The sequence below is a fragment of the Quercus lobata genome, chromosome 6 (assembly GCF_001633185.2).
Source record: "Quercus lobata isolate SW786 chromosome 6, ValleyOak3.0 Primary Assembly, whole genome shotgun sequence".
Taxonomy (NCBI): Eukaryota; Viridiplantae; Streptophyta; class Magnoliopsida; order Fagales; family Fagaceae; genus Quercus; species Quercus lobata.
Window position 1 is genome coordinate 4172741 of NC_044909.1, and position 144179 is coordinate 4316919.

General features: G+C 35.6%; 7 protein-coding genes and 1 pseudogene across 9 annotated transcripts; 1 reads left to right on the forward strand and 7 right to left on the reverse strand.

The window, feature by feature from the left end:
* Positions 1–15700: 15700 nt before the first annotated feature.
* LOC115994797 (heavy metal-associated isoprenylated plant protein 33) lies at positions 15701–40842 on the reverse strand. The gene is made up of 4 exons (XM_031119066.1): positions 40827–40842; positions 18163–18297; positions 17786–17861; positions 15701–17620 (listed from the first exon to the last, which is right to left on the reverse strand). Exons 2-4 carry the CDS (start codon positions 18190–18192, stop codon positions 16095–16097), a joined length of 1632 nt encoding a protein of 543 aa, XP_030974926.1. The 5' UTR covers positions 18193–18297; positions 40827–40842; the 3' UTR covers positions 15701–16094.
* Positions 22813–33432, reverse strand: LOC115994798 (probable E3 ubiquitin-protein ligase LUL4). 2 transcript variants are annotated; one of them, XM_031119068.1, is made up of 4 exons: positions 32608–33432; positions 26574–27081; positions 25719–25868; positions 22813–22896 (listed from the first exon to the last, which is right to left on the reverse strand). In XM_031119068.1, the coding sequence occupies exons 1-3, from the start codon at positions 33108–33110 to the stop codon at positions 25755–25757; spliced, it is 1125 nt and encodes a 374-aa protein (XP_030974928.1). In that variant the 5' UTR covers positions 33111–33432; the 3' UTR covers positions 22813–22896; positions 25719–25754. The 2 variants fall into 2 exon arrangements, with proteins under 2 accessions (XP_030974928.1, XP_030974927.1); XM_031119067.1 differs by lacking the exon at positions 22813–22896 and having other exon boundaries at positions 25450–25868; positions 32608–33431.
* Positions 38506–39335, reverse strand: LOC115994800. The gene has a single exon (XM_031119070.1). It carries the CDS (start codon positions 39315–39317, stop codon positions 38790–38792), a length of 528 nt encoding a protein of 175 aa, XP_030974930.1. The 5' UTR covers positions 39318–39335; the 3' UTR covers positions 38506–38789.
* Positions 40843–40870: 28 nt separating the features above from the next.
* Positions 40871–49864, reverse strand: LOC115994799 (TVP38/TMEM64 family membrane protein slr0305). The gene is made up of 9 exons (XM_031119069.1): positions 49447–49864; positions 48536–48597; positions 47231–47285; positions 46817–46915; positions 46301–46387; positions 44660–44776; positions 42095–42187; positions 41767–41797; positions 40871–41302 (listed from the first exon to the last, which is right to left on the reverse strand). Exons 1-9 carry the CDS (start codon positions 49540–49542, stop codon positions 41118–41120), a joined length of 825 nt encoding a protein of 274 aa, XP_030974929.1. The 5' UTR covers positions 49543–49864; the 3' UTR covers positions 40871–41117.
* Positions 49865–56040: 6176 nt separating this feature from the next.
* LOC115995273 lies at positions 56041–58798 on the reverse strand. The gene is made up of 2 exons (XM_031119777.1): positions 58607–58798; positions 56041–58306 (listed from the first exon to the last, which is right to left on the reverse strand). The coding sequence occupies exon 2, from the start codon at positions 58264–58266 to the stop codon at positions 56449–56451; it is 1818 nt and encodes a 605-aa protein (XP_030975637.1). The 5' UTR covers positions 58267–58306; positions 58607–58798; the 3' UTR covers positions 56041–56448.
* A 19050-nt stretch (positions 58799–77848) lies between these two features.
* Positions 77849–86655, reverse strand: LOC115950955 (UPF0613 protein PB24D3.06c). The gene is made up of 9 exons (XM_031068243.1): positions 86242–86655; positions 85232–85308; positions 84835–84940; positions 84159–84251; positions 84019–84084; positions 80594–80739; positions 78998–79106; positions 78460–78524; positions 77849–78234 (listed from the first exon to the last, which is right to left on the reverse strand). Exons 1-9 carry the CDS (start codon positions 86476–86478, stop codon positions 78087–78089), a joined length of 1047 nt encoding a protein of 348 aa, XP_030924103.1. The 5' UTR covers positions 86479–86655; the 3' UTR covers positions 77849–78086.
* Positions 86656–126072: 39417 nt separating this feature from the next.
* LOC115994405 (G-type lectin S-receptor-like serine/threonine-protein kinase At4g27290) lies at positions 126073–130235 on the reverse strand. Of its 2 annotated transcripts, XM_031118542.1 has the most exons (7): positions 128898–130235; positions 128647–128772; positions 127467–127624; positions 127155–127365; positions 126791–127028; positions 126566–126716; positions 126073–126484 (listed from the first exon to the last, which is right to left on the reverse strand). In XM_031118542.1, the coding sequence occupies exons 1-7, from the start codon at positions 130192–130194 to the stop codon at positions 126191–126193; spliced, it is 2475 nt and encodes an 824-aa protein (XP_030974402.1). In that variant the 5' UTR covers positions 130195–130235; the 3' UTR covers positions 126073–126190. The 2 variants fall into 2 exon arrangements, with proteins under 2 accessions (XP_030974402.1, XP_030974403.1); XM_031118543.1 differs by lacking the exons at positions 127155–127365; positions 127467–127624.
* Positions 130236–134322: 4087 nt separating this feature from the next.
* Positions 134323–134661, forward strand: LOC115949690 (annotated as a pseudogene).
* The last annotated feature ends 9518 nt before the right edge of the window (positions 134662–144179 follow it).

The following is a 144179-nucleotide window of genomic DNA, read 5'->3' on the forward strand; positions in this document are numbered from 1 at the left end:
ATCAAAAGTAATCATGACTAAATGTTAGCAGAAAAAAATAATAATAATAAAAAGAGATTATTTGTTTACATGGTGTCTCCCAAAATCCAAAGGCACGTGAATAAATATACACTTCTGAAAAAGTCATTAATTGAACAGCTTATAATCACCAGCTTTTGTTATTTTTTTTCCTTTGAGATTAATCAAAGTTTAGGACAACTCAAAGCAATCATTCTGTGGCACAAGTCCAATCTGTCTTTTTGCATTATAAGGCCGTATTTTTGCTTACCTCATTCTGACCAATGTTATGTATATACAAAGAAAAACTTGTATGGTATCCCAAAAAAAAAAAAAAAAAAAAAAAACTTGTATTGTTGGGTAGGATTCCAATCAGGCGCAAGGCAATAGACAGACTTGAGATTGAAAGTTTAAAAAATAAATTTTCAATCTCAACTATTCAATAATAAAAATTTAAAAAGTTAAAAAGTTAAAATTAAAAAATGAAAATAATAAAAATTGATGTGAGAGGATATGGTATAATTGCACTCAGTACAATATCCTATATAGTGCACCGGATCCAAATCCCTGCTATTTGGTCTTCATCACAATTTTACTAATCAATACTATTCGACATGTCAGCACTTAGCAAGTGTCGAATTTGTTGTCTATTTTTTTTTTTTTTTTATCTATAAACTTTCTCCTTATATCTTTAGATTCCACTTAATTCAATTAAGATATATATATATATATATATATATATTTAACCCCGAGGGGTGTATCGTATTGGTCAAGTGAATTCTGGGACAAGTAATAAAACTCTGATATCTTAGGTTTGAACAGCTCTACGTGCATTCACTCTTTTAAGATCATTAGATTGTAAGAATTTAATTGCCCCTTGAATTATCCGAGGTACACTTACGAAAAACTCCTTGTCAAGGGCCTGTACACCCCAAGATTAGTCAGGTCAAAATCTTGGACACTTGGTGCCAAAAAAAAAAAAAATTGGTATATTTTTTTTAAATCATCCAATACGAGATTTGAAATTTGAACAAACGTACAACAAAAATAATTAGTCTCTTAAACTAATGGTAAATAACAATCATAGTAAAGCAATAGGTTAACATTTTGTGTTATATGTTAAAAAAATAATCTTTAAATTATAAAGTAGAAAAAATTTCTTGCATCACTCCAAACAGGGGCTAATGGCTTAATCACATCACTTATAGTCAATGAAGATGCCATCAAGATATAGTTTACAGTGTATTGACTATTTGCCAAACATCTTCTGACATTAGAGTAAAAAATAAAAAGCGTGTTTGACAAAGGGGTTGAAGCTTTGAAATTACTCTGACTTAAGAGTGTTGCAGTCCCCCACTAGGTTGAGCCTTCGTTTTCTAACACTTAGCAACCATGGTCAGAACCATCCATGCCCTAATTATGATAATAGGAATGAAGATGACAAGCACTAAATGCCATGGCTTTAAAAAGTACTTTTGTTTCACAATCTAGCTAGCTATTCAAAGATCCTGGAAACAGTATAGGTTAAAAAAATAGCAATCTCTCGCTTTCTATAATATTAAATAAGTTATATAAACTTATAAAAATAGAGATGAGGATTGGATTTGGTGTCCAGTGTACTAGACTCATTAAGATGATGATATATAACATGTGTCATTATTTCAATAGGTCCAATACAGCTAGACACTGGACTTAAACCTTATTCCAAAAAGGGTTATGCTAATGAGTGCCCTTAGAACACTCGTTAACAATCTATTTTAAGAAAATTTTGACATCACTTTTATAGGAAATGAAAAAAACTGTCAAAACATTAATTGTTTTTTTTTTTTCTTGTCATATACAAACTTTCTTTAACTGGATTCTTAACCAGTGCTCTAAAGACACTCGTTAATATTTTCCATTCTAAAAATAGGTCATTTTCTTCTCCTTCTTCTTTCTTATAGAAAGGAGGATTGAACCTAATTTCTCTTTCCAAGAAGATTAGACAATGTTCTTGAATTAACTCTTAGCAAACGGGTCTAGCTTATTGTTTTCAAAGAACATTATCAATTTTTCCCCTGCTAATATAATCGTGCAAACTTAGCCCATGGTCAAATAATCAAGATTTTGCACCATTTGTGAAAGGGGAAAATATAAGACGTAACCATCAAATATTTTCACTTGGTTGGATTTTTCAATTAATGCTCACTCCACCCGATATTAACCCTACGAGGGTTAATCAGTTTTATGCTATGAAATGCGATGTTGATTGATAGTGTCAACAAAATTGAAAGTGAAGAGACAAGTTGGACTATATAGGTCGAGTGGTTGGATTGAGATTTACACTACAAAATGTGACGTTGACTGATAGTGTCAACAAAATTGAAACTGAAGACGCAAGTTGAACTAGGTCGAGCAGTTGGGTTGAGTTTTACATATATGTGCTCACCCGTGTATTAGATATAATAATAAATTGGGACTAGAATTATATGCCAAATTTGGACCTGAACTAGGATTGGGCCATGATTTCTTTAATATGCTCCTTTGAACACGTGGTGGAGGTTTGATGACAACTTGAGTTTGGAAAGGTCAAATGTAGAGGCTTGAATGTTGATCACAATGCAAATTATAACATGTGGAGGATTTAGATTAGAGACATGGTCTCAAAACCCTACTTAAAGATGATATAGAAGCGTGACTAGAAAGAAAGCTAATAAAGACTATTAGTTAGAGGCGTGGTTTGAGCAACAAGGCCTAAAGATGATAGAGAGACATGACCAAAAGGATATCTTGGGAGGCTACCCATCAATATAATCTGTGACATTTGGCCTAGATAATTGAGAAGACTTGATTAGTAGGAAAGTCAAAAACCAAGTGTAAAAAAAGTAAGAAGAAACAAAAAAGATGCGCTTCCCCATTAACTATAGTTGAAATTATTGAAATTATCTTGTTAGAAGATACCAAATCTAGAAATTGTCCACGATAAAGAATAAATTAGGATGATCCTTATAGAGTACTTGGCAAAAATAATGAGAGAATGCTTTTGGACCTAACTATTAGAGATATGGAGTAACGAAAGCCACATAAAAACCTAACTCTGATACCATGTTAAAATCGATAAAATAAAGATTTGATATTATATTAGAAAGTAACGACACAAATATAATATCATAATAAAATATATTAAAAACAAAAAATAAGGAAAAAAGGAGAAGAGAAAGAAACAGAAATCAATAAAGTTAACTTGGTACGAACCAATTACCATAAAACATCAAATCATCTTTTAAAGTTAATATAAGATGTGGATGAAACATCTACTACTCCTTGCACAAGAAATTGATGAAATAAATTGCCATTATACCATGTGCAATTCGAAAAGAAGTGATAGAATTCAACTTCTTAGGAGTCACTCAAAGTGTCACTCCACTCTTCCCGACATATTGCCATGTTTTTTGCAATATATAGTGACTTCAACTGTGCTCATGGTCAACTAATATCGTGTAACATGTCCTACTTAAAACCTAACCTTAGGGTAGTTGGCACATTCCATTCCTTATCTCAAAGTATTTGAAATGAGTGTGTAAGATAGTGTTTGGACCTCATGAATCTTCTGCTCTCTATCAGAGTATCACCAAGCTCATGTACCCTAATGAAGTTGGTACAAATAATTTATAATGGGTTTGGTTTTGTCACTGTCGGGCATTTGCAAGTATCAATATAGTGGTTTAGACTGTTGATCATCACGCTTGTTTGGGTGAGAATTGAAAAGTAACTATGGGATATTGGGATTCGTTTGGGTAGTCGGAAAAAAAAAAAAAAAAAAAAAAAGTTGTGTAATGGTGGAAGCCCCACTATATATGGTTTACTAATGGGTGAAATTTGATGTAGTTTTCAGAAGTCCCAGTGAATTTCAAAGCTGCATAGGATTAGATTTCTGAATTCTTGCAAAAATTAGATAGCCTTGCCGCTAGAAATATCTTGTCAGGGTTTTGATATGCCTATGATTTTATAGGTGATAATTCCATAGCAAGGATTATGAAAAGTAGAGATAGAGTGATCCCAGTTGAACCCACATGCTTAACAATTCACGAGGTGATAAGGAAAAACAATAGCTTGATTTAACATGAAAAATAAACCTGAATTATTGAGAGGGCTAGGAATTTAGAAATCCTCATGGTTTAAGACAATAGAGTACAATCATTTTAAGGTTCTTCAAGTTATTCAATTCCCATCCCAAGTTCAGCTGCTTAGAGGATTAAGTTAGCTTACTTTGTGAAGTTTCGATTTATTTAAAAAATAAATTATTGAAAAGTACGTACAAATGTAATTTAAAATCTTTGAGTTCTCATAGTTTTTCACCTTATTATTTTAACATATATATTAATTATATTTTCATAATAAATTTTTTTTGAATTTAAATTATATAAAGACTCCCTATAAAATGTCATATATTTATCCATTAATTAAATCACGTCATATTTTCTTATTTAATGATAAAAAGATATATATATATATATTTATATAAAAACATAATTATAATATATACTCATTAATAACTTTCATAATTTTCATTTTATTTATTTAACAAAAAAGATAAAATGTTATATTTTGTTAAATTTTCACGTGCATTTATTATTATTATTATAATTTTTATCTAGTTTAGAAATCCTAATACCTAAATTTGACCTCTCAGGGCTCAAACTAGCAAGCCCATAGATACCCCAAAATCCTCATAACAATGAAGGGGAGGTACTACTTTGCTCGAACTAGTTGAATTTTCTCATGCATTTAACTTACTATTAGTTTTAAATAAAAACCAAGAGACTCACATAACAAGGTTAAGCATTTAAAAATGACTTGTCTCATTAATGGAATGTTCTTGTAATAATTTTTTTTAAATTGATTTGTTTAAACATTTATCATTAAATCATAAATTAAAGTAGGTTTCAATTAACTCAAACAATAAAATATATTATCATCCCAAAACAAAAAAATTTGCAGTCCAATCCCAACTACACCAAATAAAGTTCATTAGTGTCTTGACAATTATCATGGTTCAAACTTATGGTGTGCTTGTATACCATTTATTTTGTTGAAACTGAAAACTTATTGCTGAAAGTACTATAGATAAAAGTAAAAGTTAATTGAAATAGTACAATAGGACTTATGAATAGTATCAAAAAGTGCAGTAAGATCCATAAATAATAATAAAAATAAGTTAAATAGTAAAATAATTTTAATTTTTCATCCTAATCCAAACGCATCCTTATAGTTTCAAATTAGTATTTGCTTAAAAAATATTCATCATATCTCTAAAAAATCCATTTGGTAGCCCATTTCAAGCAACCTTTTGAGCATTTTAAATACACTTACACACTTTTTCACACACTTTTTTACCTATACGTATATTAAAAATACCCAAATAACATTACTCAAACCCCCTCCCCTGCCAAACACAAGTTCTTGAACTAAGATAATGACAAATAATCACATCGTTTGACCACGAAGAGCTATAATTAATACATTGTTAAGACATCTCTATCAAAAAACACATGCATTGTTAGAAAAATCACAAAGTTCGTACAAGCTTTCTTCTAAAAAAGGAAAGCTTCATGACGTACATGAATTTTTTTTTTATTATTAGATTGTTTTTCTTTCATTAGATTGAGACGTACATGAATTTATGTTTGGGAAAAATAAGTTCAAATGCAAGGTGACAACTAGTCCCCAAAAAAAAAAAAAAAAAATGCAAGGTGACAAGAAACCAAAGAAAATAAAGCCGACAATTTTGAATCTAAGAAAAAGAAAATTAACAAAAAAAAAAAAAAAGGAGTTGACGTTTTGAAATACAATTTAAAAAATAAAAATAAAAATAAAAACTTAAAAAGCTATATACTGAATTCTTCTTCCAAAAACCCAACATCACATTATACTATGATCCACTTTATTTATTTTGTTCTTTTTTTATTAAGTTAATTTTTAAATTTTTTTTTAATTTTATTGTCCTAGCTTTTAAGAGTAAAATGTTTTTTTACTAAAAATGCTAGGGACAATTGAGGGTATATGACAGAAAAGGTGGGCGTGCAAACAGAGAAGAATCAAGTCCTTCTCGCCGTTCGATGGCTGATGAAGGATTTGTTTTAATGGTTCGATGGTACGAACAAAATTTTACTCACGATTCTATGTTTCGCTTTCCTAACGTGTAATAATTATTACTACTACCGCCTTTAATTTTTGTACTAAAATATTTTCACTTTTTAACGTCGGTTCTTGTCTCCGTCACTTCTTCATTCATTCATTGTAGTTCAAAATAGCACTTTTTCTTTTTCTTTTTCTTTTTTTCTTTTCAATCAAACAAAAAAAAGCAAAAGAAAAATTATGGGTCCCTTTCGAACCCGATGGATCATTCTTGTGAGAAGGCCAAACAAAAGAACAAATAGGGGCCTACCACTTCTTGGCATTTGTGAAGTTATTTGGAACCATTAGCCAGAGCTTAAATTTGAATTTACTAACAAACCCATTATTGCAAATTTACCTTCAAGTAGAAAATAGAAATGGCAAAAATCTATAGAAAGAGAGATAGTAATAATAGTTTGATAAGATTTGAACTTATGGATCAATAATTCATTGAGTAAAAAGTGAATTGAGGGAAGAAGTTCATTAGATGTGATGGTAGAATAGCTACATGTCTATTAAGTTGAACCAAAAAATTTATAAGATTACTATAAGAACAGTTTTTCTTTATGACATTGAATGTGGGGTTATTAAGAAGTAATACATTCATAAAATGAGTATAGTTGAAATGAGAATATATAGATGGATAACTAGAAATATATGGAAAAATAAGATTCAAAATGAGCAAATTCACTTGAAGATAAGAATGACTCTTATTGATGAAAGTTAAGGGAGAATCACTTAAAATAGTTTGGTCATGTAAAGAGAAGAGCAATCAATGCATTAGTGAAAATGAATGAGTAGATTTAGGTTGAGACAAAAAAAAAAAAAAAAAAAAAAAGTTAAAGGAAGACTAAAAACAACATTAGTAATAGAAAAAAAAGACATATCAATTAAGAAAATAACAGAAAGTATGATTTTAGTACCTAAAATATGGTTAATTTCAACAAATATGATGAAGATTTATAGTCAACTTCAAAAAATTAAAAAAAAAAAAACACTTAATTGTTGTTATTGTATAAAAAAGATTTGAACCAAAATCTCATATTTAATAACCAAAGATTAATCTACATGCACGAGAGTTCGGTGCCCAAAATATAGTTGTTGGTTAGGAAAGGTTATTTTATTAAAAATAATATTTGTAAACCTGTCTAACATGTGTTTCACAATTTTAGTAAATATTTGCTTTTTTCAATGTTAAAAATAAAATTAAACCGATAAAATGTTTTGATATTATAAAAGTGGATAAGCATTTGTCAAAAAGTTTCTGCTGGGACTTGTTATGTACAATATAAAAAACATTAAAATTATCATATAAGATTAACGCAATTTTTTGGGGGATTAATACACATTAGGAGAACAATAGAAAAGTGAAAAGACACCATGAATTTTGCACTTTACCTAACTGGTGAATATAAAGAAGAAAAACTTTTTTTTATTCCTTTCAGTCCATCTTGCAGATTGCTAGTATTAACTCTTGTCTCATTGCGTGTCGGTGTTTCGAGCCTTCATATATTTCCTAAAAGTTGCACTGTTGTGTGTGTGATTGTTTGTTTTGTGGTCTGAGAAATGAGAATGAGTCCAACATAGGTGTTTGGAAACACAAAGTCACGTCAAATATTGGAATTATTGTTTCCCATTGTTTTACTGAGTAATAAAAACAAAACGATAGGGTGTTCAATTTCTCCAAGCGCTTATGCTCACCACTCAGTTGGCAATTTATCTCAATAATTAATTACATTAAATTCAGGGGCGGAGCTACACTTAGCAATGGGGGCCATGGCCCCCCAAAATTTTTAAAAAACTTCATAATAATGTATGCATAGTTTACAATTGTTTAAAATATTAGACCTTAAGAGCTGGCTCCTGCAAAAAATAAGAGCTGGTCCCTGCAAAAAAGAATTAAGCAACTAGTTGTTGAGTTCCAAAAAATAGTTGATAAGAACAACAAACTATCGACCTTGTAACAAAAAGGGTTGTTAATTTCAAATTTTTAGTTTTTTTCCTCTCTTAATTGGTAGTTTTGGTTGTTGAGTTCAAAAAGTAAGTTTTTAATCAAATAAATTTTCTCTTAAAGTTATCTTATTTTATTTGGAACTAGGTCTTTTTGTTGTTTTTGTTAAGTTTCAAATTGTTTGTCAATACTCAATTTAGTTAGTCACAAAACATTAAATGAAAAAAAAAAAAAAAAAACTACATTGAGAATATGTAAATTTAGGGAGTAACAATACTTAAAAAGTAATTTTCTCTTGTTAAGTTTCCAATTGTTTTTCAGTGCTTGATTTAGACTAAAAATGTTGAATGAAAAAAAAAAATAGCTAAAAATGTAGCTATGCAAATGTATTTATGTATAAATATGTAATTTGGCCCCCCCAAACTAAAATTCTTGGCTACGCCCTGATTAAATTTACCAATAAGTTCCACTTGATATCATATCACTATGCATATTGTTATCTCCTACGTAAGAATTTCAAAAATATATACAGTATATATGTGCCTCACGCACTAATATAAAATAGACAACACATGCGTTTTTGGAGCAGCAAGAGTGTTGGAAGTCACAATGCCAAATCAAAGGGGGTACTAGTAGAGGCCAACAGAGTGACAATGTCGGAATTGCATGAAATTTGGCAGGTTGAAGGGAAACGACAATTTGATCCAGACTCATAAGTGTCACCTAAATTTGGGCAAATTCCTTTATTAAGGCCCCGAAAACAATGTTTTTGCTATTTATAATAATATTTGTTTTTCTCTTAATAATTTTTAATTTAAAAGTCAGAATAAGGTCCTGTCTGTTTTGGAATATCTCTTAAAGACAGTATTTTCAATTTTCGCAATTATTTAAATTTTGCTATTTTTGGCAAAAATCACTATTTTGCCACCTAATTATGTGATTAGCGCAAATTAGGGTCTCTGGGCATTTTCCTAACTGCCCTAGGTTTTCTTTTACTATTTAAACATATTGTAGCCTTCAAGGCAATTTAGTTTTTCAGATTTATAAAATACAAACTTTGTCAATTTCTCTCTATTGGATTCCAGAACCCTATCACATTGTGGATTCAAGGGACCTCTCGTGGATTCGAGGTTTTCATTCAGAAGCTAACATGTTTAGTTTCTTTCTTCATTCAGAAAACAACGTGTTTGTTTTCTTGTAACTTCCACGACATCATATTTTGTTACACAATCATATTTTACTACAAACAGGATCAACATTAAAATAAAATAAACTCTCATACTATGTAATATTTTTTTTTTTTTGCATGTTAAGGTTTTTTATTTTAGCATATTAAGTAATGAGAAAGAGAATAAAAGGTGTTCCACATGATTTGGATGATTTTTTTCAAACTGATTTACCTCATCTATAAATCTTATTTACCTTTAGCTAAAAAGAAAACAGAGAATAAAAAGTGTAAAAATAAATGTTTAGCATTGGTTTTGGAAATTAAAACATGACATCCTAATGTTCTTAATGAGGACTGATCAGAGAAGCTTGAAGTACTTTTGAGAACAAAGGATCACAACAATGCCACAAGCACAAGCATAAAAGAACGAGAATCTCCAATACACAAGGCAAACCCAAAATCCTTTCTATTTTAGATAGTGAATTCCCAAAATTTAAGCTCCAATAGACTTTTTGTATGAGGAATTTTTTTTTTGATGATCTAAGCTAAGTGACTCTCTTGGTGTGGAGAGCACTATAACTTCTCTAAATACACTTGGAATTAAATTATTTGGACCTCTCTCACACCAATAAAAAATCATTTTCTTGTTCACACACCCAATCTTCTTTATCTTAGGAAAACTATTACAAAAAATGATAATGTCGGCTATAAAATGTATTTGAAAAAGTAAATAGGTAAAACATAAAAGTGAATTTTTCTCTTTAACTTAGGGGAAAAAAAATACTATTAGGTTCTAAGGAATTAGAAACTACTGTATTAGAACTTCAATTTGTAATGTTGGCAAACTATGATCAAAACGTTTTAGTCTTGTTTTAGACTTGCTCAAAGTTTGTTTATATATAAAGTTGGAATCAAGTGTTCTGCAGGATTTATTATGTAAATATGCCTGGCTAGATCGATTGAAAATTAGACTCGATCGATTGAAACTTGTGCAGATTGTTTTTCTGCAGAATTTTTCAACTCAGCTCAAGCCTAGTTTGACATGTAGGGTTTTATGTTTTATCTTAAGTATAAAAGGAAAACTCTAGCCACGTTTAAAGGTTGCTCTTTATGCTCTGTGTGTGAATCTTTTGTGAGATTTAAAAGTGTTTGCTTTTACATACACTTAGGATTTCCAATCTCAAGATTGATGTCGAGAGCTTGGTGATCAATTCTGTTGTAGATTCAAAAACTTAAAGATATATAAGCGGGAGTGCTTATGCTTGCTGGAAATCCAAGAAAGAAGTAGTCTGTGGACTCGAAACTGTTACGTGGTCATGGTAGTAAGTTTCCTACTCGAGGTAGCAATAGAATGTTAGTGGTCTAAGTCGCTATTATGTAAACTTCAATTCTTTCATAGTAGATTCGGTTTACCTTGAGGATAACTAGGTTAAATCCTCCCCAGATTTTTTACTGATTTGGTTTTCCTGGGTTATCATATTGTTGTATTCTTTATTTTCCGCACTTTACAATTATATGATATATTTGTGTTAATCTAGATTTAATAATTTGACTAAGTAATCACTTGGCTAATTAACTAGGTTAATCTAATTGTGTTTTAAGGGGTCTAAAAACGTACAAATACAGAGTCTGTTAAAGATACTCTTAAGCATCTCAATAACCTAACCATATCAATAACCTAATTAGAGGTTGATAGAGCAAATAAAAGAGTAGTCAAATCACAATAGTAAATTACCCATACAGTGAAGACTGCGCCTTGTGTTTCTTGTTTCTAATTTAAAGGAAAAGCTGGGAGCAAAGACCAAATGGGAATTGATTTACCAAGTTTGAATGACACTGACAACATTATTCCTATTCCTCAAGCTATTTTGGATCTAGTGTGTTAAGAGAAGGAAAGAAGTTCCTATGTATTCGCAAGGGTTGTCACCTGTTGATGCAACTTGAGAGGATGTTCAAACATTACAGTTACGATTTCCTAAACTTTCAAAGGAAAACTCTTATGGAAAGGGAATGTTACGAACTTCCATATCGTTATTACATGGAGATTGTGTGGGGGTTCTGTGGTTTGCTACATACATGAGATGAAGTTCTAACCGTTACAAATTAGGAGTTAGGAGCATATTGAATAATGAATTGGTGGTTGAATTGAGTAGGATTAGGGCAATTTTTTAAATAAAAAATAAAAATAAAAAATTCTCTGATTTTATTTCATTTTTCAAAGTGTCATCTATAAGCTACCATCGTAGTGTTCATTTGATTACTGCGCTTGCAATTTCAAATTGTGATTAACTATGATTAATGTGTTTGGTAAAATTTACAAATCATGCTTTTTGGATCTAATAATGTGATTTTTTTTTTTTCTGTGTTTTATTGGACCAAGTGAATAACAATAATGTGAGTTTCAATTAGCTCAACCGGTAAAGTCTCTGATGGTTATATAAGAGATCTAGAGTTCAATCTCTGCCTACACCAAAAATAAGAGCGGATGCCATAGGTTGAAACTCTCTCAAAAAATAAATAAATAAAGTGAGTAACAATAATAAAAAGCGGTTGTTTTAATAAGTAAAAATTTTAAAAAACTTAACCAAACTCACCCTTAATAAACTAAGAATAGACTTCATTAGGTCATTAGGAATTAACTTATATGATTATCTCTATTTGAATTCTCTTTCATGTAAAGTCATATTAATGACCAAAGATGAATAAAGAAAAGCATCAAATTTATTGTGTTAGGTCAAAGTGAAGTGAATTTTAAAAAAGACTTGGCTTAAGTCCAGTGATGGGACGTGCGCGCCATCATCTTGATGGATCTAGTGCAACTAGAATTTGGACCAAGGTGAAACTTTTAAAAATGTATACCATAGTAAGACTATTTAAACTATATCAAAACTTCCTTTTATGTCTTAAAAAAAATGGAGGTGGTCTTAATTTATGCTATATTTTCCTTCCTTTTAAAATCTGTTTAAAGACATGTAACAACAAATCATGCGTGGCAATCCTATTCCTGCCCTAGCCTACACGAAAAATACATGACATTGAACTTATTTGACATGTAATAAACCAAAGAATGTGAAATATTTTGTACTAATTAATAGTGAACTGTTTTGGATATGTAACATAACAAAACAATGTTGCTTTTTAACCAGATTGAGACTGCACACCTAAGTTAGGATGGTAGCAAGCAAAGCTTTATTCTTTTCAACATGAGACTTCTCTCCTTCAATGCCAGAAAACATCAAATCAGAAAAAGCTCTATACTCTGCCCCCAAAATCATCCTTCGGGGTTGACATGGCAGCACAACAATTTGAAACACTGTATATGCAGCAAAAGCAAAGGGAAAAGCCAGTGAATAGAGCAAACTAGTAGGCCCGAGTGAAAAAAAGTTGAGGGTTTGAGTTCCAAAACTTGGTCAAAATTAAGGGCCCGAAAGAGAAAGAAAAAGTGAGGCAAAGGGACTATAGCTTGCCCTGTGTTTTCTCCTCATCATTAACCTACTACCACACCTTACTCTCCCTACACATCTTCTCTCTCTCTCTCTCTCTCAAACTAAATTAAGTTAACATTACCACTTTCTCTCAGATTCCCTGGATTTTCTCCCCGATATAAGGTTAAAGCTTTGGATAAAAAGGTAAAGCAGCTCAGAACTGAAACAAATAATACTGAAAAAACAACAGCAAAAGAAGGGGGTTGTGTTATTATTTCAAACTTCCCAAATGTTCCACATTCCCTTTCAAACCGGGAGACGAGTCCCCTCTGAAAACAAGGGTGTTAAAGTAATAATCTTTAACATAAAAATAACATTTTCTGCAATAATGATAATAATAATATAGGGTACTAGTAACACTTAACATATGCCCTTAATTAGAATATTTGTTAATGGATCTTTTTGGAAAAAAAAGTTGTCAAAATAGTAAATTATTTTTTTCTTTTCTCAATAAAAAATTTCTAAAATAGTTACTAAACTTATGTTTTTTGGTAATTTATTTAATTTTTCAAAGTAAATAAAAGATTATCCAATTTGAAAATTGCTTTTATCCCACAAAATATATATATATATATATATATATATTAAAACTTAAGAGATGAGAATTTGAATCCAAATTCATCTTCTTGAATGAATAAAATCATTAAAATAAAAGTTCCTTAACTTTCCAATGAAATCTGATAATGTTTTTTTTGTTTACAAGAAACAAGAGGGTAGGATTCGAAGCCATATTCTCCTGTTTGATAAGATCAAATAATATCATTACACAGCAAGGCTAGTCTGACTCTGGGATGAATTCTTTTCCTGTAGATACCAATAATACATAGGAAAGTTACTGTTTTTGAAACATGCATGAAACAAAACTGTACTCACATAACTAAAAATAATATAGGATTTTTTTTAATATCATTTTTAAGAGTCATAGCTAGAACAACTCCTGTAGCATCATTTTCATGTAATAAATTTTATACATATATATATATATATATATATATATAAAAATTTGCAGAGGGTGCATTGTTAGGTTCAATGTGATGACTCTGTGTCTGTGCCCCCATATACCTCCATAGTCCAAACAAATTAAGCCCCCAACTCCTTAACCCTCATCCCCATGCAAACCCCATGTGATTCCTCACCTGCCTGTCAAAAAGTCCTCCTCCACCTCCTCCTTCCACGTGGCATCTGGCATGACTGAAATTTGGCACGTTCAGTTTTGAACATTTATATATGATTACTGTTTCAACTTAGAACCATTTGGATTAGGAATCGTACAAAGCTAGGAGGTGAATATTATTGCACCATTTCACCCAAAAAAAAAAAAAGAATATTATTGCACCCCACTATCAAAATATATATATATATTGTTGCACCCAGTAATGTTATGCTAGATTTTGTAACCAAACACTCCTCAGAAAATTTTGGATCTCGAGCTACCACCATTAAATGTTGTCTCAGGGTTCTCAGCACCCGTGCAAGTGCAACCTCGTGACTGAAATACAAGTTGGCGTAAGCAAATATCCAAAGACTTTTGCATCCTTCACAAAGCACCCAATCTCACAACAAAGCAATCGGAGTGATAAACACTCTCTCCACATTTGTTTGCATGAATTTATTCTTATCACTCATAATAAATCATACTCAATTTCACGACAAAATAATAAACAATAAATACTCTTTGTTTACATGAACCTATCTCTCATAACAGCACAAGTCGGCAAACCATAGAATAGGGTGTGTGCCTATTATTGTTTTTTTTTCTCCTTAATAAAAAAATATCTTTGATATAGACTCATCGACCTCACACCATATAACAATAATAAATAATATCACGCATACTAACAAAAACTTGTTTAAACTATTGCTCAAATTGGTCACCATATGAAACAATTTCAAAAACTTCTACGCCAGGTGGTGTGTGGCTAGTATTGTTAATCCAAAAACTAGTTAAGATCAGGGTGCTACAATCCAGTAATACTTGGAATTGTATCTTTACAATGTGTACTACACATCATAGCTAGGGAATCGTTAAGCTGAGAAAACAGAGAAGTACTTTTGAGAAGGTACACTGGGAGGGGAGTGTGGGACTCCACAAAAGAATTCACTGGTCTGATTAGACAGATGGGGTGTGAGATTGATGACCCCATTTTTTCATCATGATGATCATGTGACAAATCCAACACATGATGATAGACACTTGTGGTCCCTGAGTATATATTTATATATATTTTTATTTTGATGCCCATGCCCTTTCTGTCCTCTTTGATATGACCATACGCTTACCTGAATTCGTGTAAGTGTCAACGCCGTTAGATTTTCAAAAAAAATAAAAGTAGTTAGCTTGTCCTTGTCAACATGTTCTACGGCTACGACTACTATGGATATATCCACGAGAGTGTACCATTTTGCTCTGACCAGCTTAACCTCTCTCTCTCTCCCTCTCACTTGAGTGAGTGTATAAACCCAAATGTACGTAAACAACAAAACCAATAATTCTATACATACTAAATTTAAGCAAAAAACTAATAATAGTATTACCATAATGTGTTTGTATTATTAGTTTAATTTCATGATTCGTGGGCCATACCCACCCATCAGAACCTTACCAAACACACTGTTTTAGCTTTTTGGTGGGCCCACTATTACTAGTCCTCCAATAAAATCCAACTCATACCAATGAGCCCCACAACACAGAACATCTATAATTTCAGTCACGTTGTAATCCATTGATCAGGATATGTTCGCAATATTAATAACATAAAGAGCAATGTAGATGAGCATTCTGGAACAGTATAATTATTATGCACCCAAAATTAAAAATTAAAGTGAAAAGACATAAAAGCATATGATGATTTTATATAATAAAAAGAAAGAGCACTTGTACTTTTTGAGTTTTGAGGGAGAAATGGGCAAGAGAGATGGGCTTTTTTTTTTTTTGTTAACATCCCATTCATCTCTCTCAAAATTTTTTTTTTTTTTTGTTCTTTTCATCTTATTTTTGTTTGCAACATATGAACACATATAAACATCTCATTGCCCCTCTACCACCCCCTTCCCACTTACATTCTCATTCTCTCCTAAAAAGCTTTAAATATATTATCATCATCTATATAAATACTCCCTATGATAATTAAAAAACCTAGATTCAGCTTAGGATTAAAGGAAATTAAAAGGGAAAAAATAAGGAGAGAAATTAAACTAAAAATTGAAAACCCATTTTAAAGTATAATTATGGCATAGAAGAACTTGGCCAGCTCCACCACCACCACCACCACAAAACTCTAGCAAATTAAAATCCCCAAAGCAGCAAGCAGCAGCAAATCCAGGCCAACACAACTTTTCACATCACATTACAACTTGAGGTGTTCTCATCACTAAAGAAGTCACTGTATGGCTCTGGACCTGGACCTGTTTGATGAGGTGGTGGGTGTGGGTATGGGTATGGGTAAGGGTATGGGTATTGTTGTGGATGTGGTGGTAAGTAATTCACTGCTGGAGGGGGTCTAGCATACATGAGCCTATCATTGCCCCCTGCCATTGCAGCTCTCTGGCTCATCGCTGCCGCTTGCAATTGTTGCTGCATGTACTGCTGCTGTTGTGCGTGGTAAGGGTTCCCAGGCATCACCTCAGGGCCAGCACCATGGAAGTACCCGGCTCCACCACCGCCACCGCCCCCACCATGAACGGCAGCAGCTGGAAGGCCTTGGACTGCTTGGATGTTACCCATTTGGCCCATTGGGATGTTACCCATCTGATGACCCCCCATCATATTAGGTCCTGCCATAGCATTATGATGTTGAGGAAGACCACCCATGTTTGGCAACCCATTATTATTGTTCATAGCTTGAACCCCACCATTCTTTTTAGCCCCCCCATTACCACCACCATTACCATTACCATTGTGGCCATTCTTGTTATTTGCCCCACCGCCATTGTTACCATTTTTAGCATCCAAGGGGAATCCAGCCCCACCCCCACCCCCACCATTTTTACCACCATTTTTGCCACCTCCTCCACCTTGATTCTGATTGTTATTTCCACCACCACCTCCTTTCTTTCCTCCATTTCCATTTTTGCCATCGCTCACCTGAATAGGCACAGCTCCTCCACCACCACCACCACCTTTTTTACCTCCATTAGCCCCACCATTTCCACCACCACCTCCATTCCCACCTTTCATGAGCTGTGGATTCATCATCATCATCACATTAGCAGGAGGCATCATAGGTTTCATCTTATTGTGTGGGGGATGCGGATCATCCAACTCATCCTCAAAATCCTCCTCATCATAATCGTCTTCATCATAATCGTCATCACCAAAATCATCAGGTTCATCATCATCCTCAGGCAAATCAAACTTCACTGCCTTCGATTGTTGCGGCTGCTGATCTGGTAACCCTTTCATTTTAAGTTGAAGCTGATGCTGCAGCACCTGCTGCTGAAGCTGCTGAACCTGCTGCTGAAATTGTTCTGGTTTTAGTACTCCTTGTTGCACGAGTTGGTGGAGTCGCTGGACTTGTTGCTGGGCTTGTTGCTGGAGCTGTTGCTGTTGCTGTTGCTGTTGCTGTTGCTGTGGCTGTTGCTGTTGTTGTTGTTGGTTTTGCTGTCCACCTTTGGGTTGGTTGTTGTTACCACCTTTCTGACCTTTGCCGTTCCCACCTTTGCCATTCTCAATTTGCATGTTCTTGAACTGATTAGGCAAGTGGTTCTGGTTGTTGTTGTTGTTGTTGTTGTTAGCCTTTGGAGCACCCCAAAGCTCTGCATGTTTTCCTGATTTTGTAAGCTTCTTGATGAGAACTGCTGGGTCTACAGTACCTGAAACCGTCACCTTGCCCTGGTCTGCATCTATTTCGGTTTTAAAAACGCCTAGCAAATGGAAAAAATGGACCTAAAAATTAGAAGGCAAAATATAATCTTTTTAAACAAAGAATGAAAGAAACTTCACAGTAAAAAAAAAAAAAAAAGCACAAATTTTGAGTACATGCGTAAATCAGCACAAGAAATTGAATTAAGTTTATGATGGAAGAGTACCATCAATTTTCTGCAAGATTTTCTTCACTTTCTGCTTACATCCATCACAATGTATATTCACCTTGAGAACACATTTCTGCATGTACAAGCAACCCAATAGAACAAAACACAGAGTAAAGAGAACTATCATTCAAAAAGAGAACCTCCCCAAAAAAATATATATATATACCAAGCTTGTTATTAGAAATGACTACACATATGAAAGGATTGAGTGTGCAATGCAAACAACTAAAGACATGAAAGTAAAAAAGTAAAAAGGAAGTAAAAATTAAAAATTGTTTGGAGTTCCAAATGAAGCAAAGTTCTTCAAGGAAAAAAACAAGAGAATAGATACAATGTGTGAGTGAGTGAGTTAGTGAGTGACAGAGAGAGAGTACCTGGACCTTCATAATCTCTTCTTTACTCATGGCTTCTACTGAAATGGAACAAACAGAAGGGTACAAGAATGAGGAAAGAAAAAAGGGGTTGCTAGTAGATCTGAGAAACAGAGGTACAGAGAGAGAGAGAGAGAGTTTAACTTTAATTACAAGAAGCACCAAAAAATTGGTTCTCCTCTGTTCTTTCTTTTGGAGGTTTCTTAAGCAATACAACCCAGAGAAAACAAATGGGTGCAAGTCTCTGAGCAGAGAAAGTAGAAGACTCAACAACAAGGCTCAGTCTTGAAAATAGTGAGTGAGAAAGGTTATGAGGCGTTGGGTGGACATTAGCTTCTGGGGATGACTCTGCTCCTCTATTTGAGGGTAAAGAAAAAGAGAGAGAAACTCTAAAAGCAATGTGGGCAAACTGGCAGAGAGATTGCTGCTGCAAGGTTTCTCTCACACTCTTTCTTTAGGGGGCTTTATTTATTGGTATTTTTTTTTTTTTTCAGTTCAAGGTTTCAAGTTTTACTTTCTCAAAAAAAAAAAAAAAAAAAGGTTTCAAGTTTAACCGCAGTTTGATGCTCAAAAAAAAAAAAAAAAAGGTTTAACCATAGCCCAGATTTTGGGCTTGGCTTAAAAAGCATCTAAAAAGGTCAGGGGCTTGGCTTGGCTTGGCTGAGAGTAAAAGCTCATAAATGGTCATGGTGAGAAGTTCAGATTTGGTTTTAATCTTTGTTAATTACGATCAGCAGATGTGAATGAACTGTGTCAGACTCTCTCTCTCCCCAATTTGGTTGGTACAATAAATACTACCATTTATTGGGGTCCTTTAGGTAGCTTGTAATTTAGTCATTTACCATTTTATTTTTGGTAGAAAATCACCATTATACCACCCCCCCCTCTCATGGATTGATTAGTTTGGGAGTTTTGAGCTTTTGTAAAAAATCTTGTCCCACCTCTCATGGATTTTTTTTTTTTGGGTATTGAATAAGACATTATATTAACAGTACAATAACAAATGAAACTAATTAACCATTATTGACTCTTGCTTTGTTTTCTTTTTTGTGGGATTGCAATTCCTTGGCAAATAAGAAATTAAGGTTTGTTTGGTTGTGTTGTTTAAATAACAGTTTTTATTATTTAAATAACACAATATGTATTTTTACAATACTTTTTCAACTACACGTATTTACACAATACTTAAACAACATTAGCAAACGGACCTTAAAGCATATTGTAAAAGTTCATAAAAAAATCATATTGTAAACAATACCCTTGAGCAAAAAAAAAAAAAAAAAGAGTAAACAAACTTTTTAAAGCCCATTTTGTTTTATCAAATGAGTAATATTAACTATGGTTTTTGAGTGGAGTTGTGGTGTGCCTTTATATTAGAACTATTTCCCCTATTCCCTTGTGTGTGTTTGTTTCTCAAAAAAAAAAAAAAAAGTAATGCTAAGACCACAATTTGCTCACGTAGTAAGTGGTGAGTGGTGGAATAAAAGTAGTGACAAAATTTGTATTCCTAACATTTTGCATCAAATATATATACAATGACTTGAGAGAAACCTTGGAAGTTGGAGCAAAGTAGATTAATTAGCTTCTGAAATTTGATGACAGTATTTGTTTAGTATTAATCTAGAACCAAAATAATTGCAATTATTGTATCTTTCAAAGAGAAAACAGATTGAGTATGGACAAGTGATTCAATTCGGCCAATAGCTTTCCTAGACAAATAAACAACTAGCATTCATCGTTAATCAAGAACACTGAAATGTGATTTTTAGACCAAAATCATTGGAAATGTTAGACAAGCTTCAGTAACAAGATGTGAGCATTCTCTTTTGGAGGGTGCGAGGATAAGCTTCTCTATCCACACTCCACAAACAGATATTATCAGTGAGGTTGGTCTGTCTCTCTCTAATGTCAAATAGGATAGAAGATATAGTAGCAACTAAAACAACTATCTGTGATTACTAAATAAAGATTCCTCATCTTATAAAGAACTTCACTTAGATGAACGTGAAGAGCTGATACGTACAAGGGTCAGCTATCAGTGTCCTTATAGTTTACTAAGTTACGAGCTCAGACTTCAGAGATTCGTTCAAATATTCCCATTTATGTCTTACCATGTAATCATGAACTAAATTTGGTCAGGTTCGTCCTTGTTGCCTGTTGGACTAAAGGGCGTTAATTAGAGAGCATTAGCAAATAGCAATTGTTATTTTTTATATATTTTTTTAGAAAATGTTTATTTTTAATTATACTACGAAGAGTTACAATGGAATGGAGAGAGAGAATTTGAATTATGAATATTTTCATTAGAAACATAATAAGGTTCTAGTTAAGTCACATACATTAACAATTATTATCTAAGTTAATAAATTATACTGTTTTATTATTATTATTAGATGCAATAAATTATTTATTTCTTTGATAATTTGATTATTAGAAGATGAGAAATTTAAATCTTGGATGTTGAAGAGATCTCAAGAGCTACCAACTAGTTAAACTATAAGATTCTTGGCAATACAATAATATTTGAAATCTATAGTTTTCTTTTCATAATGATATAAAAGATTTTATCATATGAGTTAATTAGAATTTGCGATTATACATTTATTTAACTGTTTTTAAGTCCCCTTCACTAATGTCAGATTTCTTTAGTTATAGAGATATTAAAATGCCCCTCCCTGCTCGATCCACCTTATCTCACTCTGTCTTCCACTTTATCCTAAGTGTGCGCATATGTTTTTTGTTTAATAAATATATTTAATTTCATTGTATATATTAGTATTTTAATACATATCCTATTTATAAATTAATTTTTTATTTATATTTTATTATCATCCTCAAAACACTGGTCTTGCTCTCTTGCCACAACTCCTCTCTTTTCTATTTTATCTTGATTTTATTAGTGCTAGATTCACCTCATTAGGGATGAGAAAATACCTATATCCCATCTTGCCTACCCCCTCCCACTCCACTGGTTTTTCTTGCAGAAATAGATGACAAAATGGGTATGGGACACCAATAATCCAACCTGACCTGGTCCTGTTGCCATCATTAGTTAAAAGTTCAAACAAAGTTTCAATATTTCTTTTTAGTATCATCAAATGTTAAATTTCAGTTAGAAGAATTAAGAGTGGGTGGTTAATTTTCTATCAAATTACACTAAATGTCCATTTGGAAACAATTTATTTAGCTTTTTGCTTAAAGAAGCGTAGATAAAAAGTAAAAGCTAAATAAAATAAATAAGGGATTCATGTGGTAGCCCATTTGGCTTGACCGAAGAAGTTGCAATTTTGCTAAGATTTTTTTGTTCAGAGTTATTACTATTTGGCAAAGAACTGATAAAATTGGAGAAAGAATCCGATGCTCTATAAACTACCAAAGGCATTTGGCCTTTTTGTCCAAGCAGTTTATGGAACATGAATACATGATGACTCTTGGCAAAATAGTTGTTTTATTGGTGAATATGCATATTTACTACCAGTTGTGAAATGGCCTATTGGAAAGAATAAAAGTAATCTATTTATAGGGAAATTCTTACATGCTCCGGGAGCAATGCTCCCTCTTCTCACATGAGGGGTGGGCCCCCTCACATGAGGGGAGGGAGCATTGCTCCCAGAGCACCTAATTTTTTTCTCTATCTATATAGGTTAGATTACGCAACTAATAAAGCACCCTCTGTGATGACTGATGAGCATTTAGGTAAACAAAGCTACAAACCAAAACCAGCCCTTGGATGCAAATGAATCACGTTTCTATGGGATATTTTCTTTACACTCGGACCCCTTTTTGCAAGCAAAATTATTTTGTCTACCTTCTTAAAAGCCTAAACCTTGATGAAATCCTTGTGCTTTTCCCCCTTTAGTTTCCTTTACCATTTGAACAGATCACTTTACCTGTTACAAGGCATTTGAATGGTGACTATGGGACCTAAACAAAATGGCTTTTCCTGCCATGATTTTATCTAAAGGACACCTATTGGTTTAGAATAGGTTTTAGGCCAAGCCTAATTTTTATTGCTTTGTTTTGCAACCAGTCAACACCTAATTTGGTAAAATTAGCATTGCACTAAACTTTTCATTCTGTTTCGAGCAATTGATAAAATTTATGATTTTGAGCTATAAAATGTACACTTTTTTTGCATGGTATAGGTTGTGGCTATGATAGTGACAGTCATTACTATAGCATGGGGCTTGGCTTAGTGAATATGTCATGATAATTTTGCATAACTTGAGAAGGCCAAGCTATCTTTGGTATTTGATTTTACATCTCTTTTGTCTCTTAAGATATGACTTGGGCAGCTATGAAGACATATTGCCATTTATGTTGAAGACATCACGTGAAAACACATGGTCCGTGGATGGTGATCAATAATAGAAGATAACGCAGATGGGGCCATTTATTAAGACCTTACCTCGCTTGGCTACGGGCTCACATGGTTTCTGCAATTTCTTGTATATAGCTCTAGATTTTTTGATGAATGTTAAAGCTCTAGATTTTACTTATTATAGTGTGTGAAAAAACAATAATGAAGGTATAGAATTTGACAAGTTCTGACTACCAAAGAATGCTTTGATAGTAGTATTTGTATTCTCTTTTTGCTCCTCATAAAGAAGTCGTGTATGATTATATAGATTCAACAGCTTTTTTTTTCTGGGATCATCATGGAAAATATTGAAGACCATTTGGTGAGTGAGCCCATATATCAGAATGCCATCCTTAAAGCTTGAAAACCAGATGCAACTGTGTAAAGAATGAATCCAAAATCAGTATGTATGGACCAATCTTCATGCTCAAACTTTAAACCAGTCAAAAGTTCAAGCTACTTATGAGAGCACATGTAACTTAGGAATTTTTTTTCTTTTAGCGTAGACATCAAGCAAAGTCAATTTGGAGTGTTCAAATTCATAAATGACGGAATTGAAAGCCCAAAGAAGAACAGAGAGGCAAAGAAAGCAGTTAGTTCAGGCTGATCTTACACAAACATACACGCTAGTCTAAAAGTATGGGTTGTGTGATGTTTACAAATAGAATTGGATGGATGACATAAGAGACTCAATGCTAATACAAGTGTAAGCAGTTGGCTCTGAGATGAACCTTTGCCTAAAGTAGTAAACAAATATGCGGGAAAAAGTAAAGCCGAAATCTAGCTGTTTATGGCTAATGCTTATATGAACACCACATGGGTAGTCCTAGAGGGATGTAATTAATAATAACAAATTCACTAATGTTTTTTAACCAATAAAAAAAATCACTAATGTTTGTTTCAAAGTGAACATCACATAGGCACATAAGATGTATCAATCAAGTTCAAATTTTTCACTCAAAAATTTGTCCCAGTTGAATTTGTAGTGGGTTGGCATGGAACCATAGCCTTTATCCATCAATAAGTGCAATGATGCAATGAAGTATTTCCCAAATCATCCAATAATGAAGAGAGACTGAACACAATGTGTAGCAAATACTAAAAATAACCAAAATAGTTCCAGCTGTACAAAATGAAAATGACAATTTAACAAGATGCAATGAACACAATATGTAACTATTTGTTTTCTAAGTGAAAACATTTCTGTGAGTCTGTGACCCCAGCTGGCAAGCAAAACAAATCAGAGAGCCATTTAGAAAAAGATGTTCAACAAGATGCAATGAATTTTTAGTGTTATTGCACAACTTTTGTATCTCCATATGTTCAAAGGTTCCTTTCAAGGCCTCTGAGATTCTTAGTTTGTCCCACTTATTCTTAACTTCTATGGCAAATATTCCCTGTCAGTCTCTCTTTTTGGCTGTTAGACAAAAGGAAAAAAAAGGTACTCACACAAGACCTAGAATGTTCATCCAGTCTAGTAGCCTCAAAGTGTTGTACTTTCCTGCCTTTTGACTCTCCAAATCACTCACTAACTCACAGCAACAACAACAAAACCTTATTCCCACAGTTTCGGGTAAGGCTATGAAGTCTCAAAAAATCATTCAGGGTCAGCCACACGTATTATTTTCCTCCATTTTCTTCTATCTGAAGTCATACTCCACTCACTAATTCACAAATATATGAATAAATAAAATTTCAAGCAAGGAGGGCAGTGCTAAGCGCCCCCCCCCCCCCCCCCCTTGTTTTATTTTTTCAGAAAGGGTAAAGATAGATATAACTTAGAAGGATATTTGGCACTTTGAAAAGTTCATATAGACCTTGACAAATTTAGACATCATACAATAATGGAAACTTTGGGGGGGGGGGGGGTGTGGGTGTGGGGGGAAGAAGCCTCACTGATTAAGCATGAGCTATCATATTGTTTGCTTGATTTATTATTTATCATTGATGAGAAATCTATTTCAACAGCAGAGTGAATATATATGGTTCTCAAACCCTGTACAGACAGATCATCACAGAGTCTTGACACCCTAATCTAGGAGCATAAGCTGTGCAATGTTATAAATAGAATTGGGTGATGAAATAAGAAACTCAATGCTGCTAACACAAGTACAAGCATTATGCACTGTTATAAAACTTTGCCTAAAATGTAAGGAAACAAAGATGGGAAAAAGTAAAGGTAAAATCTAGTGGTCAATGGCAAAAGCATAGATTTACACCACTAAGACAATCCCAGAGGGATGTAATTTATAATAAAAAAAATCAACACTTCACTTTTTATGTTTCAAATAAACATTACATAGGGACAAAGATAAAGCAGTCAAGTTCAAAATGTTCACTCATAAATTTGTAATTGGTGAATTTATAGTGGGGTTGGTGTGAAACCATAAAGTCTCTAACTGGTCAACCAGCAGCGTGATGCAATGAAGGATTTTCCAAATCCTTCAAAACTGAAGAGAGACTAAATATTACTTCCAGTTGTACAGGATGAAATGACACAATTTTCACATAAAATGCAGATAATATGTAACTATTATCACTCGAAGGGAAACCATTAATGTGACCCCAACTAGCAAGTATAAAACAATCAGAGGCCATATATCCAAAAAATGCTCAATAAGATACAATGAATCATTAGGGTTATTGCACGACTATTGTGTTTTCATCTGTTCAAAGGTTCCTTTCAAGGGCCTCTGAGATTTGTAGTTTGTCCCACTTATTCCTAACTTCTACGGCAAATATTCCCAGTCAGCTTCTCTTTTTGGCATTTTCATCCAGTCTAGTAGCCTCAAAACATTGTACTTTCTTGCCTTTCAATTCTCCAAATCATTTACTAATTCACAGACGCACATAAATAAAATTTTAATCAAGGAGGTGCAACACTGAATTTATTTTTATAATCTAAAAAAGTTGTTCCAGGTAATACAAACTCTATTTAATAGACTGTGCAGTTCATAACCACAGCCTTTATTATCCCTTTTTTTCAATAAATAAATAAAATCTTGCAAGAACTAGACAAATGTTTTTTGCTAAGACTGTTAAACACTTACAGATCCACAAATAAATGCACTGCACGTTAATAAAAGATCAGACAAAAATTTAATTCTGATACTATTTTCATAATATACAAAGAAGAAGAATATATAGAGAGGTATGAAACAGATGACGACACATACAAACAAAAAGTAGACAGCCATACCATACAATCCAAAGTTGGCAAGAAGAAAAGAATCTTTCACTGATCACCATTATGTATCTTGATCTCTAAAAGTTCCTCAATAGGTTGACGGCATATGGGACACTTATTTGATTGAAGCCTCAACGCTTTTGCACACTCACTGCACATACACTGAAAAATACCAGATATAACTTGAGAACAAAGCAACTGAGGTTTCAAGTGTAAAAAGTTAATAAAATGAGAGAAAATTGTACACCAGCTTGCAGTACATATGCAATCACAACTGTTCCAAAAAACTCAGATATCATGTAAGAAATAAAATTTTCACCCTCGGGGAAGATATCATTAGGATCTTTCCATAAACAGCATGCAGTGTCAGTATTTATTATTTTAAGTTTTCATCTATATATTGCTTGTAAAGAGTTCTCCTCTGATGGCCTCCATGCATGTGTTGTGTGCTCTCATTTATTCAAAGAGCTAGAAAGATGGAAATGAAGGAAACAATTAAAGCCAACGATAATATAAACGACCCAACTGTCTAATGTTCTCACCCTTTTCATGTGCTTAAATTAAGTTATGAGTGTCAAATTAACTAGACAAATCAGAACAAGCATGAGTTTGGATGGTTTGTGGCAATACCACATCGGATCCAATCAAGTGTAGACAGGTGATCAGATTACTCAGGCTTATGGGCTTGGAATTAAATCATCAACATCATTTGTGCCCAAGCACAACAAGCTTGAGGCTTCCTGATCATCAATCTTGGCATCCTATCTCATTATCCAGTGTGGATAAAAAAATACCAGTGTACAGTTTCTATTTAAAAATTGACTATTATCTTTTAATGTAATGGAGAAAATACAGATGAACTCTCACCATATGTCGGCAGGGTAATACAGCTGTATCCTTAGGTTCAGTCATGCATATCACACACTCCTTCCCTGGGTCACTGTCGTCAAAGCCTTCTGCTTCCGAGCTTCCTATTCCATATATCTCACGGAGCTCATAGCGAAATCCATCAATCCATAAGATTTGCTTAACAACTCTCACATGGAAATGTTCATCATTGTTCTTCTCTAGAACAGCTTGAGTAATCTGCATATGAGGGTTTGTGTTGGGTACACACTCACCAAGAGTCTTATCTGTTGAGTGAGGGGGCAGTGTTTCAGCAGATACTACAAGAGGAAATACATCTTCTCCAGGTGATGGTTTTGAGAGATCATCCAGCTCAAAAAAGCCTAAGTCAATGCCTGTTCCTGAAGGCTGACAAAATCTCTGGCCAAATCCTTTCTGAAAGGGGATTTTCACAGGTGTAAAGTTTGCAGGAAAAAATGGAACAAACCTACAGTTTGACTCTTCCTTGGCAAAGTAGAAAATTGTGATGCTGTCCATCAGAAAACCAAACCAGAAAAAAATTAGATATACAACAAAAATATTCCATGTGTTTCAACTCTCGTTCAAAATAGAAGATATCTTATTTATTGATAATAAACTTAAATAATCAAGCAATTAGATGAATGTAGTTTACACCTATAAATAATTGCAATTGTATCATTACACAATTTCAAAAACCATTGTTTTCAATTCCAAGTGATTTTTATAGAATTGAATTTCTCATATTTTGGTACTTGAAATTGTCTAAACAATTCAAAGATCCTGTTGTCAAAATATGTATAACTCTACAGAATTAACCTCACAATATTCTGATCTTATTTTAGTACCTTGTTTGAGACACAAGAAGCATTTTATCAGCCAGTAATGCTTATTAGCCAGAAGAGGCAAGTATGGTGAAAGGGAAAAATAAGAAGTTACCCCTTGTTTGCAAGATGTTAGGTGAGACCACGTTTAACCTTGCTTATTCAGACACAAATTATTGTCATTAAAAATACTATCTTTAAAGGAAAAGAAAAGGGTAAATACAACTCACACGCCTGAATGGGATTGAACTTGTAGCCACACTTTCCACCCCTATTTAGGGAGGACAAGAATCAAGATGCCATTTGGTTCAAGGACTCTTGGCATTATTATCATTGTAACTGCCTTATATTCTGATTGTATAATGATAACTTTATTTGTAAGAAGACATACAATTCCAATATCGACTTAACCTTACGGTATTTGGTTCATGTAATTTCCCATCTATCATTAAAAAGGATTAAAATAGGTTATAAGAAAAAAGAGCGCTCCAGCTAGCTTGGTTGGAAAAGTCTACATCATAACATGATGATAAAACTTGGATGAGACGTTTTAGAGATGGGGAGATGACTAGATCTCATTCCATAGCCTGTACGCCAAGTGGGCATTGGCCAGATAGTCTAGAGCAGAAATGGTGTCAAGACTGGTAGAAAGTAGCCCAGAAAAAATACTTTCAAATTTTGGCCTATATCAGGCTCACTCAAAGCAGTTTGGGCTTTGATTGGAACAGTTTTCTGAAAGTGTTCTCAAAAAACTGTTTTATGTTGTTTTCAAGAATATGTTGTACCTAATGTACAAAGCTCCCACTTTTGCAGGGTCTGCAAGAGGTGATTGATTTTTTTGAGAATCAGAACCAAGAAAAAAAATTGTTTTCTGTTGTTTTCAATATCAAAAATTTATTTGGAGAGATGACTTAAAAACTGTTTTTAGAAAAGTTCATGAAGTAATTTCATTCTCGGTTATAATTTTTATAAATGATATTAGTGTGCATTTGGCTCCAGCTTAAAAAGCCAACTTATTTTACTATTTAGCTTAGTTTTGCTACTATTCATGGGCCCCACTGCACTTTTTGGTATTATTCATGAACCCACTGTACTATTTTGACTAATTTTTACCTTTATCTACAGTATTTTTAGTAAAAAAATTTCAGTTTTAACAAAATAAGCGAATCCCAAACAGACCCATACTTTGTCTAAGTGCCAAAACCCAGACCACACATGCCCCAACCCCCTATCTACTAAAACCTTGCCCTTCTCATCTCTCACATATTGCATAGCACCCATTCCATAACCCCTTCACGCATTTTGTCTAACAAATCTCATATAAATTTCCACAAACAAACCATTTCTCAAGCCTCCAACCATTTTCAGCTCAAAACATCGAGAATCCATTTGACTTCAATGGCCACCAATTCCAAACTCCTACTCTTGCTCATCTTAAGACACTTGTTCGCTGCTTGGAAATAATATTGAACATAGAAATTTCTAAAAGTTAAGCATAGACTAATTTACAAAACATCATAGCAATGAGGAATTGCACATGAAGATGGACCATCCATCCGACAATTTCTAAGATGACAACCAAAATGCAATTACAAGTAAATCAAAGATCCACTTTCCCTTTGTGGGGCCAAAAAACAATTAACTCCACTAATACTGCCTTGAACTATGCAAGTAATTTTTTTTTTTTTTTGGATACATCAATAGTTGGGGGTGGGGGGATTTGAACCCTAGATGTCTTTGTTGGTGTTGGATTTGAACCCTAGTGTATGCAAGTGATTTTCATTTTGGATTTGAACCCCAGATTTGTACAAAATACCCTGGATTTGAACCCTGGCTAATGCAAGTGATTTTCATTCTTAGTTATATATTAAATACACTTTTCCTTTGGGGGGCCAAAAAAAAAAAATCAATTTAAGATACGGTGAAAACATCTCTTCGTTGTTGCCTAAACTGATGATCACAGTATTTTCTAAGTTACGGTTTTCAAAATGACTGTTTTCTGAAAATAGATAGGCAAACACCTTCTTTGTATAGTTTTCAATTCTTTTTGTTTTTAAAAATTTTACATCTATCTTACTAGTTCGAGTCCATCCACCAACAATAATAATAACACTAGACATTATCATTTAACTGGACACTGAGCAGAGCAGTCATGATTGATGTATATAACTTAATGAGAACAAAAATCTTTGTATTCTTCAACAAGCTTCTGACAAATGATAATTGCTGCTTTCAATAACTCAAGTCCCAAATTAACATATACACAATAAATCCAAGTAAAGTTTCAATGAATGCAGCTTTTAGATTAATGCACCGGTTAGAAAGAGTGGGTTGATTCAAATTGAGGGAATGAAAATAGACAGGGGAAGACAAAAAATAACATTAGTAGAAGTAATTCAAAAGAACATATAAATTAAGGAAGTAACAGAGGCTATGACTTTGGATAGAATAAAATTTAGGAAAAGAATAAATGTGGTCAGCCCTAACTAATCTTGTTGAGGATCCTTAGTTGACCCCAAAAGACTTGGGACTAAGGCTTTGTTGTTGTTGCATCATTACAATAGTTGACCAGAAACACAATCCTTGATATATTTAAGTCAACATTCATATAGTATAGTAGTCACTTTGTACCCTGTAGTGCATGTATACATGTAGGGGCCAAAATGCCAACGATATCAAATTGTCAAACTAGACAGTTATAAGGCATTTGATTTTCTTTTTCTTTTTCTTTTTTTGGGACAAGTAATAGTGAAACTTTATTAGAAAGAGACAAGGAGAGACCTTAAGTATACAGGATGTGTACAAAAGATACTTAAATAATATGTGATTCAGCTGGCATTTGAATTGCATATATCTAATAAACAATAAAACTTCTAGCATGATCATCGTATTGATATTGATCTAGTGCTATAATAATCTCAAAGAAACCTCAAAACCAAAACTGGATTTCATGATCATATTACTCTTTTAATGTATTGTAGGGGTGTCAATGTTCGACCCAACCCGCGAACATGACACGAACCCGACACGGGTTTTTTCGGGTTAGGGTTGGACCTTAATGGGTTTGGATCATAAACGGGTCGACCCGAAAACGACACGATAAGAAACGTGCCATAAGCAGGTCAACTCGCGTAACCCACAATAGACACATTTGACACGCCAATTTATTTGTGTCAACCCGAAATGACCCACATAACACAACCCGTTTAACTCGTATAACAAATAAATATTTATTTTATTTTAAATTTAAAAAGAAAGGTGAGTAATTACAAAAATTTACAAGGGATATAATTTGAAATTGAAACTTTATAGACCCTAGAGCTACTAATACTTTTTTTTTCTTTTTTTTTTTTGGGCATAGAACTTGCACAAATGAAAATGAATGAGCTTGTGGAAGATGTTATGAATTTGGACATCAACAAAGAATTTATGGATGATAATCATGGTCATAGTCAGGATTAGTCTACTGTTTGCTCAAATTCTTTCAATATTGATTCTTAGCATTTGGCGAGTTTCAAGGATATTATATTTTTGTTGAACTATGTTATTTTATTTTTGTTAAGCTTTGTTATTTTGAATTTGGGTTGAAATGTATGCACTTCTTTTGGAGTGTAAAGAACTTATATTCTAGATAAATGTTATATTTTTGTTAAACTATATTATTTTGAATATGGGTTGAAAACTTGAAGTGTATGCACTGTTTTTTGGGATGTAAAAAAAATTATTTCTAGATGGATGTTATATTTAATATTATGTAGGTTGAAATGGGTTGTGTTACATTCGTGTTAACTCAACACGACTCGTTTATTAAGCGTGTCAAATGGGTTGGGTCAGGTCAACCCGCCTTATTAACAGGTCGGGTCAGAGTTGAAGGATCATGACACGATTATTAAATGGGTCGGGTTAGGGTTGAACCATTTAGTCGAATACCCCTACCTCGACACGACATGAACCCGACACGCTAACCCGAATTGACACCCCTAATGTATTGTTGTAATTGTGCTTTAAACACTTAAGGAACTTCATACTACATAAAACCACTATTAAAATTTTTGTTGGGCCAACATTCATCATCTATTGGCAATTTTGTACCAGTCTGATAAACTTTAATGAGTTCATCTCTAACACTGGACGACTTAAATGGCGGATATTTCACAGTAGCAAATCTATAGTAGCAAGCAACAGCGAAATGGATTTTTCAAAACTCTTTCTTGAAACTGCCTCTTCATATTCTCAGATGCTCAAAAAGAGAAGACCAAACCATTCTACGTCGGAGAGAGGAGCATTACTCTGTTAGAAGCCTCTTCAACCAACTTCTAATTCAATGTGAACCCCTCCTACCTCCCCCCCCCACCCCCCCGGTATATTTTTCTTTCTTTTTTCTATGAATAACAAAAAAAGAAAAAAAAAACTATATATATATAAACCTGAAACCTTTCACTTGTAACCAACTCTTTAGAATTAGGAACTCACTCATCTAATACATATAACCCCTACTTGAAATTGCAAGCTCCAGTCTCTAACTAGCAACAAGCTGACCTTTCGCTTGTAACCAACTCTTTACAATTAGGAACTCACTCATCTAATACATATAACCCCTACTTGAAATTGCAAGCTCCAGTCTCTAATTAGCAACAAGCTGGGGGGAGGAATTAAAATTTCCATAGCCTGACAATGGTTTTGACATCTCTAAACCCTTCCAACTCCATCTGTTAGGAATTAAAACTTTTTTTTTTTTTTTTAATTTTACAGTTTTGATATGCACCATTGCTTCAGTTTCTTGAAAACGGAAATCTTGAACTCAGCTAAGCCAACTAGTTTAACTAATTTTAATGATTCAGAACTCTCAATGTTCTAATGTCCTACACAAAACACTTCAAAGACTCAAACTTTCTCTTCCATTTTCTATTCCCACCACCTTTTCAGCACCCAAACAAAGCCAGCACTCACTAATCTAACACCACAATCAAAACCCATCTCAAGAAACACATAAAAAAGCGAAATTCAATCTTAAATGTTCTCATGTACTAAAATAAAGATAACACTTCAAAGACTCAAACTTTCACTTCCATCTCCTATTCCCACAACCTTTTCACCAATCAAACGAACCCAACACTCACTAATCTAACACCACAATCAAAACCCATCTCAAGAAAACCGAAATTCAATCATTCACATAACCAAAAAAAAAAAAAAAAACAACATTCACTTACCTCCCATCATGCAAAGCATCGAAAACAAAAGAGACCAAGACATGATCCGGGTTCTGCTCATCAACAACAAGCTTTAGCGTATCCTTATTAATATTCACATCGTTCCTCACCTTCTTGGCGTTTTGGTAGTCCACATAACGAGGTGGGTCCACAGCTTGTGGCCTAGGGCTAGGTGCGAGCCACCCATTAGTGTGGTTAACATAAGGGTGGGGATTTTGGTTGTAGTTGAAGCGAGCAGTCATGGTCATGGGATTGGCATAAGTAGAGCCACAGTAGTAGTAGTTCTGGGGTGGTGGCGGAGGAGGAGGAGGGTGCGCAGGATAAGGGTGGTGGGGTGGAGGATAAGGACCATAGTTATGTGGTGGCGGCGGTGGAGGTGGTGGTGGTGGTGGTGGTGGTGGTGGTTGTTGGTCTGAGTAATAGTATGGGGGAGGAGGAGGATGATGTGGGTGTTGAAAATATGGGTTGTTTCTTCTTCTATTGTTGCTAAATGAAATTCCCATTTGGGTTTTTGAGAGATTGAAAAGATTGTAAATTTGGGAATTTCGGGGAAAGGGAAAAGGGTGTAGATAGGAAGAAGAGATATGTGTATATGGGTTTTGGAGTTTGCTTTGGGTGGAATAGTTTGAAGGAAGGAAGAGAAGAGAAGGAAAGTGTTGTGAAAGAAATAGTGTTAAAAAGATAGATTTTTGCTGTTTTCTTCGATTTCTTGTTCTCTCTCTTCTCTCTCTCTCTACGCAAGTTAAATAGTACGGTTTGGGGATCTTCTGGAATTTCTACGGTCAAGTTTTTGAAAAATCCCTTGAGTTTTTTTCTCATAAAAAAATTAAAAATTCATTCGCTAAAATGAATGGTTGGATGATGTTTTGTCATAAGAGAAATATGGTTGGGTCATGGATGATGCGATGATTGATTAAGACCAGCCCATAGTTATGAACTATTTAATAAGTTATATGATGTAAATACAGGACCGCCCAACATTATTTAATGTTGGGTATAAAGCGAAAAATTTATGCAGAGTCTTTAATAGGTAAATATTAATTAAATAAAATTATTTAATTTTAATTAAATTAAAGTTTCGTTCCAATTTTATCGGATGTCCCCGAAGGGACAATTAAATTAAAGTTAATTTGATATATTAGATACATAATTTGATGAATAATACCAATTAAACTAATGTTAATTTCATATAAAGTCATAAATATTAATAAAAAGAAATATAAATATATTACAATTAAAAAAGATTTTTTTTTTTTTTTAGTCAGAAAAAAGATACTTTATTTTGGATATATGACAATGTATAGTTAAGTAAAATTATAATCTAATTTTTAATTTTGTATCTTGTTTTTGAAATAGAGATATAGATATTATTTGGTATGTGACTTTGTAGGATATCAATTTACAAAAATTAAAGTCTCAACTCTCAAACTATTAAGGGAGATTAATTTATAATTGATGATTTAACACATTTGCAACATTTTTTTTGAAACATTTTAAGGTTTCAATTGGGTTAGGGTTCTATTGGTCTCATACTTTAAGAGTCTTAATAAAAATAAAAATAAAAAATGCGCTAAAAGCATTATAAAATGTTAAAAATATAATGTGACACTGACTCTCATTAATGAACTTCATCAATTTAACTAATAAATGTTTAAATCACTTTTTTGTCATAAATTAAAAAGGCAATTTGTAAGCCAATAGTAAAATTTGTAGTATCCTTAACATCACTAATATAAAAAATGCACAACCTTTAAAAAATAAATATATGCATATGTGGAGGCCAGTTAGTCAAGAGGTATTATTAAAGCTATACGAATTGGGTCTATGGCCCAATTCGAGGACATTAACCAATCTGAGAATGGCCAAATGAGATTATAATGGAAATGGTATAAAGAGAAAAATAAAGATAGTACGAGATAAGTCCAACACACGTCCGAGGAGAAAAGTCATCTCAGAAACGAGGATCTGAGGTCAGTAAGAATGTCCTATCACCCTAGACCTTCTTCAAAGTTGCATCACAATTAGGAGCTGGACGTTGGATAAGGGGTAAGTAAAGGGAGGCAACAAATATCTTCAAAAGCTGCTACCTCCACATTAAATGCCTCTCAACTAACTCTTTGACCGCATTAATGTGGAGGTAATACCTGAACAGTGGCCAAGCAGCCTTACAGCTACTATTCGATGGTTCTGGGAGATGTTGGATGGGACAAAAAGGAACTCCTAGAATCTAACCTACACGTGTATGATGGAGATAACACCAAAATTGTAGTATATAGCATAAGAAAGTAGCCTAAAAAAGAAGAATCGGAAAAAATCAAGAAATCTTTGTAAGAATACAGTGAACTCTTGTAGTTTTGTTAATATACAAGATATTATAATATAAACTTCTCAGGCCGGGCCGATGACAGATTTTCTTATATTATTGGTGTTTAATAGTCTTAAATCAACAACTTTTATTGTCTTTCTTCTGGAATAGAACTAGTTCTTTCACCCACGCTCTACAAATTCATTGTTTGGACTTGTTAGGCCAAAACCTAGTCCTGTACTGGGTCCAATCCAATTTCAATCCCTATAGTATATATATATATATATATATATATATATATATATAATTTTATAAAAATTTGAGTCTTTACTCATGAGAAGTGGGGCCTTTTTCTCTAAGGGGAATTTTTTATTTTTTTGGTGGGGTCTTAGGCCTAGGCCTAACTTGCCTGGGCCTTGGGTCGCCCTTAAATAATACACGCGTGTTAGTATACATAATTTTTTTTTTTTTTTTTGGCTGAATTGTTAGTATACATATTTGTGTAATACCTATTAGTATCTATTATTTCCAAATCCTACCCTTGATTGAACTAAAATCAAAGAATAATTAATGTTGCCATTTGTCTCCCTTTGTTTAACGAGTTACGCCTATATATTCTCTTTTTTTTTTTGGCTGAGATTTACGCCTATATATTCAAACCTACTACATGTTTTTAGTTGTATAGAAAATATAAAGAGTGCATACACATTACAAAGTTTATTCATAGATCTTTTTCACTTTATATTCAACATCCCCGATCCTCGTTTAACTCAAAATCAACTAATTGCACATTTCAATTCTTGGCTACTTACTACTCATATCAGCATCACAACTCAAACTAAGGTCGATCCTGAGTCCTAATCCCCTTTTAACTAAAAAGTAATTGCACATAACAATTCTTGACTTCTTATATTGGCGTGACAACTCAAACTAGGGTTGATCCTGATTTCATAGGTGCACTAAGAACTTTTTGCATGTCATCACAAACTCCATGCACCTCCAATGAACTTCACACACCTCCAACCTAGATCTTCCATTTGTCACCCTCTAGTTTTGCCATATCAGCCCTAATGTCATCGATAGCCACATTTGCATATTTGACACATCATCATCATCTACATCAACACTATGTTAGTAGACCTTATTTGCCATGTCAACAACCTTTTGTCATCCCTATGTTAGTAATACCCAACTCCAAACTCAGATTTGACCCTTCCCAATCTAACCTACTTCACTACAAAACCGTGGTTCTGATTCTGACTTGACACATGACCCAATCTTTAACTCGAGGATGGTGTCCATTAATATAATTTCAATACACTTAACATACATTGACAAGCACTTATAATTTACGTTTTGCATTTTTTTCCGGGGTTTCATGCACTGTTTACAGACCAGAAAGTACGGAAAATGCAGCAAGAAGTAATAAATCTGGGTCCCACATGTACTATTCATAGTAAAAAAAAATTGTTACAGTATTTTCAACAATAAATTTTCAGTTTTCAGCAATAAACGGTATTCAAATAGACCCTTAAAGTTCACAATAATTTTTATAAAAAATTTCACAACTAATAATTTGTGAATATAAAATGATAAAATGATGTCAATAGTAGACCGAAATAAGAATTAATAAAAATCTATTAACTCAATTATTACGAAATTTATTTTGATTATAGCGTGGAAGTTAAGCAAGCCCAAATGATCCAATTCGTCCCATCCCATTGGAAGCAAGGAAGGAGACAATATATTGGTGACTGAGTACGGAGAAAATTCCAAACTTGAGGTGCTGGAGATTATCACAATTCACAAACGGTGAACACACAGTGGGCTCCTACTTTGTCTAGTGATTGAATGTACAACATATATTGTATTGGCTTCTTGATAAAACTCTAGGTTAACATGTCCTATATATAAATAAATAAATAAAAACCTCTTGGTTAACTAAGAATTCACATGGCCACGAGCAAGTGTGAAAGGCTCAACTCAAATGAGTCAACTCCGTTGAAGTGAGGGTGTTTTATTTTAGATAAAACTTAGGTAAAGGTTGTTTGTTTTTGTTTTTTTTTTTTTGTTTTCCTAATGCTATATGCTTTCCGATTAAAACTCAATCATATGATCTTAGAAACTACTATATGTCATCAAACGCTACAATTGATTGATTTTAATTAGAGAACATAAACTACTATATAAGTCATAAGTCAAAGAAAATGTACATAAGTTTTACTTATTTATTTTAGGAAAATAACACTATATGTTACACCATTTTTAGCCATTTTTTGCTAAAAGCATAATTAGAAAGCACATTTAAGCTCAATTAATTCAATTAGTAAAATTTCTTGTCGTTCAATAAGAAATTTGAAGTTTGATCCCAACTTACATCAAAAATCAATTGGTGTCAATTATTATTAAAAGCGGACATCATAAATTGAAACTTAATTTTTTTAAAAAAATTGTATTATAACTAAAAACATTAATCTAAGACAAATATGTAAAAATGAAGAGGAAATATATATATATATATATATATATATATATATATATAAATGAAAAATGGCTAATCTCAGCTCAAAAAAAAGACTAAGCAGCACCATTATCAACCTTACTTGCATGCTAATTGTCATCAATCTTATGCGCTAAATCATTCCAAAATCCAAAGGCCATTATTTGTCATCATGGCCACAAGTGTAACTCTCTTTCTTCCCACCTAAACAGTCATGATCATAACTCATAAGGTTAATTATGCTCTACCCTTTACCCTTGTAGTTTGGAAAAGAATTCCATTTATGACCTTGTAGCTAGATTGAATTTTACTTGCCTGAGGTTTAATTGTATTTCTTTTATTCATAAATTTAATATATATCCATACCATCATGAGGTTACTATCTTTCTTTGTCAAGTGTTTATGTTTCAAAGAGTGATTTGAACTTGTAGACTACTTTTTATTTAAGAAATTATACTTCATGTAAGGTAAAATGCAACTTTTCAAACCACAACCAAGTTGCCAAATTAAATTAGGCCCAAGCCACAAAAATAGGTAGAGTGTAATTATCCATTATGTAGGCTACATCCGATGTCACTCTCTATAGCTCTCACCTCCATTATTTCATTAAGCAAAGACTCAGAGAAATCCCTCCAAGTTCAAACTATGGTGTGCCTCTCTTGGAATTTTAAGTGGAAATCACAGTGCATTGAATCCATTCATTAAACTAGTGGTTTATAGGCCTCATGTGATTCATGACTTTTTGTGTTCTAGACTTCTCTAGTCTCTTAGATAATACCTTGAAGCAGATATTTCTCCCTATAATTATCCAATGCGTGTGATGGGATGGGAGGCTTACACTCACTTGAAAATTAGGCAAGTTCTCTAAGGGCCCTGGAAACCTATGTTAGCAACATACATACATAAATAAGTTGAAGAAATTTTTTGATAAATGTGCATTACAGACCTAAAAATCTTCCCTTTTTTTTTTTTTTTTTTTTTGGCAGTAAATTATAGTATACATTTTCATTCTCTAAATGCCAGAAAGATCCCAGCATATACTAGCCAAATACAGTCTCACATAAACTTATAAGTACTGCTTTTGCAAGATCTATTCACCAAAAGAGCGAGAAGGAACATTTTTAATTTTTGGGACTAAACTGAATTAGTAAGAAAACCAGATCCAACATCTGCACTATTTCATTCTGCAGAATACTTTGGTACATACAATAATATGACTACCATCTGAGTTCTTTCAAATACATTCACAAAACAAGAAGCAAAAGAAGATCCAAAGGAAAAGAGAAAAAACAACAAAGAGCAAAGAAAACAAGCTCTACTGTCATTACCAACACATATCACTCAGACCTGCCATTAGTTGAGACTTGGAAAGAAGTTTTAGCAAATATCTGGCCTAGCTTTCTTGCGCACAGATATGCAGCCTCTCTGATGGTCCCTAAAGACTCTGATCTCAGAGTAGTCTCTCAGGTCATCAAGACTAATATACTGTTGCTTGACCATCCTTAATGAGTCACCACCAGTGTCATTTATCCAAACATAAGGGTGGCATGTCTCATCATAGTAATACAGCAAGCTCTTCATTCCCCCATTACTAATGCCACTCTTACCAGGCATATAAGCTTTGTATATGCTCTTGCATTTCAGTCTCTTAGAAAAGCCTGGCTTCAAAGTATGAACCTTCTTCAATATTGATCCCACCCTTATTTGCAATTCCACAGGCCGGTCGCTTAGGTTCCAGATCCTTGTGCCAAATCCTGAGGCTTGAGTGTGGTCACGGCATCCATCAAAGCAACCACCAAATGGAAAAATGCTGAATCCTGGCATTTTTCCACAGAAGGGCTTGGAATTTCTGGCTACCTTTAACTTTGGAGCAACATGCATTTTTGTGTAACACTCACTAATCATAGCTTATATATAATAAGGTATGGACCCCATAAAGTTCAGTCATCAGTGTGTGTACTATTATTATTATACCAATGGCTGAGATTTTCAGGCTGTGGCCCATCCAAGAGGCAGTCATTGTATTTGTGGTTCTGATCATATTAGGCTAGATATAGATGATAAATGGGAGTTGTACCATATAAAGTTTGGAATATTGTTAGCCCTTTCACTAAGAAATGGTAGGGTCCCAAACCCCCCCAAAATTGCACACAAGAAGGCAGTGGGAAAGGTAACATGTAGGAACAAAATTTTAAAAAAAGAAAAAATGACGGAGAATGGCTTTTCCATCGTTTCTTTGGAAAGGAAAAAGCCACAAAAACTAATAGCATCCACTTTGCAATTCAAAGGTTCATGATGAGACACTACATGATGTTGCTTCACCTTTCATCATTAGGGTTACTTTTGAATTACTCCAATTCCAAGTTTCAAACAGACGACTTTTCTTCCCCAGAAAAATTGCTCCAGCATTTAAGTGCTTGCATTTTGTAACGCACCATCCACCATCTAGTCGGTGAGCCACTGTCACCAAGTTCATAATTGGACCACCAAAATCCAGATGAATGATGAACATGTTGCCATGGTTGTTGAATGTTGATGATAGTGGCATGTATCCAAGGATGCAACCTTGTGGTTGTAACTTGAAAAGCTTGTGACGCAAAACATGAACTAAATGTTACATAAAAATAAAAAGGTATGGATTTTGGTCAACACACGGTCCATCAAGTGATGCCTTTTGTTATCCCTAAACACTCAATACTACCAATAATACCTACTCTAAATCCATCCATTAACTCCTATTGTTTGTTACAAGAAATACAACACTTCAAACTAACAAAACTTAGAATCCACCAAAGGTTAAATTTTCAGGCTGTCTACTTCACAATCCTCCAACATCATTACAATCCAGCTCATATCCAACAGTGGCATTAATTCAGCACGAAATTTCCGATCCACTGGTAAGCAAAAGTGCTTCAATGACTTGGTAATCAATCTACCAAAGTGACAAGACTCGCTTGAATAATAGTAGATTAGTAAATATAAGTTCACAAATGAGTATTTGTATAAGGACTTTTAATCCAGAATACTGTTCTGATCGGAAATCTGGATGTACTTAATGATCCAAATCAATCATTACTAATATCGCGCAGGGTCATATGAGCAAATCCAAAAATCCAACAAGAATCATGTCAAGCCTCACTAATTAAGCACGAGATATCATATTGTTTGCTTGATCTTATTACTTAAATCTTTATTTAGAAATCTGAATTTCTACTCATTTTTATAGATATATGACAAACGATAAAACATTGTGGGGAAATAGACATTATTTCCCATAATGGCCAAATACAGAACCTGCTCCTCTCACGTGGACTGACCAGAGCAATATGTTCTGCTATTGACAAATGCACGGTTGGATTAATGTTATAGGTACTTTTGAGAGAGAGAGTGTATTGTCAAAACACAGAGAGAGAGAGAGAGAGAGAGAGAGTTTTATCAAAACAAAGCCAAATACCAAGTAAAATTCAAAGTTCAAATCCATACTTTCATTAATTCCTTTGACCTTTATTTTCCAATTTCAGACACGAGCTACACTTGAATTATAGTACATTCTTAATTTTAAAATCGGCCATTTCTGTTGAAACTAAATTACTAAAAGAAGGGACTATACAGATCATGGATCAAAAGCTCCAAATGCCGCAAATAATAAGACAGATATGGCCTTATAAAAGAAGGTAGGGGAAGAATTTACACAGAACATTAATTTCATTTTTCATGATTGTCTTCAGAAGGGTCTATCTTGATTATGAGAGGCTGGTTGAGATCCACAGGTGGTTCAGCTACAATGGGTAGCTGTGGTGATGCTAAAACGCCATCAATATCCTCATTTTCAGCCAAAGCTTTTTCTAAAGCAGCCTTGGCAACTTTAGTAACACAAACCATCAAAACCACTGCAGACAAGCCAAAAATAAATAAATAAGACTTAAGGAATTGGGAAGATTCAAATACCAACAACAATATGGGCACATGTGGGCCCACCAGCCTCACGTTCCCCACAACTCATGCATGGTGGACCTTGTTGTGTGACATGTTTCAGGCATTCACCAACACAACTGACTCCTTCACTTCTTCTTCCCCCCAACCACCCCTCCCCCTTACTAGAATTTTCATTTGTGATTTCACTTTGAATGTTTATAGATTGTTCCTGTAATGTGCACTTCATATTTCTCATGCTAGTACCTTGAAAGCTGAAACCCTCTTTTCATCATAGTTACTAGAAACATAAGTTGATGATTTTATTTGGAATTGTTACATATACTGACAAGTGTAAAGGTGGGGCTTTTTCATAGACATTGTAAATAAGAAGGTAACCCTGGCATGTGCATATGCATGAGTTTTGATGATTGCAACTTACCAGATACTGCAAGGCCCAATATGATAAATGCCTGCATCCATAGTACAAAGAATGAACATGTATCAGAATAGGCTATAAAAAAGAGAGAGAGAAAGCATGCATCATTATTTCCTAAATCTCACTTAAGACATAAAATCTGCTCTGCAAGAACCTTTCATGCCCTTTATGAACATATATACCTCTGTGAGTTGCCAGTAGGCAATCAGATGGGCTATGGTTCTAGTTTCAGTAGCCATGTGCTGGCCTGGATAAAAACTTAACATGCCTAAGTTGGGAGAAAAAGGAGGCGGGGGGAGGAGAGAGAAAAAAAAAATGTCAAGTCTCTTACCCAACGAGTCTTCGAAAACTCGCTCCATCCATGTGTTACATCAGAAAGATCCTTGAGAGTTGTTCCAACATAAACTAATGCAAGTGTTATTGGCTGCAACAGAAACCATATCCAACACATCAACAAACCATTTAAACTGGATAGCATACTTCATAACTTCAATATCAAGACATACAAACTCTCTTCCATGTATGCATGTCTCAATTGTTAAACTTAGACAAATATTTATTTTTATTTAATTTACAGGCCTTCGAAAAACTAAGATTCAATAAGAAAATCTTAGTTGTCCTAGATGACCATATACATAAAATAAAATAAACAAATTAGTTGATTGAGACACAAGAAAAATTGCATATGCATCACTTAGCTGATTGACGCATTGCATGCATTTGGGGCACCCCTCAAACAAGGCAGCTTTATAAGGGGGGGGGGGGGGGGGGGGGGGTAAGGTTACCCTTATTAAGAGTACTCTCTAGCCTACCTACGTATTTCCTTTCTCTTTTCCCTATCCCAGGCAAGGATGGAGAAATTACAAAGGGATTTCCTTTGGACTGGTATGGGGGACGAGCATAAAATTCACTTAGGTGTTTGAGAGGTTTAAGATATGTAGGCTAGTGAAGAACGGAGGGTTAGGCATTAGGTGTTTGAGAAGGTTTAATTCTGCCTTATTAGCCAAATGGTTGTGGCGTTATGGTTTGGAGAATGATGCCATTTGGAGAAGGGTCATTGGGGCGAAGTATGGGAATGAGTGGGGTGGTTGGTGCACAAAATCTGTGTCTGGGGCTTATGGTGTTTGTTTGTGGAATTTCATTTGGAGTGGCTGGTGGAATTTTTCCAAGTTCATTCAATATGAAGTGGGTGATGGAACTCATGTGAAGTTTTGGGATGATGTGTGGTGTAGGGATCATCCTCTTAAGGAGGCGTTTCTAGATTTATATAATATTAGTAAGACAAGGGATGCTTCGGTCTTTGATGTTATGTGCTTTGCAAATGGGAGAGTTTCTTGGGACATTCAGTTTCGTCGTTTAGTGAATGATCAAGAATCACAATCTCTGGATTCGTTTATGGTTTTGATCTATTCCACAAAGGTGCGGGGTGTTGGTTCTGACAATCTTTGTTGGAAGCCAGCTAGCAGTCGAGGTTTCAAGGTGAGTGGGTATTATCATTCTATCTCCCCTTCTACTGGCATTTCTTTCCCTTGGAAAATGGTGTGGCAATTGAAGGTTCCTCCTCGAGTAGCTTTTTTCTCTTGGACTGTGGCTTTAGGCAAGATTCTAACTATAGACAACCTTCGAAAGAGGCTTTTTGTTGTCCTTGAGTGGTGTTTTATGTGCAAAAGGTGTGGGGAATCTGTAGATCATCTCCTCCTTCACTGTCCTATAGCGTATGAGATGTGGAGTATGATCTTTTGCTTGTTTGGGATTTGTTGGGTGATGCCTTAAAGGGTAGTGGACTAGTTGGATTGTTGGACATGCAATTTCAGGCGTCATCATAATATAGTTATTTGGAGGTTTGTGCCGCACTATTTGATGTGGTGTATCTAGCGGGAACGAAATTCTAGAAGCTTTGAGGGTCGTGAACGGTCCATTATTGAGTTTAAGTCTTTCTTCTTTTTTACTCTTCTCGAATGGTGTCTTGTTTTACCATCTTTTTCTTGTATGTCCCTTCCTGTGTTGCTAGATCATTGTAAGTTGGTTTCTTGATGTTTTTGCCTTTATGTACATTTCCTATGTACTGGGTTGTGTGTTTTTAATAAAATTTTTATGTTACTTATCAAAAAAAAAAAAACTCTTTTTGAATTGTCCTCATGCCAAATATCATCCCCATCCATTTGATTCAGATATTATGTGCCCAAATAATTTTATACTACATTGTTATTTGATAAGTAAAATAACATTTCATTTAAGAGAAAAAAGAGGCATAGCCTGAGACCTGAGTGCCCAGGAAGTACACAATGAGATACCCTAAAAGAAAGAAAAGAGAGCTACAAGGCTAACATCTAAAATAGTGTTGCATGATCACTACAGTACCATAGTAGAGATGCACGCCCAGCACACCAGGATTAAAAGTAGTGTTGCATGATTCAGTTGCATGACCTGGAGGACAATCAATGGAGAAGACTGCATTGCCTCGATGACAAAGCTTTCTCCACACACGCACACACAAACACAAACAAAAAAAGGAATAGAATAAAAGGCGGCAATGCCCCCCTCTGCCCAACCAAATTTCTGTTTTACTTCACAAAGTTGGCATGTTGGCCCCTAAAAAGATTTATCCCCCCATCGCCAAAATATATCCATAGACTCCCTTGTGATATATATTAAACTAAAAGATGACTCTTTTTAGGGGTAAGTTAACACATGCACCCAATGGGGTCTTGAAACTGCAACCTAATGCTCCATCTCATTATTATGGGAGAGGGAGGTGCCAGTTGAGCTATATTAAACTGCAACCTCTACTTTATATTCAAAATTTCTGATGACCATAAAGCATGTTTAACACATAAAGATCATTCGGCTAATCACTGAAAAATGAGAAGTAAAAGTTCAAGTGCAAAAAAGATACCATCATTCCCAACCAGGAAGCCAGCATGTATTCCCCTAGTGGAACGGGAGTCACAGACAGGAGGTAATTCAACATGTTAAATGGCAGTAAGGGAACAAGCCGAAGCAGCAAAACAATCTGCAGAGTAAGAAAAGAAGATTTTGAACACAACAGTAGTGCATTTACAATAAATTACAAAACAAGGCAGCAACTCTAGAGATGAGTTATTTTAAGCCAAAGTTACTTACAATAACAACAAGGCATTAGGCATCCTTTTATAAAACTTTTCAAAATGTATGAATTGACAGTAAATCTTATATTCCACCCCCCCCCCCCCTTTTTTGGACGTAAGGGTGTGGTTTCATATCTTAACCTACGTTCAATCACTATTTCCTAAAGTTGCATAATGTGTCTGATAAGTTTAATTTCATGATAATTTGTACAGTTTTAATCATCCCCCTTATTCTTGTAAATAGGTATTAAAGTACTTCTCCTCCACTTACTAGGCATTTTGTTAATTGCACTTAAGATTTTATTGAAAATGTTTGTCAACCAACATCACCCAAGCACTTCCAAACCTCAATGGGGATTTCATCTGGTCCCATAGCTTTTTCCCATCCTTTAGCTTGGTCTTCCTAATTCATCAAACAAATCTACGATTTCTATCCTCCATTGGGTTACCCATATTGCTCCAATCTTTCATGTCTTTTATATCGTTTCTATTAAAATAACTGTTCCATCTCTCTTTAATATGCTCTACTTTTACTAAGACTCTTTGCTCTTCATCTTCAATGCACCAAACACCATTCAAGTCTCTTGGTTTCATTTCCCTCGTCTTAGCCCAACTTGCTATATAATTTATCATGAGACTTACATTTACTGGACAACCTTTTTTGCCTCCCTCTTTCGCCACATTATAATTTTTATAAGCAACATTGTCTCTAGGTAGGCTTCTATAACTATCTCCTTTAATCTAATTGCTGCCTGAACCTCCATATTCCATCACCAAGTCTCCTTAGTTGATCGCCTACATCCTTCTGACTCTCCAAGTATGTCTTTAGCCATTTTTTTTAATACAACTAGCCATTTCATTCCACATCTAATCAACATCTTCGCCTAAATTCCACTTGCCTTCTTTTGTCATTTTATCTTTAAATACATTTTTGATTCTCTCCCTTGAAACCCCACCACCTAACCATTGAATTTATTAGTCTAATACCTCTTCTTTTCCATCTTCCAATACAAATATCTAGTACCACCACCCTATGTTGCGTGGCTACGCTCTCTCCAAGTATCACCATACAACCTTTACAACACCTACCATCCACTTTTCCAACATGACCATTCATGTCTCCTCCAATAAAAATCTTTTCCTAATTTGGTAACCCTTGAATCAATTTATCCATGTACTCTCAAAACTTTTGCTCAATGGATCCTTCCAGTCCTATTTGAAGAGCATATGCACTAATTATGTTAATTTTTTCTTCTCCTAGGACAAGTATTATTAACATACTTTTATCCCTCATCCTCCTAAGTCCTAACCTCAACAACTTCTTTTTTAGACATTTATCAATGATTATACTTATCTCATTTTTATTTTTTATGTTTTCCTGTATATAAGAAACAAAAATCAGTTCTAAGAGAAAAATGAATTTTACAAACCTTGAATCCAGAACCATGAATTGCAATCGCAATTGACCGAAACTGTGGATAATCCTTCAACTTGGAAATAACAAATGATCTTCCAATCTGTGCAGGAATCAAGATAAACATATTTACCCCATATGCATAAGTATAAAACAAATAACTCCAAAATAAATTGTACAGCTGAAAAACGGAATAAAACACCACAAGAAAAAAAGAATCTGAACATTAGAGGAAAAATACAAAAAATTAGTTTGGTAAGATCCTTTCATGACCTTGATTGTTAAGTTACAAATGCACCCAATGGGTCTTGTACCCATGACCTCACTCTCCATCTAGAACTTATAAGGGGAGGAGGTGCCAGTTGAGTTAGAACTCATTGGGCATCTTATCATTTGAATTTGTAGTATTGACAAACAGTATATGAAATTTTAATAAATGAAGTGCCTCTCTCTCTATCAGCATGTACAATCGACCATCCAGTGGAACTAAAATACTAGCAAATATGCGCCACCTAAACAGTCAAAGACTTACTGTTCTTCCAAGAAGAAATGCAGCCCCTGCACCAATACTGGCACCAATCGAGTCAGCCACAAAGCCCACGGGCAGCCCAAAAAGATAACCACCACCGAGCTGAAACATGGAGAGAAGATCAGATAAGGCAGCACTCTTTTTTTTTTGGGTGGGGGAGGGGAAGAGGGGTAGCTTAACTAATGCTTTTCACAATTAGAAAATTCAGAAATGAACAGAAAATGAGACAGGACTGCAAAGGGAAATGCTTATGAGAAACAGAAGTCGATACCATCATTTGCTATTTTTGAGCATATTCAATTTTTTAAAAAGAAATCGTAATGCTTCCAAAAAAAATAAAAAGAAAAGAAAAGATACTAGTATCATTGAAGTTGGGTAAGGGTTTGCTAAAGCATTGCAAATGGGGATATTGCTTACAGTTAGTACTGATGCTGGAACTGCCAAGACTGTCAGGGGAATGTATGCAACAGCCCTGCCAATTATCCAAAAGAGTAGAGTTAAAAGGTTAACAAAAATCAACATTCAGCATTAAGTTATTCATTATTCAGAGAACCAGTTTAATGCTTAAGTAAGCAATCCACCATGCCTAAATATTTCCTGATTGACTAAAAGGCTGAGAAATCATGAAGATTTCGCATAAAAAATGTGCATATTACTATTCCAAAATATCGAGTGTTTCATAGAGATCTCGATGATAGGGTTCTTTTACTTCATGCCCTTTAAATTAATAGCATAAATAACAGAGAAATCAAAGCTCTTTAATTTAGTTTAGAGGAATCACGAAGCAAACTTGAAAGTCAAAGAAACAAATGAGAAACCACTTATTAATATCCAGTCCACATAAGACTTTAATTCCTAAACCTATTGAAATATGAACTCATCTGTGCTCAGACTTGTCAAGGAAACGAAATCATAAACTTAAACTTAACCATTAATCTTAATAACAAAAAGGGCCAGTCTCTCAAAAAATTTCAATTAAGCAAAATAACTTTTTCGTTCTATAGCACCATTTCCAATCGAAAGGGTTAGATTCAAGTCAGTCTTCTGAACATCCCTAACCAAATTAATCAATGACAAATAAATTAAATGAAGTTCGAAATCAGCATATATGTTCCAAATATAATATAGTTTTCCATAATCCCAACATAACATAATCAGCAGGTTGGTTCAAGTTGGGTTCGATTAAGCAATCTAGTTCGAAATTGTTTTTCCATTAGTATTATAAGTGGCCAACTTCAGTTTGGATATCCATGTGATATAACAAGTAGATAATTTACGAACTCATTAATATCATTCACACATATATAGGATCTACTTTTTTTTAAAGGAGGGGAGGGGAAGCAAAATTGGTTAATCACAACTTTCAGAATATGTATTATCGACCATTTTTAAGCTGGCCAGATCAGACTGTCAAACAGTCCATGAAACATGAAAATAGGATTAAAATTCTGCAAGCATAGTTGCATAAAACTATTAGGAAAAAATTTACAAAGAATATACTTCAGGCCAATAATTAATTGAACTCTTCAAACAGCCCTTCTAACATGTGCCATCTATAACAGGGATTCCCACTTAAGCGATGAGTACAATAAAAATGTGATTTGCAATTATATCAGAGTTAAGAACCTTATTCCCAAAGACAGGAGCCAAAAATCAAGATTACCATTTGATGCAAAGTAGAATAGTGAATCACTAAGCATTAGAAGTTTGCAATTGACTTACAGCACAAGTGGACCCCAAGGTCCAAGATCCTGCTCAACCCATAATAAGAAGTTCTTCAGAATCTGCAGAAAGCAGATGATGCGTAAACCTTTTACTTACTCAAAAAATATTGTAAAGCTTTTATAATAAAAAAAAAAAAGGTTTTCCAGAATGTTCAGGATATAATGTTTATCAAGGACGAGATCCACAATAAAACACTCTTGTTGCAACCAACAAAATAGAAGAACAGATGCTATAGAGTAGAAGAACACACCCTAACATAAACACACTACATTGTCAAATATGATTTAAATGCAAGACTGTAGACTGAGACTGCAGGCTCTGATATAGTTACATAGTACCAAAGCACTATCCTTTTCAGGAATCCAAATTATATCAAACTTAGAAACTGAAGCTAGCATAAGAATATGAACTAGGTTTTGCGACCAAGCTGATATCTTTATCTGTAGACAGCCTGAATACCAAAGTGCCATACAATTTTTCATGATAGGAAATGAACTCTTTTGCAATTAAAAAATCAAACTGGGTACAGAATTACATGCCTACTTCAAAGTGAAATTATATCCCCATAAAATTGGGGGGTTTTTTAATCTTCCTTCTGTTCTAAATTTTAATTTGCAGTGACTCAAAAAATGACCATTCAGGGACAGAAACATCAGCTCAGATTTCAATCCAATCCCAGCAAATTGCTTACAAACTCAAAAAAAACTCCCTTAATTGATCTGAAACCCCAACCTATCCTAACCCAAAATCCAAAAGATTCACAAACGCCCCACACAACAAAACTAAACAAAAATACCCACTAACCAATTTCACCAAATCTGATACAAACACAAGAAACTCATCTCAGGAAACCCACAAAAGATCCTCAAAATGCAAAAATGACAGAGACCCAGATGAAAAAATTGAACCTTTTCAATGGGGAAAGTGAAACAAGCGGTGACCACCGCAGCGAAGAGGAGTAAGATAAGTGTGATCCTGAGCGCTGAACCCCATGTGAACGCCATGAAAAGCCTGCGACGCCAAGGCCTACACTCCTCGTCGTCAACGCTGTAGTCGGAGATTGCTTGCTTCAGCGACAAGCGAGCCCTCAATCCACCAAGGTTTGCCAGATTTTTCACCTTTTATTTGGTTTTGTTTGAGATTTTTTTTGTAACACTCGGAAAAAATCCAAAAAAATTGCACAGTAGATTTGGATAATTTGGCTTTAATGTTATCAATTTTCCAAGTAACAACAACAATAATGCGATGCGAGGCCTCAAACAAAAATGTTCGTTCTGTCTCTCAGTCTTTGCGTCTCTGACTCACAGATATATATATATATATATATACACACACCCTCAGTCTTTGCGTCTCTGACTCACAGATATATATATATATATATATATACACACCCGTTTGCATTGCGTGTGATCGTTTGTTGGGTTAAACTTAAGCACTATACTTAAACGTGGAAACAGGAAAAGTTTGCAATGGGCCCATAGAGAGAGAGCACTGCTATTTTCTCTTTGGGTTTTTTTTTTTTTTTTTTTGCTAATTTATTTTTAGATCAAATTTAATAAAATTTGCACTTTGATTAAAGGTGAAGATATAAGAAAATTATTTAGTAGGAAAAAAAAAAAAGAATGACGAAGATAAAAGAGGAAAATTGCGAGCTTGAATTAGTTTTTTTTTTTTTTTTTAAAGTTTATTTGTTTAGCTACAATTTTTAAAATTTTAATTTTTTTTTTCTATGTATGACTATGATTATACTTTTTTTCCATAAAAAAAAGAAGAAAGAAATGGTTATACTTTTAAAAACTTAAATTAGTAAATACTAAATTAGGTGGTATCTAACCTCTTTTTTCCTATGTGTAATGAAAATTGATTCAAAATTTGATTGTGAGCATTAGTATTGGTACTTGGTAGAGGCAAATTGCTAAAATTTTAAATTTATCAACCAAATATAACAAAATGCTCCTGTATCAATGGAGGGAAAGCCAATTTTTTTTGTTATTAAGCTACAATGCATAGTTATCTTTACGTGTGTACAATAGCCAAATTTTTTATTGTGTTGGTGGTGTTGGCTGTTGTTTATTGTAGTAAATATATTATTTTATTGTGTTGAATGCTAAAATAAAACCACTAATGTAAGGTGTATGGTTTTAAAAACTAGATTGGGGGCAAAATCATATTTGCCTTCGGTTCCTGATTTTTACCGATTTTAGACATTTTTACCAAACTGGACTGGTACCCGGTTGAATCGATTGGATCAGTCGATCCAATTCAATTTTTTAAACCATGGTTGGGTGTTTTGTAAAGTGAAGTGGTAAAATCATGGTTTTAAAAACCAAACTAGACGGACTGGTCAGACTGGTTCTACCAAGAATCAGTACAAAATGCCCAAACCGATCAAAACCGGGAACCGGAGGCAAATCTGGTTTTGCCTCAATCCGATTTTTTAAATCATGGATAAAATAGATAAAATAACTTTTTATGGTACCAAATTGCTAAATTTTTGGCACCATCTAATACTCTTTGGTATTTAACCTCTTTTTTACTTTTTTATTTAGATATTAATATCATGTGTGTACATACGCGCATGTGTGTTATATTTACATATATGATGCATATGTATGTATAATAAATAAAAGATCAATATTGTTTTTGGATTAGAACAATATGTGAATATATATTTTGTTTATTATTTTACCTAAAAGCATGGCCAAATATATTCTAAACATAATAAATACTTAATTAGTTGGTGTTTCTGATGTGTATATCGTGAATATCTTATGTGTAATTTTTCGATAATAAAAGAGTTGTCACATAAGTTAAAATAAGTCATGTCATTGCTCTATTAGACATAGGCCAAAAAAAAAAAAAAAATCTAACAGAAGTTAATAGAGAGACTAATAGTGCTTTTTTTTAAAAAAAAAAAACTGTAGGAACTAATAACGTTCACTTGAAACTTTAAATATCAAAAATGCATAATAGGCAAACTTTAGAGACTAACATTGTATTTTTGCCAAAATTATCAAATTTATTCTTTTTTGACTAGATTTTCTATTCTTATTAGTTTTTTTGTTGAGAAGATTCTATTCTTGTTAGTTGGTTACCGAATGTTTTTAGGTTTTGGTTTGTGAAATTATTTTGTTCCATGATATTTTTAATATCATTTGGAGTAGGTTTTGTATCTTGTCTTGCTTTGAATTGTAAGACGTCATTTGAGAGTTTCTCGCATATATTACAAGGCTAACATCTAAAATAGGGGTAATAGGGGTTCCTCTTCTTTTTCTTTTCTCTTTTCCTTTTTATACATGTCATGTGACTCATGTTGTTAATAATTATGCATGTGATTTGAAGCATTTGGTTTATGTTCATTACTGTAGTAGAACTTAATAGAAGATGTTTGTTGGAGAAGCTCATTGAATCCCGTTTCCATTGAGAAAGCTAATTTTTGGCTACCTAAAAAAGAGATTTAAATTTTGAAAATAGAAAATATTTCATTGTGTATAAAATTACACCAAAAAATACACATTAAAAAATAATGTGTTTTTTGAGTGGATTTTAACCATACCATTCATATTTTATTGATGTATCTTTAAAAAAGGAATATATAAGTTTGTATCGTAGATAGACATAAAGTGTGATAGTTGGAATTGATATTGGATTTTTTTTTTTTTTTTTTATAGAAAAAGTATTAGAGTAATTTTTGTTAATATATAAATTGATTGATAAATCAGGTTACAGATTAGACTATGGGTCTGATTATGGGGGGGGGTTATGAGTTTTTTTTTTTTTTTTTTTTTTTTTTTTTTGAGAGAGAGAGAGAGAGTTTCAACCTATAGCGTTCACTCCTGATAATAGCTATTTATTATTAAACCGAGACATCAATTAGTTTTTAACGTAGGCAGAAATTGAACTCTAAATCTCTTATTCAACCCACCTCTAATTATGGGGGTGGGTTATGAGTTAAGTTGGGATTATAAGGAGTTCAATCTTAGTCCAGCTCAAATCTAATATTATTGATATGTTTCAACCTTAGAAGTGACTATTGACTAATTCCCTTCTTGTTGTGTCCCATTTTCCTTTATTTTCCTAGCTAGCTGGGTAACCAAACTCAGTTGTATGTCATTGGACGATTTGGGCATCAAAGTTTCCACTAGTTGATCAACATGATGTTTTGCGAAATTATTTATAGAACTCACTTTTGAATTTTCAAATCTTATTATCTGATAACTAGAGCCAAACAAGAATTCTAATAAATACTTGTAATTATATATTTGAATGATATTTCACATTTGCGAAGATGGTGGTGTGAATCAGTTACCAATGCAAGTTTTGAAGAATTGTTCGCGAGAACACCCTAAACTTGTGGAAGTTTTATTATGTAATCCAGACAATTCATGGCCCAAAAAGACATAAAACCAGTATATGCAATCCTACTGTTTGAGACCCAATAGTAATATCTTGGCCCAATGAGATTGCTAATTAAAACCACAGACAGGTCTCACCAAATAAAGGAAAAGACTGCAGGCAGGTTTGAGGTCATATAGGAACCCTATTTTATTTAATTTTTCAAGATTGTTTTTTTTTTTTTAGGAGTTGGATGATTAGATAAGAATATGATAGATTGTTAGGTTAGTTCTTTCTACCAAAAAAAGGTTTGTCCTTGAATAAATATGACACAGATCAGGGTTCATTTGAGTTACTTGACCATCTATATATATATATATATATATATATATATAGTTTGATGTTGATTAATAAAGTAAACTAGAAAAATTATTATTGAGTTAGTTTTCACTTTAAAGGTTTAGAGTCTTAGCTCTCTCTAAGTATTCCATTTATCAATTAAAAGGTCTTACCAATTGAGTTTGTATCAAAAAAAGGTATGATTTTCTATTGATTTATTGGAGTAAAAAAAAAAAAATATATATATATATATATATATATATATATATATGCAAGAAGATGGGAAGTAGATGGAGTTTTTCATCATGCCCACCATTATTATTATTTTTAATTTCCAAAGTACAAAATTACCCTAATATTTTTATCCTTCTATTTTTAATAATAAGAGCATAATAGTAATTTACTCCTTATTCTTTCAATTTTTATTTATCTCTACCAAATAGCAAATACATGTCTAAAAACACAAATAGTTTCTATCCGTACAGTACTCTCATTCCAACCAAAATAGAGCATAATTGATTTTATTTCTTATTATCTTAAACATTGATTGTCCAATAAATCTTAAAAAAATAAAATAAAGGAAAATATTTCGAGCGGTTCAAATAATGAAGTACTAAAATCCTATTCTTATCTATAAATAAAATAAAATAAAATAAAAAGACAAAAATGCTTATTCTTCTTGTTTTTTTTATTTTGTTTTTTTATGATTTGTAATTTTTACATAGACTATTAACATAGCAAATGTGGTTTTTTTTTTTTTTTGCTAAAACTTGTGTTTAATCATGTGGGTTTTGATAAATAATAATAATAATAATCTTCTCCATTTTGAAATGGATAAACATATATCCCATAATTTGTATTAATTACTATAAATTTCTATTAAAAATTTCAGTTTTATGATGATTGAGATCTTTATCATCAAATCAAAATATCAATTGATTTTTTTTTTTTTTTTTTGGTAAATGAAGATTGAACCCAAATCTCTTATTCTTATAAGAGACTAATATAAATTTTAATGGATACACATACGGCCCATAATTTGTATTAGTTATTATAAATCTAAATGTGTATAGAAGACAACTTAATTTAATATTTCAAATGAAGTGACATTCTTAAATATATTAATGTGAAGTCTCTCCATTTTACATGGCACCTTTTGACACAACAAGAAAATTTAAGTATATGTTTGACTTGACCTTTTAAAAAAAAAATGTTTACATTACAAATTTTTTTTTTTTTTTAAGGTATAATTATATTTTCATCCAAATTATTATTGAATAAAATAAGCCAATGCTATCCCTATCAATCAAAATTCAAAACTCTAGCTTAACCTACTGATTATACTGACTATTCCTTTCATTTCATACTTGGCCGAGAAGATTCTTTAGAGCCAGCGGAAGAGTAAAAAGTTCCATTTAAACGACAAGAAGTTGACCTCAATGTCCTTTATTAAAACCAGAAAACGACACTCCTTTTGCAATCGTTTCCAACGGTACAACGTAGGAAACAACCTTTTCTTTTCTGGCTGCTGCCTATGGTGGAAAAAGGCAAGATTTTTTGTTGTCGTTTTTTTCAAGGGATATCTACATTTTCTTCTCTTTTTCTTTGCCGTTGATTACGTTCAAAACTCTTTTTAAAATTTTTTTTTTTTAAATCTCCTTCAGAAAATTAATTATTACAAAAATAGAAAAAAAAAAAAAAAAAAAAAAAAAAAAAAAAAAAAAACAAAACAATAATACATTTAATTTGTGGACATAAAGAACAAGTAACACATATAATTTACAAAAATTAAATGTTTAATATTAATCAAACCATACTTTGTCAATAGTTTTGTAACTCATTTGACATTTTTTTAGTATCAAAAAATAAAAATAAATAAACCATACCTCTTACAACACTACATAAAAAGGTTTAGACAAAATAGAATCTTCTGCTAAGTTTAAAACTGAAAAACCCAAATCTAATGAACAATGTGGGAAGTGAAACCCTATGGATCATTAACACAATCCTATATTAAAAAAGAATAAGATTTTCTTTAACAATTAATTGTAAAACTTTCTTCTCAAAAAAAAAAATTTTTGTAAAACTTAAGAGTTTGGTTAAGTGCTTTTCAGACCTCATAAGATTTATGAGTTTATGGTTCATGTCTTTATTTTTTGAAAAAAAAAAAAAAACATCATTTTTATAGAGCAATAATTATACCTTAATTTATGTCCTTAGAACACTAGTTAACAAAAACCTAAGCTAAAGATCTTATGAACTGCTTATAATAGAAAATTAATTACTCCTAGTTAAAATCCTTTGCAACCAAGCTTTAACAAGGAAAAATAAGAGTTTGCATTTATTTAGGATCTCTAGTCAAGATTTTGCTTTGCGTAGATTGTGAAAAAAATGACGAGGATGCATATAAATCCATGATATATATATATATATATATATATATAAAATATGAATGAATAGAATTGGTTTGGATTCCCTAACAATCTTTTTTTTTCAATGGTGTGTGTGAGTTTTGGCCCCAGGCCTCCAAGGCAAGAATCTTTCTTATTGTTCATAAAAGTAGCAGTAATTAGCATGAACATGCAATTTACAGTCATTGACTCATGCAGCTCTAAGATCTTGCATAGTACATAGTTCATACATAAAATAATTTGTAAATTTACTTAGCAATTGCTAAATATAAAGCTTTTATTGGTTGTATATGCCTCAAAAAAAAATTGAGAGAGAGAGAAGCATGTATGTGCCTAAAAACAATACTCGGTAATTAAGTTAAGATGCAGTTCAAGCAGAAAGCAGGTATCAGAACGGCAAAGTATACACCAGAAATATGCAACAACTATGATGCCCTATATTGATATCAACCAGTACTTATTTCTATTTCTGACATTCTGGACATCTCAAACTCTACAAGCGTGATAACCATATTTTATCTATATTTATATTGAAAAAAAAAAGTTTATAAACAAATAAAGAATGCCATCTGATCTAATGAACATTATGAACCAATAGATATAACTCTCATTACCTCATACTTTTTCCTCCTCAGTAGCAACTCAAATTTCTATCAGCACTCTAACAATGGCCTTCAATCCTTTTTTTTTTTTTTGGCTTGAAGTCAGGAAGGATCTGCAATCCATATTATCTCTATAGTGTCATTACGCCGCTATCTGAGTGCTCCACCTGCTAAGAAGATTGCACAAATTCATCCTCTGCATGTGTCAAACCTCTCTAACGCGCTATGTTGCACAGAGGGCATTGAGCAACACATGAACTAACATGAGGTCTACAAAATACTGGTGCCCAATTTGCCCATCTCTCCACTTCATCTTTGCTGGAGCCCGGCCATAATGCACTCCATCATTGCATCGGTTATCAAAATGCCAAGGAAATGTCATATCAAAGTCATCAATCACGCCGGAAACTACCCCAGCTTGCTTCAATTTCTCCACCAATACCCCATTAAACGCCTCCATCTTATTGGGGTTAAATGCAAGTGACCGTGCATATCCACCAGTTGCTATTGTGGTCCTGTAAAAAACCTTTGGCACTGCCAGCCCTCTCCGCTTCACTGACTCCAAAACTTCTGCCCAAAACGAAGCTGCATAATCTGCCCCAGCAGAGAAAGCCCTTATGTTTTTCCACTTAACACCATCATGTAATCCAGAGTTCATGATCATAGTGTCTGGAACAGTGTCTTCTGAGAAGTACTGTTTTAATAAATTCCTAAACCCTTCATCTTGCAACGAATTCAAACCTTCATAATTCTTTGTCTCATTCCAATGCCCGTTGAAAATGCTAGTAATTCTAACTGTCTGAGACGGGTCTTTTGGATTTGAGAAGTTCATATCAAACCGCCTAGGAACTGAGGGGATCTCAGGTAAATCTAGAACAAAATTGAGCATGTTTCGTATCGTGTCAACATGATTTGAGTCACCCCAGAAGAAAATCCAGCGATTCTTCAAGCAATTCCAAGCAGAATCAGCTACAAACAATCTAAAAGTACAGTGTGTCGAGTAGACCCAACCATTACTCTCTAACAATCCTAATGAACCACTACACCATGGACTCTGGCATGGAAAGTCAGGTTTTAGGCATCGGTACCGCCCATCATTACCAATTTCGCAATCATCATTCTTACCATGCCGAGTCCACCTCCCATACCAAATATCCCTGCTAAAATCAGATTCTTTACAAGTTTGTAGTTCAGGTAAATGACTTGAACCTTTGTAAAACCTGATTGGAATCCTACGAAGCTCACGGTCAACTGCAAACCGCCAAGGTGAAAACTTCAGACCCTCAAAGTGCCTATAAAGCAAGATCACAGTGAGATGGTAATCCCCAACAAAATCCGGATGAACCTGAAGTGAAACAGAATAAGACCCGTTGCCAAAATCTTTGACTAAAGGCCTAGATTTATAAGAATCCCCTGAAAGATCTGTCTCAAAGTAATCCCCACCTAAACACCTAGGATTTCCATACTCATCCAGTGCTTGAAAACCAAACTCATGGATTTCACCAGCTGACAAACTAATCAAGTTCCCACCTCTATTATCCAAACCAGGAATTGAAATATTCAGTGTCTTAGAATCCTTACAGGGTTCACCTCCTGGAGCTAACCACCTGGCCAGAAGATTGGAGGTCAAGTTGGGTTCCAATTCAGCTGAAACCCAACTCAAATTTGACAAAGCTATGTGGTGCATTTGATTCCTGGCTGGTTTTTTAGGAAGCCCAGTTGAATTCTTAACAATAAGTGGTTCAAGAATGTTGGAATTGAAGTGGGTCGGATTAGATACAATGTTGGATGCGTTAAGATGCAATTTTTGATGGGTTTGTGTGAGATTCACAGGACGAGTGCTGACCTTCATGGTTCTGTAATCTTGCCTGAGCCTCCAAGCTTCAAGAAAGCTCTTAATGGTGCACCCATCTACGCTCCAAACGACAACCATCCCAACAAAAACAAAAGCTGTCAGCAACCCAATGCGCCAGTGAAGCAAGGGACCTGACCTTGACATCCATGGATTCCAAGGTGGTGAACTCACTGCCTTCTCTGGCATCTCTAATCCACACCACCACCACTACCACAAAAGCACCAACCTAGAAAAAACACACCCAGAAAATGCAAAAAGAAAAAAAGAAAACCAGGTTAACAAGTTAATTTCTTTCTCAACAAAAACCAACAAACAATAATAAAAAATTTTAAAAAAAAAAAAAAAAAGACACTTATTTTCTCAAGAAAATTGAACACATGGCACATGCACATGCCCAGAAACAAAAACAAATAATAACAACAACAAAAAAATGGAATCTTTTTGTTTTTGTTGGATTAAAGCATAAGTTTTGATATTAAAAGAAAGATGAAAATAACAGAAAAGTAAAAACTTGACTTTAACTTACAGGTTATGTTACAAGGTAGGAATTTTTGTTTCTTTAAGCTTCTCTAACAGATAAAATCCCTCCGAGAAGGGAAGGCCCGAAAACGAAGCACAATGCAGCTCTCAAATATTGGACTTTTCTCTTTCTTTTCTGTTCCTATGGTCTCAACTTTCAACAGAAAGAAAGAGAGACTCAGAGAGACAGAGAGAGAGAGAGAAATGGTTCATTATTTTTTACTCTCTTTGCCTTTTATAATAATTACAAAAGTATTTTTGTTTTTTTTTTTAAACATGATAATTAGTTATAATTACAAAAGTTCGTTAGCAATAAATTGGCTTTCTCAAAAATAGTGTAGCCAAAGACAGAAATTGAAAATAAAAAAAGTGATGTTTGTATTTTTGGATATAAAAAAGATTAATTATTAGATGGTTATTAAAAATGGAGGGAGTGAGGTAAAGTAATTTTAAAAAAAATTATGTGTCCAATATTTTCATAACACTTTTATAATAAATCCAAGTAAAAGATTGTTATTAATTATTAAAATTTGTTGTAAAAGTGTTGTTAAAACGTTATGGACTAGCACTTGCCAATTTTTTTTATTTATAAAATAAAAAGAGAAATGTCATGTTCACAATATTTTTAAAATAAATTTTATATAACAGATTATTATTTGCTATCACTAGTGGGTAAGAAAGTGATTTTACTGCTGGATTCAAATAAAAATCCTATAACAATCTACCAACTAATATTTGTTGTGAAAATTTTATAAACTTAGTACTTCTCAAATAATAAAAAAAATATTTGCATTTTTAGACATAACGAAGATTAAATATTTTATTATAAAATATATTTGTATTTCATGATTATGAAAAATGGGGAGAGTGAGGTGAAGTATTTTATTTTATTAATAGAAAAACAAAAAAGAGATTTTTTGTATTTTTAGACATAGTAAAGATTAATTAATAGATGGTTACGGAAAATGGAGGGAATGAGGTGAAGTGTTTTATTTTATTTTTGGGGGGGTTAGGAAAGAAAGAATGAAAGAAAGAAAGAGACTTGCGTGAGAGGAAGACAATTTTTATAGTGTTTGGACCAAAATGCCCTTGATATGTTGAAATAATGGCAGGAATGTACGGATGAATAATGGAGGACAGAGAAAGATAAGCCGCGTTGTGACTTTGTGATAAGATTGGAAAGGCTCATTCGTCGGTGATTGCGGTGATGGCATTTATGTCTTTTTATGGGCACATTAAATTAATTGTTGGGGAATGTGCATGGTGGGTTTGGCAAGTACCAAACGTAGCTCAGCTTTAAAAGCAAAAGGCATCTTTGTAATACGCAACCACGTGCACTGTTTTCATCATCTGTGCGGTGTCCATCACAAACAGTGCTTAAAAATTAGCTATTCCAATAGGTGGCTTTGCCATTGTGGGTCCAAACCAAAAAAAGAGACAAAAAATCCAAAACTAAAAAATAAGATCTAAAAAATTTTAATATGTAAAAGACTAAAATATATTTTGGGTCTTAAAGGTTAAAAGTTAGAATTGTTTTTAGTCGGTTTGGGAATTTGTTTGTTTGTTTTTGTTTTTAAATCTTATTTGTTTAGTTTAGTATAATAGTATTTCATAACTTATTTACATGGTATTTATAATTTTTGATAGCTTAAGAGTAAGATATCATTTTTGGTAATTTTTAGGTTAAATGTGTTATGAAAAATTATGTATTGTTTTATTTCAAAGCAGCTAAAAGCTACTTTATTTGCAAGAAAGCCAAGACAATAAGTAAAAAATGTAGCTTTTTTTTAACAATTCTCAAGCTCACACTTTATTTTGTTCCCTTATGCGTTAAAATTTTAATTTTAATAGTTCATGTTTGATTTTGTTATTATATTGGTTTTTTACGTTTCAAAATTATCACTTTGTCTTCATGTCTTATATATATATATAAGACTAAAGTATATCCTTAACTTTTAAAGGTGAGATTACTTTCATTTTTTCTAATATATTTTAAAATTTTCATTTTGATTGTTCACGTTTTATTCTATTTTTATATTGGTATTTTATGTTTTAATATTATCATTTTGCGCCTTCCAGTTTGATTCAATTTTTCATTTCGTCATTTACATTTCAACCCTTCATTCCAGCACTTCATGAAAAAAAAAAATGAAAAGTAAAATAGAAAACTAAATCTAACATGAAGGGGCAATATGAAAATTTTGAAACATAAATGGCCAATATGAAAAAGAACCAAACATAAAAGGCAAAAATGAAAATTTTGAAACATAAAATGTTAAAAATATAAAGGGAACGTTATGACATTATGGAATGTTTAGAGAGTAATTAACTGAGATTATATTGTTTTTAGACCTATATTAATGATTGTTTATAAAATGTTTGAAATCCACAATATTTTAATAACACCAAAATAATATAATAGTATGCAAAAATAACAAAGTATAAAATTTGGTTACAAATTGATACGGAACTATATTTTTCAACCTATTACGTAATGATTTATAAACTATTTCTTTAAACTATTAATTCATTAAGAGAATAGTTAACAAATACTCTAGGGTATTTGTTTAAGAAATATTTTTTAAAACTTTTTATTAAAAATAAAATAGAAACTAATTTTTTTTTTTTTCCGAATGTAATATTAAATTTTTTTTTAATAATATATTAACTCTAAAAAAAGTCCCTATAGGTATCTATTGACAAGACCTATTCATTAATTAGGTGCTTGGTATTTCTCAAAAAAAAAAAAAAAATTAGGTGCTTGGTGATTCGTGCTATGATGTTTCTTGTTGTCCAAACTTGACATTAGGGCCACAATTTTAATTTTCTTGTTCACAAGGGATATTTTAGTTGCAGGGGACGCATTGAAAACTATACGTCGCTATGAATTATGAAACATCCTATTCCAACAAAGCATGGTGATCTACGCCATCGCCATTTAAAAATTGGCATTGGTGTGCAACCGTAGACCAGACCTTAATACTAAATCGATATCTTCCACGCACAATATTTAAGGTAAATAAAATATTTTATAAATTGTTTTTAAAAAGTTTGTATTAATCCATTCAAAATTAAATAATGAGATATTTAAGAAAATAAGAGAACATTTTACCTGAAGTTATAGGAGTAAAACCTATAGTGTAAGATCAATTTTTTATTTTGTTTAAAAATAAAATTTGATAGATGATTGAAATAATTTAAAATAACTAATAAATTTATTTTTATTTTTTCAAACTGTTAGTGAAATAATTTCATTTAAAATATTAATTTATTCTTTTAGAAAGTTTGATCAAAATTTCACAAATACTATAATTAGTTCGATAATTTGAATGTAATTAATAGTTATATGCAAGTCAAGCTTAGTAACTTAAACTTATAACCAAGTTGAGGTATTAAAGTAGTTGAATATATGGTTGAACCTCTAGGTGGGAGAGGTGGCTGTTGGTTTGTCCCCTATAAAAATAGGGTCTTGCAGCTCTAGTGTTTATACGGGGAGTCCATCTCAACTTGCCCATTGTCCTTGGGTTAAAGAGCACCCCCATCCACCAAGGGTGGGTAGCTCTCGATAGTTATAAGTAGTGAGGAGTACTCTTTTGTTTATCAAGATAAAAATTCTAAATGTTTGAAACAGAGGTCCGTGGGATATAAAGAAAAGAAAATAAAAGAAAAACATCTATTTCAATTTCACATAATTACATTGTGTAAGATACAACTTTTCTTATATAGCAGTATAAAATAGTATGAAGAGTTCTAGGAAAGCTTAAAGGTAATACACCTAATTTTGATCCAAATACTCCATATTATTCCTATATAAAAAAAATAATAATAAAAACTCCATATTATTCCTATATATATATTATTTTATATCATTTATTTCTAGGACACTTTTTTTTTTTTTAAAGATAGATCTTATATTAGATGAATGGTCACTCAAAAATCGTAGTAAGATCAACTCTACTGAACTATTGTTACAATAAAATTTTGACAACTTTATAAATTTAAAAAAAAAAAAAAAAAAAAAATTGTTGGCGACGCAACTAGTGTTACATATTTAACATGATTTTTGCTAAAAAAATAAGGCTTGTAGTTTCAAGTTTCAACTCCATTGCAAAAATGTTATAAATAATTGAGGACTTTTGATATCAACTCAATTATGAAAATTTTATTTTTGAGAAAATGGAACAAATTTTACAAAGAGGAGTCGTTCTTACCATTACAATGGATTTATATATATATATATATATATATATACAATATATAAATGTCTTTGTTTTTTTGAGTAAATTTCTTTAATTTTTAGAAGCGATGTATAAATGTCTTTTTTTTTTTTTTTGAGAAAAGCGATATATAAATGTCTTTATATAAGAAGTTGGATATAAATGGACTATACACCTTTGATAAGATCTTGGTATTGATATCTCATATAGTTTATAGATATAATATTATTTTCGTATGGTCAAGAATCATTTTTTTATGAAAGTAATATTTTATCTATAGTGTCCTGGATCATTTTCTACTACTTTTTTTTTTTTTTTTGATTGATTGATCATTTTATACTACCCTCAAGCATATACTTGATGCCAAAATTAAAAGGACATTGAACTCATATGTGTCATGGTGTACTTTATAAAACTCCATCCGACGATATATTCGTATACAATTGGGTTGGTTTCAAGTTATAGAGTAATATTAGATAACTCAAAAAAATTTTTAGATAAACTACGTATTTGGTCTCTATCCTTTACACCATATTTTAATTTAGTCCTTAACCTTTCAATTGTGTTAATTTGGTTCCTAACTTTTCAATGTCGTGTCAATTTAATCCCTACTGTTATCTCTTAGATGGAAAAGTCTGACGTGTCAAACAGCTTAATTAAATAAATAAAAATTTGCCACATCAATTGCTACCTGAACTAACCTATCAACATAATTTTAAATTTAAAAAAAAAAAAAAAAAAAAAACAACAACAACAACAACAACAAGAGTAACTTTTGGGATCAAAATCCCTAACTCACGTCTATCAAAAAACAAAAAAAAATAAAAATAAAAATAAATAAAAAAATCCCTAAGTCAATTCTTCACGTTTCTTAGTTCTTCACATTTTGGTCCTCTACAAAGAAAAGTGAGATGCTACAAGGAGATGATTAATTTTTTTGGTAATCTAAGTTTGGTCTTTGTTGCGATTAGTCTATGGCAGAAATTATGGAGCTTTATTAGCTTTAACATTTACCTGGGCCAAGATCAATACTCTTCTAAAGTGCCTTCTAATTAGCCATAAATTATAAAATCCCAAAAATAATCATTTATCATCTCCTTGGTTGGGCTTTTAAAAAAAAAAAAAAAGATTATCTCCACGGTTGGAAGACATAAATTGCCCAAAAAAAAAAAAATTTGTTGTCAACCATTTATTAACAAAAAATTTATATTTTTGTTTTCCTTTTCATTCATCCTTAAGGTTCCCTTTTAATTGTGCAGATTTTTGGGTAGAAGGAGATAGAGTGCCCCAATTTCATTCACCATATCTAGTTCTCCAATTTGACACTTCTGTGAAAACTCTTTTAGTCCTTACTTATTGAGTTTTGTGTGTGTGCGTGGGGGGTTCTATAACTTCTGTCAAACAATATAAGCAAAGATTTGATTTGAGTTTTTTTTTTTTTTTTTTTTTTTTTTTTTTTTTAAGTGACAAGTGGCAAATGATGTGGCAATTTTTTAAAAAACTATTATTTAGGCCGTTTGACACATCAGACTTTTCCATTCAAGAGATAATGGCAGGGACTAAATTGACACGACACTGAAAGGTTAGAGACCAAATTGACACAATTGAAAGGTTAGGGACTAAATTGAAATATGATGTAAAATATATAGTTTACCCCCCCCCTCCCTTTTTTAGTGAATGTGAATTTTGACAGATCCCAAAGTTGGATTGTATTTTCTTCATATATCTTATATGCTTACAAAATTGCAAGATGGTCAAAGATAAATGATAGGGGTATTTTTGACAAAGTAATTGAAACTTATAAGTAGAATATTAGGAGAGTTGACGACCCCTATAAGGCTGTTGGCTTCGCAAAAGATGACGGAGGTTCTAGAACGACTATAATAGAGGTAACGCACTCTTAATAAACCGACAGTGCTTTCAAAGGACGATGCCACCACAGAAGCCGACGGACACATCTCCCCCACAAACCGACAGGAGAACCTTAAGCGATGGGTGACCATAAGGCCAATGGAGTGGAAAAGCCAACGGGTCCTACGTTGCCTTACTTGATTCTCACGAATACTCATACATGGAAACATCGTGTGCATCACACACAAAGACCCTAATACTCACCCATATCTCCCCATATGAGAAAACACCCTAAAATTTCGGAAACCCTAATACTAGATCCTCCCTACAAGGAAAAATCCCTACTCTTAAGGGATCTTGGTTCACTACTCACCATTGTATAAGCACCAGACCTCCTATTTTTCCAAGTATGTAGAACATCCCAATTCTCTCACTATAGAGTTCTTAGAGATTTCTTATTCACTGACTGGACATTCAGATGATTTTTGGCTGGTACCACACCGGTGCCTTTTGTTTGGTCCTTGTGTTTCTATTTCACAAGTAGCCATCAATGCAATTTGGAGCTAACAACTCACTGACGATTTCCATGCATCATCAATTAATAACTATGTTATCTATTAAATGTTTTAAAAAAAATTAATTAAAAAAAAGTGGGTAAGGGGTGATCAAATATTTAAATTTTAAGTTTTTGTATTTTAAAATTATGCATAAGATATGAGTTACTGGATCAAATAGAAAATGAAATCCACTTGACACGAAATTCGTCATGCATTTTAAGAACATAGAGAACATGAATCCAACAGTGAGATTTTTAGAATTTTAGTTCAATAAAAAATTATTAGGTGATATAACATTGCTTAAAGTTAAATTACATCATGTATACTTTAATCCTAATCCCCCCCCCCCCCCTCTCTCTCACACATACACACACATATTTATATATAAAAGATGATGTAAGGACACAATTCTCTGGCGGCCCAATAAGGACGTTGGGCTCGCGTACGAAAGATCCCTCACAATATGATTTGCAGAGAGTGGGCTTGAAAAGCTAGCCGCTGGTCACGGGGCGATGTCCGATCCTGGCTTTAGAGGAATTCAGGTAGAAAAAGGAGTTGGGCCTGAACATTTAAGCCCTAAGACGTCGCACCCTATGGGATGGGACTCCTCGGAGTTGATCCGAGGACCATTGAGGCCTTACCCCGGTTATCCAACGACGGACTTTCTTCAGTGAAGTCCGGTGTTGTTGAGATGTTCTCCCCCATGTGATCTTTCTCTCTCCGGTGGGATGGGATCCCCCTCAGATTTATTTACTTTCTTCTTTTATACTCGTCCGTGGTCATTGTCCTTCGTCCACGTGTAGAGTCAATCTTTACAAGACTGATATTTGTCCCATCAGTCTAATCCCAGAATTGTTGGGTATGGTTGATAAGGCTGCAGAGTACGGCTCTGTCATGTGTTGGGTCTTATCCGGAAGGGTAGTAAGGATAACTTCCCCAAGATATTTTGGATCTCCTTACAAATTCGTCCCTATACCAGTTTTATCCCTTCATTTCGGTGGGATTCAGGATCTGCCGAGGACCAAACTGTCCTCGGCTGCCTTCCAAAAATTGTTTTGTGCTCTGCACTGTAGAGTTTGGGCCACAGCTCTCCTCGGATTGGGCCTTCGGATTTTCCAGGAGCAATTGGGCTTGGTCCTTAAATTATTGGGCCCCACAATAGCCCCTCAAAACCCTTCTATCCGACTTCCGGGTTGGAAGGGAGGGTTTTGGCAAACCCGGGCCCTCAATATGGCTTGTTTAGTTCAACCCCGCATTTATGTGAGCGGTTTTCCACCTGCCCAGGAGATTAGCCGGTTTTCTAGGGATTTCATTTAATCTGCCCGTGATCTACTCCTGCCGCTTGGCTGTCCCAGACCGCCCTTAATGAATCTCCTTTATGAGGCTCATTTATGTCCGGCGGCTCATCTAATAAGGTGGGGAAACGGAACGGACGCCTCTTTTTTCTTCAGATTCCTTTGGGAAACTTGAATGCATTTAATACCCTTCGTTCTGCCCTTCCTATAAGAAGGCAAGCAGGAGGCCATCACTTTCGTGCAGACTCCTCTCTTTCCTTCTGAAATCTGAAACCCGTAGCCTTCTCCAGCGCCTGCTTAGCCCGTTTGTTATACACCATATCAGTACATGCCCACCATAACGAGCGATGAAAGTACCATGCCCCTCCTCAAAACACCATGTTCCGATAAAGCTTGAAATGGCTCGATCGGGGCAAGGATGGCGCAGACTTAAGATCTGTCCCGCCTCTCTTTTAGCCAAAATCCGAAGCAGGGGCTCGTCATGTCGAATTCTCGGCGTGGCTGAGTCGAGAACACCCAATACCAGCACCACTCGGCTCCTCACGAGCGTACCTAACATGGCACCAGTGTGTTAGGAGTCAGGGCTGAGGCAGGGGCGAAGTGCTTCTGCTTCTCCCCTTCTTTGCTCATTGGTGCCTTCCTCCGCCTTCCTCTTATAGTCTTCCCAGCACCAGTTCCGCCCTGGTGCTGTCCTTCTCCCTCTTTTGCTCCTCTCTTTGTCTTTTCATTTCTCCCACTCTTCTTCTCCTCCTTCTCTTACTCATGTCCTCCATCTTCTTCATTGATTTCTTCCTTACTATTTCCTTCTTTTTCGTTCTTCTTTTTTTTTGAAGTGAGTTCTTCTCTTAGTATGAGCAGCTATGAGGCAGAGATCGGAGGGACCTTGAAGACAAGTTTAAAAAGGCGCTTGACCGTTTGCTTATCTGTACTGTGGATGTTAGTACTGCTTCGGCAGCCCCTCTTTTGTATAGGCTGGTTGAAGCCTCTTTTTGTACATTGTAATAATTTTTCATATTAATAAAACTTGTTTCTATTTCACTTTGCATGTTTTGTCTCTTTGTTTTTTATAAATTTGTAAGCGCCGCTCGGCACAATCATATAGCATCTAAATCAATGACGACTAAGATCAAAATACTTAATAATAAAAAGATGTTGCCATAACTTTAATGGAAGTGCCTGGCATGATAAGGCAGACCAATAAAAAGTAATACTTACCCCCCTGGCTTGGGTCCGAGGATCATGCAAGGCCTTAGTTCTGTCCAAAACTTTAATAATAATAATGTTTTGTACTTGGTTTCCCCATAGGCTTGAGTCCGAGGACCATACAAGGCCTTGGTTCTGTCCAAAACTTTAATAGTAATAATTTTTTGTACTTGGTTTCCCCATAGGCTTGAGTCCGAGGACCATACAAGGCCTTGGTTCTGTCCAAAACTTTAATAATAATAATTTTTTGTACTTGCTTTCCCCATAGGCTTGAGTCCGAGGACCATACAAGGCCTTGGTTCTGTCCAAAACTTTAATAATAATAATCTTTTGTACTTGGTTTCCCCATAGGCTTGAGTCCGAGGACCATACAAGGCCTTGGTTCTGTCCAAAACTTTAATAAAAATAATTTTTTTGTACTTGGTTTCCCCATAGGCTTGAGTCCGAGGACCATACAAGGCCTTGGTTCTGTCCAAAACTTTAATAATAATAATTTTTTGTACTTGGTTTCCCCATAGGCTTGAGTCCGAGGACCATACAAGGTACTTGGTTTCCCCATAGGTTGATCCGAGGACCACAAGGCCTTGGTTCTGTCCAAAACTTATAATCTTTTTTGTACTTGGTTTCCCCATAGGCTTGAGTCCGAGGACCATACAAGGCCTGGTTCTGTCCAAAACTTTTAATAATAATTTTTTGTACTTGGTTTCCCCATAGGCTTGAGTCCGAGGACCATATAAGGCCTTGGTTCTGTCCAAAACTTTAATAATAATAATTTTTTGTACTTGGTTTCCCCATAGGCTTGAGTCCGAGGACCATACAAGGCCTTGGTTCTGTCCAAAACTTTATTCCCTCCCTTTTTCTTTTTGCACCTGTCTTTCCTCAGGTGTCTCATAAGTTGCCGAGCAGGAGGTTGTCCTCGGTAACGGTTATTCCTTGGTGTGGGCCATAGTCCGTGGGCTTCCATGCAGAACGGGCCTGGGCCGCGAATTTATTAGGCCCACAGGTTTAGAGGCATTTCCGTAGTCTTTGGTCACGCGGTACTTTTTGGCGTCCCAGTATTCGAGGTGCGTCTTCACGAGGCTCCTTTAATCTCAGGGTTGCAGACGGCATTGGAAATCGAGCCGGAGACATTTTGTCTGTAGCGTTCCTTGGGACGCTGCGTGAATTAAATGCCATCACCTCTTCTTTTAAATAAATAGGAGAGAAGGTTGCTTTACTTTCACACGAATTCTTCAGTCTCCTCTCTTAGTACATCATGTTTGAGGCGAGGATTGGGGCAAAGGAGCTCTCTCCGCCACAAAAGCGCTGTGTCTTCCTGAGACTCCAGATAGTGAGGTACAGGCCAAGGAGGCGTAGGCTCAAGAGAATATCTCAATTCGAGAGAGGGGAAAGGATGTTTCTCCTTCTTTTAGTCAAAATCCGAAGCAGGTTCTGGTCATGCCAGATTTTTGGCATGCCCGAAGAAGGAATTTCCACCATCAGCGTCGTCTGCCTTGTAGCAGGCAAATTTCTGCGGGGGCTTCCCAACTGCCGGCTACCTGCATCTTTGCTGTAGATGGTGTTAGCCTGAGGTCAGGTTATTTGGCTGCCTGAGTTATGGGCATGTAGAAGCGTCGAGGAATAGTTTCCTTAGACGACATCTTGGAACAGTAGCCAACCTCTCCTCTGAGATATCTCCTCGGCATCATCTTTACTCCTTTGTGCTTTTCTTTTGCTTACGCAGTTAACTCTAATGTAAGCTGGTTTCAGCTTTTATTGTACACTGTACTGTTCTTTTGTCTTAATAAAAGATGTGTTTATTTCTTTATGCATATATTTTTTTTGCAACAACCACTTTGGGTCTGAATATTAAGTCTAAACATGCCTTTAACAATATTCTGGACGGAAGAACACTTTAATACAAACCCTTATTAGTTTAAACTCGCAAATATTATCAAGTATAACAATGGTAATCCTCAATAGATTGAATTTATGGAACTAACCGAGATAGCTGCTGAGCGCTGCGTGATGCACGCTAGACGAATATCCGAGAGAGCAGCCGAGCAGCGATGGACTTGGATCGTGCCCTTGGGACAACATACTGTGCCGTATCGTATTAGCCCCTTTGGCATTGGGGATCTGCGGGTAGACCGGGGAACCCGTGCAATTAAAGACTGACCTAACTGTTAACGAGAAGTTCTCTTCGGATGGATTTTAATGCTCTAGTAACAGTTTTTATTTTGTGTACTTGGTTTCCCCATAAGCTTGAGTCCGAGGACCATGCAAGGCCTTGGTTCTGTCCAAAACTTATAAGATTTCTTTTATGTACTTGGTTTCCCTATAGGCTTGAGTCCGAGGACCATGCAAGGCCTTCCAAAACTTGTGAGATTTCTTTTCTGTACTTGGTTTCCCCTTAGGCTTGAGTCCGAGGACCATGCAAGGCCTTGGTTCTGTCCAAAACTTGTGATATTTCTTTTCTGTACTTGGTTTCCCCTTAGGCTTGAGTCCGAGGACCATGCAAGGTTTTGGTTCTGTCCAAAACTCTTGAGATTTCTTTTTTTGTACTTGGTTTCCCCACAGGCTTGAGTTCGAGGACCACGCAAGACCTTGGTTCTGTCCAAAACTAGTAAGATTTCTTTTCTGTACTTGGTTTCCCCATAGGCTTGAGTCCGAGGACCATGCAAGGCCTTGGTTCTGTCCAAAACTTGTGATATTTCTTTTCTGTACTTGGTTTCCCCATAGGCTTGAGTCCGAGCACCATGCAAGGCCTTGGTTCTGTCCAAAACTTGTGAGATTTCTTTTCTGTATTTGGTTTCCTCATAGGCTTGAGTCCGAGGACCATGCAAGGCCTTGGTTCTGTCCAAAACTTGTGATATTTCTTTTCTGTACTTGGTTTCCCCATAGGTTTGAGTCCGAGGACCATGCAAGGCCTTGGTTCTGCCCAAAACTTGTGAGATTTCTTTTCTGTACTTGGTTTCCCCATAGGCTTGAGTCCGAGGACCGTGCAAGGCCTTGGTTCTGTCCAAAACTTGTGATATTTCTTTTCTGTACTTGGTTTCCCCATAGGCTTGAGTCCGAGGACAATGCAAGGCCTTGGTTCTGTCCAAAACTTGTGAGATTTCTTTTCTGTACTTGGTTTCCCCATAGGCTTGAGTCCGAGGACAATGCAAGGCCTTGGTTCTGTCCAAAACTCGTGATATTTCTTTTCTGTACTTGGTTTCCCCATAGGCTTGAGTCCGAGGACCAAGCAAGGCCTTGGTTCTGTCCAAAACTTATGATTTTTCTTTTTTGTACTTGGTTTCCCCATAGGCTTGAGTCCGAGGACCATGCAAGGCCCTGGTTCTGTCCAAAACTTGTGAGATTTCTTTTCTGTACTTGGTTTCCCCATAGGCTTGAGTCCGAGGACCATGCAAGGTTTTGGTTCTGTCCAAAACTTGTGAGATTTCTTTTCTGTACTTGGGTTCCCCATAGGCTTGAGTCCGAGGACCATGAAATGTCTTGGTTCTGTCCAAAACTTGTGATATTTCTTTTTTGTACTTGGTTTCCCCATAGGCTTGAGTCCGAGGACCACGAAGGGCCTTGGTTCTGTCCAAAACTTATGATTTTTCTTTTTTGTACTTGGTTTCCCCATAGGCTTCAGTCCGAGGACCATGCAAGGCCTTGGTTCTGTCCAAAACTTGTGAGATTTCTTTTCTGTACTTGGGTTCCCCATAGGCTTGAGTCCGAGGACCATGAAATGCCTTGGTTCTGTCCAAAACTTGTGATATTTCTTTTTTGTACTTGGTTTCCCCATAGGCTTGAGTCCGAGGACCACGAAGGGCCTTGGTTCTGTCCAAAACTTATGATTTTTCTTTTTTGTACTTGGTTTCCCCATAGGCTTCAGTCCGAGGACCATGCAAGGCCCTGGTTCTGTCCAAAACTTGTGAGATTTCTTTTCTGTACTTGGTTTCCCCATAGGCTTGAGTCCGAGGACCATGCAAGGCCTTGGTTCTGTCCAAAACTTGTGAGATTTCGTTTCTGTACTTGGTTTCGCCATAGGCTTGAGTCCGAGGACTATGCAAGGCCTTGATTCTGTCCAAAACTTCTGATTTTTCTTTTTTGTACTTGGTTTCCCCATAGGCTTCAGTCCGAGGACCATGCAAGGCCCTGGTTCTGTCCAAAACTTGTGAGATTTCTTTTCTGTACTTGGTTTCCCCATAGGCTTGAGTCCGAGGACCATGCAAGGCCTTGGTTCTGTCCAAATTTGAATTTCTTTTGTACTTGGTTTCCCACAGGCTTGAGTTCGAGGACCACGCAAGACTTGTTCTGTCCAAAACTTGAAGATTTCTTTCTTACTTGGTTCCCCATAGGTGAGTCCGAAGGACCATGCGCCTTGGTTCTGTCAAACTTGGATATTTCTTTTCTGTACTGTTTCCCCATAGGCTGAGTCCGAGCACCATGCAAGGCCTTGGTTCTGTCCAAAACTTGTGAGATTTCTTTTCTGTATTTGGTTTCCTCATAGGCTTGAGTCCGAGGACCATGCAAGGCCTTGGTTCTGTCCAAAACTTGTGATATTTCTTTTCTGTACTTGGTTTCCCCATAGGCTTGAGTCCGAGCACCATGCAAGGCCTTGGTTCTGCCCAAAACTTGTGAGATTTCTTTTCTGTACTTGGTTTCCCCATAGGCTTGAGTCCGAGGACCGTGCAAGGCCTTGGTTCTGTCCAAAACTTGTGATATTTCTTTTCTGTACTTGGTTTCCCCATAGGCTTGAGTCCGAGGACAATGCAAGGCCTTGGTTCTGTCCAAAACTTGTGAGATTTCTTTTCTGTACTTGGTTTCCCCATAGGCTTGAGTCCGAGGACAATGCAAGGCCTTGGTTCTGTCCAAAACTCGTGATATTTCTTTTCTGTACTTGGTTTCCCCATAGGCTTGAGTCCGAGGACCAAGCAAGGCCTTGGTTCTGTCCAAAACTTATGATTTTTCTTTTTTGTACTTGGTTTCCCCATAGGCTTGAGTCCGAGGACCATGCAAGGCCCTGGTTCTGTCCAAAACTTGTGAGATTTCTTTTTATGTACTTGGTTTCCCCATAGGCTTGAGTCCGTGGACCATGCAAGGCCTTGGTTCTGTCCAAAACTTATAAGATTTCTTTTATGTACTTGGTTTTCCCATAGGCTTGAGTCCGAGGACCATGCAAGGCCTTGGTTCTGTCCAAAACTTGTAAGATTTCTTTTATGTACTTGGTTTCCCCATAGGCTTGAGTCCGAGGACCATGCAAGGCCTTAGTTCTGTCCAAAACTTATAAGATTTCTTTTATTTGTTTTATTTTCCAACCACCAGCCCCTTCACCAAGGCGGGGATAGTTGGCCTGAGGCCGGAAGCCCCTAGAGACGCCCGCGCCCTTAGCACTGCGAGGCGTAACCCCTAGCAGAAGCTTACGTCGGAGCAACGACTATATGTCGCCGGAGACGGGGGAAATCCCGGAAATTTCTGCTTGCTAGAGAGCTGACTCCACCGCCACCTGCGCCAACGCGCAAGCTTTCCCACAGACGGCGCCAATTGTAAGGACACAATTCTCTGGCGGCCCAATAAGGACGTTGAGCTCGCGTACGAAAGATCCCTCACAATATGATTTGTAGAGAGTGGGCTTGAAAAGCTAGCCGCTGGTCACGGGGCGATGTCCGATCCTGGCTTTAGAGGAATTCAGGTAGAAAAAGGAGTTGGGCCTGAACATTTAAGCCCTAAGACGTCGTACCCTATGGGATGGGACTCCTCGGAATTGATCCGAGGACCATTGAGGCCTTACCCCGGTTATCCAACGACGGACTTTCTTCAGTGAAGTCCGGTATTGTTGAGATGTTCTCCCCCATGTGATCTTTCTCTCTCCGGTGGGATGGGATCCCCCTCAGATTTATTTACTTTCTTCTTTTATACTCGTCCGTGGTCATTGTCCTTCGTCCACGTGTAGGGTCAATCTTTACAAGACTGATATTTCTCCCATCAGTCTAATCCCAGAATTGTTGGGTATGGTTGATAAGGCTGCAGAGTACGGCTCTGTCATGTGTTGGGTCTTATCCGGAAGGGTAGTAAGGATAACTTCCCCAAGATATTTTGGATCTCCTTACAAATTCGTCCCTATACCAGTTTTATCCCTTCATTTCGGTGGGATTCAGGATCTGCCGAGGACCAAATTGTCCTCGGCTGCCTTCCAAAAATTGTTTTGTGCTCTGTACTGTAGAGCTTGGGCCACAGCTCTCCTCGGATTGGGCCTTCGGATTTTTCAGGAGCAATTGGGCTTGGTCCTTAAATTATTGGGCCCCACAGATGACATTATGGATGGAATAATGACACAAAATTTAACATGGATTAATAACTTAGAGAATATGTAATCCAAATGATATTTTTAAAAATGTAAGATTTAAGTATAGTACTTAGGTGCTGTTTTTTAGGTTATTCTCTTAAAATTTTGTAATGTGGACTTTTTTATTAGATAGAAGTGTATTTTTTAATTAAGTAATCACATGGCTGAATACTAAAAGGAAAACTAAAAAAAAAGGTAGCTAAGATATTGTTTCTTAATTTTGTCATTTTCAAAATATACAAATCTAATACAAAGTTATTCAAGGGTGTATCATTAATAGAAAGATAGTACGATGTTGGTATTGTCGTACTTGCCAAATAAGAATGATGAGAGAGAGAGAGAGAGAGAGAGATTTATGAATTGTGTGTCTGAAGTGTTCATGGATGGCGGTGAAGTGTTCAATGGATGATGGAAGATTATGGCTAATTGTGTAAATTTAATGAATGTATTTGTTAAATATTTCTAAAATAGTAAAATGACTTCACCATGTCAATAAATTTTTTTTATTAGTTTTGGTTTTTTTCCTTTTGTTTCAAAATATGAAGATGTATTGTTTAACAAAAATTCACTTGAAAACTGTCCTTTTTTTTGTGTGTGGCAATATTTTCTGTCATTATTATTATTTCTTATAAATATACAAGTTATTTAATTTTGTTTGTATTATCAAATAATTATCACTTAAATTATTTATGGGCATTCAATGTTCAACCACCGGCAATGGCAGAGCAAGTTTTAATGTCTATTGTGACTTTCATCTCTTACATTTTTTTTAGGGTTTAATTAACTCAAACATCTGACAAAATATGAGTCCACAATTCACCAACCATTTTTTTCAGGCTAAATACGAGAAAGAGAAGCACATGAAGATGAAAGTGTATGCCTTTTGCAAGCATACTTCTCTTTTAGTCATAAGCTTGTTTTTTCTAATTGATTGAATATTTAGGTACTAATCGCCCAAATTTGCCGATATTAAGTTAATTTTAAGGTGTTGATTTAGTGATTTTTAAAGTCTCATGATATTCAAGAGATCTGAGTTTGTAACCTCTTGCCCTAATTTTGAAGTCACCCTATATAATTTCTCCCTATAATAACTTGGTGCATGTAAAATAGGAACTATACACGCCTGAGAGAATAAATAACAGCTGGGCTCCAACAGTTTTCACCTCTTTCTTAATGAACTCTTTTTTAATTCAATACATTTGCCAAATTTTGTTAGACTTTTTCAGTTTTTTCCTCAAACTTTTCCATTGACATCGTAAAAGAAAACTCTTGAACATCAACTGTCCAAATGAAATTGAACTTTTTTTGTTCATATGTAATTGAATTTATGGAATTGAACTTTTTTTTTGTTCATATGGAACTGAATTTATAGAATTGAACTTTTTTTTGGGTCAAAATCTGGGATATATGAATTTTTTTTTTTAATTACAATTTAGTTTAGCACAAAGTTTAATAAGCTGTCATATAATAATTTAATTCACTTTCTGTAAATAATTCAAGAGAAAATTGTAGAGCGCAAAAAGAAATTAATGTTACATTGTTAAGAATTTAAAAATAATAAATTTGAAGAATTCTTATCAACATAAATTGTTTTTTTTTTTTTTTTTTTTGAGAAACAATATAAGTTGTTTGATTTAAGTTAAACAACATAAAACGATTTAAGTTTTAAAGATTTTGTAAATACAAAAAAAAATTATTATATAATAATTTGAAATGACATCTTATATCTAGTTATTTCAATTTCATATATTAATAAAACTCAAAGAGTCAAATCTATTCATAAATTTATTTAATAAAATTTTTTAGGTCATAATTTAAAATTAAAATTATATATTTGTATTTTTCCTCAAAAAAAATTATGTATTTATTTAAAAAAAAACCTCTATCCATTAGTCTATTTTCTTCACACTATTAAGCAAATGAGCTCTCAAATGAAAGCTAGCCAAACACAAATTTAATTATGAAGATTTTGATAGTTCCATCATAATATAGAATGATCACAACCTTTTGAAGTAGGATTTTTTGGGTTGTGGAACACCAAAAATATTGTCATGATTTAAATCAATATCTTAAGGGGGGACACCATATGGTTCCAGGTTTGTCAGGATTCAGGGAGCTATAAATGAAGGTTAATATATATCTGTACCACTAGGAAGCTGGTGGATAAAAATTAAATGCCGTCACACATATCAAAGCAACAAAACAAAACCACCATTGAATGAAATTTCCATGGCCTTGGGGGATGGGGGCTAATTGGAGATGTAAAAACAGTAACCATGGATGGGGGTTCTGATGTGATCTCCAAAGAAAGCAACAATACCATGCAAAGCATTTAGTTATGCGAAAAGGAAGTGGCAACAATAAGGGTGGTGCCCGAATGTGAAGTTGTGACTTGTGGCCCATTGACAAGACATCTACAGGCAAAAGTGATGTTGAAGTATGTGAGCCTATTTGCTTGACTACAGCTGGTTGGTTTCTTTTGAAATTTTTATAGATCTAATGATTTCATCAGGCAAAAGTTGGAGATATTATTATTGTGGAATTTGGCTTTACTCGAGAGGAAAATTTTGAACATCCTTCGGTGGCACTCGCTACTAGCTAGCACCAACTCCGCCAACCATGCTTTTCCATCTTTTTATTAGCACTATTTGTAGAAAAAGTTTTATGGATCAAAAATGTCAAAAGTCAAAATAGATATTGATGAATGAATGTTTTGGATGCTTCTGACTAATTGTTCATTATTTCAAGAAAATATTATTTAAATAATATTTTAACACGATTTTCTTAATCAATACTAAGGGACAAGTCATTACATGTTATTACTAATAAAAATAATAATTTTATAATAGATTTGAATTAGAATTAATAAGAACTTATTATCGAAAATTTGTTGTGAAAATATTGCTCCGCAGTTCCTGATCAGGATGCTTGAAAGAAAGCTTTTAAGTCTATTCCAAGTATAAAGACAGGTTAAAAGGTTAGGTATAACTAGAGTCGGCAATGATGTACTAGCCTTTAGTCATTATTGTTCGGATTGCTAAGTGTTTGGTCAAGAAAGAAGTAAGTTTCTGTTTGTTTACTTTCCATATTAGTAATCTTCAATAACAGTATTTATAAGACCTGATTTAGAGTGTGTTTGGCTCTAACTTAAAAAGCCAACTTAATTTATTATCCTGCTTATTTTTGTTATTATTCATGAGTCCACTGCATTTTTTGATCTTATTCATAAGTCTGACTGTACTAACTAACTTTTACTTTTATCTACAATACTTTTAGCATAAAATTTTCAATTTCAACAAAATAAAAAGATCCCAACCAGACTCTTATTATTATTTTTTTTTGGTAAACAACGAACTCTTATTATTTCTTTTGCAGAGTGGGGCTTAGAGCTAAGTTGCTATCTGACAGACTGACACTATATGCATGTGTATATAGGAACCTTAAAACTTAGATGGTTTAGTTTAATTTCCAGGTACTATATCAATATGTGTGAATAAAGTAACACCTTCTACATTCTGTAAATTCCAAAACCCTAGCTCTCTCTCTCTCTCTCTCTTTCATTTTTCATTCTTTCTTCTTCGATTAGATATGTGTGAATAAAGTAAAGCAGTACCAGAGAAGAAAAATATGAACAATATTTCTTAAAAGCACAAACAATGACAATAATCTAAATGTCTATTTATAACAATTTATCATTAAATGTTGGTGTAAAAAGACTTGAAATGCGTATACAAAAACAACAAACAATACCTGGAAAGTGAAAACTCTGACACCAGACAAGCTAAAGCCATGGAATGGTGGAAGAAAAAAAATTCAAAATTTTCCCTAATAAATTAATTCCAACACTAAGTTCTCTCTTTTAACTAAAGTTCAATAAAGCAAACTAATATCATACCTTCAATAAATAGGATTAATTAAAAATTCCCCACCCTCTAATATACAGAAAAACAAAGCCGAGGCTCAACCGAAAGTGGAAAATAAAAGAAAATTATAATAGACAGGGTAAAAAAGAAAATGAAGATCATGAAGAGGATTAAAAGGCACCACACTAGTGCCATGGGTCATCCCACCCACTAGGCCCCTCTCTTTTAACAAAGTCGATTATGGCCTGGACAGCTTCGCTAACTCTGTTAGACAGGGAGTGATTCCCATATTCAATTTCAACTTTCTCTGCACCACCCAGTGCTCTGCACAATCTACATAAGTTTGAAAGTAAGGTCAAGCTCATTTGATCAAATCTCAGATCTCTCTCTCACACCCACACACATTATTGACATGACAATAGTATTGTTGTATTGTTTCAGACAAGTATCATCAATCCCTCTACTATCATAACGCACCAAGTTTTCAACTGTGGAAAAAAAAAACATATAACAAAATTGTGCGTACCAAAGTTAATCATGCAAGAGTTTTGTTCTTACCTTTCAACCAATGCTTTCTTGTCCACATACTCTGGCACATATTCATCAGCCATGGAAAAGATAACCTGCAGAGAACAGTAGACGTACCTAATTATATATATATATATTGTCACATACCATCACTAAACAAAGAAATGACATCCTTCTGGTATTAAGGCAAACAGCTTAGGCTTGTTTTGCTAGAGGCAAGGATCACAGAGGCTGATTATATAGGCTTAATTACTAAGCTGTGTTATCTTTTAGGATAGGTAAGAAAAGAATTTGTTTTATCCCAAATATGTCAGAATATTTGCTTTACTTAATTCATAAACATATTGGATGAAGTAACCCCAAGGGGTAGGCTGGGAACCACGCCTCATAAAGCAAAGGTCATTAGTTTAAATCTCCCTTTCCCTCACCACTCTTTGGGCCAAAAAATCACTTACCAACAATTTTTTTTTTCTTTTTCAAAAATAACATATTGTATAAAGTGTCTCTTTGTACTGGTATACATTATAGTAATTTGTGTATCAAACAAAAGAATTCAAAAAAGGCATACCTGGCAAGGTGTGTTAGACATGTGGCCAAGTCGCATTCTCAGCTGGTCATCACTAAGGTCAGAGCTGAACATGTCATCATCCCCCATATATGCACAGAGGGAGTGATACCTACAAAGTAAGCGACTTTTTAGCAAAGTGAACAGTAGCAATTAAAATGAAACTCTTATATGCAGTGGCAATATTCAGTGCACAACTCCACTAAAAATGAATGGACTTACTAATTTGCTGACTCGAAAAAGGAGTTAAGACTGATCAATTTCCATATGAGATGATAAAAATTGCAGGCACATCACAATTGTTTTAATTTTTAAAAAAATTTATGATGTTTGCCATTCTTGGTCCCTACAATAAGACTTAGGATTTTTATTTAAAATGCAAAAGGGAAATCATGACTAGAACCAACTACCAATATTCTGTTTAAGCCAATCTATGACTCTTTTTTCACTACTCAGTAAATATTAACCACATTTATATCTAATCTAACCAGTAGAATAAAAACTTAGCATCTAATACGCAGGTTCAGGGGGTCTAACATATACCTTCCAAAAATGATAATCAAGACAGGATAAGTGCAATGAATTTATATTTGTTGGGTCAGAGCAAAGTAGTTGGTGAGGACACAGGATGTAGGCCTCCAATTACAGAGACTTATGGGCATAGATGTGAAAAGAAGATGCCCCAACCTGTGACCTTATAGATGTAGCCTGCTAATAATTGGTCTAAAGACCAACTAAGCCCAATCATTTGATAATTAGTGTTTCTGTTATGAAATTTGTAATTTTCTTTTCCTATTTGGTTTAGGAGTTTAAATTCTTTTCTTGCAAGCATTGATTAGGTTTTCGAACCATGTTCAGCAGCAAATGATCAGTGAAGCTTTTGATGCTTATAGCGAAAAAGAGAGTTAAAGTAAAAATAAAAAATAAACAAAGCTCTTGACATGGAAGTACACTAGCAGAAATCCTTATTATTGACCTGTAAATACTTTTCTGTTTAACTAATTACTTAAAAAGCTACTCCCAATTTTTTGAATCTTAAACAATAAAGGAAAAAACAAAGGCCAACCTCTTAATTATTTCTACATATGAAGCCTGAAACTAGACATTCTGTTTTGTTTAAAGTTATTTTTTTTGGCTGAACTGTTTTGTTTCAGAGTTATGACCACCTATTGGCTAGTACACTATAAGGAATGCCTTGATGATGTCTTGGACAGCTCAAAACCTCTAAGAATTTAAGACAAAAAGAGAAAAAAAAGGTTGGGGGAGGGCTTTAAAGATAAAATCTGATGTAAATATGAAACATTCCGGTAGAAGGCCCACAGACCAAAAATACAACCAGCTCAACTCAATTCATTTGGACAGTTTTGCAAGTATAAACACAACACAAATGTGAAAATCAGGAAGATTTAGTATTGCAAACATGATTACACTAATGGAAGAATTGTGATAAATTTCTATTGAATGAATCAATGTTTTGGACCGAAAACAATAATAAGCAAAGAAAATATTATGAAGATAAGAATCAACCCTAAACGGCCAATAAAAAATTCCAATTATATCAAGTTAGAAAGGACGGTAACAATATGGTCAAATACCAACCTAGAAGCAGTTATTGGGGATCCTGAGTCTGCTTCCGTTGGCATTAATTCTGAACCCCTGCCTTCGCTTATCATGGTAGAAGCCAAGTCAATCATAGCAGCTGTTTCTGGAAGGGTCGCTCTATATTCCCGATCACTGACTGGAGCCTAAACATTCCAATTGCCATTATGACAAAAGGCTAGAATTAAATGCACAGCTTGTAGGCAATTCAAGAATTAAAATGTTGCCACAGGCAACAAAGAAACTCTAAATTTAAACGTTCAAACATCAAAAGCAACGAATTGGTATAAGCATAAACCTATACATTCTGTCTCCACTAATTGTAATCCCCACATCCCTCAATGCGTACATGTAAATGATAAGTCTTAAAAATCTACCAAGGATGAAGCACTTGTGTGATAATATAATAACTATTCCCAAGGAATTCGTGCCTTGGAATTTTTTAATGGCTAACTGATGAAAAAAATTGCTTAATATCCTTTACCTTCACAATCTATTTGGACACATATCAATCTACATTTAGACATTCTTAATTTTGCAAAAGAAAAGGCTGTTCTCAGCAGGATTTTCCCATTTAGACCATCCAATGAACTGTCAAACAACAAACAAGATAATTATTCTTCTCATTCCATATATAAGAACCCATTCTTATGTATCCTGTAATAAAGATGTATATTCATAAAAAAAACTTCCTCATGCAAAAGGGCATAAAGCAAATCAAATAGTACAGAAAGAGAATAGAAAAAAATTGAAGAAAATTCTAATTAAAAAGGTGAGAACTAAGAAACGTAGGGAGAGATTCACTAGAGGTGAGTCCCCAAGCCCTAGACAAGTCAAAAAGGGAGCCACTGAAAGAAGCAAACAATTGATCATCGAAGCTTTCCATGTCCTCAAACATCCACCAATTTCACTCCCTCCAAATACACCACATTATGCACAATGGAACTAAATTCCAAATGCTAGACGAGTGCTTTCCAAACCAATTCCACCAACCAAAAAGAGTATCTGCAACTGACCTTGGCAAAACCCATGAAATCCCAAAAGATCTAAAAACCAAACTCCACAACTAATAAGCCTTTCCATAACGAAGTAGCAAATGATCCACCATCTCCCCATTACAACGACACATAATGCACTAGTTAACAAAATCAAACCCTCTACCCCAAAGATTGTCGCCTGTAAGAATCTTATCCCAAGCTGCAGTCCACACAAAAAAAGAAACATGCCGAGGAGCCTTGACCTTCCAAATACCTTTCCAAGGAAAAATAATGTGCAAGGGACCTCGTAACTTATTATATTATAAACGAGCAGATATCAAAATCCCCATTCTTTGTCAACTTTCATCTCATCTAGTCTCCATTCTCAATTGGAGGTAAATTAGAATCCAAAGTACGAAGAAATTCATCCACAACACCCATCTCCCAATCGTTTGGTCTCTGAATGAAACGAATATCCCAACTTCTCCATTCCCGTATCCCCAACCGTTCAAGAGAAGAGGCCACATAGGCTTCTCTATTGGAAGCAATCCCAAACACAACCAGGAAGGTCAGTTGGAGTGAGGAATCCCCACACCACCAATTATTTGTCCAAAACTTCACTCTATCCCCCACCCCTACCTCAAACTGAATATTTTTGCTAAAGACCTCCTAACCCATTCGGATACTTCTCCACAAACTACACCAATGTACAACTCTACCTAGCTTAGAAGTTCATCCCCCCACTCTTCCCCAAACTTCGAAGCTACAAACCTTCTCCAAAGCCTTGTCTCCTTAACCCCAAACCGCCATAACCATTTCCCTAGTAAGGCTGTATTAAAAGTAGTTAATTTCCTTATTCCTAACCCACCATTTTCCATAGGCGAACGCACCTTATCCCACCCCACCAAATGTGTCTTGGAATCCCCACACAAGAAATCTCTTTGCAACTTCTCAATTTTATTGGCCACATGCGTAGGGATAGTAGATAAAGGGTTCTTTTCTTTCCCTATCAAAAGAATCCATTCTCCCTATGTACTAGAGAGGATGGTAGATAAAGGTCATCCTTATCATATAATTCATCATCCACAATTGATTGCCAAATGCCAATGAGCTCTAGCTCATTTGACACATTTTCCTCTTTATAATGAGATGGAGGGTAAGTTCGTGGGTTCAACACCCATAGGGTGCCTGTGTAACTTATCCAAAAAAAAATCATCATGCACCACCACCATTGACAAGGCACTCACTAGGCAATATGGCAGAATCCACAGATCAATGGATCATTGAATCAAATATCATAGAAAAGAAAAAATTTTGCTTTTGAAAAGAATATGATATCTACAAAATATTTCAAATAAAAAACAATAAAGTAGGTAATTCATAGAAGTCCACTGCACACAATTAACAAGTTAACTCGGCTCATCCCAGCTATTTCAACTTTGCTACATCAATGCTGTATTGCCACGCACCTTTGAGACTCTACCATTTCAGGCGGCTACTTAAAGATTTTATTGCCATTGCATTCAATTGAGGGCCATAGTTGTTTTAAACGGAAAATAATATCTTCATCTGAGTACCTCAAAGAACACCTAATTGTCAAGCTTCCAATATATTCCCTAAGTAAAACAACATCGCTGTCAGAAGGGGGCCAACAGGACTAGCATCAGAATTAGTTTACCACACTGATTAAAAGTATTTCTTCCAAACCTGTCCAAGAAGTCATCTCTTATTTGAAAACAAAACATTTTATGACCACATTCTAATATAATTCTAATTTGTATCAGGCTAATTGGAAATCAAGATTAGTACAGAAGAAAATGCTGGAAGCCAAACTTACACTTAGATGAAAAGATAGACTTCAATTATTTAATTTCACACCAGGCACTTCACTTCTAGCATCTCTCATTTAATTAAAAAAAACAACAGTGAGAGACTTTGCAGCACTTGGAGACATCCACAAACTGTTCTATCACAATGTTCAGTAGGTAGGACTGGGAGGGGGGATATCCCATGGAAGCAGGATCATTAGAACTAGAGGGCTGGTCAATCGAAACCACGGAGCCCTTCCCCAGCCAAAGTTCAAGGGAAGGCATTTGTTTGATTTGATGTAGAAAATTTCATGTCATTTATAGCAGGAGGTTATTTCTCACCCCCCATGTATATATTAATATAATATACCAGTTATGAGAAATTTTTTATACAGCTGATATACTAGTACCACTAAATAGTATTTGCTACCCAGGTGGATTGAGCCAGGATTCAGATGCAAAAATTAAACAAGGACACACAAAAAAGCCTTTGTTATCAGCTAAAAGCCATGCCATTCACTGCAGAAACTCATTCTAACATCAAGAAGCACAACTAATGGTTTACATTTAGGAATGGATATATAGATCTTTGAAGCTTTTACATTACAAGGAGCAGAGCAGGGTATTGTTAGGTGAGTACCTGCAAAATGGCAGCACGGACTGCTCTGGAGCATGCAGCATTTGTACGCATATAATGCACAATATCCTAGATATTCAAAGACAGTCTTGTGAGTGATCCAATGAAATTATGATCCAGATAATAATGCAACTGGTACTAACCTGACAACCAGTACTATGCCCCAGTAGTACCACACCTTCAGAATCTTCTTTGTTGATTAAATGACTGATCAGCTGATCAAGCTCCATTGCATCCTTCAAGGTAGATGAAACAGCGTCATAAAACCAGAGTAGCATGGATAATTTCAAAAGAACCAACCCCCTCCAGCCCCATCCCCCCTCTCTTTCAAAAGAAAAAAGGCAAGACCAAGTTCCATACATTAATACCTGACTCAACACAGAATGAAAGTAAACCTGGGCTCAGTATCTAATAATCTAAAATCTGAATAGTAAGTTCCAACGTAAAATATCCATGTCCAAGGTCAATGCAACTGTAAAAAAAGGAAAATTACCATCTGTTTCTCACTTTAGGGTTTACACAAGCACTATACATTTCACAATTAGAGAGGTGAATTTTTACAATATTTATGGTGTAAAAAATCCAATTGAACTGAATTTTTACATCAACAAAAAAACACATCTAGCTTCTAAATGTACTTTCAAAACAATATTAGATATTCAGATTTGCAATGTCTACAATTCAAATAGAACAAACCATAGGAATAGCTGTAACTCCCTATGGCATGACAAAACATTGGAAATAACACACATGAGACCTAACAGTTAGAAATATGATTGATCAGGCATCATTAACATTAAAAAGCATAACAGAAGTTACCTGTTTCAAGTTGGAGGTGCCATATCCACTATATGAGGATGATAAAAGTAGTTGAACAAGTGACCATTTCTCTTTCTCCAATGCAGTTGCAAGAGGTTCCAAGTATCTGCAAATCATATGAAAGAAGAAAGAATCAGGAATTTCAAGTTTTCAAATTTAGCTTTAAATATTCAGAATAGTTTAAAAGAGCCGGGGTCCTTGTTAATTAGTTAAAGAACTGCCTCTCAGTACTAATCAAAACAAAAAGAAAAAAAGAACCGTCTCTCAATGACCATCTTGAAAAAGATATTATCTCATTTTCACCACAAAGAAAGACTGAGACATCAGTTCTTTAGGAATCAGCAATATTTCACTTCAATCAAAGTAACTATGTAAAAACAGCAAAGTAAAAACATACTCTGTGGCCAGAAAGCCATCAGTTAATCCACCAATAAAAATTACTTGTTGTTTATAATCACCTGTTTTAAATGCAACCTGCACAATGAGGAAAACAATCACAAAATCATGAAGTTTTAAAATAGATGTACAAACACAAGTTTAATATCTCCAGGGGAACACAAATGTGGCAATTAAGCCACAAACAGCAACAACAAAACAGACACACGTCTTCACATTGACCTTTTGTTCTAGTTGATGCAAATGAACCATTTTTAGGTTTTCCATGATCCCAAAAATTAGGTAAAAATATACAAAACCCCCTTTGGCTTCCCTATAAGACACAAAACATCTCTTGAGGCTTTGAGTGTAACACTTAACCCCATGTGGTATTGTTTGATGTGTAAACTGTCAATTGTATAACACTAAACCCCCTTGGAGGTTTTGAGTGTAGTACACTAAACCCCTATGGGGGTTTTGAGTGTAACATAAACCAAAACCCCACTCCCCTCTAGTGATACTATTTTATGTGCCAGCATTCACATCAATTTTCCAAAATTAACTACCTGGACAAACTATTCTCAACCAACCCACAATCAAAATTCAGTAACAAAGAAAACATTTTTCAACAATTATTTTGATTTTAAAGTGATTTAATTGCAGAAACCTTAACATCTCTATCTCTCTCACCAAATGTTAGGCTCAACATCAAATCAACCCACCATCACATATAAAATTTGCACCAACCAGGTACTGTATTAATTACAAAATCGAAAATTTCCTAATTCCTTTCATTCTTGAATCATTTCAGAAAACTGACTAAAAGTACTTATTTTATACTACCCAGAATCCAAAATAACCATAATTAAGACTGAGATCGAGTACTCAACCAAATCATGAAACCCAATTGAAATCAAACTCTTACGACCCTAATCCAAAACCAAAAAAATGAATTCGAATTCTCATTCCCATCAATTTCATTCAAAAAACTAAAAAGAAAGTCATTTTTTTTAATAATAAAAAAACACGGACCTGAATAGGCTTGGGACCGTACTTGAAGAGCACACCACGCCAGTGATTCTTCTTTACAATCGGAGAAACACTGTCACCAAAGCCGGCGGCGGCGGAGGAGTTGGTGCTCATCTTGGCGGAGCCGGAGCGGCCTCTGACAATGCCAGAGAACCACGACGTCGAAGATGAAGAAGACGAAGACGACGATGTGGTTGATGAGGTCGATAAAGAAGTGGAGGAAGAGAGAGAGAGATTCATAATCAACGGCTCTGATTCATCACCATAAATAAATAAATGAATTTCTCTGAATCTGAATTGTATTTTGGTTTTTAATTTTTGTTCGCAGAGTTTAGGAAGTGGAGATAGTTTGCTGTTGTTGTTTGAGTTTGAGTTTTGAACTTCCGTAGTTCGAGTTGGTCGTCTACTTGTGTCCCTCTGCTGACGTGGGCTCCACATGAAAACAACTATTTAACTGGAATATGCTACGCCTAGGATCAGAATCAGGATGTCTTTTTCTTTTTTTTTATTTTTTTATTATTTTATATTAAAGATAGAATTTTTTACTTAAATTTAGAACTTCAGTTTTAAGATTTTCTTTTTCTAGAAAACTTAAGTTTTCAAAATGAACAACAGCACACCTTTAGCGTAATGATCGCTCTATAGGTATAGGTGCTTATAGAATGTAGATAACAAAAGCCGTGGTTCAAATCTCTAGGAGAGAACTCGACACACATATACACCACTAACCTTTAAACATTAAAGTAATAAATAATTTAATTAATAATAGTTATTATTTTTAAAAATAATGGTAATTTTATTTATTTCTTACTTTTAAAACTCCATAATTATAATGATTTAAATAGAATTATGGTGTTTTAAAAATATTATTTAAAGAGAAGTGCTATGTTTATAACATTTTCACAACACTTTTATAACAAATCATAGGTGATAAGTTGTTATTGATTCTAATTTGAATTCACAATATAAATTACTTTTTTGTCCGCTTGTAATAGCCAATAACAACCTGTCACTTATGATTTGTTGTGAAAGTGCTGTGAAAATGTTGTAGTCATAGTATTTTTCTTATTTAAAGGAAATATTAATTAAGATTATCATGAAGATATTTGTCGGGGCAGTTTTTTTGTTACCAATATGATATTTGGGAAACCAAAACCAAAACTCGACTTTGGGTTTAGAATATGATCCAAAGGCTATCGGTCAAATGTGAAAGACCCATTTTGCTCAAGGTCCGGGTTGCATCTAACAAAAATTATAATAAAACCCAAAAATACCTCTTGCAGAGATAAGCTAGCACAAAGGATGACAGACCACAATAAATGCTTAAATAATAGTCTAGCGGTAAACAGGAGAAATGTCTAGTGATAGATGTCTGGAAAATTAATAAATGTATTTGCATAGTAAAAATTATGCATTTCTTCCATAGTCGGTTAATATAAAAGTGGGCCCATTATAACAAGTAGACAAGAGAAAAATGATCCAGCAGTGAATATGACAAACCTCCATCGATAACGTCTGATAAGTTAATAAATGTGTTTACATGATACAAATCATATATTTTTCTCATTATTATTAAGTCAATTATTAGGGAAAATTTCCATAGTATCCAAGACATTATGACCTTCATTATAATAGCAATAAACAAGGATTAAAAGTTTCATAATTACAAGTAAAAGAGGAAAAATTATGATGGAATGAAGAGAGAGAAAGAGTGTCCATCTAGTGCAGTAAATGTTTAAATAAGATCTCTATATGCCATATTATGCTCATAATGATGAATATATGTGTATAGTAAGTGGTGGGAATGATTTATGGAATGTATGAGTGAATATATGGAAGTATGGAAGAGACATGGAGCGGTGTTTACCCATTTTCGTGTATGGTGTAAAAAGGGGCTGTTTATGACTATTTTAAGGTGCTAAGATTTTCTGAGGAGATGGAATGAGATGTTTATAGGTAAGTGTACATGAATATTTATGGATCAAAAGCTGATTTATGAACTAAAGGTTTGACTTATGAACTGAAAATGACATGATAGATGAAGAATTTTATGAAAAATTCTTGTTCCCTTTCTTGAGTTAATGGTAGTTCCCTTTTATAGTGAAATTTAAGAGATTGATTAGAAAAACTTAGAGGGGACCAGGTCTGACCGCAGCAAAATCCCAAAATATCTCTTCTAAGATTTGACCCAAAATAGTGAGACTTGCTTTTAGAGTGTTTTGCTTATTTGGGTAATGTAGCTAGAGGCTAAAATGTTCCTAATCTAGGCATTAAATGATGGGATTTGGAGATTAATTTTGTCTAATAAGATTAGAACATGTATAAGGACTAGAGATCTTGCTTGCTGCAACTAGGAATAGAGCTCAAGAGGGTTGGTTGACACTCCAAGCCAAGTGTTAACCATTGATGCCTTTGCTGAGAGCTTCTACTGGACACCACCTTATGCTCTCCAAAATACGTTTCCCTAATTTTTCCCTTTTGGGATTTATGGGTTTGGTTCATGAATCAATTACATACATTTTTAGTAATAAAATAAATTATTTAGTTGAGGATTTCATGAGCTTGGAGGTCTTGGTTATGGCTTCCTTGAGTTGTGACCAAAACTTGGAGAAGAAGGGTATTTATTGCCCACTAGCTTTTAGGTGTCATCTCAGCCTTTGATACTGTTTATGTCAGAATTAGCAGAGAGGCTGATGGGACAAGTGGTCAGCTCCTAATTTGGTTTGGGAGCTTTGTTGCTTCTTGAGGTTTTCTAGCAGAAGGTAGAACTAAAGGGAGTTCTCCAACTGGGTCAGTTTGCACATATGAGTTGTTTTGACTAAGATTTCATGTTGGGGATTGGCCATGAGGGCTGAGTATTTCGATAAGCCTTTGACTTGGTGGTTCTCTCCACTTAGGCCCATCTTTTTACTTTCTCATTGTGACCTCTACAAAATGGACAAAGCTGCCATATATTGCCATGGATTTTTATTCCACATGAGCTTTAGTCGTTAGTAAAAATGAAATATATTCAATGAGCCAAGGAGAAGAAAAAATGATAGCGAGTTGTTGGTGTCTCCTGAGAAGCCAGGCTTCCTCGGGAAAGTATTGTGGAAGGTTGGAACCTAAATGCCTAAAGGATACTATGCAAGGAGCAATTGTATTTTTGAAGATAAGTTTTTAGGGAAACGAGCCAACAGTAACCTAGGAATTATTTGAGAAGAAGGCTGCTATCACTACATTAAATGTTTTGCACCTAACCAACTGGCCGCATTTATGTGGAGATGACCCTTGAAGAAGGATATCTTAGTTTATAGCTACTCACAAAGCTTCCAGGAGGTTTCTGATGGGACAAGCATCCAAAAGATTGCCTACATGATCAACAAGTGGAAGGCTGAGATTGAAAAGAATAGAACTATATAAAGAAAAGGCCCCTGTGAGAAATGGGGCATGTAATGAGAGAGAGAGAAGAAGAAAAGAAAAAGAGAAAAGAACACATTGTATTGAAATAACTTGATTAAATATAAGAACACTTCCTCCTCGGACACGACTGAGGAAAGCTTTCCTTAAATATTGTGTTTGTCTTTTTGGCTTGAATTCGAACAATTATGGCCCATATTTGATTTACTGAGCTACACTCTTATCTAACCCATTCTCTTACAAATATATTGTGTTGGGTTTGTTAGGCCCTCATCCATTATTAGTGAACAGGAGGTCAAATTCAAATCCTTACAGGTATCAATTTCCATGGGCTTTAAATAACAATTTGTATAGTTTCTTATAATTTTTGTCATGGATTATTTTGTAATGATATTTTCTTTGGGGCTAAATTGTAATCTCCAATGTTTCTTGTGAATAATATTTTCCATGGGTTTTAATAGAGTTTATTGTAAGGGGGGTAAAAGACTAATAGGCCCATGTCGATGTCTACATTGGGCCAGGGGCCCAGCCCAAGGAAAACCCCTCCTCGGCCATGGGAGAATCCTCCTCGACTGAGATATAGCCTAGGGTAAATGAGGCAACATACCACCAGTAGCGACACCCCATATCATTCCACAGGGCAGGAAAAGCACTAAAGCAGAAAAAGACAACGGAGAAAACGGAAGCGTCTAAGGGAAAGGCTGCCACTATTGCATTCAGTGCCTTGTGCCTTATAGAGCCATACTTCTCTGTCCTTACAACCACTCCCAACAACTGAAGGGAGAGGGTGATGGGACAAGTACCTACCCTAGGGACCCCATTCAAGAGGAAGAAAACGACTATAAAAAGGGGATAAAGAGAAACAGAAAAGGGGATCCTTCCCCCCCCCCCAACATACCAAGGATACCAGGAAAAGCTCCTCGGATCATGCTGAGGACCAATTTTCTTTGGTAAACTCGGCCCATAAGGAACACCGAGATAATTGTTGTCCATACACTAAAGCCCAGCTCTTTGGCCCACTCTCTACAAACTCATTGTATCGGGCTCACTAGTTAAGGTCCCATGCATCTTGGGCTTAGCCTGAAAAATGTGACCCTACAATTGGCGCCGTCTGTGGGGAGAGCTTGTGCATTAGCAAGTGCAACGGCTAATCACGATGGGATCAAGCTCCTACCAGTAGGAGTCCATCAGGAAGACCATTGTGGCGATGGTACAAACTGCACAAAAGCCTCCCCCTTACTTCCTAAAACACATCGTTGTTGTCGTTACTCAGCTTCCACCCAGGCCCACACTTTGAAGCGTTGATTACGTGGGAAGGGTTGTTAAGTGAAACGTGGTCCAAAGGGCTTCTGACGTCAGACGTGTGCCCCGGGCACCTGACAAGGGGCTAATTCTCGCGGGCCTAGTAGTCCAGTCCGCTGGATCCCCTATGGAGAGAGAAGTTGATGGCCAAACCAAGTGCTAGACAGAACCAAGGTCTTGCATGGTCCTCGGACTCAAGCCTATGGGGAAACTAAACACTGTAAGAGCCTAAGCCTAAGTGCTAGACAGAACCAAGGTCTTGCATGGTCCTCGGACTCAATCCTATAGGGAAACTAGACACTGTAAGATCCTAAGCCTAAGTGCTAGACAGAACCAAGGTCTTGCATGGTCCTCGGACTCAAGCCTATGGGGAAACTAGACATTGTAAGAGCCTAAGCCTAAGTGCTAGACAGAACCAAGGTCTTGCATGGTCCTCAGACTCAAGCTTATGGGGAAACTAGACACTGTAAGAGCCTAAGCCTAAGTGCTAGATAGAACCAAGGTCTTACATAGTCCTCGGACTCAAGCCTATGAGGAAACTAGACACTGTAAGAGCCTAAGCCTAAGTGCTAGACAGAACCAAGGTATTGCATGGTCTTCGAACCATACACCTAAAACAAGTTAAAGTTACGAATATCATTGGAAATGCGGAAAAGAACCCTAATACCCAACGACCCCCTCGGACGGTTTATTTCGAATTACACATCCTTAGGTGGTCACCCCGTTTGCAATACAGAACGTGCGGCTATTATCCCGGTTAGTCTTGTATAGTTAACTTATTTAAAGTCGGCACTATTGTGCTCATTGATTTCGATAAATTCAAAGTAATAACTCTACTGACGAAGGTATCGGTTCTAAGTATGGTTCGAAAGAAAAGACACCAGCACATCCATTCACAAGATAATTATTGCAGAAGGGAAAGGATACGTAAAATGCAATAAAATCATCTTTTATTAGATAAAGAGATAGTACAATATAAACAAAAGGGCTTAGACAAGCCTGTAATCATAAGCTAACTAAAAAAAAAGAAGAAGGAATACACGGGGATGATAGATCCTTCAATTTTGCTCTAACAACGACTAGGCAAGTCTCGATGGCACCAGTGATGGAAGAGAAGAAGAAGTAGAAGCACCTGGGTGGCACCAATGATAGAAGAAAAGAAGAAGCAGAGGCATTTGGGTGGCACCAGTGATGGAAGAGAAGAAGAAGCGGAGGCACCTGGGTGGCATCAGTGATGGAAGAGAGGAAGAAGCGGGGATGCCCAATCCCCATACCTGCTTTAGCAGCAACCGAGCAAGTATCGTTCTAGCAGCAATCGAGCGAGCACAGATGGTACCGGTGATGGGAAATCCAGGCCCTCATGTGCATGACATACGGCACCGGATGGAGGTCCCAATGCTGTCACACCAAAAATCTGATGCGACCTCCACCCGCTTCGGATTTTGGCTGAAGGAAGAAGAGACTCATTTCTTGCCTTGTCGAGGAGAAGAAAGATTTTGAGACTTTGTCTCCCTTGTCCTGACCAGGCCATTCTGAATCTCGGAGACACCTAAGGCTTTTGAAGAGGGTTTGGTTCCCTTACTCTCACCCTAACCATGACCATTTCACTCCCTAAATCTCAGCCACTCTCATAGTAGGGACTTTGGGAACACTTGGGGAGTTAGAAACTTGAAAAACTCAAGGGTCTGCAAATAAAAGGGGACTATCTCCCACTGCGCGTCTTATATAGGGGATGAATCTGGAGGCAATCAATTCGCCCCAAAACCCCAAGAAGGAATTACAAATGAGATCATTCTCGCTCGAGTTCCAAAGTAGTCTTCAGCCGTTGGATTTATGTCACCTCGTGAAAGGGCCCTAATAAAAGTGCGCCTCGTGTACTGAAACGATAGGGACATGGCTTGGATAGATTAAAAGAATGTCTTATAGCCAGGAACGCACCTCGGGCAAATGAAGAGACTCTGGCATTAATGGAGGGCAAGATTTGGCAAACCGTGACAGAGGCTCGATGTCACCAAAACCCTCCTCTCCATCCGAGAAGCCGGACAGCAGGATTTTGAGGGCCTATTGTGGGGGGGGGGTAAAAGACTAATAGGCCCATGTCGATGTCTACATTGGGCCAGGGGTCCAGCCCAAGGAAAACCCCTCCTCGGCCATGGGAGAATCCTCCTCGGCTGAGATATAGCCTAGGGTAAAAGAGGCAACATTCCACCAGTAGCGACACTCCATATCGTTCCACAGGGCAGGAAAAGCACTAAAGCAGAAAAAGACAACGGAGAAAACGGAAGTGTCTAAGGGAAAGGCTGCCACTATTGCATTCAGTACCTTGTGCCTGACAGAGCCATACTTCTCTGTCCTTACAACCACTCCCAACAACTGAAGGGAGAGGGTGATGGGACAAGTACCTACCCTAGGGACCCCATTCAGGAGGAAGAAAACGACTATAAAAAGGGGATAAAGAGAAACAAAAAATGGGATCCTCCCCCCCCAACATACCGGGGATATCAGGAAAAGCTCCTTGGATCATGCCGAGGACCAATTTTCTTTGGTAAACTCAGCCCATGAGGAACACCGTGATGATCGTTGTCCATACACTAAAGCCCAGCTCTTTGGCCCACTCTCTACAAACTCATTGTATCGGGCTCACTGTTCTAAGGTCCCATGCATCTTGGGCTTGGCCTGAAAAAACGTGACCCTACAGAGGCAATATCCATGAATTTCAAATAAAATAGGTTAACAACCACTATAGTGGAATAATGTGATATTCTCATGGGTTTTTCTATAGATAATCATAATGGGCTTGTAAGGTGAATAATTACCATGAGTTTTGGAAATAAATATTATAAATGTTATGATATGAGATAAATAGCGACCATGGGTTCTTATATAAATTTCATGGGTTTATAATATGGTATGAAATAAATAAATGTCATGAGTTTAAGATAAATAATTATAACTTTTCAGGAGCTTTTATATTAGTAACACAAATTCATAATTTTCCATGGGTTTGATATATGTTTGCTATGGGTTTTGGAAAAATGAATAGTGTTACGTAACATAAATAGTTACCATGGGTTTATAATATAAATAGATTTCATGGTCTTGTAATATTATTGAAATAGGTTTAAGAACTTAAAGCATTGTTCTTCATTGGACTTTAAGTGAAATACTTATGATATAGTATTTTGCCAAGTATTGATAACCTTGGGTTTTTTACTAAATAATTCCAAGTAGCTAGCTTGGATTTTTAATAATGCCAACATAAATTGAACTTTTGATATTTCCAATGAGAATTAGGCTTTTGAAATATTGTCAATCATAAGTAGCCTTGGGCTTTAAGAAGAATGTGATGTGTGCATTGGGCTCATAGGACCGGTATTGGGCATAGTTAAGTAATGATAATGAAATTGAATAAGATATGATTTTATTGGGTTTTTGTGATGGTTTATATTGTGACCCAATTCAGATAATGAAATAGGAAATATTTGTGGGCCAATGAGATGAGAAATATTCATGGAGGCCCAAAATAATTTATGAGTGATATTTTGGTATTTTTTGTGAATAAATAAATGTGATTAAATAGGATTGGGGCACGTGACATGAGTGAAAAAATTGTACTTCAACAATATTCATGGTTCAAATCTTCCCACCCACTTGTAACAATCAATTTATTAAAAAAATGGCAATTGAGATTATAACCTCCCTTTAGAGAAATTGTATGTTCACAACATTTTTACAACAAATTTTAAGTGGTAAGTTGTTATTGATTGTTATGGGTAGGTAAAAGGAAATTTAAGTTGCGAATTCAAATTAGAATTAATAAAAACTTACCACTTATGATTTGTTGTAAAGTGTTGTGGGCGTAGCACTTCTCTATAATTTATAAGAGCTTATAATCTAAACAAATTTGACTCAAAAACTTATAAATTTACCAAACTTATACCAAGTAATATTTTTTTTGATAGGATATACCAAGTAATATTTTTTTATAGGATACCCCAAGTAATATGAATAGTTATATATTGTAGGATTTTATTTTTTAAATAAGTTAATTTATTTGTTTAAATTCGGCTTTTATTAGCTTAATGTAATTTTAATAGGACATGACATTACTAGTTTTTTTTTTTTTTTTGGTTGAGAAAATGACATTACCTCTTAAGAAGTGTTAGGTTCTAAGACTTTAGGAACTATTGTAATAGAACTTCAATTTGTATATGTTGGCAAACTATGACCAAAAAATTTAGTATAGGTTTAGACTTGCTCAAAGTTTGGTTTAACGTAAGTTTGGAATTGAGTAATTGCAGGAAATTACTATTCAATTTCTATAAGGCTTGATCGATTGAAAATTAGACTCGATTGATCGAGAATCATGGATTAGGAATTTTCTATAGAATTTCTAAACCAGCCTAAGCCCATATGACGTGTAGGGTTAAGTGTCTTACTTCAAGTATAAAAGGAAAAACCTTAGCCACATTTTAGAAGTCTTAGAGAGGTCTTTGTTAAGTCGTGTCTTGAATTTTTTGTGAGATCTGAGAGGTGTTTACTTTCAAACAAACACATAGAGCTATCAAGATCAAGATTCACATCAAGATCTTGATGGTTGTTTCAGTTGTTGCATAAAGAACTTTCAAGAAGATCTAAAACCTTTGAGTGGAGACTCAAAGTCAAAAGTAGGAGAACTTGTGGTTGCTGCAGATCAAGGAAAGAAGTAATCTGTGGACTTGGAGCTGTCACGTGGTAGTGGTAGTAAGTTTTCTACACTAGGTAGCAATAGGATGTTAGTGGTTTAAGTCTTATTGTACAAACTTCAATTCTTTCATAGTGGATCTGTTTTTACTTTGAAAATAACTAGGTTAAATCCTCCCCAGGTTTTTTACCGGTTGGGTTTTCTTGGGTAATTAGATCTTTGTGTTCTTTACTTTCCATGCTATATTTGTTTTACACATATTTGTTTAACCTAGTTTTGAATAAAAAACTTGTTAATCAACTTGACTTAATATTAGGTTAAACATATTGTGTTAAGGGGTCTAAAACCTAACAAGAAGTCCATTAATGACAAGAAGAATGTGGACCTTATAAGATACTTTGGATGCATGTGTTTATTCAAGAGGTTAGTGAGTCTTCCTTGTATATTCAATTCTTACACACAAATTTATCAAAAAAAAAAAAAAAAACTCTTATACACAAGCTAAGAATTTTGTAATTTAGTAACATTGCAAGCTATTTTTTATGAGGAGAATCAAGGTTCGTGTCTCCCTTTTTTAATTATTGTAATTATTAAAATATTAAAAATAAAAAACAATTCTATACACAATTTACCTATCATGGATTAATGGGCTTGAAAGCACTACAAACGAGTTGCAAGTCCTCCCATGGAACCCAAAATAAGTGAGTTGAAAAAAAAAAAAAAAAAACCTTTTAATTGCCTTCCAGCCACAACTCTCCCACTTTTTTTACTTTGAGTTTTCATGTAGGATTGGACACATGATGATTAGACTCAAGCCCAAATAATAGCTTTGTGAAATGATACAAATTTGGGATCCTAGATTTTATATTTATCTTGTCTCATTCTTTGTCTTGCAAGTGGTCTTGATAAGGCCATCTATTTGGACTCGATCAATTATTTATTTTTATGTCCTTATAATAATAATAATAATAATTTTTCATATCTTTTTTTTTTTTTTTGATACCAAAATCAGGGAGAAGGAACAAACATGAGTTCACAAAAAAGCTGGATTGTACCAGCATTGGTTTATAGGCTCCTGGTTGCCTTTTTAGCTACATCACATGAGGGGTTAACAAGCAGGGGGGGGGGGGGCTAAGATCATTTTGCAGAGAAGACCATTCTGTACAAGAAAATTGCAGTCAGCAAGTCTAGTGATATCTTGCCAATCTGGAGCTCTCCTGGTATTGAAAGCCTTGACCAGTCCTCTGCTATCACTTAGGAATAAAACTCGCTGGAGGACATGGTTTGTTGCAGTGAGACTAGCTTCCACCACAGCTTTAAGCAGACACCCAATTGCTGTCCTAGCTAAGCTATTGTTGACACCAAAAAACACACCAACTCCCTGGGGATTAACAACTTCATATACATAGGCACACCTTTTCTTCTTTTTGTTTTTGAAACTAGCAACCTTTATGATTAGTTGCCATGGTCTTGCTGAGGATTGGGGTCTACAGTTGATCTTCTTAAGAGCCAATTGGGACTTGACTGTTTAGAGAATGATTCCTTGTACCTGCAAGACAAAGATTGAGCTATAAAAAATACTTGCAAAGGGTTAGAAGTTATCCCTTATGTACCACTTTGTTTCTATGATTCCAAATGGTCCATAGTGTAGTAAAAAGAGATTTCAGATAGTCCATTGAGGCTGGATCCTTAAAGTTATGTTTGTTAAGAATTAGGCTCAACCACTGTTGAAAGAAGGTATTGTTGTAATCTGATGAACATATGGCAAGTGTGGATCCATGCCAACAGGCTCTAGCAAAAGGGCAAAGAAGGAAGAGGTGGGTAGTAGTTTCTTCCTCTTCATCACATAGGGGACAGGTGGTAGCAGCTGAAATACCTCTGTGTTTTAAGTTGAAATAGGTAGGCAAAATATCATGCAGCAACTTTGATAATGCCTTATAATGTACACTTGTTATATATTTATGTGGGCGTTATCTCCTAATTACTATGCTAAATTTGTATAATTAAGCCATGATTTGCCTTATTCTCTATTATTTATCTTTACATAATTTCTTGAATAAGATGTCATTCATTGCATGTAATTTTCTACTTTCAAGAAATCATGTGAAAAAGATGAGTTTACAAGAGTCTGTGAGAGAATGGAGGCCAAACTAAAATTAAAGAAGAGCTAAAGGACCATGCTTAAACGTCTAAGGAGATGTAGCTGGAGTGCTTGGGTTGTCTACCATGTTTGGAAGTTTCAAATAAGGAAAGAAATCAAAGAGGCAGAATCTGAAAAGGAAAAATCAGATTTGAGCACTGATCAGTATTTTGGGCGTATCTCTCTCCTAAAAAATTGATAGGCTAAAAACGAATTGACCCCTTGTGATAAATTAGCTAAGTTTATTAATTAATCAAATTAACATGCAAAGCGTATGGTAGCACAAACAAATCACCAATAAACTAATTATGTAGCGGAAAATAAATAACACGGTGATTTGTTTACGAATGGGGAAAACCTAACGGCAAAAATCCCACCGGGTGATTTTCAGGTCACCACTCCTGAAATTCCACTATTATCAAAACAAGTGGTTACAAGTAAAGGAATCTCAGTACCTTATACCAACCTACAGTTGAACCCTTACCCCAATACCCAATTGGACTTGTTTTGTAGTGACAATTTTCCTTTCGATGCACAGCTCCCAAGTATGTGACTAACCAATGCGTGGATCCCAGTACGCGACTTCAATCACCAACTAGAGAAGGTTGTTGGTTGCAAAGTTCTTTAGTTCATCCCAACGATGAAGATCAAGAAGATGTTTGGTCACAAAACCCTACGGTGCACATACACATCAACTTTTTCACAAGAATGATGAACTAAGGCAAAACTTTGTCTCCAGTTACAAATTGCTTGAACAAACTTTGCTCAACACTTGTGCAACTTGTGTACACTTTGACGGCCCCTTAAAATAATCATTTTATATGTCTAGGGTTAGAAGAAAAGAATGCCCAAACACATAATCATGGATTAGAGTCAAAATAGAATTGGAATTCTGTTTTTCATAAAGCTCGACAGATAGCTGTTTGTCGAGGAGCTGTCGAGTAGCTGTCGAGCCTCGGGGCTAGAACAACTTCTTAAGCTCGATGGATAGCTAGCTGTCGAGTTTTAATGAACAACACTTCTTCAACTTGAATATTGGACAGACTTGTATGTCTTCAACACTTGATCTTGAAACACAGTTTTTTTAAGTATTAGACACATCCTAGATCTACCTAAATACAAGTAAAGTGCGTTTTGTCAAAGGATAAGCCAATTACATAAAATAGTGATATATGTTTCTAACAAGTGAATCACATATGTCCTAACAAGTGAATCACATATGTCCTAACAATCTCCCAATTTGGCAATTCGTGACAAAACCACAATAAACAAATGAACATATGAGAGAAGTCATAAATCACTCAACTCATATTCACTTGTTGAATACAATAAAATCTATCCTAACACAAACTCTTGAAAAACTTTGCAAGAAGAGAGTTTATGGCAAGTAGACTTTGACAACCTGTATTTCTGAAACACTTTAAACAAAACTCATCAAAGCATCTTTGTGTGAAACAGAAATAATAGATTGCATACACGTAATAAGAGGCATGTGCATAAAGAGAGAAAAGAAACAACACATATAAGGGTAAGTGAAAGAAACATACATCAACATATATAAAGAAGATAAGTACAATGTATGTCAAAAATGGTCACAAGACCCATGTACAAGAATAAATGTATCTAAAATAGAGAAAAGAAAAAGATGCATGTAATCCTTACTACATCCCTCAGACACTCCCCCTAACAAAATGTCATGTACTAACTCTCCCCCTAAGAATGACTACTCTCATATCCAAAACTACTACTCCCTTTTTGTCACGAGTGGGTAAGAGTGTCAAGTAGACATCTCATCGTTAGAGCTAACATCTCCATCATCATCATTCGAAACATCATCGTCATCACCATCATCATCATCATCATCCTCAAACTCAGAAGCCACTGGAGGAGGTGATGGAGGAGAAGCCTTTGGAGCAAAACCACCTATGGTCGCTTGTCGTCGTGCAATACGATCAACACGAACATCCACCTGATACAACTCCGTAGAGAATGTATCAAGGCGAGCATCCATGCGTTGCAGCTGCGCCATGATGTCTCCTAGAGTCACATCACCCGAAGAAGAAGAGGGAGCGGATGTGGATAGAGCAGAATGAGACGGAGCAGAACGGGATGGAGGAGCTGCTGAATCCGACTGCCAAGACTGAAACTGCGCCTCACTACATTTAACGGTAGCGTAGTCTATGGCACATATGACAAGAAAATGGTCAGAAGAGGGAAAAGGAACAGAAAAATGGCATAGAATCCACGTGATAGCCGAAGGGAAATTGAGCTTATTACGGGTAGCTGTATCCCTATACACATCTAAGATAGAAAGAATGAAATGTGAAGGAAAATTTATAGTGAGGTGCTCTAATAAAGAAAGCAAAAATCGAGCACGAGGCTCTGTGATAGAGTTATAGTGAGATAGTGGGTGCAAAACAAAAGTTATCACCATGTTCATGAATCTAGGACCTTTAGCAAAAGGCCGACATGGTGTGAACTGACGATCACCCCAATCTGCGAGACGCTCACAGAAAGCGAAAATCATCTCGTCTTTGGACACAATCCGCAGACGCTCACAACTGGGGTAGTCAGGATGCTCTACCCTCAGAACATGAAGCACATCCACAACAAACTGCAGTGTGACTACAATGCGTAACTCGAATGTGAGTAGAAAAGAGAGGTACTGAAAAATCAAAACCATGCATGTTGGAGTAAAACTCCTGGATCAGCACGGTCGGATAAGTGATCGGGACGTCACACAGTGACTCCCATCCCCGACTGTGAATGACAGTGGGAAGGTTAGTATCGGTGAAGTTTGCTGAAATTACTCGACGTTTCAAATGAACACCTCGTCGAGAAAAGTTCTCTGAGAAGTCCTTTCGGGCATCCTCATCATGGAACCGAATATGAGAAGGAGTAGGATCAGAAGAAGACGATGCCCTAGAACGCAAAGGGTTTTGGGACGGAACTGACTTACGCTTATGTGCTATAGACACGACTAACGTAAACAGAAAGAGAAGGAGAGAAAGAGAGACAATCAGAAAAGTCCTAAAGCAATTCAAATATAACAAGTATATTGAAAAGAGAGTACGTATGTATGGGAAATCCTACCAGCACACAATCAATTGCACACATCTAAAATGCATGATTATATTGTTATTATGCTAATGTGATGCAATGCATGAGATTTTGAACTCATTTAATCAAAAACCTATCCCAAAATTTTAACAATAACTCATCAATTTTGAAAAACCTCGAAAAATTTCAAAAACCCCAAAACCTAAGTCTAAATGCATGAAGAATGAGAGAAAAAGAACACATACCGAGTGATTTGGGGCAAGGAAAGGTAGAAAATCACGTGGGCTGAAGGTTTAGAGGGAGAAGAAAGTGTTTGGGAGGAGAATAGGAGCGGATAGATTGAGAGAGAACGAGAAAACGAGAACCGGATCGCGACAACCCAATATATAGAGCTTCAGTAATTCTTGACAGATGGAGGTGTCGAGCAAGGTGTCGAGACAGGTCTCGAGGATTTTGCCATTAACAGATATAGGTGTCGAGAAAGTGTCAAGGTACAAAAACATTAGACACAGGAGATGAGGCTCGATCGATCCACTAGGTGTTGAGAAGCTATCGAGGATCCAGGAACTTTCTCGTTCGATCCACCAGCTATCGAGGATCTGTCGAGATTGCAATAAGAAAAGACCTTAAGAGCTTGACAGATAGCTAGGTATTGAGGAGGTGTCGAGATTGCTTAAAAATCATTTTTCAAGAAGGGAAAAACACAGATATGAATGCAATCAAGCATGCAACTCAACCAAAGATTCAAACAACATTTTAAACTTTCAAAATCATCTCTCAACAAAATTTTTTAGCACAATGATCCCAAAAACACACTCACACACTAAACAAGTTTAACCAATTTTATATTTTAAAAACAAGTTAAGACAGTTTAGTGAGCATACATTAACACATGTAAAACATTGTGATGGCCAAATCACATTGTACCTGCACATGTATCAAAAGTAGCAAAGAATGTTACGTGTTGTGTGTGAAAAACATCGCAAGATTACATAAGTGTATACATGTTATGACGATTTGAGATATGAGAATATCACTTTAACTCACACACAATCATAACTGTTTGATGGGAACTATTATCTTCAAGGTACATCCTATAACTCCCACATATCCTAGAAAATATGCTTGCAACCATATTTAAAGCATTTTTATCTTTTTGCTTTTCATTTTCTTTGCATATTTTATTTAAGTAAATCATGCATGGGCATATAAGAGAGAGAAAAGAAATACCAAATGATGGTAAGCATTTGACATTCCAATTTTGCTATGCCGAGGCACACAAATGTCATTGACACTGCACTTTTGCTATGCCGAAGCATACAAGTGTCATATTATGATTGGCGGACAACATTGGTGAGATGGTTATTTATACATTTCTCTTAGAATTTTCTAGTCCTTCTCGTCAAAAAAAGTGATACGAGTGTTAAGTACAAGAAATAATTTAATCTTACTCATCACAAACAAGAGCCGCAAAGCTCACTCGCTTAGTTGTGCATAAAGATGCTCATTTAAGCTACAAGAGACACAAAGTTTAGAAAACTTTGTTTCAATGGCCATCCAATGTACACAAGTACCAATGTACACATAATATACACTGTTTTTGTATTTGTATGATTTTTCAATTTTTTTTAATTTTTATATTAAAAAAAAATCAAAACTGAAAATAAAACAAAAAAATGTTAAACAATGCAAAGTATAAAAATTAGACTGACTCAATACTTGAAAGCAAAACACACAAGTAATGCACACACAAAAACAAGAAGAGAGAGAGAGAGAGAGAGAGAGAGAGAGAGAGAGAGAGAGAGGTGATAGAATCACTTGGAGCCTTTTTCCTTCCACACCCTAGAAGAACTTTTCCTTTGATTAAACCCTTGAACCGGTGGTGAGGGAAAAGAATTAAAACCGTTCAAGTTTGAAAGGAATATAAGGGCTTTAAGAAGATCTCCAAGGGGAGCAAGAGAGGATTGAAGCTAATTCTGGCTTCCAGATGCTATCATGCCTTTGCTCTGTTGAGTGGCACGCCACTTATAGCAATTTGGTCGAGTATGATCGGCAACACCATAATGATGACAGAGATGCTGCTTCTTTTATTTAGGCTTTTGAGAGTTAGCCTTCTTAGTCCTAGGGTTATTAACTTCCTTCTTATCTTGCTTAGGAGGTGCTTCTAAGATAGATTTTCCCTTGTCTAAGTTCTCACTAGCTAAAACAGTTTTAACATTATTGTTCTCAATTTCAACATTATTGCTAGGAGGATCAAAAATAGTAGTACTAGTAGAAGCAGTATTAGAGGAAGAGCAACCATTCCCTAAACCTGTTCGATCAGAAGCAGATTTTTGAAAACTGAGCATCTCATCAAGCTTTGCACTTGAAGTTCTCTCCGATTGAGCTCTGACTTGAAACAGCTTTGCTTTAACCTTCTTGGTCTTCTCAGCCAAGAAATTGTTCTCGTACCTTAGTTCTCCAATAGTCTGATTAGCCTCATCAAACTTTGTGGATAGCTCTTCACGATCAAGTTCCATATCACTGAGCTTCTTAGTGGTTAGCCTGTAAAGTTTCTCATGTTTCTCAGAAAGCTTGTCTAATTTCTCATAGGCTGTATGGATATCATCTTGATCATCTATCTTCTCAAACTTGGATTCCACCAATTCCTCTTCTTCAACCACATCTTTAACAATCCCATCAATAGGATTAACAGTGGCAGTAAATGCATTCAAGATTCCGTCATCCTCATTGTCGGAATCATCCTCAGGCTCGATGTCGCTCAAGGTAGCAGCAAGTGCCTTGTTCTTGAGATATGTAGGACACTCTTATTTCATGTGACCAAAGCCTTGACACCCAAAACACTTAGGTCCTGCGGGAACAGTGTACTGACTACCATCCCTTGCATCCTACTTCCCTTTGTCTTGGATCTTGAACTGAGAAGAACTAGATTGCCTACGGTCCTTGTCGAAGCCCTTTCCATTGGCATTCTTCATAAACTTCTTGAATTGCCTGGTGATGTAGGACTTCATCGTAGAATCTTTATCATCTGAAGACTCATCTGTCTCACTGCTCTTGACCTTCAATGCCATGCTCTTGCTTTACCCGTCTTGCCAATCCTAGTCAACCCTAGCTCATAGGTCTGCAGATTTCCAACCAACTCTGTTAAAGGAATCTTGTTTATGTCATTTGATTTCTTGATTGCTGTAATCTTAGCATGGAATCTCTCAGGTAAAGATCTGAGCACCTTTCTCACCTTGGATTCAGGAATGGTTTCCCCAAGATTGAAGGCTGAGTTCACTATATCCTTGAGCTTGGCATAGAACTCATTGAACGACTCATCCTCCTCCATCTTAATCTCTTCAAAGTTTGTAGTGAGCCTTTGAAGTTTTGAATCCTTAACAGCCTTTGTTCCCTCTAGGTTGTCTAGAGGATGGTTCGTGCTTCCTTAGTAGTTTCAGTGAAGGATATCTTCTTGAACTCCTCATTGGTGACTGCACTGAATAAGGAATTCAACACTCTGCTGTTGAAGTTTGCCGCCTTGATCTTGGCATCATCCTAGTCAGCCGGTGCTTCCTTCGGCTTGGTCCAGCCTATCTCAACTACAAGAAAGCTCTCATGCGTACTTTCTAGTATGCATAGTTAGTGCCATCAAATAAAGGAGGTATGATTAATGATTGTCCTCTATCCATGACAAACAGGGGTCAATGGATCAACACAGTAAAGATTAAACCCTAATCAGAGTGTGCCCGCTCTGATACCACTTGATAGGCCAAAAACGAATTGACCTCTTGTGATAAATTAATTGATTAATTAGCCAAATTTATTAATTAATCAAATTAACATGCAAAGCGTGTGGTAGCACAAACAAATCACCAATAAACTAATTATGCAGCAGAAAATAAATAATACATGGTGATTTGTTTATGAATGGGGAAAACTGAATGGCAATAACCCCACCAGGTGATTTTCAGGTCACCACTCTCGAAATTCCACTATTATTAAAACAGGTGGTTACAAGTAAAGGAATCCCAGTACCTTATACCAACCTACAGTTGAACCCTTACCCTACCCAATTGGACTTGTTCTGTAGTCACAATTTCCCTTTCGATGCATGGCTCTTAAGTACGTGACTAACCAATGCGCGGATCCCAGTACACGACTTCAATCACCAACTAAAGAAGGTTGTTGACTGCAAAGTTCTTCAGTTCATCCCAACGATGAAGATCAAGAAGATGCTTGGTCACAAAACCCTACGGTGCACATACACAGCAACTTCTTCACAAGAATGATGAACTAGGGAAAAACTGTCTTCGGTTACAAATTGCTTGAACAAACTTTTCTTAACACTTGTGCAACTTTTGTACACTTTGACGGCCCTTAAAATAATCCTTTTATATGTCTAGGGTTAGAAGAAAAGAAGGCCCAAACATATAATCATGAATTAGAGTCAAAATAGAATTGGAATTCTGTTTTTCATAAAACTCGACAGATAGCTGTCTCTCGAGGTGCTGTCGAGAGGCTGTTGAGCCTTGGGTCTTGAAGAGCTTCTTAAGCTCGATGGATAGCTAACTGTCGAGCTTTAATAAACATCACTTCTTCAACTTTAATCTTGGATAGACTTGCATGTCTTTAACACTTGATCTTGAAACACAGTTTCTTGAAGTATTAAACACATCCTAGATCTACCCAAATACAAGTAAAATGCGTTCTGTCAAAGGATAAGCCAATCACATAAAATAGTGACATATGTTTCTAACAAGTGAATCACATATGTCCTAACAAAAATCCAATTGAAACAATGATGGATGGATTGGAACTATAACTTAAATATCTATAACTTTCCAATTTTGAGTTTTTCGAAATTCTCAACTTTTGAAGGTTGAAATTAACTCACAAGTTAATGTTGTAAACTTGGACGGAAATTAAAATAGTAAAAGTTTAATTTTCTTTGGACACTTTTTGACATTAGGGTTTTGAAGGAAGGCTCTGTAGAACGAATTTGGTAGAGAAAACCTTGTATTTTCCTTTCTCTAATGGCAGCCTAAACTCTTTGCTAGGGCTAGAGGTTATGTTTCTTCTATACGGTATGAATATTCAATGTGATTCTTTCTAGGATTTTATCAACAACATATTTGATTATCCAATTAGATTTCTTTTGATGTATTAGTTCTTCTATGCTTTCAATAAGTTCAATCATGTTTTTCTTATTGTTTATATGGATTTCTAATAGTTTCAAATAGAAATTAGGTTTTAAACTGAATGGGTTTTTTTTCTGAAAACTTTTCTAACTGCATTATTAATCTAGGTTATCATGTGTTCTTGAATTGTCTTAGATCACAAAGAATTTCATATCGATATAGGGAAACACCTTAATGCCTTGGTATTTACATTATTGATTTAAATCAGTTTTTATTATTATTCTTGTTATCAATCACTAAGCAGAATTACTTTTTTTCTTCACCCAAATTGTTGTTTAATTATATTGTCTTTGAATCTATCCTGCTCCTTGTGGTTCGACCTCGGTACTCTGAGAATTATATTGCTATGATCTCTTGCACTTGGGAGTGAGCAAGCAATTTTGGCGCCATTGCCGGGGAGTTGCTACATGTTCAGAGGCAATTTTATTTGGAGCAAAGCATAGCTAGTGGAAATTCTTCTATTGGTAACTTTGTTCCATTTTTTCCCTTATTTTGTTTTTATTTTATTTTATTGTTGCATGAGCACTTGTGTTAGAAACAAGAGAGGCAGATTAGAAATTTTTGAAGCTTACTTTTGTAATCTTTTTGACACACCATCACCTTCACCTTCTTCGTCAATCATGGGTGACGAAACACGTAATAATCATGAGAAGAATAGAAGAACTATGTATGAACTGTTGCATCCCACACAAAATTCTGTTTCTTCATGCATCATGTTTCTATTGGTAACTTCGTTCCATTTTTTCCCTTATTTTATTTTATTTTATTGTTGTATGAGCACTTGTGTTAGAAACAAGAGAGGCAGATTAGAAATTTTTGAAGCTTACTTTTGCAATCTTTTTGACACACCATCACCTTCACCTTCTTCGTCAATCATGGGTGATGAAACAAGTAATAATCATGAGGAGAATAGAAGAACTATGTATGAACTTTTGCATCCCACACAAAATTCTGTTCCTTCATGCATCATGTTTCCACCTAATGCACCACATGTAGAACTGAAACAAGATTTATTAGGAATATTTCTTGACTTTAGGGGACAAGAAAATGAAAATCCTTATGTCCATGTTAGAGCTTTTGAAGAGGTAATAAGTAGTTTCTATGCATAAAATGTTATTGAGACTGCTAAGTTACGTTTCTTTCATTTTTCTCTTAGGGATAAGGCAAGAAGTTGGCTTTACACCTTGAAACCTAGGTCTATAGGTAGTTGGGGGGAGATGGCCCAAGAGTTTTTTAAGAAACATTTTCCTCCCCACAGAGTCCAGCAAGTAAAAAGAAGGATAACTAGTTTTGTCCAGGGAGAAAATGAGACCTTATACCTAGCTTGGGAAAGGTACAAAGATCTTTTCAATTTCTGCCCAACTCATGGGTATGAAGATTGGAGGTTGGTTAGCTATTTTTATGAAGGACTTACACCTAGGGACCGACAGTTTGTTCAACTTTCATGTGGAGGAGACTTTTTACAAAAAGAACCCGAAGATGCAATGGATTATCTTGATGAGATAGTTGAAAACTCTAACACATGGACTGGATCTAGCCCTATGGACTCCACTGATAGGACTTGAACTAACACTACCACTTCTAGTGGAAGTGTTTTCAAGTTAAGGGAATGATAGGCCAAAAATAAATTGACCCCTTGTGATGAATTAATTGATTAATTAGTCAAGATTATTAATTAATCAAATTAACATGTAAATGCGTGGTAGCACAAATAAATCACCAATTAAACTTAGTGCAGCAAAAAATAAATTGACACGATAATTTGTTTACGAATGGGGAAACCAACACAGCAAAAACCCTACCCAATGATTTTAAGGTCACCACTCCCGAGAATCCACTATTATCATAACAAGCGGTTATAAGTAAAGGAATTCCAGTATCTTATACCAACCTACAGTTGAACCCTTACCCCAATACCCAATTGGACTTGTTCTGTAGTGACAATCTCTCCTTGTAATGCATAGATTCCAGTACGTGACTAACCAATTGTGCGGATCCTAGTATGCGACTTCAATCACCAACTAGAGAAAGTTGTTGGCTACAAAGTTCTTCAGTTCATCACATAATGAAAATCAAGAAGATGCTTGGTCATAAAACCCTATGGTGAACAAATACAGCAACTTCTTCACAAGAAAGATGAACTAGGGCAAAACTCTGTCTCCGGTCACAATTTGCTTGAACAAACTTTGCTAAACACTTGTGCAACTTGTGTCCGCTGTGACGGCCCTTAAAATAATCCTTTTATATGTCTAAGGTTGTGAGAAAAAAAAGCCCAAACACATAATCATGGATTAGAGTCAAAACAAATCTGAAATTCTGTTTTTCATAAACCTCGACAGATACCCTAGCTGTTGAGCCATTGGGGTTGAACAGTTCTTCAAGCTTGATAGATGGCTAGCTGTCGAGCTTTAATGACAGACACTTTTTAGACTTGAATCTTGGACAGACTTGTATGGCTTCAACATTTGACCTCGAAACAAAGTTTCTTGAAGTATTAAACACATCCTAGTACTACCCAAATACAAGTAAAGTGCGTTTTGTCAAAAGATTAGCCAATTACATAAAGTAGTGACATATGTTCCTAACAAGTGAATCACATATATCCTAATAGGGAAGATGATAACATGAGTGCAAAAATCAGCATGTTAAATAAAGAAATTGAGGCACTCAAAATGAAAGGAAGTAAAAGTGTTAGTGCTACCTTTAGAGGGGACCCAATAGAGGTATGTAAAATCTATCATGAGATAAACCATGCTACAAATGAATGTGCATCACTTTCATCATTCTTAAATGTGCCAGAAGAACAACTACATGCATTTAATTCATATAGGTCAAATAATTTTTCATATTCTAACAATTATAACCCAAATATGTGAAACCATCCATATTTGAGTTATAAAAGTGAAAATGTGTTGAATCCTCTTGCTCCAAGGAATTTTAATTCACCACATGCATCATCATCTAGACCTTCCTTGGAGGATGCACTTAGTACTTTCATTCAAAGGCAAAGTGAGCAAAATCAAAAGTTTGAATCCATGTTCACTAGGCTGGATGAAGAGGTGAGAGAGACCAAAAGTCATATAACTAGGTTTTCAAATTCATTGAGTGGGACAGAGAGAGGGAAGTCTCCTTCCCAAACTCAACCCAATCCTATCAATCAAAATCTAAAAATTGGCTCTAAGAGTAAACATGATGAAGTAAAAGTTGTGACCACTTTGAGGAGTGGTAAAGAGATTGATAAAAGTGCTCCTTTAATAACTAAGAAATCTAAGGAGACCCCAGTTGAAGAAGAGGAGGACGAAAGTGAGTCACTTGGGCTTGATGACATTGAACAATGCCTAATCCCTCCACCATTTCCACAAGTCTTAAAATTACCTAGGAAATTAGACACCGCATCTGAGATATTAGAGCATTTGTATAGTCAAGATAAATTTGCCATTATTGCATGTTATCAAGCAAGTGCCTGCATATGCCAAGGTAATTAAGGACCTATGCGCCATCAAGAGAAAGCATTATGTGAAGAAGATCGCATTCCTAACAAAACATGTAAGTGCAGTTATCCAACATAAGACCCCACCAAAGTATAAGGATCCAGGTTGTCCTACGATCTCTTGTACTACTGGAGATTACATCATGGAGCATGCATTGCTAGATCTTGTGTTAATTTGATCCCTTTCAGTGTTTATCAAAAACTTGGACTTGGTGAGTTAAAACCTACTTCAGTAACTTTACAGTTGGCTGACCGCTCTATAAGGAAGCTGAGGGGGATGGTTGAGGATGTGTTGGTAAAAATTGGACACTTTTATTATCCAGTTGATTTTATTGTTCTAGATTACCAACCTGTTTTACATCCTAGTGCTGATACCCCTATTATTTTGGGTAGACCTTTTCTTACCACAACTAATGCTTTAATTAATTGTAGGAATGGAAGGATGCAACTCACTTTTGGTTCCATGACTTTGGAGCTAAACATATTTCATGTGGCTAAACAACCACGTGAGGATGATGACTATGCTTATGTGAACCTTATTGGGGCGGTGGTTCGAGAAGAGTTTAATAAGAATTGTTTTTTTGATCATCTTGAAACTCTTCTTAATAATTTTGTCGGTTCTTATGATTTAGAATGTGATATTCATGTATCTAAAATTTTTTCTTTGTTGGATTCCTTACAGGTTTTGGAAGAACAACAGATGATGGCAATTAATGAAGGATGAAAGCCTTGCTATGAGGAGCTACCAGAGAATGAAAAAAAGCTCATGCATTCAAGTGAAGAGGCACCATAGCTAGAGCTTAAGCCGCTGCCCGATGGTCTTAAATATGCATATTTGGGCCCAGGTAAGCTAAAACTTAGGTGGGATGACCCTTTCATTGTAAGGGAAGTGTTTAACCATGAAGCTGTAGTAGTTGAGGACCCTAGGGATGGTAGGATTTTGAAAGTAAATGGACAAAGGTTAAAACCATTTTTAGGGGGAGTTATGCCAGAGGAGGAGACTATGTCACTAGAGATCCTTGCATATTGGGATGCTACGTGAACTCTAAAAGAGCCTTATGAAGTTGTACTGTATTTGTTTTAATTTTCTTTTCTTTCTGTTTTTTTCTTTTTGCCTTTTGTTTTTGTTTTTGTTTTTTTTTTTTGTGAGCTAACATTTGCAGTCGTGAAAGAAATTTCAGAAAAAAAAAAAAAAAACAATTTAAATGCTTAAGGTAACTTCTTCCCTTGAATTTATTTTGGCTTTGATACATTGAGAACAATGCAATATTTTAGTTGGGGGGGGAGAGGTTTACACATTTTGTTGCACCTTTTTTTTTTTTTTTTTGGTTGCAAATTTTTAATTTTAAAAAAAAAAAAAAAAAAAAAGAAAAACTTGAATTTGAATGCAGAAGAGTTATAAACTTTATTTTTATATCTTGTGATGAAATGAATAATGTTGAGTTGGTTATACTATTTGCTATATTAAGACTCTTTCATGAAGAGCACAATTGGAAACTTTTTAGCACAATAGCCGGGTTAGCAGATGGTAGGATGTTGGATATGTATGGATCATGAACAAGCTAGATATAAACTAAAACTCAACCTATATGGAGAGTTCCTGAGCCTTTCTTTTCTTTGTGAGGGTATATCTTTGTTTGAACTCTTAAATTTCTCTCATATGTTTCAATTTTTGTAAAAGATTTCTCTATTTTTTGGTTGACTATTGGAAACATTATTGGGAGATATACCATGATCCTACTTATTTTTGTCCTTAGGTATGCTAGTTTATGTGGAATTTTAGGAGATGAGAGCCATAGACCACCAATTTTTTGTCATTAGCTAAACAAATATTTAGCCTACCTTTATACTAACCATTGTCACCATCATTTTAGCCATGAGAAATACTTTTACAATACTAGAACACATTTTTATTTATGGGTATTGTCTTGGGGGTTCAAGTTCTGAGCAATTGATGCATTTAGATACCACCATTGTCTCTCTTTTCTTCACCAAAAAAAAAAAAAAATCAAAAAGAAGAAGAAAGAAAAAAAGGGAGAAAAGAAAGATAAAAAAAAGAAAAAAGAAAAACAAAGAGGAGACATACTGTTGGGTAATTTTGATGTAATTGACTAATCCTTTGATAAAACGCACTTTACTTGATATTAGGTATATCTAGGGTGGGTTTAGTACGTCAAGGAACAAGAGTTCAAGTCTAGTATTGAAGCCATGCAAATTTGTCTAAGAAACAAGTAAAGAAGTGCTATTCATTAAAGCTCGACAGATAGGTATCTATCGAGGTTTAATGACCTGATTCTCAACAGCTGCTCGACAGAAGCTGTATCTATCGAGAATTATGAAATTCAGATTTCTAGATCTATTTTCACGCATATCCAAGTGTATTTGTGCAGGGTTTCTTTTCTCACAACCTTAAACATATATAAGGATTATTTTAAGGGTCGTAAAAAAAAGGATGCAACATGATGCAAAGTGATTTTACATGCATATTGTGATCGGAGACAATTTGCCCTAGTTCATCTTTTTGTAGAAGCTGTTGCATCTGTGCGCCAAGGATTTTGTAACCAAGTAGTTTCTTGATCTTCATCATTGGATGAACTGAAGAACTTTGCAGCCAACATCTTCCTAAGTTGGTGTGTTAGTCATGTACTAGGATTCGTGCATCGATTGGTTAGTCGTGTACTTAGAGTTGTGCATTGAAAGGAGAGATTGTCACTACATTACAAGTCCAATTGTGTATTGGGGTAAGAGTTCAATTGTAGGTTAGTTTTAGGTACTAGGATTCCTTTTACTTGTAACCGCTTGTTTTGATAATTGTGGATTCTGGAGAGTGGTGACCTTAAAATCACCCAGTGTGGTTTTGCCTCAATAGTTTTCCCTATTCGTAAACAAATCACTTGTGTCAAATTTAATTTTTGCTGAACTTAGTTATTTAGTGATTTGTTTGTGCTACCACGCTTGTTGCATGTAATTGAATTAATTAATTCACTTGGCTAATTAATTAATTAATTGAATTACCATTAGGGGTCAATACATTCTTGGCCTATCACATACATAATCAATCAATAAATCATTGGTATCTTACACATCTTTCATGTATTTCAGAAGGGTTATATGACTGAGTAAAGGTTATTTTGATTCAAGTTGGTTGTTATTGCTATGAGTTTGGTTTGGCTTGAATTTTCTGCCTTTGATTCATATATATCATATTTCAAGGAGAGCAGTTTTGCCTTTACCTAGCCATAAGATTATACTACCATTGAGCTTAAAGTCCTACTTGATCCTAAAAGTGCATGGTTGGTATGTGTTTGGGATAAAAACTAGGGATGAGAATGGTATTAACCTCATGTTTCCAGGAATTCAACATCCTTTCCAAGAGATCTTTTTCCATTGTTTTAGTGGCTGTTTTGTATACACATATGATATTCTTAAATCTTCTTCTTTCCTTTTTGTTCACATGTGATTTGAAGAGAGAGAAAAAAAAGCCATTACTTCTATGTGTTCTTTCAGTGTTGATGACTTAAGAGAGGTTTTGGAGTAGAGGCTCTAATCTAGATTATTCTTGGTCTATGCATGTTTGGAAAAGCTGGTTTGATTGGATGGGCTATGCACACACACTCCAAAAGTGAAGCTAGTGAAAACTCTTTAATATGATGAATAGTATCCCAACTCAAAAATTGAAAGTTCATTTGTATGATATAATGATATAGCAGACTAACATTTGCTGCAGGAATTTTCAGGAAACCTTTGACTTTTGTGGGTAGAGTCACTGCAAACCCTCACGAGAGTAAACTCGTCCACTAGGGGTGACCTAGGGGTTCAAAGACTTGCTACACATGGGAAGTGCAGTTGTGTAGCCTACGAAAGTGGCTTGTATTTTAGTTTTAATTTTTCACTTTCAGTAGACATGGGTGCTTTGTGGATTGCTAGGGACTAGCAAGATTTAAGTTGGGGGTGTGATAACGCCTTAAAATGTATACTTGTTATATATTTATGTGGGCGTTATCTCCTTATTACTATGCTTAATTTGTATAATTAAGCCATGATTTACATTAGTCCTTATTATTTATCTTTACATAATTTCATGAATGAGATGTCATTCATTGTGTGTAATTTTCTACTTTCAGAAAATCATGTGAAAAAGATGAGTTTACAAGAGTCTGTGAGAGAATGAAGGCCAAACTAGAATTAAAGAGGAGCTAAAGGACCATGTTAAATGTTTAAGGAGGTGCAGTTGGAGTGCTTGGGTTGTCTACTATGTTTGGAAGCTTCAAATAAGGAAATAAATCAAAGAGGCAGAATCTGAAAAGGAAAAATCAGATTTGAGCACTAATCATTATTTTGGGAGTATCTCTCTCCTTAAAAATCCAATTGACACAAGGCTAGATGGGTTGGAAGTGTGACTTAAATATCTACAACTTTCCAGTTTTGAGTTTTTCGAAATTCTCAACTTTTGAAGGCTGAAATGAACTCACAATTTACTGTTGTAAACCTGGACGGAAATTAAAATAGTAAAAGTTTTATTTTCTTTGGACACTTTTTTATGTTAGGGTTTTGAAGGGAGGTTGTGTAGTAAAGATTTGGTAGAGAAAACCTTGTATTTTCCTTTCTCTAATGGTAGCCTAAACTTTTTGCTAGGTATAGGGATTATGTTTCTTCTATACGGTATGAATATTCAATGTGATTCTTTCTAGAATTTTATCAACAGCATATTTGATTGTTCAATTAGATTTTTTTTGATGTATTAGTTCTTCCATGCTTTCAATAAGTTCAATTATATTTTTCTTATTGTTTAGATGGATTTCTAATAGTTTCAAATAGAAATCAGGTTTTAGAGTGAATGGATTTTTTCTGAAAACTTTTCTAACTGCATTATTAATCTAGGTTATCATGCGTTCTTGAATTGTCTCAGTTCAACCGAATCATAAGTGTTTAATTGTAAAAGAACAATCAATTATGAAATATATAATTTCTTAGATCACAAAGAATTTCATATCGATATAGGGAAACACCTCGATGCCTTGGTATTTACATTATTGATTTAAATTAGTTTTTATTATTATTCTTGTTAACAATCACCAAGCAAAAGTACTTTTCTTCTTCACCCAAATTTTGTTTAATTATATTGTCTTTGAATTTATCCTACTCCTTGTGTTTCAACCTCGGTACTCCGAGAATTATATTGCTACGATCTCCTGCACTTGGGAGTGAGTAAGCAAACTTCCAAACAAAATTGTTTATTTTTAGAGGAACCTTCATTTTCCAAAGCTTATTCCAAGTTTCCTGATTTAGATGAGGGTGCCTAGGTATGTTCAAAGTCCCATTGTTGAGAAGCTCATAGGCAGTTTTGACATGATATTCCCCATTATTGGAATGTTTCCACACTAATTTGTCTCGGACTAAGTTTGTTTTTGGGATAGGGATTTGTAGGATATCACCAGCTTGAGGAGGAGGGTAAAGGGTTCTAACCAGATCAGATTTCCAAGAAGAAGTGTTGTGGTCAATTAGATCACCAACTGTGCCAGTTGGCAGCCTAGGGTCCTCCAGGTTTAGATATGGGCATTGGAAATAGTATTTGTGTTGAAGAGGGATATGAAAACCATCACCAATCCACCATTTTCCTTCCCTCAAGGCTGGATTGTCCTGTTTGATGATATTCTTCTAGTATCAGGAATGGTGTGGCTTGGGGCAACAATCTTGAATGGAGCATCTAGGAAAATATTTGGCTTTATAAGTTTTAGCTAGGAGGGATTGGGAATTGTGGTTTATTTTTCAAAATTGTTTAGATAACATTGCTTGATTCATAGTTTTGAACTTCTTTAGATGTAGTCCTCTTAACCTTTTTGGTTGACAAACTTTGTCCTAACTCTGTAGGTGCAGTTTCCCCTCCCTTTGATCATGCCCCAACCAAAAGGACTTGATTACAGAGTCCATTGTGTTACAAATGTTATCAGGTACCTTGAAACAAGAGAAGGTATAAAGGGGAAGAGATTGGAGAACAAAGGATATAAGGGTGGTTTTGCCAGCTTGGGATAGCAATCTGGCTTTCCATCTTTGGAGTTTATCAACCAAGAACTGAAAGTCAGCACATCTGTTAACTCTAAGCTTGAAATTTATCCCAAGGTACTTGGTAGGATTTTGAAGCAAGTTAACATGGAGGGCTTGGGTAAGGGCTTCTTGATCAGCAGTAGGCATATTAGGAGAACAATATAGATCAGATTTGGTTAGGTTTAATTTTTGTCCTGAGATTGAACAGTACCATTCCAGGATGAGTTGCATGTTTTCAATTGATTTGTCATCCTTTTTGAAGAAGAGAAGTGAATCATCAGCAAACAAAAGATGGGAGAAAGAGAGACCATTTCTTCCAACCCTCACCCCTTGAATTTGTTTATGATTTTTAGCCTGTGATAAGGAAATGGACAGGAAGTTAGCATAGAAAAGGAAGAGGTAGGGTGATAAGGGGTCCCCCTGTCTTAATCCTTGGGAGGGTTTGAATGTAGATGTCAGATTCCCATTCACAAACAGTGTGTAGCTAATAGAAGAGACACATTCCATTATCCACTTAATCCACTTTGCCTCAACCCTATCATAGGACTGTTAAAACAACCTTAAGGAAGGTTCAGTCAACCCTATCATAGGCCTTACTTATGTCAATCTTAAGCACTCCAAAGCTAGCTTTCTTACCCTTCTTCTTCTTAAGGGATCTTACGAGCAATAAGGATGTTATCAGTAATGTTCCTCCCTTTGATGAAAGCATTCTGATAAAGAGTTATGATGCTATCCATCAGGAGTTTTAGCCTATTAACTAGGATCTTAGATATGACTTTGTGTATTATATTACAAAGACTAATAGGTCTGAAATGTGAGACCTCATCAGGGAAAGGGATTTTTGGAATGAGGGTTATGAAGGTATGATTGAGAGGTTTAAAAAGAGACCCAGAATGGAAGAAAGCCAGGACTGTGATGATGACATCTGATTTAACAGTGCTCCAAAATTCTTGAAAGAAAAAGGCAAGAATGCCATCAGGTCCTGGAGCTTTGTGAGAGCCCATTTGAAAAGCAGTTTCTTCAATCTCTGAAGCTGTAATAGGTCTATTGAGAGAGCTATGATGGTGAGCAGATAGTATAGGAATGGGTAAGGACTGAAGTTCCTGAACTATACTATCAAAACTTGATTGGTTCTTACTCTCAAAACAGGTCTTGAAATGGTCTGCCAGGATGATCTTAATTTCACCTAGATTTTCTATAATATTCCCTTGGTTATTATTAATTTGGAGGATTCTACTTCTGGCTCTTCTTTGTCTTACAACTATGTGAAAGATTTGGTATTTCTATACCCTTGGAGAATCCATCTAGTTCTAGCTTTTTGAGCCCACATCAATTCTTCCTTATTTAGAAGGTCCTCTAATTCATTTCTAAGAGTTCTTTCTTTCATAACATCCTTAATAGAGTTGATGGAGATTTGGATTTGTTGCAGCTGTTTCTTGCTTCAGTTTAATATCTCTCTCAACTTTCCCAATCACATTTTTATTCCATTCCAAAGCTTTCCTTATGATACTTAAGAGTTTTTTTCTTAATTGTTCTACTCTAGAACCATGTGAATTAAGAACCCAGGCCTGTTGGACCATATCTTTACATGATGGATGGGTAGTCCACATATGTTCAAATCTAAAAGGCCTTTTCCTAAATGGGGTTTGGTAGTCAAAATCCAAAATAATTGGGCCATGATTTGACCTGATGATGGGAAGATTTCTAGGAGAGTATGAAGGATACAGGTTAATCCACTCAACACTGGCAAAAGCCTTATCAAGTCTTTCCATAACCAAACCATTCTCCTCTTTATTATTCATCTAGGTAAACCTTTGCCCTGTGGTAGTGAGATCACACAAATGTAGATCTGAAATGACTTGTTGAAATAGGTTGCTACCAGCAATACTACCTTGTGTGAAAGAAAATTTCTCATCCCTTGACAATATTTGGTTGGTATCCCCAATGCAAAGCCAATTGGGATGAGCAGTGGCTTTGAGGGAGGAAAGTTATTGCCACTCCTCCTTCCTCTTAGCTTGATTAGGGTGACCATACACAAAGGTGATTGAGATAGGTTTACCCTTGTTATCTAGGAGGTCTATGTGAGTGAGGTGAGCAGAATCAAAAGTAACCTTAAGACTTTGTCTAGGCATCCAGGCAGAAGTAGACCCCTACTAAGACCCACTCTAGGAACCTTCCATCCATCAGTAAAACCACACCTAGTCCAAACTTCCTTACCTTTACCTTATACTAGCTTTGTTTCCATAAGGAATATAAAATCAGGTTTAAACTTTTGGGCTTTTTGTTGGCATTAAAGAACTGCAGAGGGTTTGCCCAAACCTCTGCAGTTCCAACTTAGGATCTTCATGGTTGTAAAGGAAGCTGATTTGGGTCAGCTTCCCAGCACCCACGTGGATTTTTTGAAGTTTCCTCAGTAAGATAATAGTCACAAATTGCATTAAGATAACAAGAGTTTTCGAAGGAGTCATTGTTGCTACCTTCCTTTGAGAAGAAGCCACAGAGGAGTTTTTGGCAAATGTTTCTTTCCAGCCTCCCAAGTTCTAATCTGATTCTCTTTTTAGAGGGCACATGACCTCCTTCTAGCCATTCCTCACAATCTAGGCTCGTTAAAATCCCTGGGTCTGAAGAAATTGAAATTGGGGAAGGTGGGCCTGGGCCAAAGTCAGCAGGGTCTGTGGTTATGATATTGTTGAGCCTAGTATCCAAGCTGATAATGTGGCTATGTGCAGTTTTCACCTGTGGTTCAGGTTTTACCAAGTATTGAGTCCATGTATGATCTTGGCCTATTGCTTGAGATCTTCTAATTTGAGGCCCATCACTGGGACTACCCACTTCAAACCTAAATCTTCTCTATCAACCCTTTGGACCAAAGATTCAATAAAGGGTTCTAGAGCCTCAGGAATCTGTCCTCTGCTCCATGCATCCTAACGTACCCATTCAGGGCTCTCCTCATTAAGCCTATCTAAATTGAACAAGACCATTGTGTCATCACTATCTGTTTCAGAACCAGACCTCGAATTCTCTCTCAAAATACCATTAGTCATAAAAGGACCATTTTCTGCAGCCCAAGTCCATCGAAGGGAAGCATCTGTTGGGAGTTCCCATGGTGGGTGCAGGGTAAAAGTTGTAGTGCTATCAGGGTTATGTGAATGGTTAGAGGAATTAAAAGGTACCTAGTCAAGGGTGGGATTAGAGGGAAGGTCATAGTTATGGATATGGCCAGGGGATGAACTTCGGGAGTATAAGGAAGTAGGTGAGATTGAGGGATTACCTAAGGACAGGGAAAATATTGCAAAGTTTAGGGTTGCATGTTCATTTTCAAACTGGGAGGTAGGAGGGAGAGGATGGGGAGGGTGAAGACTATTAGGATTAGGGATATTAGGTGTTTTGGGGTCAGGGAAAGCTTGGTGACTATCTTCTTGGGAGTGAGAAGAGGAGTTTGAGTGATGCTGATATTGGTTAGGATGGACAGGGGGGTTGTGAGTATGTGTATGGTGAGAAGGTTGCAGATTTTCATACCTTACTTGGGTTATCCAACGACGTCTTCTGTTGTAGAAGGCTCTGAGTTCATTGTGAAAGTGTGGCTCCAATGAATCAAATCCAAACTTGACCTAGTGAATGTGTTGAATTCAATGTCGTTGACAGATAAGCATCCTTTCAATCTCATCCATACTCTTACTACATTGGCATCTTGTATGATCAATCAATCTACATCGGACATAAAGTTTTTGAACCCTTTCATATCTGCATTGCACCCAAGTCTGAGAACAATCATCATGACGCAACATGAAACTTGTAGTAAGTGGCATCCATGGATCAATTTGAACTTTGACATGCATGAATCTTATATTTCTAGGTATTTAATCCTCCCAATCAACCCTTTCAAAGATACCTATAATCTGACCCATACGTTTTGCTAGTTCTGGGTACTGGTACTCCAAGGGTAATCCGTGCAATTGAACCCACAAGGAAACGTAGTTTAGTTACAATCTGTCCATGACCAAATTTGGTCTCTATTTCTCCAATACTAGGAAAGCTCCATCCACTGCCCGTGGTCCTTCCGAACAGAAGTGATTAAGATCCTCTAGGAGCTTAAAATGGATTAGATAAAAGAAAGAATCTCTTCCTACTACTGAAACAGCACCTCTGTTCTACCATGCAGAATTGATTATCAATTGTAGATGATGGATAGAGAACTTCCTATAGTCTAAGATGAACCCAATGGCACACTGACCCCAGAAATCCCTTTGCATGTTGATATTTTCAGAATCAGCTTTAAGAACAGGGCCATGCCGAGCAAAAGGTGTTTCATTGTCTTCACTGGCCTGGGAGGAAGCTTCAAAATCTTCAATAAAGGGACTAACACTGACCTCGGACCCACTACTCTCAGTCCAGCCAAACTCTCTAGTTGGAAATTGGTCCCTTATGGTCAGCAACAAAAGGGAAAGAAGACACAAGGTTCCTAAATGAAAGCTTCAAAGATATGTAATCAAGTTTTTGTGGAAGGTCATATATGCTCATTTCTACAATTGAGATAGGTCACTCTACTCAGTACTAATTGTGCATGACTTGGTTGAATTGATCATTGAAACTTCACGTTAGATTAAGGACTATCTCATATTTGATACCCACCCACATCACACATGTCTATGTTCAATGAATGCCTTATTCATTTGTGTGATTGTTCTTGATTAAATGTGATGTACATACTCAAGCATCTGTTGATCAAACCCAAAAGGATTTTTGAGTATTTTAGTTTTTTTTGGAAAGTATTTTGTTTTGAAAATTGTCACAAAAATTCAAAAATTTTCAACTTTGCCTTTCGATGACTTACTCGCGAGTCGCGAGTTTTCAAAGCTCTAGTTACGAGTTTACCCAGAATGCTTTGCAACTCATTGGTGAGTAAGAGCTCAAGTTGCAAAAAAGACTTAGAAATTTTTTCAAAATCTGGGTTTTAGACTTTGTGGCAACTCATTCACGAGTAGCGAGTCCATCTAGAGGCGTTCGTGACATATTGGCAAGTGAGAGTCCTAGTTGCGAAAAAGACTTAGAGAAATTTCTCAAAATCTGGGTTCAAGGGATTTTGGCAGCTCAGTTTGGTGACTCACTTGTGAGTTAGTTAAGTCAAAAAAATGCGTGTTTTGCAAAAATAGGGTTAAAACTCAGATAGTTTTTCAAAACTTTTCAGTTTCCCTTGCATCACGGGCTTTTCTCTTTGTCTTCTCCACTTCTCCCTCTCTCAAAACTGCCATTTTCATCTTCAATCTCCACATAATCATTAGTTGTTTTCATGCCTTATATGCACACTTTTTCACATGATGCATACACACACAATCTTTGACATGTTGTATGTCTAATGCCATGATTATATCATACTTTGATGTTTAGCATCTTCTCATGTCAATTTTTTTTTTGAATTGCTCTTTAAATTTCAGTTTTTAGGGTTTAATTCGTAGTGTATGTTTTTGGTACTAACTTGTAGCTAATCAAGTTTGTTGCCATTTGTTTCATCTTGCTCTTTGCTATTTCACGATATTTGCTTAAAGATGTCTCCTTTCAAAAAGTCAGCAGAAGCAAAAGGAAGGAACCAATCATTGACCTCAGTAGTTTCTCCCCTAAGTAAAAAAAAACTCGATCTTTAGCTAGAGTTTTCAATGAATCCCGATTCAGATCCTATACCACATTTCAAGCATATTTCAGCTACTTCCAAAATGCCCCATGGTAATTGAACTGGTTGTTGAGCAAGCTACTCTTTTTGATACGAACATTCCTAAATGGATCGCTTCTAAGGATTGGAACTACCTTCTATTGAATCTTGAAGATCCTTATGAAGAGCTTGTGAAAGAGTTTTATGCAAATGCTATCTTTGATGGGGAAGAGCTATGATGTTGGGTGAGATGAAAGGACTTTACTCTAACGCTTTCATATCTTGCTCTCATTTTGAACATCAACCGACTAGTGTTTACAAAACCATCGGTGTACGATGAGATTGAACCTGATCTTGACATTCTTCGGGACTCTTTCGGAGAAAACTTGGATATGTCTTCAAATGGGAAATCAATTGGTCTATCATCGTTATCTCCCGAGTTAAAGTTGCTCACAACAATAATGTTCCATAATCTTTATCCTCTCTCAAGCACCAGACATATGAATCTTCGTCAGGCTCTATTTCTTCATGACTTGATTACTGATGAAGAAATTGATATATGTTCTCATATCTTTCACATTTTGGTCAAAACTTCTGAGAGGACGGCCTCTAGGAACTGCCTTCCATTTTGTTACCACTATGGAAGATGAGTATCCTCAATCAAAGCAAAGACCAATCAACATTACCACACTGAATGCTATAATAGGCCATAGCCAAAAGAATGTCAAGCAAGAGAGCAATGCTCCTCAAGGTGATACAAGCTCTAGCTCACACTCCTATGATGAGAAGTTGGACAACATCATGGCTTCCGTGCAAGACATCAGCACAAAATTGTCCGGCCTCACATCTATCATGCACTCTTAGCACACCCGATTTGAAACAAAGTTTACCTCTCTCCAAACTCAATTAGATCAAATCCAAAGGAAGCTAGAAGAAGATGATGACTAGCTATTCCATGACAAAAAGGGGAAGATTGGTGTTCATGATAGGGAGAGAGCTATGATAGGGGGAGAAAGCTAAATCAAAGGGAGAGCAAGCAATGCAAGAGCAAGCAATTCAAACAACAAGTTTTTCTTTGTTGCTATTACTAGTCTATGTTCATATTTCATAGTTCAAGCTTATGTTGTGTACTTGACTATGTACCTTTGCTTATGTAGCTTAGTACTTTTGTGCCCCTGTTGGATCTTGTATCCTTGATACAATCTAAACCTAATGCTTCGTGATTTAGTGTTCTTGCATCAGTTGAGTGTTGGACATGTAAATGATAGGTCAAGAATGTTTTTGCATTTTAGACCTAGGTTTTGGGTTTTTGAAAATTGATAGGCCAAGAATGTATCGACCCCTTGTAATGAATTAATCAATTAATTAGCCAAGTTAATTAATTAATCCGATTAACATGCAATACGCATGGTAGTACAAAAAAATCACCAACTAAGTTAATATGCAGTGGAAAATAAAGTTGACATGGTGATTTGTTTACGAATGGGGAAAACCTACACTGCAAAAACCCCACCGGGTGATTGTCACTACTCCCGAGAATTCACTATTATCATAACAAGCGGTCACAAGTAAAGGAATCCTAGTACCTTATACCAACCTATAGTTGAACCCTTACCCCAATACCTAGTTGGACTTGTTTTGTAGTGACAATCTCTCATTTTCAATGTACGGCTCCTAGTACGTGGCTAACCAATTCGATACATGGATCCCAGTACGTGGCTTACACACTAACTTGATGTTGGATGTAAAGTTCTTGAGTTCATCAACATGATGAAGATCACGAAGCTCCGTGGTTACAAAACCCTACGACATACAAACGCAACAACTTCTTCAAGAGAAAGATGAACTAGGGCATATGTCTCCGATTCACAATATGCTTGTGAAAAACTTTTGCATTGAGGTGCATCAACTGTGACGGCCCTTAAAACAATCCTTATATATGTTTAGGGTTGTGAGAAAATAAAGCCCAAACATCTATACATGGATTAGAGTGAAATTAGATTTGAAAAACTGATTTTCTTAAATCTCGATAGATGCCCTATCTATCGAGCAACTGTCGAGCATCAGGCTTAAATAGCCTTTTAAACCTCGATAGATACTAGTTGTTGAGCTCTAGAATCCAGCACTTCTTCACTTGATTCTTGGACAGACTTGCATGACTATAACACTTAAACTTGAAACCTTGTTCCTTGAAGTATTAAACACATTCTAGATCTACCAAATTACAAGTAAAGTGCGTTTTGCCAAAGGATTAACCAATTCTATATTGACATATATTCCTAACATGATTTACATATGTCCTAACACTGCGTATCATTACACCTTTTTTCAAAAACCAAAAAATAGATTTGTATCTTCCTTAAATGTAGATCTGAATTTTTCCAACACAAAAACTTATTTGTATCTTCTTTAGATGCAAATCTGAATTTTTCAAAATCAAAAATGGATTTGTATCTTCCTTAGATGTAGATCTGAATTTTTCAAAATCAAAAACTGATTTGTATCTTCTTTAGATGCAGATTTGAATTTTTTTAAACATAGCAGATTTTGAAATAAAAAAAAGAAAGTCATGAGTAATAATGTTTTGTTTGTTTTGTTTGATGCAAGTAGCGTAGGTTTATTTCATGAATGTAGTTCTCTTCTTTAAATTTTTTTTTCTTTATTTTATTTCACATAAAAAAACAGATCTGATTTTTTAAAGCTTTCTACAAATCTAGATCTTTTCATCTACAAAACAGATCTGATTTGTTTTTTACATACAAACCAAAAACCAATTTTTTTTACTTTGTTTCAAAACATATCTGATTTTTTTACATACAAATCAAAAACCAATTTTTTTATTCACAAAAACGGATCTGGAATTTTTTTAAACAAATAAATTCATGTAGCTTAGTTTAGTTAAGTGTTCCATGTGTGCAACATATCATTCATATCATGCATAAAGGGGTACATTGGTCATGAGAGTCTAGAAAACTAGACTCTGTCTAGGTAAAATGGGTGCCTAACACCTTCCCATTTCATAACCTAGCCTACGAATTTAGTGTCTTTGGATAGGTAGACCTAGGCTTTATCTTTGTTTGTTTGTTTGTTTTATTTTGTTTTGTTTTTATTTTTTATTTTTTATTTTATTTTATTTTTTTATGTTTTTGTTTTGTTTTTTTTTTTGTTTTTTTTTTTTTTTTTTTTTTTTAAAATTTGGGTAGGTTGTAACTAGGGCAAAAAGCCATGTATCTTTGATAGTTTGTAACTAGGACTGTTAGGTTCTATGGAATTAGGAACTAATGTATTAGAACTTCATTTTGTAATGTTGGCAAACCATGATCAAAACGTTTTTAGTCTTCTTTAGACTTACTCAAAGTATGTGTTTTTATGTAAAGTTGGAATTGAGTTACTGCAGGATTTATTATGTAAATCTGCCTGACTCGATTGATCGAGAATTAGACTCGATCGATTGAAAGTCGTGCAGATTGTTTTTTTTGCAGAATTTCCAACTCAACCCAAGCCAGTTTGACGTGTAGGGTTTTATGTTTTGTCTTAAGTATAAAAGAGAAAACCCTAGCCACGTTTTAGGGTTGCTTTTTATGCTATGTGTGTGAATCTTCTGTGAGATCTAGAGGTGTTTGCCTTCACATACACTTAGGGTTTCCAATATCAAGATTGATATCAAGAGTTTGGTGATCAATTCAGTTGCTGTTTCAAGAGTTTAAAGATACATAGGCGGGAGTGCTTGTACTTGCTGGGAATCCAAGAAAGAAGTAGTCCGTGGACTCGGAGTTGTCATGTGGTCATGGTAGAAAGTTTCCTACTCGAGGTAGTAATAGGATGTTAGTGGTCTAAGTCACTATTGTGTAAACTTCAATTCTTTCATAGTGGATTCGTTTTACCTTAAGGATAGTTAGGTTAAATCCTCCTAGGTTTTTTACCGGTTTGGTTTTCCTGAGTTATCATATCGTTGTGTTTTCTATTTTCCGCACTTTATAATGATATGATATATTTGTGTTAACCTAGATCTGTTTAATTTAATTAAGTAATCACTTGGCTAATTAACTAGGTTAATCTGGTTGTGTTTTAAGGGGTCTAAAAACAAACAAGGACCCAAAGTCATGTAATACTTAATTTATCAAGTTTGTATTTTTTTATTCAATCAATGAGAATGGAACAATTTAGTCATGTAAAGTTGTATTTAATTTTTTTCTTATTTTTTAGTACAAAAAGTAACTGGCGACTCCACGCCACTTACCCAAAAAAGAGAGGTGTCTTGAAAAAGCACTCAAAATCTCTTTTTTTTTTTTTTTTTTTTTTTTTTAGGGCACCTTTGCGATCTCTCACAATGACATCACCATTCACACACATTCACTAGAAGTTACTTTTTTTAATCCAAATGTAGTGATTAAAAAATGAAATTAGGGTTTCTCATATGCACACACATTAAATTCAAGCAAAGCAATTGATTGATAATATTTTGGATGATATGACATAAATGTTGGCCACTATAGTTTAGAAGACCGATTTATTGGGCAAGGTGGGTGTCTAACACTTTCCCATCTTATAATATAGTCTCTAAGCTTAGATCAAGAGTTAGTAGATCAAATGCTTATCCATGAAATTTTCAATCTTTACATTGTAACTAGAAAACAAAGCCATCTATTTTATCTTAAATTCTATCTAGGACCATAGCCATGTAATTTCCTATGATCAATGTATATTCATTCCCAAATCAATAAAATGATGAATTTTTCAATTATAGTTTTCCATTGTAAAACCCTTAATCCAAAGGGAAAAATGTAATCAGTATAATCTCCATTTTGAGAGGCAATAATATGACTCCACCCATTCACATCAATTTGGCCTAAAGCAATCAATTCAAAACGAGACAGGGGCACGGTCTCTCATAGTAAGACTGATGTCGCATACATGGAGAATACAAATGTGTATGATACAAAATGTAAAGATGTAAATATCACTCATAAGATATATTATAAAATGCAATTGATATGATATTTGACTATCGAGCCTCTAACATGGTAACAGTAATTTCATTGGTTGAGGATGATTGGCCCTTGCTTGATGAAGTTGATTTTTTTCCTACAAAGAAACCCAACTCTTTGGGTTCAGGTAATGAACTCTCACTGTGTAACATCATAACCACACATGACATATTTGGTCGATCGATGTGATGTTGTTGCAAACATAAGAAACTAATATGGAGGCAACGTAGAATCTCTGATTGGATTACAGAGCCCTTTAAGCAGGTATCAATCAGTTCTAAAGGTCTGTCTTCTTTCCATAATTTCCATGCCTAAGACATTTTAAAATTCTTTATCATTATTTGTATCATTATATGTAATAAGATAGAGGATAAAATATTTTGAGAACTCACATGTCCAACAAGGTTTTGAGTATTGTCTAGATGGAAAGAGCCTCGATTTTTCTTTCCACTTATTATCTCCAACAACAATATTCCAAAGCTAAAGACATCAGATTTTACTGAGAACAGGCCATCAATGGCATATTCGGGTGCCATATAACCACTGTAAACACATCATTAAGCATGAAAATCTTTGATTAAAAAATATCAACAATAAAACATGTTAAGAATACGTACTAAGTTCCGACGACTCTATTTGTGTTTCCTTCAATCTGATCTCCACCAAAGATTCTAGCCATACCGAAGTCAGAAATTTTTGGATTCATCTTACTATCAAGTAAAATATTGCTTGCTTTGAGATCTCTATGTATAATCCTCAATCTAGAATCTTCATGAAGATATAGAAGCCCTCGCGCAATCCCACAGATAATATTGAAGCGCATAGACCAATCTAAAACTTTAGCTTTCGTTTGATCTGAAAAGTTTCTCACTTATGTTAATACTAAGTTTAACTTGAATATGAAACAAGAAATTGGCATTTCTTTAAATAACAATAAAATTTTTTATGAAGTTTGGTAACAAAAATTCATGAAGTTCAAACCAAAAATGAAGGAGTCCAAGCTTCCATTGGGCATGAATTCATAGATTAGCATTTTCTCGTCCCCTTCAATGCAATATCCCAAAAGCCTAACAAGATTTCGATGTTGCAATTTGGCGATTAGTATAACTTCATTTTTAAACTCACTTAATCCTTGTCTAGATTTCTGTGAAAGCCTTTTCACAGCAATTTCTTTTCCATCTATTAATGTACCCTGAAAATTCACATTTTCAAATTGATTTTATTGAAGTTGAATATGGTGAGAATTGCTTTTTTATTTTTTGTGATCTTTAAAAAAGCTTGCTGCAAAGTTACCTTATATACAAGTCCAAAGCCACCTTCACCAAGCTTGTTATAGCTTGAAAAGTTGTTAGTGGCAATGACTATGGTAGCCAGGGTGAAGAATGGGACCTCCATGTCTTCACTTTGGCCTTCAATGTTTTGGTCTATCATCACATTATTCTCGATTTTCTCTGCTAAGATCAAGATGAGCTTCACATTATACATAAGAAATAAGAGTATGGCACTTGTTATGTTCCGTCTAGATCAACTAGTTAATTATACAACATAATTATTATTTGATTTCAAATCAAATAAATTAATTAGGTGATCCAAAATGTCAATATCAATAACCAAAAAAGAATAAGTGATCAAGTCATAAAGCAAAACAATAAATGCATAAGACAGATAATATGATTCTGAAGTGGAAAACCTATGGATAACTCGTTAGAGGAAAAGGGGCTATATGAGTAACCTACTCCCACTAAGGCAATCAACTAGAAAAGAATGTGTTTTATAGTCTTGAAAAAAACCACTCTACCGAGACTCTACATTCCAAATCGATAATTCACTGCTGCGACTCACAATAGGTTTAAAACTTGAGTTTCTTCCTATATGGTTTCGTTCGTGAATGGCAGGTCTGTGTAAATTAACTAGAACCTTTGGTGCACTCCAATTAAGGTGCCTCCTTGAATATTTGATCTACTGTCAACTAACTAGAAGAAATGCTATGTGGTTTTGAACTTTGGATCACAAGATTTTATAAAACTACTAGGATTCTCTCAAGAAAGCTCATGGATGAAAGGCATGGTTTTTTCACTATAAGTATTGTGCTAGCTTCTGCCTTTCCAACTTTACTGGAAATCTTGCATAAAATAGTATGAATTGGTGTTTACATATACGGTTATAATCCTAATCAAAACAAGATTTAGATTATTTTTTGTGATTCTCGTTCAATGGGCCATTTCAGCCCATCTTTTTTTTTTTTGGAGCAAATTTCAGCCCATCTATATTTACTAGCTTGAGTCAACCTCTTGGTCCCCCTGCTTTAGGCCACAACATATTTTAGCCTTAACATTATTTTTCTTAAGATCAAATGGCTAAACTTCATAGCTTTTCTTGTTCAATATCTTATTAGCTGCTTTGTACGTTTCTAGAAGTTCAATTAAACAATCTTGAAATATCTTTTCCAAAGTGGGTCAGAGAGAAATATTACCTCTGAAGTTTGTCCTTTTGCTGATGCGGTAGGTAGTCAAGAGCACCCCAAAAACGACCACAATTGCAACCACAACTATCACTATAACCTTCATCTTTTGCTTGTCTTTCTCCTCTTTATGATCGACTTTGCGGAAGAAAAGCAAAAATATTTTAGTAATGCAATAAAACAGATGGAAACAACAAAGATTATAGCTTCAATGGCATGCAAAAATATAAATTAAAGAGCAATAAAGACCATAGGCCTATTACCTTGCTTTGAAGCAGGCATTCGAATATATACATCCTGCATATAAGTGTCCTGCCCATTAGCTGCAATCTGTCTAATATCAATTAGATCCCCATACCACACTGCGCAGCCACTTCCTCCATTTTTAATATTTGAGTTTGCATAAGCCGTACAGGAACAGTTGTTCAAACATTTGGCTCTGCATTCGTTAAGATTCATACTTCCGTTTACCCAAGAATACGTGGTATCTGGCATTTTGAGCCCAAAAAATTTATCAAACCCAATTTTATCTTTATCCTTGCAGCTCAATTGGGTAATACGTACACATCCCTTAGACCACTCCTCTGGGTTCCATGTATTTGCTGACTTATGCTTGAATCCTTCTACACATTGACAGATAGGTGACTCACCAATGATGCAATTTCCATAAGGACCACATAAATTATAACCTTCACATTCGTCTTTTGGCAGAGATAAGTACAGGCTCCATTTTTTATCTTCTGAGACCCATATGTAGCGCTCATATAAGGACGAAGTTTCGTTCAAAAGTGCTCTAGAGATTACAGAATTATTAACGGCACTGTATATGAAGTATACCTCATCGCTGTTGATGACAAAATCGTATTTGACAACTGGATTGTCCTTTACGACTGGTACACCACTGAAACCATGGCCATTCCATGGTCCGGTCCGGAAGAACTTCTCGGTGCCTTTCTTTATGACTGTCTCAGGGTAATTATGAAGTTCAACCCCCCAACTCAGTTCTCCTGGAGATGGATCATCTGGACTTTTCCAAGCAGTTAGGCGCCGTTCCAGACCAGTCCTTAAGTCCCATCCAAGCTTCATCCCCGGTAGCCAAGTATCAGAAGGATAGTCAAAGCTTTGCCACAAATAATTTTCTGGGTTTTCTTCGTTCTCTTCTCTTAATACTAGATTTCCGGAATCTAAAAGCTGGACTATTGGATTCAAGGCCTGTTTTGTTGAGTTTGCCGACCAAGCAACTGTTCTATTCTGGCTGAGAAGAACAAGACTACCTGAACTGTTTACCCTCAACATGCCAGACGAGTCGTTTATTGGATTGAGCCGGTTTGCTACCCAAACAACCGTTCTAACTGGGATATTGTTATACCATATTCCCAAGTAACGGTTACTGGAATTACCAGGACGAAAGAACCCAAGAGCGTAGCTTTCATGTTTAGAGACCAAGGTTATGCCCTCACTGAGGGATTCGGATTTTGAAATGCTGTCAGCAGCATCCGACAGTACAAAGGACAAAGGAAGCAAACTGGAACTCAACAACACAAAAGCAAAGATGTCCATTGCTTTCTGTTCTTAATTAGAGCTCTTAGTCTTAGCCAACATTTTAAAGTTAGGCCTATCATAATCAACAATGGCCACACCATGGAAGGTCACGAGTTGACCCAGTCTTGTGGTCGTTCTTTATTGAATTGGTAAATTAGAAAACTCCACATTTTTTTTTTTGAACAAAAATTTCCACATGTGTCGTTACTCTCTTCTGCGATGTCGCATTAATTTCCACATTTGTCGTTGCTCCCTTCTGCGATGTCGCATTCTATGTAGTTTGTCCTCGCGCCCACTATTTTTGACGAGATTGTGAAAGGTTGACAAGTCACAAGAGTGGAAAGGTAAGCACCAGGATTTGAAATTATGGAATACTAGTAGAAAAAATGCGACAGGTAAGTAATTGACATGATCGCCTAAGCTCCCAAGTATAAAAAAGTCCCAAATTTTAATTTAATTAAGCTCAAATATTAGCTATTATGTAAAGTAAATTTTTTTTTATCAAGTAGAAATGTTATACTCAGGACATTTTTCATAATATTTTTACAGTAAATTCTAAATAGTAGGTTATTAAAGACTCTTACTTATTGATAACAAAATAAATAATTTCAGTAGTGAGTTCAACTTCGAATCAGTAACAATTTATTAGAGACTGTTACTTATTGATAACAAAATGAATAATTTTAATAGTGAGTTCAAATTAAAACCAGTAACAACTTAACAATTAGGATTTGCTGTGAAAAATATCGTGAATATAACACATCTAAAAAAAGAGAGCAATACACAAAAAAAATTCACAACGTTTTTCACAATAATTGAGTTGACATACTTTTATTAGTTTTTACCTAGGTCCATCACATATTACTCTTTTACTTACCACTATCAATCTACCATATCAATAGGTATGAAAGTTTTATCAATTTTTTTTTTTTTTTTTTTTTGGTGTCTAAAGACTTTCTAAAAAAAAAAAAAAAATCTACATTGCTCGTGTTTATTAGTAATAATTTTGCATCTAAAACAAGGTAGTAGAGTTTAAGTAATATTTATTTTTTTAAATTATATTTAAATATATAAAAGGCCTCAATTTTAGGTTTCGCGTTAGGCCCCCAAATGCATCAAGTCGTCTCTGGTTGACAAGAGTGGAAAGGTGAACACAAGGATTTGAAATTATGGAATATTAAGGAATATTGGTAGATCCATTATTACACTTTTTTTTAAGAAACAAACACAAGAAGAGAAAGAGTTTTACACACAACAAACACAAAGGTATACTATAACTCTACTCAAAAGTTATGGTAACTTTTAAAAGAGGGTGGGGAAAGTTATACTACACACAATACACTTTCTTAAGTAATGTGGGAAAATTTTCATTTTTTTTTAGAAACAAACACACACACAAAAGGAAAAGGAAAATGAATTCTAACATAAAAGTACATCACAATATACTACATGCATGACATTTTCATAGTAATAATTTTTTTTTTTTTTTTGAGGTGATCATAGTAATAACTTAGTATCTAAGATTTAGTATAAAATTATGTGAAAATATTGTAAACATAACATTGCTCATAAATAAATAAGGCCACGTCATAAATAAATAAATAGGGCCACATTTAATTGGGAACCAGATTTTTGTCTAATATTTTTTTTTGCGTTCGTATTTGATGGGATCAGGGCTAGTAGGAACCTTGACTAGGAGTGAAGTTTGGTCCATTCAATATGATGCAATTTAGGGTTCGTTTGAGATCCGCTTATTTTGCTGAAACTGAAAACTTTTTGATGAAAGTACTATAGATAAAGGTAAAAGTTAATTGAAATAGTACAGTGAGACCCACCAAAAAGTGCAGTAGGACCCATGAATAGTAGCAAAAATAAGCTGAATAGTAAAATAAGTTTACAAAGATAATTTTTGCCAAACACACACCAAGAGTTATTTTTTCATTTATATCATACTATTTTACAACACACTTAACGTTTCAAACTCTATTTTTTTTCAGTTTATTTAAATATTTTTTTTACTATTTCTCTCTCTCTCTCCCTTTTCCTCTCTTTCTCCCTCTACTTCTAGGCACTGACAAAAAAAAAAATCATAGAAGGCCAGAAAAAACCACACCAAAAACAACTACACTGACCACAAACCAAAAGAACCAAGAAAAAAAACACACACAACAACCACAATAGCCCACATCAGCCACCACAATCACAATAGCCGCCACCATGCCACCCAACAACACACTGCCACCCCCACATATCCTAGCACCACCCACCGGACCATCAAACCAAAACCACATTATAAAAAACCCATCAAACTGTCATTTCAAACCAAACCAAAACCCCACATATCCCAGCAAACCAATTTTAAAAAAATCACCATCGAAGCCTTCAACGGAGCCACCATTGGAGCCACTAACGAAGCCACACACAACACCCAAACCTAGAAGAACCACCATCAAATAACCAAGAGAACCCACCAATCTCCACACCATAACCCCACCTGACCCATATAGCCCACCTATCCAAACCCACACCACCACCATCTCTGATCTCCACCAATCCACGCCAATCCAAAATCCACACCAATCCAAAATCCACACCAATCTTTGCCACACCGTGACCATGCTGTGATCACGCCAATCGCCATGATGTGACCACTCTGAATCCAACCCAGCTCTAGCGCTAGTTCTGAGAGAGAGAGAGAGAGAGAGAGAGAGAGAGAGAGGAAATGAGAGACAAAAGTGAGAGAAAACAAAAGGTAAAAAGAAATAAAATAAAATATTTTGGTTTACAATTATGCTACAATGTCATCATACATTTAGGATGGCACTATAGCACAATTGCAAATTTTTTTGCAATTGCAAGATTTTGCAAGATCAAGTAATGGGCTATTTTTGTGTCTTGATGCTAAAATATACCAACACATGGCATATAGAAGACTGAATGTAAATGCCCTTATAATGAGCAAAGACTAGATCATAGAAGGCCGTGCGTTGATTTAGGCATGTGGTTGTTCTTTTGAGCATTGGTACATTAACAATGACTGGCTTGTTAGAATACTCCACTTTTTTTAGGGTTTGTAGTTTGTCTTCTGGCGGACTATTTTTGACAAGAATGTGAAAGGTTGACAAGAGGAATGGAAAGGTAATGTTATAAAAGATTTTACCATATTTGGGAAGTGGAATACTTTGCACTCCCAAGATATTGAATTATCCAAAAAAAAAAAAAAAAGTAAAAAAAAGGGAATTATCCTAGAAATTATATAGCAGTATTATGTTACATTTTCTGATTGAAAGAGATAAATAAAGAAAAATGCTACAACACAACATTTTTTAGAATATGTCCCGATTGTCATGCTATTATAGATTTTAATCTGAATCACTATTGACACATTACTTTTTTGTCCCATCAATAATAACTTAACACCTAAAATTTATTATAAAATTATTATAAAAATATTATGATCATAATTACTTAACATTTTTCATAATAAAAATGTAGCTCATCACACATTTAATGGGGAGCCAGATTTTTGTTTATTTGTTTTTGCTTCCGTATTTAATGGGAGCAGGGCCAGTAGGAGCTTTGACTAGGTGTGAAGTTTGATCTAGGCTTACAGACAGCTGTGAGACTTGCGTATCATGCAAATTGTTGAAAAATCACATCTCCTCCCATACGACGGAATTTATTCTCATACTAACTACAATATACTAAAGTTTATTGAGCAGATTTTCTATTTTAGTTAGTCTCACCATGCCTGTACCATAACTCTTATTGTTGTGGGTCCAACCCACGTGATAGCCCATTCCATGGGTTTGTATCAAGAATTCTACTCCAAGTAGAATTAGGTGTCAGTGAACTCCTAGGAAAGAAAAAGAACTAATCCTATTTGAAATAAGAGTCCGTGGCTATTGGTTGAAAGACTCCTTATTTGACTTGTATTGGGATTGTGATGTGAGGCTAGGTTATATATAAATATTGTTTGTGCTGAATTGATGTGTGGAATAGTGAAAAAAGAAGAAAAGAGAAAAGTGCCGCACAGTGAAAATTTTGTGTTCCTGTGTGTGATTGTTATCTTGGATTGCTAATATTTGTGATAATATTATTTGGGACCCAACAAGTGGTATCAGAGCTAAGGTTAGAGTGGAAGCGATGGTCAGAGAAGAAGGCAAGGATTCAGGAATTGATAAATTTGATGGAACAAACTTCGCATATTAAAGGATGCAGATTGAAGATTATCTCTATGGAAAGAAATTACATCTACCTCTTTTGGGGACGAAACCTGAAACTATGAAGGATGAAGACTGGAACCTTTTTGATAGACAGGTATTGGGAGTTATTCGATTAACTCTATCAAGATCAGTTGCACACAATGTTGTGAAAGAAAAGACTACAGTGGATTTGAGGAAGGTTTTGTCTAGCATGTATGAAAAGCCATCAGCTAACAACAAGGTGTATCTGATGAAGAAGTTATTTAATCTAAAGAGGTAGAAAGCACTTCTGTAGCGCAGCATCTGAATGAGTTCAATACAATCACAAATCAATTATTCATCGTGGGAATTGAATTTGATGATAAGGTTTGTGCATTGATACTTTTGGCTTCTTTACCAAATAATTGAGAAGCCATGAGAATAACAGTGAGTAATTCTGCAGGGAAAAGCAAACTCAAATATGATGATATTAGAGATTTGATTTTAAGTGAAGAGGTTCACAGGAGAGATACAAATATAGACAATGCACAAGATCAAGCTTTTGTCATGGAGAACAAGAGTAGAGGTAGAAGCAAAAGACCTAATGATCAGAAATTCATGGTAGGTCGCAATCAAGAGATAGATCTCAGTTCAAGGAAACTAGAGAATGCTTCCATTGTGGGAAAAAGGGTCACTTAAGAAGAGATTGTTGGCATTGGAATAAGGAACAAAATAAAGGAAAATATGAAAAGAATGATAGTGAGAAAAATACTACAGCTGCTATGATTGATGAGGATGTTGTGGTGTTCTCTATTGAAGAGCAAAAGTGTGAGCATGTTGCTAATAATGATGTTGAGTGGGTTGTTGATTCTATAGCCCCCCACCATATTATCCCTATGAAGGGGTTGTTTACCATGTACAAAGTAGGAGACTTTGGTACAGTGAAGATCGGTAATTCTAGTTATTCAAAAATTGTGGGAATTGGTGATGTGTGCATTGAAATCAATGTTGGTAGCACTATGATGCTGAAGGATGTGCGACATGTTCCAGATTTAAGGATGAATGTGTTTTCTACATTGGCTATGGATCGAGTGGGTTATTGTAACTACCTTGGTAATGGAAGATGGAAACTTACTAAGGGGCCATTGGTTGTTATAAGAGGACATGCATGCTGCGGTTTGTACAGGACTCATGTGAAGACTTGTAAGAAGAAATTCAATGAGATTAAAATTTTTGAGAAGACTCCAAAGATGAATGTTGGGATTAATGGTGTTGAAACCAAGAGTGTGAAATTCTCATTGCCTAATAGTGCTTCAGAAAAGGAAGTGGTAGGTGATGAAGAATATGAAGATGCTAAGGCTACATGGGATGACGATGAAGTGAAAGATCCTAGAGGGCTTGAGCAGGGGGAGCAATATCCTCCACTAGAGATTGTTGAACCTCATGAGAAGAGGACTACTGGAGAACATCAAACTTTTAGCTTCGAGAATAATTGGGCTTTTGATGAGGGGGAGTCAAGAGATTGGATTAAGGATATCCAAGATGAGATTAATTATTTGAGAATGAAAGGGATTGACGTTGATGAGGTGTTTTCAGTGTTGATGAAGATAATGAAGAAGGTTAAGCTTGAAGTCAGCTTAACCAACACGGATCTGAACTGAAGAGCTAGAATGAGGATCTCCTTTCTCAATGGCCTAGAGGGGGAGATTGTTGTGGGTCCAGCCCACGTGATAGCCCATTCAATGGGTTTGTATCAAGAATTCTACTCCAAGTAGAATTAGGTGTCTGTAAACTCCTAGGAAAGCAAAAGAACTAATCCTATTTGAAATAAGAGTTTATGGCTATTGGTTGAAAGACTCCTTATTATCACAAATATTGGGATGGGGGGACCTATCCAATATGAGATGTAATAGAATATTCTCATGCAAACGTCGCATAAGCTACAAATTGTTGGTAATGACAATGTGATCAGATAAAATGATGACTATACAATATGCTAATACACAAAAAAAATTTACAATCTTTTCTCTCCACTTTTGCTTTCACTACTTTCATATCCGCCATTGGTACTAAACAACTAGTACGAAGTGGACCAACAGTGTCAAGTGGGACAAGCTAGAACTCAATTGGTTTAAGCTCAACACAGATTGGTTGTCCCTAGGAAATCCAGAGCTAGCAGAAGTTGGAGGTCTTATTAGAGATCATCGAGGAAACATGGTTAAACTGCCAAAATTAGAGACCATCGAGGTCTTTCTAGAGATTGTCTTAATTATGTATTCAGTCGCAGGTTGTTGAAGTGGAACATGATGCAGGATTGTAGTTGGTATGCTTATAATGTTCTATCTTCAATTGTGGCTAATTGTAGGGAGCTCATAACCAAAACTAAGTGTGCGTTTGGCTCTAGCTTAAGAAGCCAGCTTATTTTACTATTCAACTTATTTTTGCTACTATTCATAGGTCCCTTTGTACTTTTTGGTATTACACATAGGTCCTACTGTATTATTTTAGCTAACTTTTACTTTTATCTACAACACTTTTAGCAAAATTTTTTCAGTTTCAGCAAAATAATCCGATCCCAAATAGACCCTAAGTACAGTAGACCACGATTGTCCATTGATTCAAGGAAACCAATAGGTGTGGATATTACCTAGCACGAAAAGGGACCAATCTGAAACTATATTTTGTTATTTTCTTAAAACCCTCCTAGTGTATTAATGCTTTTTAAATGCGATGGGCATGTCCTATGGACATGGCTTTTTGATTTAATGAACTTGGCTGCCAAAAAGAAGAAAAAAAGTTACCTTCATTTGAATAAAATGGACATGGCTTACTTGAGAGTGGGAACACAGTTAACAATATATGATGATGAATATAATTCTACATTGACAATGTTGTATGATATTGGCAAAAAATTGTTAGCAAGCCTCCAACAATGTGATTGTGATTTTATTGGTTGAAGAAGATTCGTGTTGTTATAGATATATTAGCCCATTAGCATAAGCCTAAACCTAATTCTACTATGTGTGCAAGCCAAGTCTCCTACTTATATTAAAAGTCTATTAGTCTACTACATATACACATGAAATCTCCAAAAGACCCACTGACACGCAAAAAAAAAAAAAAAAAACTGGTTCAGGTTACGTTGCCGTGATCATTACTTTTCATGTCAAGAAATTAGAAGTGCAACTTTGGCACTATTAAAGCTTTACAATGATAAGTCATTTGAGTTAAACGGACAACAGGAAGGTCGTTAATTAAGAGCATGAAAGTGGATGGATTCTATGGAAATCTCGGATTTCTTTTTCAAAATCAGACTGCACTAGAACCATTCCACGCAAAGTTGTTTTGAACCACACATAGTTCATCTGAAAGAAGTGTACTTTCTTAAACTATGTAAAAGTTTCTAGAACTTTCTTAAACCATGCAAAATTTTCTACAACTTGGTTAAATTGAATTTTTACATGGAAGTTCAAATTGTCGGTAATTTTATTTGAAAAATCTGAAAATTAGGAAAAGCATATTGTAAGTCCCAAAATCATCTTGGGGGACTAAGTCCGCATGGTTGCCATAAATTGCTTAATGATATTTCACAAGGCATGTACTTCAAAAAACTAGTCAAAATTCTGTACAACTTGGCTAAGCCCGATTTTTTTGAGGAAGTTTGGATTATCAGGTCTTTCGCACTAAAATGGAAAGCCGACAAAAATCTATGATTGGGTCAAAATTGCCTCACCAACTACCTAACTTCACAAGACTATAACCTTCGGATCATTGTACAAAACTACACAAATGTGGAGGCACTAGAAAGTAGGTTTCATAAACTTTCCAAGGACACCAAGGCCACCCAACGAAGGCCTTGACTAGTTGAGAAGACAGTTTTAACATATATATAGAGTAGGAGCATTGAGGGCTGATCAAGCGAAGCCCACTGGACGGCATGACTCATGGGTTTTAAACCCAAACCGGACTGCCCAATCTGATTGGGTTTACCACAAAGCGACAACGAATCCGATATATATATATATATATATATATATATATATATATATATAGAAACCCTGCATGCTAAATAAAATCAGTGAACCACCCTAACCACCCGTTGAATCGTTCATAGTTCAACTTGATGGTGTCACAAATCATCCAAGTCTATAACTCGTCCAATGAAAGAAGCTACAATAGGCGAAGCGAATGTTCCAAGCGTTCTGACTAACCTCGTCTGTCTATGGACGGATAATACCTCATGGAATCCTACACATCATTTAAGCAGGGCAACCTTCCAAGATGGTCTCGTCCATCTTTTACTAAAGATGGACGAGTTCATTGTGGAAGTCTCGTCCATCTTTTACTAAAGATGGACGAGTTCATTGTGGAAGTCTCGTCCATCTTTTACTAAGGATGGACGAGTTCACCGGCCCGTCCAACCCAGGTAACTTCCATAGCGGTTATGGAAGTTACCCCCAATTCTCCGGACTCCTCGACATTGGGAACGGTTACTAAACAGATAACCGTTCCATGCATACTATAAAAGGCTTCTTTGATGAAGGGTAAGGGGATTCAGACAATTTTACTTTGAGAAAATACTTCTTCCTTACAGAGAGTTCAAAAGTAACTAATTTCATCATCGGAGGACTTTTGGCCGGTCTCCACCGGTCCCCTCTGATTTAGTGTTCTTTGCATTACAGGATATAGCCCAAAGATCATCGCTCGAGTCTTATCAACCCACTGATATCCAAGGAATCATCAGATGGGGCCGTTTGTGGGAAGAGATTGTTTCACAGTTTCTTCTCCGTGACAAAGGGTTGATGGTTCGGACTAGATCGAGGGCTACTAGCCCAGGCCATCAGGGAAGCAGCAACCCGCATCGCGATCGCCAGTCTGCACCGGTCATGCAGGCGTCATCTGTCCAACATGCGCAATCTATGGCGGATGTTATGGCGGAGTTGACTCGCCAAAACCAAGAATTACGAATGGAGATTAATATGAGGAGGCAAACACATGAGGAACGTGAAGGAGGACAAACACAGAGTCATGGCGGTAGAGAGAATATCGAAATTGGAAGTTAGTTTAGAGGCACCACTTCATGAACGGTACCACACTTGAAGGAAGAAATGGACCAAATGAAGGGGGTTATGGAGGAAATGAAAGAGAATATGAGAAGGGCGAATCCGATAGAAGATTTGGTTCACAGAACTGATTCTCCCTTTACGGCTTCCATCAACGGTCACCCCTTACCATCAAAGTTCAAGTGGCCTTCTCTGGATTCATATGATGGAACACGTGACCCGTTTGATCACATAGCCACTTTCAAGACCACCATGCATCTTCAAGGGGTGCCTGATAAGATAATGTGTAGAGCCTTCCCTACCACCCTTAAGGGTTCGGCGCGAGTTTGGTTCAGCAAAATACCCCCAAATTCGGTGAGTTCTTTTGAAGAGTTAAGCAAGTTGTTTGTTAACAATTTCATTGGGGGGCAAAGACACAAGCGTTCCTCGTCCAGTCTGTTGACGATAGAGCAGGGAGAGAACGAGAGCCTTCGGTCATTTATCACTCGTTTCAACAGAAAAGCTCTCAGTGTGGATGAAGTAGATGATAAGCTCCTACTGGCAGCCTTCCATAACGGGGTGAATTCGGATCTGTTTATACACAAACTCTATGAAAAAGAGCCCCAGTCCATGGCCGAACTCGTCCATTCGGCTCAGAATTTTATGAATGCAGAAGATGCGATCATTGCTAAGAAGAGGAAGAGGTCTGAGAGAATGGACGCAAATCCCAGTCGCCATCACGAGCAAGGTACTCGTCCAAAGAAGGGACGGACGGAGGAAAGGAGAGACCGAGAAAGTAAGAAGCCAGGCCCTTCAGTACGGAGCCAGCAATATACCCCTTTAAACGCCCCGCTTGAGCAAGTCCTTATGCAAATCAAGGATGATCCTTCCCTAAAATGGCAGGAGAAAATGAAGGGGGATCCCAACAAGTGCAACAGGAACAAGTATTGTCGCTTCCATAGGGATCATGGTCATGACACAGACGAGTGTTTTGACTTAAAGCAACAAATTGAAAATCTTATAAGGCAAGGGAAGTTGAGGGGTTTCCTTGGACGAGACCAGAGGGACGAGAAACAGAAGGGGAAGATGGAAGAATCATCACGACCACCACTCGGGGAGATAAGAGTCATTATTGGGGGAAGTTCAACTGGCCAGTCGTCCAAGTCCAAGAAAGCATACTTGAAGGTAGTACAGAGCGTCCAACTTTCTGGACGATCACCGAGAGCAAGGTCCATGGACGAGCGGGCAATCACTTTCACGGACGAGGATGCTGACAGAATTCATCACCCTCATGACGATGCTCTCATCATCTCCTTATTAATTGCAAATTACACAACTAGAAGAGTGCTTGTGGACAATGGAAGTTCAGCAGATATTTTATACTATCCAGCTTTTCAGTAGATGAGATTAGGACGAGACCAGCTCCGTCCAGTGAACTCCCCCCTAGTAGGCTTTGGTGGGATGAAGGTGCAACCAGTGGGTACTATTTCCTTATCCGTGGTAGTGGGGGCATACCCACGACAAATCACCAAGGATATAAACTTCATTGTGGTAGATTGTCCATCCTCCTACAATGCCATAATTGAGAGACCAACTTTGAATAGTTGGAAAGCCGTTACCTCTACTTACCACTTATCAGTCAAGTTTCCAACAGAACACGGGGTAGGGCAGGTACAAGGGGACCAACTGGCAGCAAGAGAATGTTACTTGGCCATGGATGAACAAGTTCAAGCCATGAATATTGAAGAAAAGAAGGTTGTAGCAGAGCCTACTGAAGCATTGGAAGACATTTCCTTGAATGAAAATAACCCTGAGAGATGTACCAGCGTTGGAGCAGATTTAGAAGAGAAGATTAAAAAGGACCTCGTCCAGTTTTTGAAGAAAAACATCGATGTGTTTGCGTGGAGTCACGAGGATATGCCGGGTATAGACCCTAGTGTCATTACCCACCGTTTGAATGTATGTCCTTCCTCCAAGCCTGTACGGCAAAAGAAGAGGGTGTTTGCCCCTGAAAGAGATGGTGCAATCAAGGACGAGGTCCAAAAGCTGATGGTAGCGAAGTTCATTCGGGAGGTGTACTACCCGGATTGGTTGGCCAATGTAGTAATGGTCAAAAAGGCAAATGGCAAGTGGAGAATGTGCGTGGACTTCACTGATCTGAACAAGGCTTGCCCCAAGGATAGTTATCCGCTACCGCGCATTGACCAGTTAGTAGACTCAACTGCAGGCCACAAATTGCTTAGCTTCATGGATGCCTTTTCGGGATACAATCAGATAAGGATGGACGAGGCTGACCAAGAGAAGACATCTTTTGTCACCAGTCAAGGCTTATTCTGCTATAAGGTGATACCGTTTGGTTTAAAGAACGCAGGGGCGACATATCAGAGGTTGGTCAACCACATGTTTCATTCGCAGATTGGGCGGAATGTGGAAGTCTATGTAGATGACATGCTGGTAAAAAGTCAGGACGAGGGAAGACATCTAGACGACTTGCAGGAGACATTTGATACACTGAGACAGTATCACATGAAGCTAAATCCTAGCAAATGTGCTTTTGGAGTATCGTCAGGGAAATTCCTTGGCTTTATGGTCTCCCACAGGGGAATTGAAGCAAATCCAGATAAAATTCAAGCAATATTGGACATGAAGCCACCGCAAAATACCAAGGAAATCTAATCCTTCACTGGACGAGTTGCCGCGCTTAACAGGTTTGTCTCTAAAGCTACTGATAAATGTTTGCCATTTTTTAAGGTTCTCAAAAAAGCATTCAAATGGACCGACGAGTGTCAGAGAGCTTTTGAAGATTTGAAGGCATACCTTACCATGGCACCGCTGCTGAGTCCATCAGTGGAGGGAGAGGAATTATATTTATACTTAGCAGTAACCTTGCATGCCGTGAGCTCGGCATTGATAAGAGAGGAAGATAAAGTGCAAAGACCTGTGTACTATACAAGCAAGGCATTGAAAGGGGCGGAAGGACGGTATCCACAAATGGAGAAATTAGCCTTCGCACTGATCACCGCTTCTAGGAAGCTGAGGCATTATTTCCAAGCACATGTCATTAATGTCATGACAGATCATCCTCTTAAGAAGGCAATGAATAGACTGGAAGCTGCAGGACGATTAATCCAGTGGGTTGTGGAGCTCAGTGAGTTTGATATTAGGTATCAACCAAGGCATGCCATAAAAGCTCAAGCCCTAGCAGATTTTATTGCGGAGTTTACCCAAGTCATAATGAGACAGAAGACAGCAAGAGATGGATCGTCCACGTGGATGGTTCGTCTACACGGCATGCAGGAGGAATTGGTGTGGTCCTGCAATCCCCAGAAGGAGATAAACTGAAACATAAAGTCCGTCTACAGTACCAAGCGACTAACAATGAAGTCGAATATGAAGCCCTCCTTAAAGGGTTAGAATTGGCTAAGTCTGTGGAAGCCAAGTCCATATGTGTCATGGGGGATTCTCAACTGATCATGGGGCAAGTAAATGGGATATATGAAGCGAAGGAAGAACAAATGAAGAAATACCTTGGTAGGGTGATGTGCCTTGTGAAAAGATTTGAAAAAGCTGACTTAGTTCAAATCCCAAGGGAGGAGAACATGGAAGCTGATACTATAGCAAAAGAAGCCTCAGCAAATGAATCAATAGAGAAGTCAGATGAAGTTCAATATATGCCAAGTATAGATGTCCCGGAGGTACAACAGGTGGATAACAGAGAAAATTGGATGACCCCCATTATATCATACTTGAAAGACGGACGACTACCAGAAGAGAAGGACGAGGCCAGGAAGGTGAGGGTGAGATCAGCTAGATACGTCCTTATGAATGAAGTGCTATACAAGAGAGGTTTCTCTTAACCTTACCTTAGATGCTTAGCTCCGGACGAAGCAAACTACGTACTGAGAGAAGTTCATGAAGGGGCATGTGGCAATCACTCAGGAGCCAGATCACTTGTCCACAAGGTCGTCCGTACAGGGTATTACTGGCCGAACATGCAAGCTGATGCTAAAGCATACGTTAAGGTCTGCGACCAGTGCCAGCGGTTTAGCAACGTCCCCAGACAACCATCGGAATACCTCACCCCAATGGTGGCACCGTGGCCCTTCGCATAATGGGGACTGGACATTTTGGGTCCCTTCCCTTTGGGAATAAGGCAGATGAAGTTTTTAGTGGTAGGCATCGATTACTTCACCAAATGGGTGGAAGCAGAACCGTTGGCAAATATCACACAACAGAATGTGAAAAATTTCGTATGGAAGAACATTGTATGCAGATTTGGAGTGCCGAAGGTATTGGTGTCTGACAACGGACGACAATTTGACAATGCACTCTTCAAGGACTTTTGCTTACACTTTGGAATTCAGAACCATTATTCCTCGCCTGCACACCCCCAAGACAACGGCCAAGCTGAGGTTGCAAACCGATCCTTGTTGAAAATCATCAAGACTCGGCTTGAGGGGGCGAAGGGAGTATGGCCAAATGAATTACCAGGAGTTTTATGGGCGTACAGGACCACAGCGAGAACCCCTACAGGGGAGACTCCTTTCAAGCTAGCCTATGGAAGCGATGCAGTCATACCTGTAGAAGTACATATGGCTAATCACAGGGTGATGATGTATCAAGACAAGGATAATGAGGACCAGCTTCATCTGAACCTCGATCTAATAGACGAGGTAAGGGCAAACGCAGAACACAGGGCAGCAAAGTACAAGAACCTCATGGCTAGGCAGTATGATGCGATGGTGAAGCCTAGGCGTTTCAACATAGGAGATCTCGT

Excerpts from the sequence above, each read along its gene's own strand:
- LOC115950955 (XM_031068243.1), bottom strand. The coding sequence starts at position 86,478 with ATGAATCTCTCTCTCTCTTCCTCCACTTCTTTATCGACCTCATCAACC. Across the intron at positions 85,309-86,241 it reads ACGGTCCCAAGCCTATTCAG|GTTGCATTTAAAACAGGTGA; the intron begins GTCCGTGTTTTT and ends CTCATTGTGCAG. Across the intron at positions 84,085-84,158 it reads GGCATAGTACTGGTTGTCAG|GATATTGTGCATTATATGCG; the intron begins GTTAGTACCAGT and ends TTGAATATCTAG.
- LOC115994797 (XM_031119066.1), bottom strand. The coding sequence starts at position 18,192 with ATGAGTAAAGAAGAGATTATGAAGGTCCAG. Across the intron at positions 17,862-18,162 it reads AAGAGATTATGAAGGTCCAG|AAATGTGTTCTCAAGGTGAA; the intron begins GTACTCTCTCTC and ends TTGTACATGCAG. Across the intron at positions 17,621-17,785 it reads AATCTTGCAGAAAATTGATG|GCGTTTTTAAAACCGAAATA; the intron begins GTACTCTTCCAT and ends TCCATTTGCTAG.
- LOC115994405 (XM_031118542.1), bottom strand. The coding sequence starts at position 130,194 with ATGGACATCTTTGCTTTTGTGTTGTTGAGTTCCAGTTTGCTTCCTTTG. Across the intron at positions 128,773-128,897 it reads AATGCCTGCTTCAAAGCAAG|TCGATCATAAAGAGGAGAAA; the intron begins GTAATAGGCCTA and ends TCTTCCGCAAAG. Across the intron at positions 127,029-127,154 it reads CTTGGACTCCTTCATTTTTG|ATCAAACGAAAGCTAAAGTT; the intron begins GTTTGAACTTCA and ends GAAACTTTTCAG.
- LOC115994798 (XM_031119068.1), bottom strand. The coding sequence starts at position 33,110 with ATGGGAATTTCATTTAGCAACAATAGAAGAAGAAACAACCCATATTTT. Across the intron at positions 27,082-32,607 it reads GATGCTTTGCATGATGGGAG|CATCACAATTTTCTACTTTG; the intron begins GTAAGTGAATGT and ends TCTGATGGACAG. Across the intron at positions 25,869-26,573 it reads TATTACCCTGCCGACATATG|TGTATGTGCAGTGAGTGTGC; the intron begins GTGAGAGTTCAT and ends GGTATTTTTCAG.
- LOC115995273 (XM_031119777.1), bottom strand. The coding sequence starts at position 58,266 with ATGCCAGAGAAGGCAGTGAGTTCACCACCTTGGAATCCATGGATGTCA.
- LOC115994799 (XM_031119069.1), bottom strand. The coding sequence starts at position 49,542 with ATGGCGTTCACATGGGGTTCAGCGCTCAGGATCACACTTATCTTACTC. Across the intron at positions 42,188-44,659 it reads CTTCCTGGTTGGGAATGATG|CCAATAACACTTGCATTAGT; the intron begins GTATCTTTTTTG and ends TTTCTGTTGCAG. Across the intron at positions 41,303-41,766 it reads ATTGGGCCTTGCAGTATCTG|TGGTTTTGATGGTTTGTGTT; the intron begins GTAAGTTGCAAT and ends GCTTGTCTGCAG.
- LOC115994800 (XM_031119070.1), bottom strand. The coding sequence starts at position 39,317 with ATGATTAGTGAGTGTTACACAAAAATGCATGTTGCTCCAAAGTTAAAG.